This window comes from Theropithecus gelada, chromosome X (genome assembly GCF_003255815.1).
Source record: "Theropithecus gelada isolate Dixy chromosome X, Tgel_1.0, whole genome shotgun sequence".
Taxonomy (NCBI): domain Eukaryota; kingdom Metazoa; phylum Chordata; class Mammalia; order Primates; family Cercopithecidae; genus Theropithecus; species Theropithecus gelada.
The window spans coordinates 69,950,017-70,094,195 of record NC_037689.1 but is presented as its reverse complement, the minus strand read 5'-3'; the positions used below and the strand labels follow the sequence as shown (position 1 = coordinate 70,094,195).

General features: G+C 35.9%; 1 protein-coding gene across 1 annotated transcript; it reads right to left on the bottom strand.

The window, feature by feature from the left end:
• Nucleotides 1-45,423: 45,423 nt before the first annotated feature.
• On the bottom strand, nucleotides 45,424-137,054 carry RPS6KA6 (ribosomal protein S6 kinase A6). Its single transcript, XM_025372556.1, has 22 exons — nucleotides 136,711-137,054; nucleotides 136,256-136,351; nucleotides 135,657-135,768; nucleotides 134,953-135,062; nucleotides 112,898-112,957; nucleotides 104,957-105,073; nucleotides 97,330-97,411; nucleotides 96,267-96,347; nucleotides 94,732-94,811; nucleotides 84,232-84,338; nucleotides 83,907-83,944; nucleotides 67,929-68,071; nucleotides 65,391-65,461; nucleotides 65,065-65,153; nucleotides 63,909-63,967; nucleotides 55,290-55,392; nucleotides 54,573-54,703; nucleotides 54,029-54,151; nucleotides 53,453-53,542; nucleotides 52,168-52,326; nucleotides 49,702-49,863; nucleotides 45,424-45,504 (listed from the first exon to the last, which is right to left on the bottom strand). The coding sequence occupies exons 4-22, from the start codon at nucleotides 135,031-135,033 to the stop codon at nucleotides 45,424-45,426; spliced, it is 1,857 nt and encodes a 618-aa protein (XP_025228341.1). The 5' UTR covers nucleotides 135,034-135,062; nucleotides 135,657-135,768; nucleotides 136,256-136,351; nucleotides 136,711-137,054.
• Nucleotides 137,055-144,179: the final 7,125 nt, after the last annotated feature.

Below are 144,179 nucleotides of genomic sequence, written 5' to 3'. Positions count from 1 at the left end.
ATATAAATTTAAGAATCATTTTATAATTCTGAGAAAAATCACATGGTAGTTTGACAGGAATTACATTGAATTTGTAGAATACTTTGGGCAGTATGGATATATCAGTGATATTGATTCTTCCAGTCCATGAGCATTTGATGTTTTTTCATTTGTTTGTGCCATCTATTGTTTTAGACCATCCTTGCACTGCTATAAGGAAATACCTGAGACTGGGTAATTTATAAAGAGAAGAGGCTTAATGGGTGCATGGCTTCACAGGCTGTACAGGAAGCTTGGCTGGAGAGGCCTTAGGAGTCTTTCAATAATGGCAGAGGATGAAGGGAAAACAGGCATGCCTTACATGACCAGAACAGGGGGAAAATTGAGTGGGAAAGGTGCCACACTTTTTAAACAACCAGATCTCTTGAGGACTCACTCACTATCATGAGAGCAGCACTAAGGGGGAAATCCACTTCCATTATCCAATTACCTCCCACCAGGCCCTACCTCCAACATTGGAGATTGTAATTTGACATGAGATTTGTGTGGGGACACAGATACAAGCCATATCATTGTGTTCCTCTCCTCTCCTAAACCTCATGTCCTTCTTACATTGCAAAATAAAATCATCCCTTCTCAACAATCCCCCAAAGTCTTAACTCATTCCAATACTAACTCAAAAGTCCTCAGTCCAAAATCTCATCTGAGATAAGGCTAATCCCCTACATCTATGAACCTATAAAATCAAAAACAGTTTGTTACTCTCAAGATACAATGGGTGTATAGCCATTGTGTAAATACTACCATTCCAAAGGGGAAAAATGGCCAAAAGAAGGGTGCAACAAGCTCCATGCAAGTCTGAAAACCAGCAGTTCAGTTATTAAACCTCACAGCTCCAGAACAACTCCTTTGACTCCATGTCTGTCACCCAGAGCACACTGATGCAAGGAGTGGGCTCCCAAAGTCTTGGGTAGTTCTGCTCCTGTGACTTCATAAGGTTCAGCCCCCACAGCTGCTATCATGGGCAGGCATTTAGTGTCTATGGCTCCTCCAAGTGCAGAGTTCAAACTGCTGGTGTATTTACCATTCTGGGGTCTGGAGTATGGTGGCCCTCTTCTCATACCCTCATTAGGAAGTGCCTCAGTGGGGACTGTGTGGAGGCTTCAATACCACATTTTCCCTCTGCATTGCCATAGAGGAAGTTCTCCTTGAGGGCTCCACCCCTGCATCAGGCTTCTGCTTGGACATCCAGGCTTTTCCATACATCCTCTGAAATCTAGACAGAGGCTTCCAATCCTCAACTCTGGCACTCTGTGCACCTGCAGGCTTAACACTACATGGAAGCTGCCAAGGCTTATGACTTGCACCCTCCAAAGCAGTGGCTTGAGCTGTACTTGGCCCCTTTCAGCCATAGCTAGAGCTGAATTGCTTGGGATGTGGGTCCCAAGGCTGCACAGGGCAGTGGGGCCCTGGTCCCAGAACATGAAACCATACTGTTCTCCTAGGCCTCTGGGCCTGTGATGCAAGGGGCTCCCACCTTGGTCTCTGAAATGACTTCAAGGTCTTTTCTCCATTGTCTTGGCTATCATCTTTTGCCTTCCATTTAGTTACGCAAATTTCCACGGCCTGCTTGAATTCCTCCCTGAAAATGAGTTTTTCCTTCTACAACATGACTGGGCTGTAAAGTTTTCAAACTTTTGCACTGCACTTCCCTTTTAAATATAAGTTTTAGTTCTATGTCACTTATTTGTTCATGAATATGAGCATAGGTTGCTAAAAACAGGCAGGCCATATCTTGAGTGTTGCTGCTTAGAAATTTCTTCTGCCAGATGATCTCAATCATCACTCTCAACTTCAAATTTCCACAGATCCCTAGATCAGGGGCACAATGAAGCCAACTTATTTGCTAACCTACAACAAAAGTAGCCTTTTCTCCGGGTCCCAGTAAGTTCCTCTTTTCCATCTCAGACCTCATCAGTCTGGCCTTTACTGTCCATATCACTATCAGCATTTTGGTCATAACAAGTCTCTAGGAAGTTCCAAACTTTTCCTCATCATCCTGTCTTTTTCTGAGCCTTCCAAACTGTTCCAACCTCTGCTCATTACCCAGTTCCAAAGCTGCTTCCACATTTCCAGGTATCTTTACAGCAATGCCCCACTCCTGGTACCAATTTTCTGTATTAGTCTGTTCTTGCACTGCTATAAAGAAACACCTGAGACTGGGTAATTTATGAAGAAAAGAGGTTTAATTGGGTCACAGTTCCACAAGCAGTACAGGAAGCGTGGCTGGGGAGGATTCAGGAAACTTTCAATTATGACAGAAGGTGAAGGGAAAGCATGTCTTACATTGCTGTAGCAGGAGAAAAAGAGAGAACAGACAGGTGCCACACACTTTTTATACAACCAGATCTCATGAGCACTCGTTCAATATTATGAGAACCAATCACCTCCCACCAGGTCCTACCACCAACATTGGGGATTACAATTTGACATGAGATTTGGGTGGGGACACAGACCCAAACCATGCCATCTATGATTTCTTTTATCAGTATTTTGTAGTTATCCTTATAGACACCTTTTATATTTTTTGCTATATTCCTAGGTTTTGTTTTTTTTTTTTTTTTGGTAGCTATTACAAATGGGACTGAGTTCTTAATTTTGTTATTTGCTTGAATGTTATTGGTGTATAGAAATGCTACCAATTTTTGTACATTTATTTTGTATCCTGAGACTTTACTGAAGTTGCTAATCAAATCTCAGAGTCTTCTATAGGAGTCTTTATCGTTTTTGAAGAATACAATTATGTTTTCAGTGAGCAGAGATAATTTGACTTCTTCGATCTGAATGCCCTTTATTTCTTTCTCTTGCCTAATTGCTCTAGCTAGGACTTCTGGTACTATGTCGAATAGGAGAGCTGAAGGTAGGCATCTTTGTCTTGTTCTAGTTCTTAGAGGGAAAGATTTCACAGTTTCCCCAATCAGTATGATGCTAGCTTTCGTTTATCATATATGGCTTTTATTATTTTGAGGTATGTTCCTTTCATTCCTAGTTTGTGGAGGGTTTCATTCATGATGGGATGTTTGGCTTAATCAAATGTTTTTTTCTGCATCTATTGAGTTGATTATATGCTTTTTAAATTTAATTATATTTATGTGGTGAATCACATTTATTGGGTTGTGTATATTGAACCATTCTCCCATCCCTGAGATAAAACCCACTTGATCATATTGCATTATTTTAATGTGCTATTGAATTTGGTTTGCTAATATTTTGCATCTGTGTTTATCAGAGAGGTTGGCCTATAGTTTTCCTATTTTTCTTGTCCTGGCATGCCTTTGTTATACGGATGATGCCAATTTCATAGACTGAGTTTGAAAGCATTACCTCTTTCTTGGTTTGTTAGAACAGTTTCAGAATTGGTATCAGTTCTTCCTTGTACATTTGGTAGAAAGCAGCTGTCAATGTGTCTGGTCCTGGACATTTTTTTCTTGAGAGGATTTTTTTAAATTACTGATTCAATTTTACTACTCATTATTGATCTGTTCATTATTTATATTTCTGGTTCAATCTTGGGAGGTCGTATGCTTCCAGGAATCTATTCTTTCACTCTAGTTTTTCCAGTTTATGAATGTATAGTTTTTCATAGTAGCCTCTGATGATCTTTAGTATTTCTGTGTTGTCAGCTCTAATGTCACCTTATCATTTCTGATTCTGCTTATTTGAATCTTCTCTTTTTTAGGTAATCTAGCTAGCAGTCTATTTTTTAAAAATTTTTTTTCACAGAACCAACTTTTCATTTTATTGACCCTTTTTTTTGGTCTTAATTTCATTTAGTTCCACTCTAGTCTTTGTTTCTTGTTTTCTTCTGCTAGATGGGGTATAGTTTGTTCTTCTTTTTCTATTTTCTCGAGTTGCAACATTAGGTTGTTAATTTGAGTCATTTCTATCTTTTAAATGCATGCATTTATTGTTATATTCTTTCCTCTTAGCACTGCTTTGGTTGTATCCCAGAGGTTTTGGCATGTTGTATTCTTATTTTTATTCCTTTCTAAAAAAATTATATCTGCCTTAATTTTATTTTTGACTCAATGATTATTCATGAGAAGGCTGTTTAATTTTCATGTATTTGTGTATTTTTGAGAGTTCCTCTTGGAATTATAGTTATATCTATAAAATCTAGTTATATTCCATTATGGTCCAAGAGGATTCACAATATCATTTCAATTTTTAAAATAAAATTTATTGAGACACATTGTGGCTAGGCCCATATCTTCTAGAGTCCAATTAAAGTCTGGCATTTCTTTGTTGGTATTCTGCCTTAATCGTCTGTCTATTGCTGTCAGTGTGGTCAGTGCGGTTTGAAGTCTCCCACTATTTTTGTATTAATATCAATCTGTTTTCTGAGGTCTAGCAGAATTTTTTTTAATGAATCTGGGTGCTCTGGTTTTTTAGTAGCTTGCTATATAGTCTTGTTATATAAGAAGAATTGAATCAATCTCTTTACATAATGACCTGTGTCTTAGTTCATTTTACATTGCTGTAAAAGAATACCAGTGGTTGGAAATTTATAAAGGAGTATCCTGAATTTTTTATTGTTTTTTATTTAAGCTATCTATTTTGTTGAATAATTTTTTCCTTTATTTCTTGTATCCTTTTTTTGGATTTCCTTGCATTGGGCTTCACCTTTCTCTGGTCCCTCCCTTATTAGCTTAATAACTAACTTCCTGAATACTTTTTCAGGTGAGTCAGGGTTTTCTTCTTGGTTTGGATCCATTGTTGGTGAACTAGTGTGATTTTTGGTGAGTGTTGTTGAGCCTTGTTTTGTCATATTACCAGGGATGCTTTTCTGGTTCCTTCCCATTTGGGTAGGCTATGTCAAAAGGAAAGTCTAGGGCTGAAGGCTGCTGTTCAGGTTTTTTTTTTTTTTTTTTTTTTTTTTTTGGTCACACAGGGTGTTCCCTTGATGTAGTACTTGCCCCCTTCTCCTGTGGTTGTGGCTTTCTGTGAGCTGAACTGCAGTGATTGTTGTCTCTCTTCTGGATCTAGCCACCCAGTGAGTCTACCCAGCTCCTGGCTGGTGCTGGGGGTTTCTGCACAAAGTCCTGTGATGTGAACCATGTGTGGGTCTCTCAGTCACGGATACCAGTGCCTGTTCTGGTGGAGGTGGCAGAGGGTGCAATGGACTCCATGAGGGTTTTTAGCTTTGGTGGTTTGATGCTCTATTTTTGTGCTGGTTGACTTCCTGCCAGGAGGTGGCACTTTCCAGAAAGCATCAGCTGTAGTAGTGTGGAGAGGGACTGGCAGTGGGTGGGCCCTGAATATCCCAAGATTATATGTCCTTTGTCTTGCACTACCAGGGTGGGTAGGGAAGGACCATCAGGTGGTGGTGGGGCTATGTGTGTCTGAGCTCAGATTCTTTGGGCAGGTCTTGCTGCAGCTGCTTTTGGGGATGGGGTGAGATTCCCAGTCACTATAGTTGTATACCTTGGAAGATTATGGCTGCCTCTGCTGAGTCATGCAGGTTGTCAGGGAAGTGGGGAAAGCCAGCAGTCACAGGCCTCGCCCAGCTCCCACACAAACTGAAGGGCTGGTCTTACTAACACCATGTCACCCAAAACAGCCCTGAGTGTGTTTCCAGGCGGAAGGTGGGCTTGAAAACGCGCTGGAGGCTTTCTTTCCCCAGCTGTGAAGGAAAAGGACTTTAGTTCTTACCCAGCCGAATTCGCACCCTTTCCCAAGGTCTGGCCAGGAGGCTTCTCACCCCGCCCAAACTGTTACAAAGTTCAGCTAAGGAAGTCCTTCTCACTGGTGGGGTTTTACCGCCTGCTCCTCTGGCCTCCCTCCTGATGGATCCCTGTGGTGCCAGGCAGGAATGGGCTGCCTGGATTCAGTGAGCTCCCAGGGCCTCAGTGATGCCTCCTCCACCCCTGTATTTCGCTTGGCTGGGCTCTCTAACTTGACTTAGCTCCAGGTAATGTTGAGAACTTCTCCTCCAAACAGACCTTCAGCTTCTCTAGTGGGGGTGTATGTTTGCAAAACGGGGGTCTCCCATTCCCACTTCCACAGTTGGGGCACTCGCAGTATTTGAGATCTCTCCTGGGTTCTGCAGGAGCAATCTGCTGCCTTCAGAGGGTCTGTGGGTACTATCAGGATTACTGATTTGTTCTTGCAGTCGATCTGGAGCTAAAATTCACAGTGCAAGCCTTTGCAATGCTGCTGTATCTGGAGCTGCAATCTAGTCCTACCTCCTGTCTGCCATTATCTGCAGAAGCTCTAGGAATACATTTCAATGTGACATTTGGAGGGGACAAATATCCAATTGATAAAAACCATTTTTTTTTTAACTGTTGTTGATTTAAAGTCTGTTTTATCCAATATAAGCATAGCTACTTCTTCTTGCTTTTTGTTTCTATTTGTGTGGAATATGTTTTTGACCCTTTAAATTTGTGTCTGTAGTGTCTTTACCAGTTAACCAGTTTTTTTTTATAAGCAGGATATACTCTGATTCTGGTTTTTTTTTTTTGTTCATTTGTTTGTTTTAATCCATTTCATCAACCTATGTTTTTAAGTGGATCATTTAACCCACTTATGTTCAAAGTTAATATTGAAATGTGAGGTTTTGTTCCTGTCTTAATGTTAATTTTTACCTTCTTCCTTTGTAGTCTCAATTGTGTAATTGTTTTATAATATGTTAGTTTTAAACTTTTGTATGTTTTGATGATTGTGGGTAGTGACCTTTCACTACCATGTTTAGAAGTCCCTTGAGCATTTCTTGTAAGACTGGTCTAGTTGTAATGAACTCCTTTAGTGTTTGCTTAACTGGAAAAGGTTTTATTTCTCTTTTATTTATAAAGTTTAGTTTAGCTGAATACAATATTCTTGGCTGGAAGTTTTTCTTTTAGAATGCTGGAAATAGAAACCCAGTGTCTTCTGTTTCTCTTTTAGGTTTTTGCTGAGAAGTCCACTATCAGTCTGATAAGACTTCCTTCATTGGTGATAGACTACTTCTCTCTTGCTGCTTTTGGATTTTTTCCCCTTCACATTAATTTGGGGTATTATGAAGACAATATACCTTGATGAGGTTCTTCTTGCAATATATCTTCCAGGAGTTCAGATGTTCTGTGAGCTTCTTGCATCTGGAATTCTGAAACTCTAGCAAGACCAGGGAAATTTTCTTGAATTATTTCCTTAAATAGGTTTTTTATACTTTTTATTTTTTTCTTCCTCTAGAATACCTGTAAATCATACTTTGGATACTTTACATAATCCTCTATTTCACAAAGGCTTTGTTCATTTTTTAAAAATCGTTTCTCTTTATTTTTATCTGACTGGGTTAATTCAAAACACCTGTCTTCCAGCTCTGAAATTCCTTCATCTGTTTAGTCTAACATATTGTTAAAGCTTTAAAATGTGTTTTATAATTTCTTCAAAAATTTTTTATTTCTATAAAAATAATAATCCAATTGCCTATCTGTTTTGTCAGATAATCCAAATGCCTATCTGTTTTCATTTAAAAATATTTATGTCTTCTTTCATATTATGAATTGTTTTTCTGATTTATTTGTGTTGGTTTTTAACTTTCCCTTGGATCTCATTGAGTTTCCTTCCAATCGATATTTTGAATTCTTTATCTCTATTTTGGAATTCTCTTTTTGATTAGGTCTATTGCTAGAGAGGTGGTGATGCTTTGTGGGGATCATAACACTATGGTTTTTTCATACTGCCAGAGTTCTTACATTGGTTCCTTCTCACTGTAAAAACTGTCTCTTCTTATTTTTGAATTTACTTTCATTTGGATGGGACTATTTTTCCCTCAAATATGTGACTGTAATATTTTTTGTGTATGGTCATTTGGCTTCACTTCTATGTTGCTTTCAGGTGGCCAAGGCTCTGCATGAGTTCCTTCACTATAGATAGGTGTTGTCGAGTGGCTTTCTCAAACGCTTCTTGTACTAGTGATTTACTGGGCATATGAGCAGGCTCGCTGACTTCTGAAGTACCAGGATTGTGGAGGTCTCAGAAAGCTTATCTCTTTCCTCAGTACTGTGTGCTTGTGTTAGCAGGTTTTTTTTTTTTTTTTTTTTTTTGATTTTGTTTCCTTTATTGGCTTATTAGCTATAACTCTTGTTTGTGCTATTTTTTTTAATTTATTTATTATTATTATACTTTAAGTTGTAGGGTACATGTGCATAACGTGCAGGTTTGTTACATATGTATACTTGTGCCATGTTGGTCTGCTGCACCCATCAACTCGTCATTTGTATTGAGTTGTGCAGTTTAATTTGTAGGCCAGTAGGTGGCGTTTATGGCAAAAACCACCTGCAGCTGAAACAGATGGATATGTGTTTGATCTTTGTTTACTGGGAGGTGCCCTGTTGTTTCAGGTGATGGGTGCTGGGCGGGTCTGTGGAATGCTCAGGTGGCCTGAGTTCTTGTCCCCTCCCACCTCAGTGTGGGCTTGAGAGACAAAGATAGACAGAGCTGGACTACCATGCTTGCCCACAAATACCCCCAATGACAAGCAGCATAGGCACCAACTCTGATGGGGGTGGCAGTGGAAGTTCCTTTTGAAATGTACCAAGGTCTCCACACAGTGGGAGGGTGTGCACCAGCTTAACATCCAAGGGAAGCAGGGATAAGATCTGTTTTTCTATCCTACCTCTGTCCCAGGAATCATGACTCTTAATTCAGTTAGACACCATAGTCTATCTCCAGGCCACAATGCAGCTAGTAGTCACAGAAAATGATTGTATCACAGTTCTTCATGGAAATGGTTTCAGGGAGAATCCTCTTTCCTAAGCCTAATACAAATATCTTTGTGGGTCACCTTTTCTCCAGTGCAAGAACACTGCTGCTTTGTGTAGAGACAGAAAGAGGCTGTACCTTTTGGCACATGTGGGTTGGTGCCATATGTGATGGTGTTGGCTGTTTGGGTCAGTCTGACCTCAGATGTTTGGGGGAGTGATCAGGTACCAGTAGTGATAAAGTGTTCTAGGCAATCCCTCAATCTCCAGGCCCTTAGAGAGGCCCCCCAACAGTATGTNAAAAAAAAAAAAAAACCATTCACATGATATTATGAGACATACATCTAGAACAAAATGTCTTTTCCTAGGAAAATAATTGAATATATTAGATCTGTGCACTGATGAATCAATATTACTTGTATGTTTTTCATTTCAATAACTATGCATTTTACAAAAAATTGTTAAAACACTAATATTTAAAACCTTGGTTCAATGTATATGGATATAGGAATGGTTTCATGAACACTTATAAATTAAGAACAGCAATCTTTTGTTTCAATATGAAACTTGCATTTAGCCCAATCCTAATTCCAGCATCTCTCAAAAGCAAGGCGGGTACAATCAAGAAATTTTTCTTGTTTCATCTGAAAGGCAGTGGTAAAGTAAGCTAAGAAAAGCACATGGTTGTTAATATAAAAAAATCTATCTTTAAAAAATAAAGATATTTTAAGGAATTATTTAAGTATCATTAGCAAGTGGCACACAATGGGTTTATTACATATCTGATATTTTGAAGGCACATAAAAGTATGTTTGTTTTACCTTAACAACATGTGACACATCATTTCTCTTTGGCTGATCATTTGGCAACTGGTCTCTGTGAGTTATCCATGAGTGCTTTAATATTTGTTCAGTAGTATACCGCTGACGTGGGTCCATATGAAGCATATGGGAAAGCAAATCCTAAATTAAAATGTAAAAAAGCGTGTGTGTGTATATATATACACACACACATACATACATATAATTTTACATTTACTGAAAATGTGACAGCATCGATAGCCTTGCAATTTATTTATTTTACCTACATTTATGCAAAGTAAAATCTATACTCTACACAGTTAACTCTCAAGAGAATCTTGAGAGAGATTTTTCAATATATATTAAATCCCTATACAACATTTTTAAATCGGAAGATGCCAAATCTGTGGAATTAGATGTGTGATTAATGAGGGAGGAGGAAAACGTAAAATGGCAGAAGTTATCCTGGAATATGCTAAATGTTCAGCAGGAGACAGGAGCTACTGAACTTTGCTGTTAAGCTGGGCCCCAAGGTGTAAGGGTACGTGTACACAGATAAAACATAGAAGGGAGGGCCCCATGTAGTTAATCCATTCAATAAATGGTGGCTTACTATATAACATATTAAGAAAGCAAACCATAAATCCAATGTTAGCAACTGGCTTCTATCATAGCAGTGCTCAGAGCATTGTAAGTTTTTCATCAGAGTAAGTGTGAGTTTGCTTATGTTATCTCTGTTGTAACAAAAAAAGTTGTAAATTTAATACAACCACACAGGAAAAGTTTTCAGTATATTAAGAGATGTAATACTTTAAAATAAACTGTCTCTCCAAAGTGTCTTTTAGAGAAATGAGAAGTAAACTCCTTAAGAAGCATTTTCGGAGAATCTGGCAAGATGGCCAAATAACAGCTCTGGTCTGCAGCTCCCAGCGAGACTAACGCAGAAGGTGGGTGATTTTTCCATTTACAACTGAGGTACCCAGTTCATCTCACTGGGACTGGTTAGCCAGTGGGTCCAACCCACAGAGGGTGAGCAGAAGTAGGGTGGGAGCATTGCCCCACACGAGAAATGCAAGGAGCCAGGGGACCTCTCTCCCTTAGCCAAGCAAAGCCTTGAAGGACTGTGCTACCCAGCCCAGATACTACGCTTTTCCCACGGTTTTTGCAATCCACAAATCAGGAGATTTCCTGGTGTGCCTGCACCACCAGGGCCCTGGGTTTCAAGGACAATACGGGGCAACTGTTTGGGCAAACACTGAGCTAGCTGCATTTTTTTTTTTTTTCATACCCCAGTAGTGCCTGGAATCCCAGCGAGACAGAACCATTCACTCCTCTGGAAATGGGGCCGAAGCCAGGGAGCCAAGTGGTCTCGCTCAGTGGGTCCCACTCCCACGGAGCCCAGCAAGCTAAGAACCACTGGCTTGACATTCTTACTGCCAGCACAGCAGTCTGAAGTCAAACTGGGACAACTGAATTTGGTGGGGGGAGAGGTGTCCACCATTACTGAGGCTTGAGTAGGTGGTTTTCCCCTGACAATGCTAAGGGGGCCAGGAGGTTTGGACTGGGCAGAATTCACCACAGCGCAGCAAAGCGGCTGTGACCAGATTGCCTCTCTAAATTCCTCCTCTCTGGGCAGGGCATCTCTGAAAGGCAGCAGCCCCAGTCAGGGGCTTATAGATAAAAACCCCCTTTTCCCTGGGACAGAGCACCTGGGGGAAGGGGCAACTGTGGGCGCAGCTTCAGTAGACTTAAACTTTCCTGCCCCCCGGCTCTGAAGAGAGCAGCTGATTCTGACAAGGAGGATTCTCCCAGCATAGCGCTCTAGCTCTGCTAAGGGACAGACTGCCTCCTAAAGTAGGTCCCTGACCCCTGTGCCTCCTGACTGGGAGAGACCTCCCAACAGGGGATCAACAGACACATCATACAGGAGAGCACCAGCTGGCATCAGGCTGGTGCCACTCTGGGACGAAGCTTCCAGAGGAAGGAGTAGGAAGCAATCTTTGCTGTTCTGCAGCCTCCACTGGTGATACCCAGGTGAACAGGGGCTGGAGTGGACCTCCAGAAAGCTGCAGCAGACTTGCAGAAGAGGGGCCAGACTGTTAGAAGAAAAACTAACAAACAGAAAGCAACAACATCAACATCAACAAAAAGAACCCCCACACAAAAACTCCATTCAAAAGTCATTAGCCTCAAACATCAAAGACAGAAAAATCCACAAAAATGAGGAAAAACAAGCACAAAAACGCTGAAAATTCCAAAAAACAGAATTCCTATTTTCCTCCAAATGACCGCAACTCCTCTCCAGCAAGGGCATAAAACTGGACAGAGAATGATACTGATGAATTGACAGAAGTAGGCTTCAGAAGGTGGGTGGTAATAAAGTCCTCTGAGCTAAAGGAGCATGTTCTAACCCAATCCCAGGAAGGTAAGAAACTTGATAAAAGGTTACAGGAACTGCTAACTAGAATAATCAGTTTAGAGAGGAACATAAATGACCTGATGGAGCTGAAAAACAGCATGAGAACTTCGTGAAGCATTCACAAGTATGGATAGTTGAATGGATCTAGTTGAATCGATCAAGTGGAAGAAATGATATCAGAGATTGAAAATCAAATTAATGAAACAAAACGTGAAGATTAGAGAAAAAATAATTAAAAGGAACGAACAAAGCCTCCAACAAATATGAGACTATGTGAAAAGACCAAATCTACGATTGACTGATGTACCTGAAAGTAATGGTGGGGAGAATGGAACCAAGTTGGAAAACACAATTCAGGATATCATCAAGGAGAACTTCCCCAACCTAGCGAGACAGGCCAACATTCAAATTCAGGAAATACAGAGAACACCACTAAGATACTCCTTGAGAAGAGCAATCCCAGGACACATAATCATCAGCTACTCCAAGTTTGAAACAAAGGAAAAAATGTTAAGGGTAGCCCGAGAGAAAGGTCGGGTTAACCTACAAAGGGAAGCTCATCAGACTAACGGTAGATCTCTCTGCAGAAACCCTACAAGCCTGAAGACAGTGAGGGCCAATATTCAACATTCTTAAAGAAAAGAATTTTCAACCCAAAATTTCATATACAGTCAAACTAAGCTTCATAAGCAAAGGAGAAATAAAATCCTTTCCAGACAAGCAAATGCTATGAGATTTTGTCACCACCAGGTCTGCTTAAAAGAGTTCCTGAAGGAAGCATTAAATATGGAAAGGAAAAACTGGTACCAGCCACTGCAAAAACACACCAAAATATAAAGACCAATGACAATATGAGGAAACTGCAACAACTAATGTATAAAATAACCAGCTGGCATCATGATGACAGGATCAAATTCACACATAACAATATTAATCTTTAATGTAAATGGGCTAAATGCTTTCCATAAACAGAACCAATGACAAAAACCATGATTATCTCAATAGATGCAAAAAAGGCCTTCAATAAAATTCAACACCACTTCATGCTAAAAACTCTCAATAAACTAAGTATTGATGAAACATACCTAGAAATAGTAAGAGCTATTTATGACAAACGCATAGCCAATATCATATTGAATGGGAAAAAGCTGGAAGCATTCCCACTGAATACCGACACAAGACAAGGATGCCCTCTCTCACCATTCCTATTCAACATAGTATTGGAAGTTCTGGCCAGGGAAATCAGGCAAGAAAAAGAAATAAAGGTATTCAAATAGGAAGAGAGGAAGTCAAATTGTCTCTGTTCACAAATCACATAATTGTATATTTAGAAAACCCCATCGTCTCTGCCTAAAAACTCTTTAAGCTGATAAGCAACTTCAGCAAAGTCTCAGGATACAAAATCAATGTGCAAAACCCACAAACATTCCTGTACACCAATAATAGACAAGCAGAGAGCCAAATCGTAAGTAAACTCCCATTCACAATTGCTATAAAGTGAATAAAGGAATACAACTTACAAGGGATATGAAGAACCTCTTCAAGGAGAACCACAAACCACTGCTCAAAGAAATAAGAGAGGACACAAACAAATGGAAAAACATTCCATGTTCATGGATAGGAAGAATCAATATCGTGAAAATGGCCATAGTGCCCAAAGTAATTTACACATTCAATGCTATCCCCATCAAGCTACCACTGACTTTCTTTGCAGAATTAGAAAATACTAATTTAAGTTTCATATGGAACCAAAAAAGAGACCCTATAGCCAAAACAATCCTAAGCAAAAAGAATAAATCTGGAGGCATCAGGCTACCTGATTTCAAACTATACTACAAGGCTACAGTAACCAAAACAGCATGGTGCTGGTACCAAAACAGATATATAGACCAATGGAACAGAACAGAGACCTCAGAAATAACACCAAACATCTACAACCATTTGATTTTTGACAAACCTGACAAAAATAAGCAATGGGAAAAGGAGTCCCTATTTAACAAATGGTGCTGGGAAAACTGGCTAGCCATATTTAGAAAACAGAAATTGGACCCCTTCCTTATACCTTATATAAAAATTAACTCAAGATGGATTAAAGACTTAAATATAAAACCTAAAACCATAAAAGCCCTACAAGAAAACCTGGGTTATACCATTAAGGACATGGGCAAAGACTTTATGACTAAAACACCAAAAGTACTTGCAACAGAAGCCAAATTTGAAAAATGGGATGTAATTAAAGAGCTTTTGCACAGCAAAAGAAACTATCATTGGCATGAACAGGCAACCTACAGAAGGGGCTAAAATTTTTGCCATCTATCCATCTGACAAAGGTCTAATATCCATAATCTACAAGAAACTTAAACAAATTTAGAAGAAGAAAACCACCCCATCAAAAAGTGGGCAAAGGATATGAACAGACACTTCTCAAAAGAAGACATTTATGTGGCCAAAAACATATGAAAAAAAGCTTACCATCACTGGTCATTAGAGAAATGCAAATTGAAACCACAATGAGATACCATCTCATGCCAGTTAGAGTGGCAGTCATTAAAAAGTCAGGAAACAACAGATGCTGGCGTGGATGTGGAGAAACAGGAATGCTTTTACACTGTTGGTGGGAGTGTAAATTAGTTCAATCATTGTGGAAGACAGTGTGGCAATTCCTCAAGGATCTAGAACCAGAAATACCATTTGACCAAGCAATCCCATTACTGGGTATATACCCAAAGATTATAAATCATTCTTGTATAAAGACACATGCACATGTATGTTTATTGCAGCACTATTTACAATAGTACAAACTTGGAACCAACCCAAATGCCCATCAATGACAGACTGGATAAAGAATAGATGGCATATATACAACATGGAATATTATGCAGCCATCATGTCCTTTGCAGGCACATGGATGAAGATGGAAACCATCATTCTCAGCAAGCTAACGCAGGAACAGAAAACCAAACAGTGGGTATTCTCACTCATAAGTGGGAGTTGAACAATGAGAACATATGGACACGGGGAGGGGAACATCACAAACTGCGGCCTATCAGGGGTTAGAGGCAAGGGGAGGGAGACGGGTGGGGGAGAGCATTAGGACAAATACCTAATGCTTGCGGGGCTTAAAGCCTAGATGATGGGTTGCTAGGTGCAACAAACCACCATGGCACATGTATACCTACATAACAAATCTGCACATTCTGCACATGTATCCCAGAACTTAAAGTAAAATTAAAAAAAAAAAAAACTGTTCTAATATAGAAACAAAATCATCGTATGCAAATGTTTCATCAATCGCAGAAGCAGTGAAACTAAAGACTCTAAGTAGTACTATCAGATTCTGAAGAATAATGTAATTGGTTGAAACCATGTAAGGGACTAGGGCAACCAATCAAAAGCCATACTGGGGAAAAATGTGCAAAAATAAATGGACAATTAATACTAAAAAGAAGATAACCAAGATTTCAATGAAACAAACCTAAATGGTTGTTGGAAAAATGATAAAATTTCAATAGTCCGAGGATTTCTTCTTCTGGTCAAGATGAAATGCCAAGGACTGGATGTACCTATCTGCCCGAAACAACCAATTAAAAAAAGAACATAAAATATAGAATATGTCAATAGTTTTCAGGTTATCAGATGTTAGGTAATAAAAGAAAGTGATTCCTAATAGTGAGAAACAATCCGGTTAGCATTGTGATTGCTTCTGCTTACCAACCTGAGAGAGTTTTCTAGCTGCTGTGCAGGTAAGGGAAACTCAGGTGAAGCCTGGTTGGTTTGAGCTGAGGAGATAGAACTGAGACTCAGGGGAGACCAAGGCAGACATAGTTAGCAGGACAGGGTATGAAAGGGATGAGAGGAGCAGAGAGAGAGAATTACAAGGCTCTATAAAAGGTCTCACTAAAGTATCTAGCAGATTACTACTAATAAAGACATGTGAGGAAACAACCCAAGACCTTGGAAAGAACTATCTGAAAGGATTGGATGAAAATCAGGATTCACACAGGTGGGGTGTATTGCCTGTTTCCACTCGCCAAAATGGAAAACAGCATAATTCATGAAGTATATTACAGAGTATTTCGAAGCACTTTGCCTAAATAGTGAGTAGCCCTAAACACTAGTCTGGCCCTGGCTAAAAAAATTTAAAAGGAGGACTCAAAAGTATGAAACTGTTTCCAATAACTTAACTGCTGCCCAGAATAAAGTTCAAGCATACTCACAGGAAAATGAAGAGCAACCTAAACCAAAAATTAGAAGAAAATAAATAATAAACATCACAGAAGAAATAAACAAAATAGAGAAAAAAACAAATGATAAATGAAAAAGAGTTGGTTTTATGAAAAGATAAACACAATTGACCAACCTTTAATGGGACTAAGAAAAAAGAGAGATGATTGAAATAAATAAAATCCAATGGAAAAGAAGACATTACAATGATATCACAGAAATAGAATTATGAGACTATTACAAACAACTATATGCCAACAAATTGGAACACCTAGAAGAAATTGATACATTTCTGGATAAATAAAATCTATCAAAATCGAATCGATAAAATAGAAAATATGAACAGACCAATAACAAGTAGCAGGATTAAATCAGTTACAAAAAGTCTCCCATCAATGCAAATTTCGTTATCTGATGCCTTCACTGATGAATACTTAAGAACAAATACCAATCCTTTTCAAACGATTCTAAAGAATTAAAGAGGAGAGAATCCTTCCAAACTCATTGTATGAAGCCAGATTAACCCTACTGTTCTAACCAGACAGAAAGAACATAACAACAACAAAAACTATAGGCCGATAGCCTTTAAGAACATAGATGCAAAAATCCCCAACAAAATACCAGCAAACTGAGTTTAACAGCACATTAAAAACATCATTCAACATTATCACGAATAATTTATCTCAGGAATAAAAGGATGGCTCAACATATGCAAATGAATACACATAATACATCACATCAACAGAATCAAGGACAAACGCCATAGGATAAATTTAAAATGCAGAAAAAGCATTTGATAAAATTCAACATCCATTCATGATAAAAAAAAAAATTAAACAAATTAGGTGTAGAAGAAACATACCTCAACATAATAAAGGTCACATATGACAAACCCACAAGTAACATCATACTGAATTGGGGGAGGTTGAAAGCTTTTCCTGTATGATCTGGAATAAGACAAATGTGCCCACTTTTACCACTTTTATTCAGCATAGTACTGGAAGTCCTAGCCAGAATAATTGGGCAAAAGAAGTAAGGGGCATGCAAATTGGAAAGAAGGAAGTAATACTGTTACTGTTTACAGATGACATTATCTTATTTATAGAAAACCCTAAAGATGCGACCAAAAATTGTTAGAATAAACAAAGTGCAGTAAAGTTGCAGGATACAAAAGCAACATACATAAATCACTAGCATTTCTATATGACAATAGTGAACTGTCTGAAAAAGAAATCGAGAAAGCAATTCCATTTAGGAGCTGCAAAAAAATAAAGTAGACAGGAATAAATTTAACTAAGGATGTGAATGATCTCTACAATGAAAACTATAAAACACTGATGGAAGAAACAGAAGAAGATACAAATAAATGGAAAAATATTCCATTTTCATGGATAGCAATAATTAATATTGTTGATATATCTATACTACCCAAATCAATCTATAGATTCAGTGCAATCTCTATCAAGGTATCAATGGAATTCTTCACAGACACAGAAAACAATTACAAAATTCGTATGGAAGCACAAAAGACTCCAAATAGCCAAAGCCATTTTGAGCAAAAAGAACAAAGCCGGAGGCATAACACTAACTTCAAAGTATTCTATAAAGCTACAGTAACAAAAACAGGATGGTATTGGCATAAAAATAAACATATAGACCAATGGAACAGAACAAACAACACAGAAATGTATTGATGCTCTTACAACCAACTGATTTTCAATAAAGGCACCAGGAACACACAATGGGTAAAGGACAGTCTCTTCAACAGACAGTGCCAAGAAAACTGGACATCTATATGTGGAAGAATAAAACTAGACCACCATCTCTTACCATATATAAAAATCAACACAAAATGGATTGAACACTTAAATGTAAGACCTGAAACTATAAAACTACTAGAAGAAAACATGGGGGAAATGCTTTATGACATTGGTCTGGATAAGAATTTTTGGGTAAGAATTCAAAAATACAGGCAAGAAAAGCAAAAACAGACAAATGGGATTACCTCAAACGAAAAAGTTACTGCCCAACAAAGGAAATAATCAACAGAGGAAAGAAACAATCTATAGAATAGTAGAAAATATTTGCAAAGTATATATCTGAAAAGGGATTAATATCCAGAATATATGAAACATTCAAACAACTTAATAGCAAAAAAATACATAATTTGATTAAAAAATGGTCAAAAAATCTAAATAGACATTTTTCAAAAGAATAAATACAAATATCCAATAGGTATATGGAAAAATGCTCAATATCACTAATTATCACAGAAATACAAATCAAAACCATAATGGGATATTATCTCACCCCAATTAGAATGGCTAGTACAAAAATGACAAATGCTGCCATGGATGTGAAGAACTGGGAAATGTGCTATACTATTGGTGGGAACATAAACTAGTACAGCCACTATGGAAAACTGTATGGAGTTTCCTCAAAAAATTAAAAACAGTACTAACATATGATCCAGCAGTCCCACTACTGGCTGTTTACCCAAGCGAAATGAGAACAGTATATTGAAAAGATATCTGCACTCCTATATTTACTGCAGCACGATTCACAATAGACAAGATATAAAAGCAACCTATATGTTCACCAACAGATAGTGGATTATAAAATGTGGTACATACAAACAATGAAATACTATTGGCCAAAAGAAATGCTGTCATTTGTGGCACTATAGATAAACCTGGAAGACATTATGTTAAATAAAATAAGCCAGGTACAGAAATACAAATACCACATGATCCACTCATTTGTGGAATTTACAAAAGCTGATCTCATAGAGGTACAGAGTAGAACAGTGGTTACTAGGGATTGAGGAGGTTAGGGCTGAGGGAGGGATGGGGAGAGATTACTGAATGGGTACAAAATTACAGACAGGAGAAGTTCTGGTGTTCTATTGCAGAGTAGAGTAAATATAATTAACAATACTGTATTATATATTTCAAAACAGCTAAAAAAGAGGATTTTTGAATGTTCTCATCACAAAGAAATGCTAAATGTTTAAGGTGATGGATAAGTTAATTACCCTGATTTGATCATCATTTAATGTACACATGTATTGAAACATCACACTATACCTCATAAATATGTACAATTTTTATGTGTTAATTAAAAATAAATCTTAAGAAAAACACATTTGACATTAAGAAAATAGAGCTGGGCGTGGTGGCTCACGCCTGTAATCCCAGCACTTTGGGAGGCCGAGGCGGGCGGATCACAAGGTCAGGAGATCTAGACCACCCTGGCTAACATGGTGAAACCCTATCTCTACTAAAAACACAAAAAATTAGCCAGGCATGGTGGCAGGCGCCTGTAGTCCCAGCTACTCGGGAGGCTGAGGCAGGAGAATGGCGTGAACCGGGGAGGCAGAGCTTGCAGTGAGCCGAGATCCAGCCATTGCACTCCAGCCTGGGCGACAGAGCGAGACTTTGTCTCAAAAATAAAAAAAAATAAAAAATAAAATAAAGAAAGAAAATAGAATACTTATAGGAATATAAAAGTATCTAGCACCCACCAAGGTAAAATTCTCCACATTTGGTGTCTTCTCAAAAATTAGTGGGCAGGCAAAAAGCACAAAAATGAGGAGAAAGAAAACAATCAATCAAAACTGACCCAGAACTGACACAGATGCCAGAATTAGCAGACAAGGATATTCAATAGTTATTACAACTGTATTCCTGATGTTCAAAAATTAAGTAGAGATAGAGAAGATATATAAAAAAAAAAAAAAAAAGACTGAAAGCCGGGCATGGTTGCTCACGCCTGTAATCACAGCACTTTGGGAGGCCAAGGCTGGCAGATCATGAGGTCAGGAGTTCGAGACCAGCCTGGCCAACATGGTGAAACCCCATCTCTACTAAGTAAATATACACAAATTAGCTGGGCATGGTGGTACACCCCTGAATCCTAGCTGCTCAGGAAGTTGAGGCAGGAGAATTGCTTGAACCCGGGAGGTGGAGGCTGCAGTGAGCCAAGACTGTGCCACTGCACCCCAGTCTGGGAGACAGAGCAAGACTCCATCTCAAAAAAAAAAAAAAAAAAAAAAAAAGAGAGAGACTCAAACTTCTAGAGATAAAAACTAAAATGTGAGATAATAAATAATGAAACTAAATCAAATAGACACAACGGACACTTTCCAAAAAGAAACAAGAGTATAAAACAACAAAAGAGCTATTTGAGTGAGCTGTGAGACAACTTCACATGGTCTAATATATACATGCAGTTGAAGTCCCAGAAGAAAATTGGGAGCAGAAAAGAATATTTAAATAAATAATTGCCCCCAAATGTCCAAATTTGATGAAAACCATAAATTCACAGATACAATAAAGTCAATAAAATCCAAGTACAAGAAAAATCAAGAACACTACATCAAGGCACATCAAAACCAAATCACTCAAAACCCAAGACACACAGAAAACATTAAAAGTAGCTAGAGAAAAAAAGGACATGTTAGATGTGAAACAAAGATAAGGATAACAACAGATTTCCTGTCAGAAAAAAATAAATTTGAATGGGAAGACTATGGAGCAATATATTTAACATACTGAAAAAAAAGTAAACCAAGAATTTTATATTGTATGAACATATCTTTCAAAAATAATGGCAAATATTACAAGGTATAAAGAAGGTCATTTCATAACATAGATGGGATAAGTAATCAAGAGAAGAAAATTATAAACGTTTATTCATGTAAAAACAAAGCTTCAAAACACATGAAGCAAAAACCATTATAACTGCAAAGAGAAATACACAAATCCATAATGATAGCTGAAATGAGAAAGTAGACATCAGTATAGATTACAGTGGTTAACAGCAGATATTAACCAGTTAGTAAGAAAATATTATAAGAAAAACTTCATGCCAATGTGTTTGACAATGGACAAATCCTTTGAAATAAAAAAAATGCCAGTGTTCACTCAAGAAGAAACAACCTAAATAGCCTTATACGTTTTTAAGAAATTGAATTTAGAGTTAAATATTTCCAACAAAGAGAACTGTAGGTCCAGATGGCTTTACTGATTAATTCCAATAAACATTTAAAAATAAGAAATTCTAATTCTAAATAATTTTTTCAGAAATTTGAAGAGGAGGCAATGTTTCTCAACTCATTTAAGGCCAGTATTACACTGAAATCAAAATCAGACAAAGATACTTATAATAGTACATTCATATCCCTCATGAACACAGATGCAAAAATTGTCAAGAAAATTTTAGCAAATCAAATTTAGCTATATACAGTCTATTACAATCAAGTGGTACTCATCCTGGGAATAGAAGGTTGGCTTAGCATTTGAAAATAAAGGTAATTCAAATGTATATCAATGTAACAACAACAATATAGAAAATTATGTGATTATCACAGCAGACATAGGAAAAGCCTTTGACAAAATCCAACATTCATCTCCAATACAAATTTTCATCAAACCAGAAACAAAATGGAACTGCCTCTATGTAATTAGAAGCATCCATGGAAAACCTACAGCTAACATCATCCTTAATGGTGAAAAATAAATGCTTATACTCAAGATCAGGAACAAAACAAGAATATCCATTCCTTCCGCTTCTACAACACTATACTGGAAGTTCTAGTCATTGAAAATTAAGAAAAAAGACATCCATATTAGAAATCAAGCACTAAAACTTCCTTATGAAAATATTACCATCTATGTAGAAAAACTGATGAAATCTAGAAAAAAGCTACTAGAATTCATAAGTGAGTTTAGCAAGCTTATAACATATAAGATCAATATAATAAAAATAATATTTATGCATACTAGCAACAATAAATAGAAAATAAAATTTTAATGCCATTAATATGATTAAAAACAAAATATTTGGGGAAAATATATCATAAAAGATGTTTATAGCCGGGCGCAGTGGCGGGCGCCTGTAGTCCCAGCTACTCGGGAGGCTGAGGCAGGAGAATGGCGTGAACCCGGGAGGCGGAGCTTGCAGTGAGCTGAGATCCGGCCACTGCACTCCAGCCTGGGCGGCAGAGCGAGACTCCGTCTCAAAAAAAAAAAAAAAAAAAAAAAAAAAAAAAAAAAAAAAAAAAAAAGATGTTTAAGACCTGTATATTTAAACATATAAAACATTGTTGAGAGAAAGTAAAGACCTAATTGGAAAGAGATACTGTGTTTATAGATAAGAAATGTCAATGCTGTTAAAATGTCAATTCTTCCCAAATTGATCTATAGCTCCATCATCATCTCATTCAAAATACTAGAGGACTTTTTTTCTGATAGAAATTGAGAAGCTGATTATAAAATTCATATGGCAAAGGACCCCAAATAGCAAAACAACAACAAAAAAACCTCAAAAAACTCTGAATAAGAAAAAAGCTGAAACACTCATGGTACCTGATTTCAAAATTTAATTATAAAGCAACAGTAATTAAGATAGTATGGTAAAAGTGTAAAGATAGACAAGTAGATCAGTGAAACAGAATAAAAGTGTAGAAACAGAACCATGGATATTTGGACAACTGATATAAATACAAATGCAATTTGCTGAAGAAAGGATATTATTTTCAAAAAGTGGTACTGGAACAACTGCATATTCACATGTAAAAATGAACTTTGACCATATGTTGTACCATATACATATGTTAAATCAAAAAAGAACATTGACCTAAAGATAAAACCTAAAATGATACAACAAAAAGGAAACACAGGGGAAAATACACATGCTCTAATTTATTAAGGGGTTACGGCCTTGAAAAATACAGACTATTGATTGTTAATCCTCATAATCACATAGCTGACTGGGAGCTGTGGCTGGCTGCAACTACCTAGCATTGCCAAAGAGTATTTTTACTGCACATTGCTAGCCCAGGAAAAGATAACAATTCAAAGTCCAAAGTAAAGTTTCTATTGAATGCATATTGGTTTCACTCTATCATAAGTCAAAAAATCATCAAACGATCCTAAGTTGGGAAACCTCTGTATTTGAAATCTTTGGTAAAGCAAAAGTTTATTAGCTCTAATATCAAAAACATGATATACAAAAGAAAAAGAATAATCTCTATCACATTAGAAAGGACTGTTCTTTGAAAGACAAGAGAATTAAGAGACAATCCATAAAAAGAAAATAATTGCAAAGCATAGATCTGACAGAGAACTTGCATTTAAAATATTTTAGGAACACTCAAAAACCCAGTGAAAAAGAGAAAGGTAAAAGATAAATGGATGGCAGATAAACACATGAAAAATGCTGAACATCTAGGGAAATGAGAATTAAAACTACTTTCAAATAGTATTACACACCTTTCAAAATAGCTAATTTTTTTTAAAGGACCATATCCAGTGTTGCTGAAGATGTGGAAGACTAACATTTTCATATGCTAATAGTGAAAATGTAAAATAGTTCAGGTAATTTGTAAAACAATTGAGTGGTTTCTTAAAATGTTAAACACATGACTCAATCATTCTGCTCCTAGGTATTTATACAAAAAAAATAAAAAGATATACACACATAAAACCACTGGCACATATTCATAGCAGCTTTATTGGTAACAACACAAAACAAATGTCCATCAACAGGTGAATAGATGAACAATGATGTATCCATAAAAAGAAATACTATTCAGCAATAAAAAATAATTAACCGTTGCTGTACTTCAACATAGATAAATCTCAAAATAATTATCATATATAAAAGAGATCAAAAGACTGCAGACTTATGATTTAATTTATAAACATTTCAAAAAATATATAAACCTGTAGTGGCAGACAGCACAACTGTATGTGCCAGAGAATGAGGGGCGTGGAAGATTATAAATGGAAGATATAGGGCAGGAGGAAGGGAATTACAAAACAGCATGACGAAATGTTTATGGTAATAGATATGTTCATTATCTTGATTTTCATGGTGGTTTCATGGGTGTGTATATATGTCCTAACATTATATACTCTACATGCATTTCATTTGGTATCAATTCTACCCCACTATAGTTGCTTAAAAACAAAACAAAACAAAAAAACTCAACAGTCTAGCATATAAGAATAAGTTCTTGAGGGCTGGTAAGATGGCCGAATGGGAACAGCTCAAGTCTGCAGCTCCCAGCTAGATCAATACAAAAGGTAGGTGATTTCTGCATTTCCAACTGAGGTACCCATAGTTGATCTCATTGGGACTGATTAGACAGTGGGTGCAGCCCACAGAGGGCGAGCTGAAGCAGGATGGGGCATCACCTCACTCAAGAAGGGCAAGGGGTCAGGGAACTCCCTCCCCTATCCAAGGGAAGCCATGAGGGACTGAGCCAGGAGAAACGAAGCATTCCAGCCCAGATACTACCGTTTTCTCACCGTCTTTGCAACCTATAGACCAGGAGATTCCCTTGGGTGCCTAAACCACCAGGGCCCTATGTTTCAAGCATAAAACTGGGCAGTCGTTTTTTGGCAGACACTGAGCTAGTTGCAGTTTTTTTTTTTTTTTTCTTTTTCATACCTCAGTGGTGCCTGGAACGCCACCGATACAGAACTATTCACTCCTCCGGAAAGGGGGCTGAAGCCAGGGAGCCAAGTGGTCTAGCTCAGCAGATCCCAACCCCCACAGAACCCAGCAAGCTAAGATCCATTGGCTTGAAATTCTCTCTGTCAGCACAGCAGTCTGAAGTCAAACTGGGACACTTGGTGGGGGGAGGGGCATCCACCATTATTGAGGCTTGAGTAGGCAGTTTTCCCCTGACAGTGTAAACAAAGCCACCAGGAAGTTCAAACCGGGCAGAGCCCACTGCAGCTTGGCAAAGCAGCTGTAGCCAGACTGCCTCTCTAGATTCCTCCTCTCTAAGCAGAGCATCTCTGAAAGAAAGGCAGCAGCCCCAGTCAGGGGCTTATATATAAAACTCACATCTCCCTGGGACATAGCACCTAGGGGAAGGGGCAGCTGTGGGTGTAGCTTCAGCAGACTTAAACGTTCCTACCTGCCTGCTCCGAAGAGAGCAGTGGATCTCCTAGCACAGTGCTCGAGCTCTACTAAGGGACAGATTGCCTCCTCAAGTAGGTCCCTGGCCCCCATGCCTCCAGAGTGGGAGACACCTCTCAGCAGGGGTCGACAAACACCTCATACAAGAGAGCTCTGGCTGGCATTTGGCAAGTGCCCCTAACACCTCATACAGGAGAGCTCTGGCGTCTGGCAGATGCCCCTCTGGGAGGAAGCTTCCAGAGGAAGGAACAAGCAGCAATATTTGCTATTCTGCAGCCTCCACTGGTGATACCCAGGCAAACAAGGTATGGAGTGGACCTCCAGCAAACTCCAGCAGACCTGCAGCAGAGGGGCCTGACTGTCAGAAGGAAAACTAACAAACAGAAAGGAATAGCATCAACATCAACAAATAGGACGTCCAGACAAAAACCCCATCCAAAGGTCACCGACATCAAAGGTCAAAGGTAGATAAATCCATGAAGCTGAGGAAAAACCAGTGCAAAAAGGCTGAAAATTCCAAAAACCAGAATGCCTTTTCTCCTCCAAAAGATCACAACTACTCGCCAGCAGGGGAGTAAAACTGGATGGAGAATGAGCCTGACAAATAGACAGAAGTAGGCTTCAGGAGGTGGGTAATAACAAACTCCTCTGAGCTAAAGGATCATGTTCCAACCCAATGCAAGGAACCTAAGAACCTTGAAAAATGTTAGAGGAACTGCTAACTAGAATAACTAGTTTAGAGAAGAACATAAGTGACCTGAAGGAGCTGAAAAACACAGTGTGAGAACTTTGTGAAGCGTACACAAATATCAATAGCCGAATTGATCAAGTGGAAGAAAGGATATCAGAGATGGAAGATCAACTTAATGAAATGAAGTGTGAAGACAAGTTTGGAGAAAAAAGAATGAAAAGTAACCAACAAAGCCTCCAAGAAATATGGGACTATGTGAAAAGACCAAACCTACGTTTGATTGGTATACGTGAAAGAGATGAAGAGAATGGAACCAAGATGGAAAACACTCTTCAGGATATTATCCAGGAGAAATTCCCCAACCTAGCAAGAAAGACCAACACTCAAGTTCAGGAAATACAGAGAACACCAAAAAGATACTCCTTGAGAAGAGCAACCCCAAGACACATAATCGTCAGATTCACCAAGGTTGAAATGAAAGAAAAAATGTTAAGGGCAGCCACAGAGAAAGGTTGGGTTACCCAAAAAGGGAAGCACATCAGACTAACAGCAAATCTCTCTGCAGAAACCCTACAAGGCAGAAGAGAGTGGGGGCCAATATTCAACATTCTTAAAGGAAAGAATTTTCAACCTAGAATTTCATATTTAGCCAAACTAAGCTTCATAAGTGAAGGAGAAATAAAATTCTTTACAGATAAACAAATGCTGAGAGATTTTGTCACCACCAGGCCTGCCTTACAAGAGCTCCTGAAGTAAGCACTAAATATGGAAAGAAAAATCCAGTAACTGCCACTGCAAATACATACCAAATTGTGAAGACCACCAACACTATGAAGAAACTGCATGAACTAATGGGCAAAAGTACCAGCTAGAATCATAATGACAGGATCAAATTCACACATAACAATGGGAATGCTTCCACCTTTTGCCCATTCAGCATGATATTGGCTATGGGTTCGTCATAAACAGCTCTTGCTATTTTGAGATATGTTCCATCAATACCTAGTTTATTGAGAGTTTTTAGCATGAAGGGGTGTTGAATTTTGTTGAAGGTCTTTTCTGGATCTATTGAGATAATCATGTGTTTTTTGTCAGTGGTTCTGTTTATGTGATGGATCATGTTTATTGATTGGCATATGTTGAACCAACCTTACATCCCAGAGATGAAGCTGTCTTAATCGTGGTGGATAAGCTTTTTGATGTGCAGCTGGACTTGTTTTGCCAGTATTTATTAAGGATTTTTGCATCGATGTTCATCTGGGATGTGTTGTTACAAGAACTTACAAGCGATGCCCATTGGCTCTGTGTTCGTTGAGGGTTTGAGCATGAAGGGGTGTTGAATTTTCTCTGATGGTTTTTTGAAAAGATTAAGAAAATAGACTGCTAGCCACACTATTAAACAGGAAAAGAGAGAAGAATCAAATAGACACAATAAAAAATGATAAAGGGGATATAACCATTGATCTCACAGAAATACAAACTACCATCAGAGAATACTATAAACACCTCTACGCAAATAAACTAGAAAATCTAGAAGAAACAGAGAAATTCCTGGAAACATACACCCTCCCAAGACTAAACCATGAAGAAGTCGAATGCCTGAATACACCAACAACAAGTTGTAAAATTGAGGCAGTAATAGCCTACCAACCAAAAAAAGTCCAGGACAAGAAAAATTCACAGCCAAGTTCTACCAGAGACACAAAGAGGAGCTGCTGCCATTCCTTCTGAAACTGTTCCAAATCATAGAAAAAGAGGGACTCCTCCCTAACTCTTTTTATGAGGCCAGCATCATCCTGATAGCAAACCTGGCAGAGAAACAACATATCCATATCTACAAACATCTGATCTTTGACAATCCTGACAAAAACAAGCAATGAGGAAAGGATTCCCTATTTAATAAATGGTGTTAAAAAAGTTGGCTAGCCATATGCAGAAAACTGAAACTGGATCCTTTCATCACACCTTATACAAAAATTAACTCAAGATGGATTAAAGACTTAAACGTAAAACTGAAAACCATAAAAACGCTAGAAGAAAACCTAGGCAATATCATTCAGGACATAGGCATGGGCAAAAACTTCATGACAAAAACACGAAAAGCAATAGCAACCAAAGCCAAAATTGACGAATGGGATCTAATTAAACTAAAGAGCTTTTGCAGAGCAAAAGAAACTATCATCATAGTGAACAGGCAACCTATAGAATGGGGGAAAACGTTTGCAATCTATCCATCTGACAAAGGGCTAATATCCAGAATTTACAAGGAACTTAAACAAATTTAGAAGAAAAAACAACCCCATCAAAAAATGGGTGTAAGATATGAACAGACACTTCTCAAAAGAAGACATTTATGTGACCAACAAACATATGAAAGAAAGCTCATTATCACTGGTCATTAGAGAAATGCAAATCAAAACAACAATGACGTATCATCTAATGCCAGTTAGAATGCCAATCATTAAAATGTCAGGAAACAAAAGATGCTGGATAAGATGTGGTGAAAGAGGAACGTTTCTCTACACTGTTGGTGGGAGTGTAAATTAGTTCAACCACTGTGGAAGACAGTGTGGCAATTCCTCAAGGATCTAGAACCAGAAATACCATTTGACCTAGCAATCCCACTACTGGGTATATACTCAAGGGATTATAAATCATTCTGCTATAAAGACACATGCACATGTATGTTTATTGCAGCCTTATTCACAAGAGCAAAGACTTGGAACCAACCCAAATGCCCATCAATGATAGACTGGATAAAGAAAATGTGGCACATAAACACTATGGAATACTATGCAGCCATAAAAAAGAATGAGTTCATGGCTTTTGCAGGGACATGGATGAAGCTGGAAACCATCACTCCCCACAAACTAATACAGGAACAGAAATCCAAACACCACATGTTCTCACTCATAAGTATGAGAACACATAGACATAGGGAGGGAATCATCACTCACTGGGGCCGGCTGGGGGTGGGGGACTAGGGGAGGGATAGCATTAGGAGAAATACTTAATGTAGATGACGGGCTGATGGGTGCAGGAAACTACTATAACACGTGTATAACTATGAAACAAATCTGCATGTTCTGCACATGTATACCAGAACTTACAGTATAATAATAAAAAACGAATGAATTATAGGAGGTCCTCACCAAAAGGAAAAAAAAAAAAAAGAATAAGTGTAAGTTCCTACACTTCCACTCATCAAAAATATGTTTCAACATATATCACCTATACATACTAAAATTTAGTAAGGAAAAAAGTCGTACTCTGCTCATCATTAAACCTTATCTGACTTTTTCTATGTATTTGCCTGAGTATTCTGAGGGATTCTTGAAAAGTATAGTTAGTGATAGAAGTGAGATAATAAATAAGAGTTTTATGAGATGGGCCTCTTCAAATATTAAAATGTACTTCTATGTCTTAAATTTTACTCCTGGAGGTGTCTATTGGTAATGAGAATTTGAAAAAGTAACATTTGATTGTCTATCAGAGTGCTTTTATACATTTTTAACAGTATCACCTAACAGTTACTGAACACTTACTATGCATCACATATATAATCTATTTTTATACACATACACATTTATATACTACAGACAAGCTGTTTAATCTTTCTAACAACACTGAGGTAGGTAGTATACTATCTTCAGTTTACAGATGTGGAAACCGAGGTACAAAAGCTTAATCAACATTCCCAAGGTCACACAGCTTACATGGCTCATAAGTAACAGGGTCAGGCTATAAATCCAGGCAGTCCGACTCCTGAGTCATAATCTTAATTGGTAAACTATACCAGCTCTCATTCTTCCCCCATTAAACTCAAATATGATGCCTGAACTTTATATAATTATTACTTTCTTTTTAAAGTAACCACTATCACACAGACACAGCAAGTGCTCAATGTTTGTAGCATTAAGACAGCATTCTTGGAAAATATAAAAATCCCTGTTCCAGAAAAAAATCAATGATGATGAAGTATAAAATGTTAAATTTTATTATATATCCACCAAATGCACTTAAAATAAATTAGGTACAGTTAATGCTAGGATGGCCATAAAATTTGTCATTTAAATAGCGAAAGGCATAAACCAGGACTCTCCCAGGCAAACTGTGATACATGGTCATTTTTGTTAAAAAAAAAAAAAAGGGATATAATTACTCTTGGAGTAAAATTCAGCTAAGTTATATATGACTAAGTTACATTTACAGATGTTCTACAGGTACATTAACTTACAAGATGGTCAATTTAGACTGGTCAAAAAAGACTGACTTACAAAAGCAAAGTAGATTATCCTGATGTGTAGCTCAAAATGATAATGTAGTAAATGTCACCCTGTCATAAATATAAAACAAAATTTTATAATCACTGTTTCCTAAGATATTAACAGAATGCTGATTAGTTCAAAGATATTATTAAAGAATGTTGAACTCATCAAATGACTTCATAGCAAAAGTATCAATATTTTGTTACTTTCTTTAATGGAGGCTAAAGTAGTTTTAAGAGTACATAATATATTTCTTTTTAACCTCCCTCAATATTATATAACAAACTCTCCTTCACTGAATGAAAAGCAGAGGATGAATGACAAATGAAAGAGAAAGTGCCATTATCTGAGGTATTAAATAATACTCCCTAAATTTTCTTGGTAAATAAGAGAAAAATAAGCTCATCTATATTTTAAAAAAATTTGTCATTTTCATATGAATAACTTGTTTTTGAAGTAGATATGTTAGTGCTGGCCAGTTAAAAAAGAAATGTACTGAGCTATGACAAAAATAATCACTTATACATAATCAGACATTTAGTTAGATGACCTAATTGGAAGAAAACCATTATTACCCAAAATTACTAATTTAATCTAACTTGGACCTCAAATATTTTAAGTTGGTCCATTTCTTGACTTTATTTTTGTTCCATTGATTTCTTTCTTTTTCTTCAGATTTTAAGTTCTGGGGTACATGTGCACGATGTGCAGGTTTGTTACATAGGTAAATGGCTGCCATGGTGGTTTGCTGCACAGATTAACCCATTACTTAGGTATCAAGCCCAGCATGCATTAGCTATTTATCCTGAGGCTCTGCCTCCCCTGATCCCCATAACAGGCCCCAGTGTGTATTGTTCCCCGATATGTGTCCATGGGTTCTCATTGTTCAGCTCCCTGATAAGTGAGAATACTCAGTGTCTGGCTTTATGTTCCTGAGTTAGTTTGCCAAAAATAATGGCTTCCAGCTACATCCATGTCCCTGCAAAGAACATCCATTTATGGCTACAGAGTATTCCATGGTATATATGTACCACATTTTCTTTAACCAGTCTATCACTGATGGGCATGTGGGTTGATTCCATGATCTTGTTATCATAAATAGTGCTGCAGTGAACATATGCATGCATGTATCTTTATAAGAAAATTATTTATATTCTCTTGGGTATATACCCAGTAATAGATTGTTGGGTCAACTGGTATTTCTGGTTCTAGTTCATTGAGAAATCACCACACTGTCTTCCACAATGGTTGAACTAATTTACATTCCAACCAACAACGTAAAAGTGTTCCTATTTCTGCACAGCCTTGCCAGCATTTGGTGTTTCTTGACCTTTTAATAATTGCTATTCTAACTGCTGTGAAATGGTATCTCATTGTGGTTTTGATTTGCATTTCTCTAATGTTCAGTGATGTTGAGCTTTTTTACCTATATTTCTGGCTACATAAATACCTTCTTTTGAGAAGTGTCTGTTCTTGTCCTTTGCCCACTTTTGAATGTTTTCTTTTCTTGTAAATTTGTTTAAGTTGCTTGTAGATTGTAAATACTAGGCCTTTGTCAGATGGATAGATTGAAAAATTTTTCTCCCACTCTGTAGTCTCTCTGTTCACTCTGATGATAGTTTATTTTGTTGTGCAGAAGCTCTTTAGTTTAATTAGATCCCATTTGTCAATTGTTTGCTTTGTTGCAATTGCTTTTGTCATTTTTGTCATTGAAATATTTGCCTGTTTCTATGTCCTGAATGGTATTGCCTAGATTTTCTTCTAGGGTGTTTATAGTTTTGGGGTTAACATTCAAGTCTTTAATCCATCTAGAGTTAATTTTTGTATAAGGTGTAAGGAAGGGGTCCAGTTTCAATTTTCTGCATATGGCTAGCCAGTTCCCCCGCACTCTTTATTAAAGAAGGAATCGTTTCTCCATTGCTTGTTTTTGTCAGTTTTGTCAAAGATCAGATGGTTGTAGATGTGGTCTTATTTCTGAGTTCTCTATTCTGTTCCATTGGTCTACGCATCTGTTTTTGTACAAGTATCATGCTGTATTGGTTACCGGAGCCTTGTAGTATAGTTTGAAGTCAAGTAGTGTGATGCCTCCAGCTTTGTTCTTTTTGCTTAGGATTGTCTTAGATATTTGGGCTATTTTTTGGTTCCATATAAGTTTTAAAATGGTTTATTCTAATTCTGTGAAGAACATCAATGGCAGTTTAGTGGGAATACCCTTTAATCTATATATTGCTTTGGTCAGTATGGCCATTTTCTTGATTTTGATTCTTCCTAACAATGACCATGGAACGTTTTTCCACTCGTTTGTGTCCTAATTTCCATGAGTGGTTTGTACTTCTCCTTGAAGAGGTCCTTCACTTCCCTTGTTAGCTGTATTCCTAGATATTTTATTGCTTTTGTAGCAATTGTGAATGGCAGTTCATTCATGATTTGCCCCTCTGCTTGCCTCTTGTTGGGGTATAGAAATGCTAGCAATTTTTGCAGATTGATTTTGTATCCTGAGATTTGCTGAAGTTGCATCAGTTTAAGAAGCTTTTGGGCTGAGATGATGCGGTTTTCTAGATATAAGATCAAGTTATCTGCAAAGAAAGAAAATTTGACTTCTCTTTCTATTTGAATACCCTTTGTTTTGTTCTCTTGCCTGACTGCCCTGGCCAGAACTTCCAATTATATGCTGAATAGGAGTGGTGAGAGAGGGCATCTTTGTCTTGTGCCTGTTTTCAAGGGGAATTCTTCCAGCTTTTGCCCATTCAGTATGCTATTGGCTGTTGGTTTCTCATATTATTCTCTTAATATTTTGAGGCATGCTCCTTCAGTACCCAGTTTATTGAGCGTTTTTTTTTTTTTTAACATGAAGTGATGTTGAATTTTATCAAAGGCCTTTTCTGCATCTATTGAGATAATTGTGGTTTTGTCTTTAGTTCTGTTTATGTGATGAATCACAATTATTGATTTGCATATGTTGAACCAACCTTACATCTTACGGATGAAACCAACTAGATTGTGGTGGATAAGCTTTTTGATGTGCTGCTGAATTCAATCTGCCAGTTTTTACTGACAATTTTTGTGTTGATGTTCACCAGGGATACTGAACTGGAGTTATTTTTTGTTGTTATATCTCTGCCAGGTTTGGTATCAGGATGAATCTAGCCTCATAAAATGAGTTGGGGAGGAGTCTCTCCTGTTTGGTTTTTTGGAATAGTTTCAGAAGGAATGGTACCAGCTCCTCTTTGTACCTCTGGTAGAATTCAGCTGTGAATCCATCTGGTCCTGGGCTTTTCTTGGTTGGTAGGCTATTACTGCCTCAATTTCAGAACTCATTATTGGTCTATTCAGGGATTCAATTTCTTCCTGGTTGTCACAGGAGGGTGCATGTTCCAGGAATTTATCCATTTTTCTAGACATTCTAGTTTATGTGCATAGACGTGTTTATAGTATTCTCTGATGGTTGTTTTTATTTTTGTGGGATCACTGGTGATATCCCCCTTATCATTTCTGATTGTGTCTACTGTCTATTTGATTCTTCTCTCTTTTCTTCTGTCTAGCTAGTGGTCTATTTTATTAATTTTGTTTTTTTAAAAATCAGCCCCTGGTTTTGTTGACAAAAGGGTTTGTGTTTCTATATCCTTCAGTTCAGCTCTGATTTTGGTGATTTCCTGTATTCTCATAGCTTTGTGTGTCTTTGCCCTTGGTTCTCTAGTTCTTTCTGATGTGATGTTAGTTGTTAATCTGAGATCTCTCTAGCTTTTTGATGTGGACATTTAGTGCTATAAATTTCCCTCAACACAGTTTTAGCTGAGTCTCAGAGATTCTGGTACATTGTCTCTTTGTTCTCATTCGTTTCAAAGAACTTCTTGATTTCTGTCTTAATTTCATTATTTATCCAGGAGTCATGCAGGAATAGTTTGTTCCATTTCTGTGTAGTTATGTGGTTTTGAGTAAACATCTTAATCTTGAGCTCTAATTTGATTGTGTTGTAGTTAGAGGACTGTTATGATTTTAGTTTTTCTTTTTTTTTTTCTGCATTTGCTGAGGAATGTTTTACTTTCATTTGTGTGATCAATTTTAAAGGAAATGCCACCTGACAATAAGAAGAATGCATATTCTGTTGTTTTTTGGTGGAGAGTTCCAAAGATACCTATCAGGTTCTCTTGATATAGAGCTGAGTTCAAGTCCTGAAGGTTTTTGTTAATTGTCTATCTTGATAATCTGTATAATATTGTCACAGGAGTTCTAAAGTCACCCACTATTATTGTGTGGGAGTCTAAGTCTCTTCATAGGTCTCTAATAACTTGATGAATCTGGATGCTCCTGTATTGGGTGCATATATATTTAGGATAGTTAGCTCTCCTTGTTGACATGAACCCTTTAACATTACATAATGCCCTTCTTTGTCTTTTATCTTTGTTTTGTTAAAGTGTATTTTGTCAGAAACTAGGATTGCGACCCCTGCTTTTTTCTGTTTTCTATTTGCTTGGTAAATTTTCCTCCATCCTTTTATTTTGAGTCTATGTGTGTCTTTGCAGGTGAGATGCGTCTCTTAAAGACTGCATACCAATGGGTCTTGACTGTTTATCCAGCTTGGCATTTTGTGTCTTTTAATCGAGGAATTTAGCCTATTTACATTTAAGGTTAATATTGTTATGTGTGAATTTGATCTTGTCATTATGATGCTAGTTGTTTCTTTTGCATACTTGTTTATGTGGTTGTTTCATAGCGTAACTGGTCTGCGTAATTCAATGTGTTTTTATAGTGACTGGTACCAGTTTTTTCTTTTCATATTTAGTGCTTCCTTCAGGAGCTCTTGCAAGGCAGGCCTGGTGGTGACGAATTCCCTTACCATTTACTCATCTGAAAGAGACCTTATTTCTCCTTCGCTTGTGAAGTTTATTTTCCTCAGGTATGAAATTCTGGGTTGGAAATTCTTTTAAGAATGTTAAATATTGGCCCCCAAGCTCTTTTGGCTTGTAGGGTTTCCACAGAGAGATCAGCTGTTAGTCTGATGAGTTTCCTTTTGTAGGTGACCTGGCCTTTTCTCTCTGGTTACTCTTAATGTTTTTTCTTTCATTTTAACCTTGGAGAATCTGATGATTATGTGCCTTGCGGCTGATCTTCTGGTGGAGTATCTTACTGGGGTTCTCTGGATTTCCTGAATTTGAATGTTGGTCTTTCTTGCTAGGTTGGAGAAGTTCTCCTGGATAATATCCTGAAGTGTGTTTTCCAACTTGGTTCCAATCTCCCCATCTCCTTCTGGTACCCCAATTAGTTGGAGGCTTGGTCTTTTTACATAGTCCCATATTTCTCTGAAGTATTTTTCATTTGTTTTCATTCTTTTTTTCTCTATTTTTCTTTGCCTGTCTTATTTCAGAAAGATAGTCTTGAAGCTCTGAGTTTTCTTTCCTCTGCTTAATCTATTCTGCTATTGATACTTGTGATTGCATTGTGAAGTTCTTGTGTTTTTCAGCTCCATCAGGTCACTTATGCTCCTCTTTAAACTGGCTATTCTAGTTATCAGCTTCTGTTACCAGCTATTACGTTATCATGATTCATAGCTTCTTTGCATCGGGTTACAACATGCTCCTGTAGCTCAACAAGGCTTGTTATTACCCACCTTCTGAAGCCCACTTCTGTCAATTCAGCCATCTCAGTCATTTGAAGGGGAAGAGGTCCTCTGGCTTTTTGAGTTTTCAGCATTTTTGCCTTATTTCTCATCTTTGTGGGCTTATCTACCTTTCATCTTTGAGGTTGCTGACTTTCGAGTGAGGTTTTTGTGGTGTCTTTTTTTTTTTTTTTTTTGATGCTGTTGTTTTGTGTTGCTTTCTGTTTGTTGTTCTTTTAAAAGTCAAGCCACTTTTCCATAGAGCTGCTGCAGTTTGCTGGGGTACTGCTCCACACCCTAGCTTTCACTGATTTTCCCTTACCTGGAAATATCACTGGTGAAGGCTGTGAAATAGCAAAGATGACAATCTGCTCCTTACTCTGGGAGTTCTGTCCCATGGGGATACTGACCTGTTGCTGACCTGTATGCTCCTGTAGGTGTCTGGAGATCCCTGTTGGGAGGTCTCACTCAGTCAGGAGGGATGGGATCAGGATCCCACTTTAAGAAGCAGTCTGGATGCTTTTTGGTAGAGCAGGTGTGTTGCATCGGGGGAACCCTTCCTTGTCCTGACTGCTTGGCCTCCCCAGAGACAGCAGGCTGGAAAGACTGAGTCCAACGACCTGCAGAGATGTTGCCTACCCCTCCCCCTGGGGACTGATCTCAGGGAGAAATCAAGAGTTCTGTCCCAATAACCTTGGCTGGAGTGGCTGAAATTCCCATAGGGAAGCCCCACCCAGTGAAGAGGGATAGATAGGGGTCCCAGGTACAGAAGCAGTCTGGCTATGATCTGGCACAGCAGCTGTGCTGGGTTGTGGGGAACTCCTCCTCCTCTGGACTGCCTAGACTTCCCAAAGCAGGCAGGCTAGAATGGCTGTTGACTGAACTGCAGTAACTGGTGCCACCCCTCCCCCAAGGGGCTCCATCCTAGGGAAACATCAAATTTCTTCCTCTATAACCCTGGCTGGAAGTGCTGAAGTCCTCCAGGGAGGACCTGCCCAGTGAGGAGAGATGGATTGGGCTCCCACTCAAAGAAGCAGTGTGGCCACAATCTGTCACAGCTGCTGTGCTGCTTCATCAGGGACTCCTCCTCGTCTGGACTGCCTGGACTCCCTGGAGCTCGCAGGTTAGAATGACTGACCCAACCAAACCAGAGAGTTGGTAGCCACCCCTCCCCCCAGAACTTGGTCCACCTCAGGCCACTTCCAGCCTGTTGCTGCTGGTTGACTGGAATTCCAAGTCAGTGGGTCTTAACTTGTGAGGTGCCATGGAAGTGGGTCCCACAGAATGATGCTCCCTGGCTCCCTGGATTCAATTATCTTTCTAGGATGGAAGTATGGATGGGTCTTCTGCCTTGCTAGAATTCCAGGAGCCAGAGTATGCAAAACTCTTGGGTCTTGGGTCTCTGTGTGTGCCTGAGCAGCTGCCCCACTGAGACTCCTGAAAGCTCTATATATCGAACCAAAGGCCCTGGTGGCATAGGCTCATGAGGGGATCTACTGATCCATGGGTTGCCAAGATCCATGGGAGAAGCACGGTTCTCTAGGTGGGGTCACACAATTGCTCACCACTTGCCTTGGCTGGGGGTGGGGGTTCCTTTGTCTCCGTGCCACTCTGAGCGTGTGTCATCACCCCACCCTGCTATTCTTTGTCCTCCATGGGTCGAGTTGTCTGCCTAATCAGTCTCAATACAAGAAACTATATATTTCAGCTGAAGGTGCTGAATTTACACACCACGTTCATTCCTGTCCATGAAAGCTGTGGACTGCACCTACTTCTAGTTGGCCATCTTGGCCCCTCTCAATGTACTCAGGTTTCTTATTTTTAATGTTCATTTTAAGTGGATAAAAGCCAGCAAAACTCCAAATACTTTGAACACACATGAATATAGGAGCATAGCAATTTTCCTATTCTCACAGTATTCAAATTTAATTCCAAATTGAAGTTTGGAAAATACTGATTAATAATTAATCACTTCTATTTTCAATGTAATCATGTGTCTGAGGTAAAACTTCTTTATTATTCATACTGTAAGCATGTTTATTTGGTCAAATGTGTAACAATTCATATATCCTCAGTATAAATGAATAACTTCCATACATACTTAAGCAATGCCTGCTTTGATCATGAATAATAATAAATAATTATCTCTCAGAAAAAACAAGGGTAGATTTCTAATTATTGTATTTGCTAATGTACCTTCCTAGCTTGGTTTAGATAGTGTAGTCTTTCAAGAGTATGATTTGGCATGAGGCATTTGAAAACTATGGTACTACTATAAGTTCTAGATGAACTTCAATGTATTATTTTAACTGGAAAACTGCGCTGTAGTACAGATCATGTAAAGGATAATGTATTAGTCCATTCTCACACTGCTATGAAGACAGACCCAAAACTGGGAAATGTATAAAGAGGTTTAATTGACTCACAGTTTTGCATGGCTGGGATAGCCTCAGGAAACTTACAATCAGGGCAGAAGGAGAAGAACAAGCAAGGCCCCTTCTTCCCAAGGCATCAGGAAGGGGAATGAATGCAGGGGGAACTACCAAACACTTACAAAACTATCAGATCTCATGATAACTCATTCACTATCATGAGAACAACATGGGGGAAATTGCACCCATGATTCACTTACCTCCACCTGGTGTTTCCCTTGACACATGGGGATTATGGGGATTACAATTCAAGATGAGATTTTGAGTTTGGACACAGCCAAAATGTATCAGGTAATAAGGTTCTGTATACTTCATGTCCATTACTACAGAAACAAAGTGAGTCAACAATAATACCTTTCTTTCGAGCCTTCAATTGTTAAAGGGTTACAGACCTCTCATTCCTCCATTTAATCTGCATGAAAAAAGCTAACAAATCCTTTTTTCCTCTAGGAAGTTTTCCCTAATGTGAGTGGATTGAAAAGAGTACTAAACTAAAAATCAGTTCCAACTCTGCCACTCATTAATGTGTAAGTTAAATTCTATATGCCTTGGTTTATCTGCAAAATGATGAGGTGATGGACTATTTGCCTTCTAGCTCTATAAATCTATAACCTGTAAATACACGAAAAAAGCATCTTCTATTAAAAGCAACTTCAAGCCAAAATGAAAAATAAGTATTTATGTAAAACCTCACTGCTTACTGCAAATTATAGTCACTCATAATAGGATAACAGCTGTATAAAATGTATCAAAAACACTTGCTGTGTAAATTAACAATACAAGATATACCAGAAGAAATGATTAGCTTATGAAAGTGTATCCAATTGAGTACTCATTATGCTAGATGTGATAGAAAATGCAAAAATAAATATGTTATTTAAGGCTCCCTAAGTGTGAAGAACAAAAATGTACTCAAGTGAATATATGACCAGGCAGAATGTGGTAAGTGCTGTTATAAAGTACATACCAAATAGTAATGGGAAAACAGTAGAGGAAAAGTAGAAGAAACAACAGATGCTGGTGAGGCTGTGGAGAAACAGGAATGTTTTTACACTGTTGATGGGAACATAAATTAGTTCAACCATTGTGGAAGACAGTGTGGTGATTCCTAAAGGATCTAGAACCATAAATAGCATTTGATCCATCAATCCCATTACTGGGTATATACCCAAAGGAATACAAATTATTCTATTATAAAGATACATACACGTGTATGTTCACTGCAGCACTATTAATAGCAAAGACATGGAATCAACCCATATGCCCACCAATGGTAGACTAAAGAAAATGAGGTAAATATACACCATGGAATACTATGCAGCCATAAAAAAAAAAAAAAAAAAAAAAAAAAACTATCATGTCCATTGCAGGGACATGGATGGAGTTGGAAGCTATTATCCTCAGCAAACTAACGCAGGAACAGAAAACCAAATACTCCACGTTCTCACTCATAAGTGGGAGCTGAACAATGAGAACACATGGGCACAGGGAAGGCAACCACACACACCAGGACCTGGGACTGTTGGGGGAGGGGCGGGAGGAAAGACAGCATCAGGATAAATAGCTAATGCATGCAGGGCTTATTACCTAGGTGATGGGTTGACAGGTGCAGCAAACCACCACGGCACACGTTTACCTATGTAACAAATCTTCACATCCTGCACATGTATCCCAGAACTTAAAATTTATAAAAACATTATACTTTTCAAAAAAAAAATATTCAGGGAACCATGACCTCACCAAATAGACAAAATAAAGCATCAGGTGCTACATGAACAGGTGCTCAAAATCACTAATCATCTGGAAAATGGAAATCAAAACTGCAATGGGGGCTGGGCACGGTGACTCAAGCGTGTAATCCCAGCACTTTGGGAGGCTGAGGTGGGCGGATCACGAAGTCAGGAGATCGAGACCACCCTGGCCAACATGGTGAAAGCTCATCTCTACTAAATATACAAAAATTAGCTGGGTGTGGTGGCACCTGCCTGTAATGCCATCTACTTGGGAGCCTGAGGTGGGAGAATTGCTTGAACCTGGGAGGCAGAGGTTGTAGTGAGCCAAGATCGCGCCACTGCACTGCAGCCTGGAGAAAGAGTGAGACTCGGTCTCAAAAAAAAAAAAAAAAAAAAATGCAATGAGACATCACCTCACTCCAATCAGAGTGGTTACTATCAAAAAAATCAAACGATAAGTGTTGACAAAGATGTGGAGAAATGGGAACCCTTACACACTGCTGGTGAGAATGCAAATTAGTACAGTCATTATGGAAAACGGTAGAGCGGTTCCTCAAAAAATTCTACCATATTATCCAGTAATCCCACTGTTGGATATATATTCAAAGGAAATGGAATCGGTATGTAGAAGAGCTATCTGTATGCTCATGTTCACTGCAGCACTATTCACAATAGCCAAGATATGGAATCAACCTAAGTGTCTATCAACACATGGACTGATAAAGAAAATATGGTGTGTATATACACAATGAAATATCGTTCAGCCATAAAAAAGAATGAAATCCTGTCATTTGTGGCAACATGGATTAACCTGGAGGACACTGTGTTAAGTGAAATAGTCAGGCACAGAAAGACAAATACCACATGATGTCACTTATATGGAGAATCTAAAACATTGTTCTCATAGAAATAGAGAGTAGAATAGTGGTTACCAGAGGATGGGGAGTGGTGGGTGAGGAGATGGTGAGAGATTGTTCAATGGGTAGAAGTTAATCTTTTTAAAAGAGACAAACGAAGAGGCAATAAATAATTTATGTCTGATGGGCAGCAAATATCACAGTTCTCACAACTAAAGGGTACTAGTTTAAGAGGTTATGGGAAACTGAACAACAGTTTACTTTCATGGCTAGTTTAAAACAAAGGTAAGCAGTAGAACTGTTAAAATGTACATGAGATAGTTTCTTAAAAGGTCCTCATAGCTCCTAGAAAAGTTTCAAAGACAGAACTAAAGTCACCGGATCCATAAAAAGGGATTATCTAAGAGACCTTATGAGATATGTAAACAATATCCCTAATATCTTTTTCTATGAGAAGTTTTCCAGATTACCAGGCTAAAAGAGGACATAAGAATAAAACTAAGTTTTAATATGTATTATTACTTAAACACCAGACAGGCCTAAACTTAAAATTCATGGAACATAGAAAATTGAAAATTTGAGCACAATTGGCATTTAAGTCCCCATCTATTTCAGCAGATTGTTTTTGCATTTTTAAAATAGATCAGTTTTATTCTGCTAGTTCCATAAAAAACAATGTAAACACAAGCATTCTGTACATCTTGCTAGTGAATTCACATAACGCTTAGTTCCCTAATCCTTTGACCGGCTCAATTTCTCCAGTTATTTTCTTTTGGGACCACTGGCCACAGGAGTGGAGTGAGGTTGGGGCTTAGGAGAGAACAATGTGGCTTTTTGGTATGACTTGTTTTATTGCTTGCCCTTTCAGCACACTCCCATTACTCCTAACCCAAAGTTTGAGATTTAAGCCCTTAAACCTATAGGAATCACCATCAGCTTTTTCTTTTTCTGATTGTTTGTTTGTTTTGCATAGGCATAACTAGGTTAGTAATGGGAGACTGGTATAGAAAGTGGTGAGGAGCCGAGGCCAACAAATTGCTTTAAACACAAGATGAAAATGCTCTATTCTATCCAAACAAAGAATCACCTAATACTGGTGTGAGGCAGTCTCACCTAGCTGTGGAGAAGTCCTTGGAACTAGATCTCAGAAAGACATTTCCAGCTTTAAGTCAGTAAACCTTTTGGCAATGGGCTAACTCCCTTAAAGAAAAATAAAAAATAAAAAAAGAGTTCTACTTTAAAGACCTTGCAAGTGGAGACCGGACTCAGTGGTTCACGCCTGTAATCCTAGCACTTTGGAAGCCGAGGTGGGCAAATCACGAGGTCAGGAGATCGAGACCATCCTGGCAAACACAGTGAAATCACATCTCTACTAAAAAAAATACAAAAAATTATCCAGGCGTGGTGGTGGGTACCTGTAGTCCCAACTACTCGGGAGGCTGAGGCAGGAGAATGGCGTGAATCTGGGAGGCGGAGCTTGCAGTGAGCCAAGATCGCGCCACTGCACTCCAACCTGGGCGACAGAGTGAGACTCTGTCTCAAAAAAATAAATAAATAAATATATATATATATAAATATATGTAAATATATAATATATAGTAAATATATGTGTATATATAAAAATATATAATAAATAAATAAATAAATGGATAGATAGATAAATAAAAGACCTTGCAAGTGCAGAACTTGTCCGACAAAGATTCTTGGAAATGTTAACGGAGGGTAACTGACATGGGTAACTGTGGGCCAACCAGGAACTGTCAACAGCCTGATCTCAGCAGACGTTTTTAAAAGGAACACAGGAGAATCATATGCATGGCTTTAAACATTAAAATTGATCCTTGGTAAACTGTATTTTCTGAAGCATAAACTGGATGACTAGAAAATACATATTTAATGAATAATACTAATAGTTCTAATCACATTACATGGGGAAATTTTGCAAATTACAAATAAACCAAATTGCATAGAAATGAATTTTGGAGTTATAAGGAACCAAAGAAAGATTACCACTCAGTTTTCCTGGCTTCTATTCAAGTGTTCCTTCTACTATACCACACGGCATACTTGTACTAAGGTTAAGATCCAAACAGAATCCCTTGTTTGTTTTTCTAATGTTTACAATTTAGTGACAAATCCCCAGTTTATTTATCCTGACAATGATCAGGATGCTGGAGTTACTTTGCAATATATTCTACAAATTGGCTAGTGTTCTTGAGATAATTAGCACATATTAACTATAAGCAATTACTTTTGTCATAAAATGTGTTCTACTTCAAATTGTAGCTTAAAAGCTTCCGGGACCTGAAAGCCACATGGTGACAAGCGATGAGTTTTCATTTAAAACTTAAAATTTAAAAATTACAAATGTAAGAAATTAGTTTTCAAGCCTTGATTGACTATTTTTTCCCCAAAATAAATAAGGCCAGTTATGCTGAACCTTCACTAACATGACAGCCACTGGCCATATGTGGCTATTAAGTACTTAAAATGTGGGTAGTCCATATTCACACGGCTATAAGTATAAAATATATAGTACATTTTGAAGACTCAGTATGAATAAATATAGAATACCTAAATTTTTATATTGATTAGATGTTGAAGTAATAGTATTTTGGATATATTAAACAACATATATTATTAAATTTAATTTCACTTAAAAAAATTTTAATGTGGCTACTAGAAATTTTTAAAGTATGTATTTGACCTGCATTATATTTCTATTGGACCACTCTAAGCCATCAGGAATGAATATCCAGATGCTACAGATACACAGTCCATTCATTCTCTAAGAAGTTGTTAGCATTATAAAAATTGTCTACATAAGTCAATTTCTGAGTGAAAAGAAAATGATATGGAAATACATGGTAAATCTAGAAATAAATTTTAGTTGGCTTTAAATATATCCTGTTTCCAAAATTTATATTTTTGGTTTTGGTTAATACAGGAACTAGTTAATATTCCCTGCACATATGTAAACTGATCAGAAAGGAAGGTGGCCCAGAAACATGGTAAAACCAAAAGTTATCCTTTGTACATTGTTCAATTCACTTATAGATGTGTTAATTAAAAACACATATGATACCATTAGATACTCTGCAAACACACACAAGCTGTAACTTAGGGATTTTAGCAATTTAACATGAGTGCAACAAAACAAAACGTTATAATTTATACCTTTGCTCCACCTGAAATATTGTCCCAGTTTCCACCACTCAAAGAGAACTTTCCATTGCCTATACGCAGCAGTATCTCTTCAGGAGTATCATTGGGGCCATTAGCAAATGGAGTGTAGCTATTAATAAAACAGATTTTAATAGACACTAGAGGGTAACATACCCAAAAAATGAAAGAGATACAAATATTTACTACATGCAAATATTTACTTCAGCGAGTAAGAATATCATCTCACATTTTCTTTCACTGTTAAGGTCAAATTTTATATTTCAAACCATAAATTTAACCTTAATAAAATTTTTAATAAAATGGAGAATATTGCTTACATCAATTCTTTCTTTTGTCATTGATCAGCTAATCAATGTAAAATAAAATAAAGGTGGCTTTTCATGTAAAGCTTCAGTCTTAAAACTAGACAATACTAAAACACACATATTCCAGCATAGGTTAGCAAACAAATATACCTAGTACAAAGAAAATATTAATTTCACATATTCATAATGTATTTATTGTTTTGTTTCAATGTAGTCATTAACATTTCATCATTATCATCAGTGGAAATGGTTATCATTACTTTTCATTAATATCTATGAAAACTTGGTTGAGTAAATATTTATATCGACACAAAACTCCATAGCCATTACATTTATTATGTAGATGAATCATGTAGATTAATTGTATTTGATATGCAAACTTTAGCTACCCTTAAATTTACTGTGGTCTAAAACTAAATATTCTGCATAAATTTGTAATACCTAAAAGTATATTAAATGTACTGAGATGTGTAATTATCACCAAGCCATTAAACAATTTAGAGTCACCATTTTTATAACATATTCATAGAGTTCTTGGTATGTCAAGCATATTTAAACTACACTAAATGCACTCTTTAAAATATTATGTCTAAGTACATTATAATTACTTGCTAAACTTGGCCATTTTTTCTATCACAACCCTCACAGAATAATTTCTACAGTCATAAGTTTTCACTTCTAAATAAAAGTGCTGCTCATTATTGAGAGTAAAATAGTACTCGTATTATTTGTAAAGTATCAACATTAACATAGTCCAATTGTTATTACATTTGTTGTGAGCTTTTCTTTATGATTTCAAGGGAAGGTAGTTGTGTGTGTTTCTGCAGTTTAGTATTGTTACTATATAGATTTGCACAATCTTACTAAACCTGTAGTGCCAGAATAGTTAGAATTCAAGTGCTTAGAAAAAAATCAACACAGTATCAACAAGTTCAGGGGGCAAGTTGTTGGTGAAACATGAAATTATTTTATGATTAAGTAAATATTTTCAAGATCAAAATAGAAATGCACTTTATTTTTAAAAGTTTTAGTTCCAGGTGACAATTGCCTTTTAAAATTATTATGTCATAAATTAGTAGTGCCTCATTCTACACCTTGCTTTATGTTTTTTTAATTTTATAAGTAACAATCAATATAGATATTTTGAAATGTAAATGGCATTTTCCTTAAAGTTATTTTAATCTATTCTCTTTCTAGATGAAGATATACAGATGAATTTCAAATAACAACGTTAATGCTTTTGAATATATGTTTCTTACCCAGCCAACATTGTGTAAAAAAGGACTCCTAAACTCCAGATATCACAAGCAGCATCATATCCCTGTTGCATAAGAACCTAAGAAAGAAATACTCATTATATGGTGTTAGTATAAACTCAATTTTCTCCTAAAGAAGTTGTTTTACTTCTAATAATCTCACAAAAGTTCATTATATAAAAACTTCAACCATTTTATGCACTTGTAGTAAAGACATAATCCCTGACACCTCAATGAGTTTTCTCTCCTCCTCTTAGGAAAGCAGATATAGAGAAATCTAAACTTAAGATTAATATGTACAGTGATTTTAATGTATACTATATACAGTACTGAGGCTTTTAATTCTGTCACTGATTCTGTGAGGTAGATAATATTCCAGTTTTGAAGATGAGGAAACTGAAGTGAATGTTAGGTAACTTACCCAACATTACAAAACTAGTAAGTAGCAGAACACGAAGTCTTACTTAAGCCTGTGTTTTTAACATCTATAACTGCCTCTTTACTACACAAGATATGGCAAGATAATATATGATCTCACAAAAGCAGAATGAATTTATATTTTACCATACAAGGCCAATGTCTTGAAAAGAGCAGTATATTTCTGGACCACAAGTACACATTCGATAAATACTGAATGGCTTCATTAATTTTTCATACAACAATTTAGGAAGCTGTTTTTGGGTGCCAGTGTTAATAAAAATCAAACAATATGTTTGTTATGTATTCATGTGAGATTTAGCTACAAAATTATTGAGTTCATTAGAAAAATAAAGAGATGAAATAAGGCCATTTTCTTTTCATTTAGAAAAACAAGCCCACTGCTACAGCCTCTAGGCATAGGAACAAAATAGAAACATTATTAATGCATTAACACTGGGGATTATATAACCACCAGCACGAATTTCTCATCTATAAAAGGCTAAAAATGTTAGTGTTTGGCTTTGACAACTGCCAAACATGAATAAAGAGTATGTAACAAACTTAAAATTTGAAATACGCTTTTTTTTAGTCTTAGTGTATTTATAAAAACACACATATGTGCAAAATTAAGAGGGTAAAGAGGATATAAAAATATAATTGGCTTATATAAATAATACAAGTAGGGAACTATGAAGTACTTAACAAATAAGGTATAGCTAAACCACTCACATCATGGTAAATATTAAGTTGGCATACTCTAGTAAAACACAGACTTCTACTGATTTTATTCCCTTATCTGTTTATTTTTCTCACCACATCTTACAGTTCCAGACATCACCATGTTTTCCCTGATTCCCTTAGGAAGCTTTTTAAAGTTTCCCAAGTGATCCAATGCATAGCTAAGGTTGAGGGTCACTGCGTAGAAAGCACGTGGACAGGTGAGAGTTAATCAATTCGGCTGTAGGTACCATATACTCCTATAACCTTCCTAGTTATGAGGACAGTCTTGCGCAGGAGGTGTCATATTGCTTAATTAGGGCCAAACACGAAAAACTTGTTTTAGGTAAAGAAGAAATGGTCCACTTTTTTTCTAGCGCTAGTTTCAATGCCCTTATAAAAGTGAGCATATAATCATAAAAGAAACAAGGCAGAGTGGTAGGATGAATGAAAGAGTACAGAGAGTATGTTTCACACCTTTTTACTTGTATCAAGTTAAATACAAAGATAGAAGTCACAATTAAAGTAGTCAGTGGCATAAGTCTCTCTCTCACTTGGCTTCCCAAGTCAGCAGAAAGTAACATACACAGAGCTCCTCATTCCTGCTGCTCAAATCAATTAACGTTTGGGGCAAACTATTTGACAGCCCAGAGAAAAGAGCAAAGGAGAGTTAACTTCAAAATTAGTTTATAAAAAGCTGCACACACAGTATCCCTCAACTTTTTTGTAAGCCCCATTAATTCAGGAGCATTCTTTAACCTCAGTAGGCTTATAATATCAGTTGAGTAATATAACATAGTGGATTTGCCTTTATCAAAGAATAAAATATTTTAGAGATATATTCACTTTTGGCAACACAGGTATAGTAGAAAAGCACATCTACCTAATAAACCCTAAGATGTTGATCAAACTGATGCATAATCTAAAAACTAAAAGAATATTCTCTCCTTATTAAGCTAAAATTGCAATAATCAGTGTACCTCTTAGCAAACAAAAACTGTTTATGCATTGTGAAATAATGAATGTATACCCCCATAAATGCCATTTTTTATTGAAATGTCTGTACTAACACTTGAATCTTTCTGATTCTAGTTTAAAAAAGAATGCATTTTTATATTTTACCTTTTGAAAGCATCTGAAATTTTAGAAACAAACTGCACTAAAAGTACTCTCTGTGGTTCATTAATAACAATGTACAAATATATTATTGATTCCTAGCATGGGCTTCATCACTCAAAAATAAAACTTTCAAAGTATTTTGAAAATACAAATACTAGTCAAAGGCAGTTCAAGCACTAGAGAGAAGTGGTCTCCAGATGCCCACCTGAAAACCCTCACTACTACAATGGTAATAGTGTCTTACTACAGTGTACGTCTGTTGGGAAAAAAAAAAAACATCAATGAGCTGCATTCTACTCTCTGGATTTGCTTACCTAACCATTAATCTATAACTGTTTACCTAACCATTAATCTAAACATGGACATATTATATATTTTTCATTTTAATGTCCATTTTTGATATTTTCATATGGTACATATTCATCTCTAACCTTTTTCCAGTGAGAAGTTGCCATAATACTAAGTAGTTTAGGTCCACAAGATTAAGTCAATATTAAATATTTGGCTATTAAAATGGTTATTCTATACTCTGCTCTTATGTCTATTGTATAAATCTGTTACAATATTTATGATGACCTTTATGATGACCATATATGCTATACATAACAGAAGAGCACTATCTCAAATATTCTGTCCTCCTATCCTGTAAAACCACTGAAATGTCCTAAAAAGGCTAATATTTTGTATGTTCAGGCTATTATCTCATACACCTTAGGGCAGTACAATATCTTGTAAGAGATAAAAACTTGTATATTATTTTATGAATTTTATTAAAATATAGATTAAATCACATTCTCTGGATATATACATAATTTCTTATTAGTCAAATCTCTTATCATAAAAAGCTTATAAAACAGATGTTCTGCCTGTTCTTCAATATCAGTACAGTATTTTCTATATTTCTACTTTCATTATGAAAGTTATTTTTATAGTAGCTACTTTAAAATAGACTGATTTACATTAAAATACAAATAGCTTATTGCTAATATATCTGATGTGCAATATTTCCCTGAAAAAGCTAGCATTTGATATAAAAGTAGAATTATAAAATATATAGAAGAGAGGAATTCTTCTCAAATTATTTTACTCTGCTTCTCCTTTGATTAGACACATTTTATTTTTTCAAACCTAAAGAGTTTTAGGTATTTTGATTTTTGTTGAATATGTAATTACATGTCAGTTGGTATTATCCATAACATATAAGAACAGCTATTGACTTAACAAAGAAAGCTTATCTAGAACTTATATGGCCAATGCCATCTATTGATTCATTTTTCCCCAACTTTACTTTCACTGCTATGGAAATTGCTACTGTCAAAACTCCCATCCCCAGGGTTAGAATGAATGTTACAGTTTCCCAAATGTGAAATCTGTACCAGAGCCTCCCCTTTCCTTACTCTTCTCCCTAAGAGCATCACCTTTCCTGACTCTTCACCCTAAGATTTAGATACAAATATTATTTTCTGAGAAAAATCCACACGGCTTACAAAAACCCCTGTGTGGCTATTTTCTCCGGGAGTTAGAAGATCCTAAAGACAATCGAGGATGGCACTGCCCTTATATGTTATTTATAATGCTAATCGATAAATTACCTAATGTTCAGTACAATTTAACATACCTGATGAATCTATCCTAGTTTTGTTATTAAGTGAATGCTGGGTCTTGAATAAGTCATTGAAGTACCTCGAGCCACAGTTTCCTCATTTAGAATACATAATACCTTGAAGCTGTGGCTATCTTTACCCTACCACCCAACTCTAAAATGGTATGATTCTGAAATTAGTATATAACCCAAGAGAACAGAATAGCCTGATTATTACATTCTGGTTGATTTTAGATGCTAGTTACCAGTGTAAATATTTATATTAGGGGCTATGAGAATTCATGGATTTAAAGAACTTTAAAACTGAAAAGGGCAAGATAATAGCTTTTATCTGCCTACCATAACATACACATGGCATCATATAGATTCAACTAAAGGAAAAGAATGAAAGGCAAATGGTGAAGTTTTTAAGGAATACCTCAGGTGCAACAAAGTTTGCAGTGTAGCATGGAGTTAAGAGAAGTCCATTTTCTCCTCGAAGTTGTTTTGCAAACCCAAAATCACATATCCTGATTGAATCTGCACTGGCTGATTCATCCATGTATAAAATATTACTAGGTTTAAGATCACGATGAACAACCTTGAATATAAAGGAAAAAAGCATTATATCTATATAATTAACTAAATATCTGAGAAATAAAACATTATATCTACATAATTAACTAAATATCTGATAAAAAGAAACTTTCCGAATTACAAAATTTTGAAAATGACATTTTGCTCAAGCTTAAGAGCCTAAAATATACACAGGAAATTATCTCTGTCAGATAGATGTTCCAGTTTCTATTCAAGCCACTAGTTTTGTTAACCATTTCTAATCTCAATATATCTAAGCTCAATTCTCAGATCCACTTTTGAACATGCCATAATTTATATCACTTAGCATTATGCTTAACATATAAGAACAGTTCCTGACTTACAAACTAAACTAAGTTTGGACTTAGTCCATAATGGACTAAGACCCTACTCAACACCCTCCTCCTTGTAGCAAACAACCATAAAACCTGGATATAATACAAAAATCAACTATCTGGAGGCACTGGATAATGAACAGAAGCAGATATACTCTGATGAGGAGTACGCACTTTGTTGAAGGAGGGAACACAGGAACCTATACAAGGACGTTTCCATATCTGTGGCTTTTAGCCTGGGTTTAATTGCAATCCCTATGGTACACAGTGGTGGTAAAGACATGTGGAAAAACCCACAGTCCTTCTGGTTTAGAGGACCAGAAAGAAGATGCTGGAAAACTCTGAATGCTGAGTGGAGAAACATTATAAAGGAAAGAGCCAGAACTGATCCTTGAATCAAAAATGTATGGAACAGGATCAAAATAGTTTGTATAAAGACAAATAATATGAACAAAAACCAGAGCTGCTGGCCCCAAAACTAGTTTTCAGTTCAAGCTCAGCCAAGAAAATTACTCACTTAAACAAATGAAACAATAATAACTATTGGAGAAAAATAACAAAATATGAAAATCTCTATAACTGATTATCATAATGCTTAGGATACAATCCCAAATTATGTAATATACAAAGAACCAAGAAAATGGAACACAGTCTTAAGAAAATCAATGAATTCTGATTCCAAGATGAATCATGCTAAAATAGATAAGGATTTTAAAGTGACTATTATAATGATCTTCAACAAAGAAAACAAAACATACTTTCAATGCATTAAACTCTCAGCAAAAAAAGGGAAGTCTCAGCAGAAAAATAGAAACAATAAAGAAGAAACAAATAAAATGTAGGACTGGTAAAAAAAAAAAAAAATGCTGAAATTCCCCCATGTGATAAGTTTCCTACTAGTACTATCTACTTCATGTAAGTTACCCTTACCTTTAATCAGAGTTTACTATGCTAAAGTTCTTTAAGGGCAAGGACCAAGTCTCACTCATGTTTGAGTCCACAACACTTTTTACAATGCCTGGCATGTAGAAATGCTTGATATGTGTCTTATTAATTTAGTTAATTGATGTAAGAACCGGAAGGTTCATACAATAATAAAGAAGAGATGCCTATGATTCTCTTCTCAAAAATTCTCTTCATGCTTTACTTTAGAGAGTGCTGGTAAAGACAATCAAATAATTAAATTATCAAAAAGCTACTGCTTTAGCATCATATATTTCAAAATACTGAAAATATACTTTATTAAACCACACACAAAATGGAGTACTAGTTTATTTTTATTAATTATAAGGGCCTCATGCAGAGTTTTCATTACGTCAATTCTCAATTGCCATTTTTAATTTATTAAGTTGGTACATATCTACTATCACAATTGATTCAAACTTAAATTTTTAAATTACTTCCTGCTTTGTTTTTTTATACAGTTATATATATTAAAAGTTGCCTTTTTTGGTAACTCTGTTCATTTGCTTTCTTTATCAAAGGACAGGAAGCAAAATAACAAGCCTGCCCCTTCACCACAAAATTTAATATAGTAATACTTCAAATGTTTAGAATACACATTTCTTACTGTAGTTAGGGGAGGAGCTGGCAAGGTTCAAGATACATGTTAGGTAACCTGAACTCTCTATGTTAGGTAACTTGAATATTAGTCACTGTATGTCTTTGGTTAATTCTTTTATGTTTGACTTTTAAGTCTAATTAAGTTTCATAATTTCCAGGTCAAAGTTAGGTACCTTTATGTAATTCAAACCACTTTTTAAATGAATATGCTATTAAATCAGGGCCAATTGGCAGAGAGAAAATAATTATTTCCTAAATCCATAAACTTCACTACATTGTGAGTTCTATTAGGATATTCTCTATAGACATATATGTGAATAAAAGCAGTTTATTTTAGGGGGCATCATCTCCTATATTTTTATGAAGATATAGGTCCCAGAATAGAAAGAAAAAAGTTAACTACAACTTACTCCTTGACAATGAAGATAGTCAACTGTCTTACTTATTACATATAGTATATCACTAGCCTCCCGTTCCGAGAAACATTTTTGTTTGAGAATACGGTCAAGTAACTCTCCTCCTTTCATTAAATCCGTAACAAGGTAAACATATCTACCATCATCAAAGACCTACGAAAGAACGCAGTTTTAAAATGTTATTATTTATAATTACAATTCTATAATTCTTAAATTATATTTTAGTTATATTTACCTTTCTACTAAACCTGCCTCTAGTATTAAAAACAAAAAAGACATTATTCCTTTACTGTTAATGCAGTACAGGCTGTACTAAAGGTTGAATTGGCTAAACAATCACCTACACAGTCCCATGAAACCATGTTAAACATATAATTGTATTACCTTTTGAAGTTACAGGTTGCAGTTCATCAAAGAATATAAATTTAAAAAATAGAACTCTGTGCCTCTCAAATGACCTCTATCTCATTTTTTTACTGTATTATAGCTACTTCTCTTCCCCAAACGTAAGCTTCTTTCTGAAAGTAAATGTATTATTTAATTTTATATCCTTCCCTCAGGCCATTATCTGATGTGGTATCTTAAATATTGGTTGAATTCCAATAGTATACCAAAGAAAACAAATAACAAAAGTATTTATACACTTTTCACTCAGGGCATGTATGATACACACACACACACACACACACCACACGGTAGTTTAAAGATTACAAATCAAAGTGCATATCATTTTCTGACACAAAGTGATCAAGGTGATAGTTTTTTCTGTCTTGTATAAAGAGAAAAGAACATTATCTCCTTATGTGAAAAGTGAGCATTCGGTAACATATTAATGAGTTATATATTCATTTTACAAAACTGTAGACTAACATTATTTCACTCCAGAAACAATCCATAACGCTATAGCCAATTACCATACAATAAAGAAAGTAAAATATTCAAGAATTTGGCAGATCCCCAATGTCCTGTATCTTCTATATTGATAGCACTACAGAATAATAAATGGTGTTAGTTACAATGTTAGTTAACCAGCCAGAATATATTCAAGTAATCCAGAAATTCTCATTTACCAATCATCACAGTTATTTTTGATATTCTATAAGACCAGGAGTATAGAATCATGGGGAAAAAAAAAATTAAAGTGGCAATTTAAGAGTCTTGAGATTTTTGAGGCATGAAATTAAATATGCTAAAGACATTAAAAGTTTCAATAAGAAAAATAAAGTTCCAATTCATAACTTCATTAGCTTAGCTGATACCTAGATTTAGAAATACCTACATCCTTCAAAGTAATAATGTTGGGATGTTGTCCATAGCGCATCAGTATTTCAATCTCTTCTGAAGGGTCTCGCTTACTTTTGTCAATGATCTAAGAAATAAGAATAAAAAATATCTGAGGCAAACAAATTATTTTGTCTAAAAATGAATATTTTCAATTTGGTTATATTTTTGAAGAAATGCTTAAAACCTCAAGAACAATGCTTACCTCATATTATTTTAACATTTAAAAACATCTTATAAGTTAAAAACTTAACAAAAGAACATTTTAACATTATATCCTATTTCACTGAAACTGTACCAATGATGACGTAATTGTAATTGTCACAATTGCTCAATCTTAACATAATACATGTATAACAAAATTTTTCAAATGCAAAAATTCATGAAATATACTGTTCCTACATAATAAAGGCTTGAAAAGAAATTCAAAAATGAAAATATTAAGTCTCAGAGTTCTTTCTCATCATCTTATATTTCCTATCTTCATTTACTCAACTGAAAATGTTTGTCAGTTGACTCATAATTTAAATTACATGCATAAAACAAACAAGAAAGCTAGGCTCAGAGACAATACCTTCACTGCAAATTCCATGTTGGTAGTTGCATGTACGCATCGCTTGCAAACAGAATAGGAGCCAACACCAATATCCTCTTTCAATTCATATACTTCACCAAATTGTGCAGCATTTCCATTTATCTGTTTATTTTTAAAAAGTAAAATACTAAGGAGAATGAAATATTTTCACATTTTCTGTCTTTTGTCCTAAATATACATTCATCTTAAATCTTTAACTAGAATAATTCATTCTACAAAAGTTTTATCAACATTTATAAATGGCGTGAACCAATCCTTTCTTGATACCCACAGGCAATATAATAAATCAGCAAGCTTATACATCACCTTTCTATTTTATTCAAAAGAGGCCACATAAATATAATTTAAAAGTTACCACTGTCTGCTCTTTTCCAAAACATACAGGGACATATTTAATTCATGATTTATACCAAGAGATAAACAAAGTAGTTAAAAATCACTGAAAAAAACTATTAAAAATACATCAGCAATAACAGAGAAATAATTATCCCAAAACTGAATAATGTGATTAAGTGGAATTTACCTGAACAATTGGTAATACATTTGCACTTGTGATAGGAGTGATTTTATATTCTTCTGCAATAGAAGTTGCAACAAAGCTGAATCCTTTGAAGAGCTGATGAGCGTTTGCACTGGCTGGCAAACCAGGAGAATCTAATGTCCAAATAATTACATTTAATTATAACTACACGCAGAATTCTATGATATAAAGTGTCAGAATTTCTTTAACTATAAAGGAAACCATTCAATGCTGCTATCTAACATATTACATATTTGATTTATTATATATTATCTGTCTCCTCCCATCTGTATACATGCTCCATTTTACTCAGTAATTTTTGTCTGTTCTTTTCATTGCTGCATACTCATTGCTTAGTACATGGTAGGTATTCAATATTTCTTGAATGTATATATGAAACTGTGAAAGACCGAGTAAAATATCTGATGTCTTACCTCCTACCCCATCCTGTAAATCATTAGTATACCAAAGGACTTATAATGCAAAGAAAGAAAGAAACTTGCCACCCTTTGACCAAGTTCCTGCCTTCCTAATAAATATTTCCCATTTAAAACATCTACTTGACAGCTGCCCAAACAATGTTTTGTATAGGATCCATATTTCCCATGGACAAACCAACTCTCTGCAAATTTACCATTCTTTTAGTTTTTACTTCAGAAGACAGTTTATTTTTAAACTATCTACTTAAAATCTCTGATTTTACAGATAAACATGCATTACCTTTAGGTGTTTTTGCAGTAAATTCAGGATCAAAACAAAAAGTATCATCTGGTTTTCCAGAAGCAGGTTTGAAAGGAGGTTGAACTTCTCTTTTATATAACTTCTAGAAGGGGCACCCAGATAACACAAAACATATTAAGACTTTAAAAATTATTATACTTTGTAAAAGAAAGCAGAACATAATATTCACAGTACATAATAGAAGACTAACCATTTCATAAAATAAATTTCAACAGGTTTCAGATACCTGTTAACCAAATTCTAAAATTTTGAGAGCTAATGTTCAAAATGTAATGAGGCCAAGAAACATAGCAATGATGCCACAAGCTGAATTCACAAGGAAAGGTCAATTTTGGATATCAGAAGTTTTTGAATGCTCATTGATAATATAGCCATGCAAATACAGCACAATAACAACTAAAATGCTCAAGGCTTTCAAAATCAATAGATTATTTTTAAGAAGTACATATTTCATCTAAAATATTGTTTTCACATAAAAACACACATTAAATGTACTGTTTAGGCTTGTATCAGATAATTGAAAAGTTTAGTCTTGTTTAACAATCTACCTTGCTAAAACCTACGCTTTTGAAAGGCATAGAAAGTTTCTAATAATACATAAAAAGCCACTTTTTTTGAAATCTATTTTTTAAAAAGCTTACAGTCCCACAGTGGGGAAAAATAAATAGGGAATTACTTTTGAGTAATTTTCATTTATTTAAATATGTAAACACGACTTCTGGTTCAATATGGCTTACTAGAAACAGCTAGTGGGTGCCTCTCTCATGATGAGTAATCAAAATAGCAAGTAAATATTGACACTTCAAGTATATTTTCTAAGAGGCCACACTGGAATTCATCAGAGAAGCGATGGAATTGGGAATCACAAAAAGAAGAGAACAAAGCCACGCCATCAGGTGAACTGAGACTGGTGTGGAGCCAGGAGATCTTTGATGCAGGGAAGGGAAGATTGAGTGAGAGACCTCCAGGATTCCACAATTCACGATTCTGTCACAGACTTTCAATGCTAACTATAGGTAAGCCCCTTGAATCCCCTAGGCCTCCAGTTTAATACATGGAGCCGCCTGGAATCTGTGCAAAGGTACTGCTCAAGCCCATGTGGAATCCCATGAACTTTTGATCCCTGAGCAGCTTGGCACCGTCTGCTGCCACCCCACTAGGCAGGGAGCAGGTAGGTTGGCACTTGTGCACACCTCAAAGACAGATACTGCAGCTGCAGTACAGAAGACTGAGCAGAATGCACGCTGCAAAGACTGCTGACCTCAGCTGTTCCCTTCTAAATGAGGCCTCCCTTCTTCAGTGTTGGGTCTACAGCACAGCTGCCCTGCCCCTACGTGTATATACTGGCCACAGCCTGGCGTTCTTCTTACAGCTCAGCTCCCAGAGGCTGGTGACCCACTCTTAAGCTCCCTCAATAGTTGTGCCCGACAGCACCATCACACTTGTCACTCCTGGGCCAAGGAGACAGTGGGGAAACTGGGCACCTCTGTGTGCCCCCCAAAGTGAAATCCACTGCCGCTCCATCAGGAGGGAAGTGCAGGTGGGCCAAGCACCCCATAGCTGCCAACCTTCATTGCTTCAGCTGAAGGAGTCTGCCTTCCCCAGTGAAAGGCCAGCAGCCCTGCTCCCAACTGACTATTTCACTTGTTACCTGGAGGCCTTCTGAGAGCCTAGCCCCCATAGGCCTCTGACGGGCCTTGGGACTTCGACCACATAAGCATTCTACAGGCTGTTCTGAGAGCCCAGACCCCAAAGCATGTGATCAGCCATGGGAATCCCACCACCAGAGCATTCTGCCATAATCTGAGAATCCCGTGGGCCCTTTTAAGAGACCAGCTCCCACAGGCCTGTGATCAGCCATAGGGACCCAATCACCTGAGTGTTTTGCTATATTCTGAGCATTCTGTGGGCGCTTCTGAGAGCCCAGTCACCACAGGTCTGCAATATGCATTGATGCGCCAACTGCCTGAGCATTCTGCAACTGCCTAAGCGTTTTGTAGGCCCTTCTGAGATCCCAGCCCCCACAGGCACATGATGTACTCTAGGACTCCCACTTCCAGAGTACTTTCCCTGCCTCTGCTTGAGAGTTCTGCCTGTGACTCCGAGAACCAGCCTATCACTCCCTATCATAGCCAGCAGTAGGATTCCAGAGACTTAACAAGTCCACTGTCCTGGTCCTGGTCCACTTCTTACAGGACTCATACATGCTGTCCTTTGGGCAATCCGGGGGATAAGGAATTGGAAGTTTGCCTAGTCCTATCCACCACTGCTAGTACATGACCATGCCCCAACCTGGGGTCTGAGCTCAGATGGACCCAACCAGACGATACTCCCACAGCTAATACCCAACTGTGTGTGCTAGAAAGTGGAGACCCTCTGTGGTATCTACAGAAAGCAGCAGCATTACCCACTGGCAAACAGGTGAGTCACAAAGCTGTGTGTATTGGACTGATTCAAGAGGTTCCACCCAGAAACCACTCCCATAGACAACTGCAAGACAAGTGTCTTCTGTGGCTATCAGCTATACTGTGGTCTAGAGATACACGGCAGTTGTGCATCTGAACTGAGAGCCATGAACTCTGAGTTAGGGGTGTGACAGGTAAATAGAACATATTGCTACCCGTCTAGGATGTGAAGCTAGTCCCCCTACTCTCTGCTGAGACCTTGGCACTGTTTACCAGGTACTCTTCCAACCATGCCTGTCAGGGCTGGTTCCCCAGTTCATCATTGGTGGGTATTTGTGTGCAAGCCAGGCAGTCAAGCTCTGCCTAGCTCTCTTTCCCCTCACCCCTCATGGGACAAGAAGGTCAAGGAACCTGGCATTCCACTGTCCAGCCCATCATCTGAAACAACAGAGATCACCACACAATAAACAAATATCAACTGCATACTGATCTGCTTTTGCCACAGCTGGCTTCTACTGGTAAATGCCACCTACTGCCCTATAGATTGAACTGTAAAACCCAACGTAAAAACCTGATAAGAAGTGCACGGGCCTACAGAAACAAAGCCAAGAGACTTTTGGCTACTTCCCAACCTACTCTACAGTCACATCCCCCAAGAGGGATGGCAGCAGGGGGTGAACCACATCTAAATGAAACAAATTCAAAAGCAATATGTGACAGCTTATTGGAACTAACATAAGAACTTCAGGACTATGAAGAAAAAGAATGTAATGACATCCCCAAAGGGTCATAGTAGCTACCTACCAATGAATCTTAATCAAATGAAAACTCTGAAATGGCAGATAAAACATTCAAAATATGGATTGTAAGGAAGCTCAATGAAATCCAAAAGAAAGTCAAAAACATACAAACAAACAAAAAAATCAGAAAACAATTCAGGAGATAAAAGATAAATATATATATATTTTAAAATTCTGGAAGTGAAAAAAAAGATGAAAGGAATTTCAAAACAGAGTTGAAAACTTTAATAACATGCTAGACCACGCATAAGAAATAATTTTGAGCATGAGGGCTGGTCTTTTGAATTAAATCAGATAAAATTAAATAACAAATAATTTTTTAAAAAATGAACAAAGTCTTTGAGAAATATGGGATAATGTAAAGTGACCAAACTTACAACTTATAGACAGAAAGAAAAAAAGAAAAGAAGTTTGGAAAGCATAATTGAGGAACTAATTCAGGAAAATATCCCCAATCTTGTTAGAGATGCAGATATCTAGATATAAGCAATTCAGAGAACAACTAGGAGACACTATAGAATACAAACGTGACCTAGGGATATAGTCGCCAGACTATCCAAGTTCAATGTGAAAGAATAAATCATAAAAGAAGCTAGAGAAAAGCATCAAATCACGAATAAAGGAAACCTCATCAGACTGACAGTGAACCTCTCAGCAGAAATTTTAACAAGCCAGAAGAGAATGGGGACCTAATTTTAGCTTCCTCTAAAAAATGGCATCCAAGAATTTTATATCCAGCCAAAATCAGCTTCATAAAATGAAGACATAAAGTCATGAACAGAAAACACTAGAGGAACTTATCATCATTAAATAGACCCCATAAGAAATGCTCAAAGAAGTTCTAAAAATGAAAACAAAAGTATGTCACTCACCATCATAAAGGCACACATAAGTAGAAAGCTCAAAGATCCTATAAAACAATCATACAATTGAGAATCCAAGGCAACTAGCTAGCAACATTATGACAGGATTAAAACCTCATATATCAATATAACCTTCAACATAAATGGCATAAATGTCCCATCCATAATATGTAGACCAGCAAGTTGGGTAACAGACAAAAACCAACCATTTGCTGCCAAAAAGAGACCCATAGAATAGTAAGCACATCTACAGACTTAAAGTAAATGGGAGGAAAAACATATAGCATGCAAATAAATAACACAGCAGAGCTGAAGTAGCCATTCTCATATCAGATAAAACAGACTTTAAACCAGCAACAGTAACAAAAGGCAAAGAAGGGCATTATATAATGAAATGATAAGGGCTCAATTAAACCAAAAGATTTAATTATCCTAAATATATATGCATCCAACACCAGAGTGCTCAGATTCAAAAACAAATACTACTAGACCTAAGAAAAGAGATTGATGGCAATACAATAATAGTGTGGGACTTCAATACCAAATGACAATACTAGACAGGTCATCAAGGCAAATGTCAACAAAGAAACTCTGGACTTAAACTGGACACTAGACCAAATGGACTTTTACAGAATATTCTAATCAACAACTACAGCACATACATTTTTCTCATCTGCACATGTAACACTCTCCAAAATTGAACATATGCTTAACCATAAAGCAAATTTCAATAAATTCAAGAAAATCAAAATCACATCAAGTATCCCATTGGACCACAGTAGAATAAAATTAGAAATGAATACCAAGGGGAACTCTCAAAGCTACACAAGTACAAGGAAATGAAACAAGTTGCTCATGAATGACTTTTGGGTGAACAACAAAATCAAGGCAGGAATAAAAAAAACTGCAATGAATGAAAATAGAGACACAACATAGCGAAACGTCGGAGATACAGCCAATGCAGTGCCAAAAGGAAAGTTTTTAGTGTTAAATGCCTAAATCAAAAACACAGAAAGATCTCAAATCAATGACCTATTGTTACACTACATGAAACTAGAATAACAAGAAAAACCAGACCCAAAGCTAGCAGAAAACAAAAAATAACTAAGTCTCATTTAGCTGAACTAAATGAGATTGCGATCAAAAAAAGACACAAAGGATCAACAAAATGAGAAGCTGGTTCTTTGAAATAATAAAGTTGATAGATCACTAGATGGCTTAACTAAGAAGAAAAAACAGAAGACTGTAACAAGTACAATCAGAAACTGAAAAGGGCACACATTGCAATGGATACCACAGAAATATATATAAGATGATCAGTGATAACTATGAACATGTATATACATACAAACTAGAAAAGCTAGATGTTGGATAAATTCCTGGAAACATACAGTCTCCCAAGACTGAACCAGGATGAAACAGAAAATACAAACAGACCAAAGGAATAGTGAAACTGAGCCAGCAATAAAAAATGTTCCATCAAAAAAAGCCAGGATCACATAAGTCTACAAACAAGTTTTTCCAGACATGCAAAGAAGAGCTGGTGCCAATCTTACTAAAACTGTTCCCAAAAATTGAGGAGTTGGGAATCCTCCTAATTAATTATACAAAACCAGTATCATCCTGAAAGCAAAATCAAGTAAGGACACAACCAAAAAAGAAAACTGCCAGCCAATATTCCAGATGAACATAGATGCAAAAATCCTCAACGAAATACTAGCAAACCAAATCCAACAGCACGTGCAAAAAAATAGTTAATCATGATCAAGTGGATTTTATTCTAGGGATGAAAAGATGGATCGACATTTATTAATCAATAAATGCAAATCACCACATAAAATTATAAACATAAATCATGTGATCATCTCAATAGATGCAGAAAAAGCATTAGAGACAATTCAACATCACTTGATGATAAAAACCCTCCATATAATAGGCATAGAAAGAACATACTCCAACATCATACCAAATATGGGAAAGTTGAAAGCATTCCCTTCAGGAACTGAAACAGGTCAAGGATGTCCACTTTTACCACTCCTAGTCAACATAGTACTGGAAAGTCCTAGCCAGAGCAATCAAGCAAGAGAAAGAAACGAAAGACATCCAAATTGGAAAAGAGGAAGTCAAAGTACCTCTGTTCATTGATGATATAAGATACTGAGAAAAACCAAGACTCCTCCAACAGACTCCTAGACTTGATAAACAAATTCAGTAATGTTTCAAAAAATAAAATCAACATACAAAAATCAGTAGCTTTTCTATATAACAATGATGTTCTAACTGAAAACCAAATGAAGTTTCTCATTAACGATCTCATTAACAACAGCCGCAAAAAGTAAAATACCTACAAATACATTTAACCAAGAATGTGAAAGAGTTCTACAAGGAGAACTATAAAACACAGATGAAAGAAACTAGATCAAATGGACGAATGGAGAAATATCTCATGCTCATGAATTGGAAGAATCAATATCATTAAAATGACCATACCAGTCCGGGCACAGTGGTTCACGCCTATAATCCCAGTACTTTGGGAGGCTGAGGCAAGAGACTCACTTGAACCCAGAAATTCCAGACCATCCTAGTTAACATAGCGAGACCTCATCTTTACCAAAAAAATTTACATTAGCCAGGCATGGTGGCATACACCTGTATCCCCAGCTACTCAGGAGGCTGAAGTGGGAGGATTGCTTAAGCCTAGGAGGTCAAAGCTGCAGTGAGCAGTGATTGTGCCACTGCATTCCAGCCTGGGCAATAGAGAGAGATGCTGTCAAAAAAAAAAAAACAAAAACAAAAACAAAGAAAACAAAAACAAACAAACAAAAAAACATACTGACCAAAGCAATATCCACATTCAGTACAATTCCTATCAAACTATGAACATCAGTCATCCTTCAGAGAATTAGAAATAACAATCCTAATGTTTACACGGAATCAAAAAAACAGCCTGAATAGCCAAAGCAACCTTAAGTAAAATTAACAAATCCAGAGGCATCACATTTCCTAATTTCAAATTATACTACAAGGCCATAGTAACTTAAACAGCACAGTACTTGTACAAAAATAGACATATAGATCAATGGAACAAAACAGAGATCCCAGCAATAGAGCTGCATACCTATAGCCATCTGATTTTCTACAAAATCAACAACAATAAACAATGAGGAGAGAACACTCTATTCAATAAATGGTGTTGGGAAAATTGCCTAGCCACATGAAGAAGAATAAAACTGGACCCCTATCTCTCACTATTCACAATAATTAACTCAAGATGGTTTGAAGACTTAAACATAAGACGTGAAACTACAAAGGTACTAGAAGAAAACCTAGGCAAAACTCTTCTGGACATTGATCTATACAAAGAATTTATGACTAAGATCCCAAAAGCAAATGCAACAAAAACAAAAGTAGACAAATTGGACTTAATTAATTTCCTGCACAGCCAAAGAAATAATCAGTAGAGTAAAAAGATGACCTACAGAATGGGATAAAATATTTGCAAACTATGTCTCTGACAAAAGACTAATATCCAGAATCTACAAGGAACTCAAACAACTCTACAGGTAAACAAACAAACAGACCTATTAAAAGGTGGGCAAAGGATATGAACACACATTTTACAAAAGAAGACATAAAGCAGCCAACAAACATGGAAAAATGTTCAATATTACTAATCATCAGAAAAATGCAAATTAAAACCACAATGAAATATGATTTTATATCAGTCAGGAGGGCTATTATTAAAAAGTTAGAAAATAATAGATGTTGGCATGGATGTGGGAAAAAAATGGGTACACTTATACGCTGTTGATGGGAATGTAAATTAGTACAACCTCTATGAAAAACCATATGAAAATTTCTCAAAGGTATAATAATCAAAAAAATTTGACCCAGCAATCCCACTAACAGGAATGTACCCAAAGAAAAATCAATCATTATATAAAAAGGACACCTGCACTTGTATGTCTATCACAGCACTGTTCACAATAGCAAAGTCATGGAATCAACCTAAGTGTCCATCAATGGTTAATTCGATAAAGAGAATATGGTATATAGACACCATGGAATACTACACATCTGTAAGAAAGAACAAAATCATTATCTTTGCAGCAACATGGATGGAGGTGGAGATCATTATCCTATGTGCAATAACTCAGAAAATCAAATATCCCATGTTCTCACTTATAAGTGGGAGCTACACAATGGAAACACATGGACATACAGATGGAAATAACAGACACCAAGGACTCCAAAAGGGAGAAGTTAAAAGGGGGTTGAGGGTTGAAAAATTACCTAATGGTCACTGTTTTGTTGATGGATACATTAGAAATCCAAACCTACCGTTATGCAATATCCATGTAAAAAACCCACAAGTGCACCCCCAGATCTAAATTTTTTTTAAGAAAAAGAAAAATAAATACATATGTAAACATTCCACTGATTTGTTATTTAAATTAAAAGCAATAAACCTTTACTCTCCTGTATTGGTCATATGAAGTTATTCAATAACAAGCTTTCTACTTAACTTACATCCCAGTCAATATTTGCAAAAAACAGATGTCTTTTGATTTCTTCAACTCCTTCTGATCCTATAAAAAAAAGAAATGGTATTTTAATTTTATGATTTTTTTTAAATCTTGCTCACTGGCTTCCAGACTGCTATCTGTAAACAGGAACACACATATTTCATACATTCCTTGAAAAGAAAATTATTTGATTTCTTATCTGGCATTTTATTAGCTGGTCCTTTCATTTTATTGTGATAAAAAACAACTAATGTTCATACTGAACTACAAAGAGTATCATGAAATATTAAACTGTCTCTCAAATCAAAATAGTATTAAACATAATACTTAAACTTAAATACATATTTTTTCACTCCCAATTTATCTTATGACCTTATGTTTATATGCCAAATTAAAAGGTACAAAGGAGGTCGGGCGCGGTGGCTCAAGCCTGTAATCCCAGCACTTTGGGAGGCCGAGATAGGTGGATCACGAGGTCAGGAGATCGAGACCATCCTGGCTAACACGGTGAAACCCCGTCTCTACTAAAAAATACAAAAAATTAGCCGGGCGAGGTGGCGGGTGCCTGTAGGCCCAGCTACTCGGGAGGCTGAGGCAGGAGAATGGCGTGAACCCAGGAGGCGGAGCTTGCAGTGAGCTGAGATCTGGCCACTGCACTTCAGCCTGGGCGACAGAGCAAGACTCCGTCTCAAAAAAAAAAAAAAAAAAGGTACAAAGGAATAAACGGACACTGAAATTTTCACACGAGGGCATAAATAATAGGATCGCATCTGGATACAGGGAAAGGCTACCAGAAAGGGGTCAAAAAAAGTAGTTACAGAAACATAATGTTTACTTCGAAGAATATTGGGAGGGGCAAAATATCTATCTTCAAATATATAAAAGACTACCTGTATAAGGGAGAATCTGTGTATTATTTCAAAAGAAGTAACCCATAATATATACCTAATAATAGGTTGAACAGAAGCTTTCATTAACTAGACTACTTCAGTTTTAAATCATGGACATAACAGAGTTTACTTCATCTGAAATGCATACACAAAATGAAGAATTCTATGTATAGAACTAATGTGCTCAAATCAAACAAGAAAACATAAAGATTTAATTATCCTCCCAAAACATGCAGTTACTTCTATAAAAGCTAAGAAAATAAGCAATACCCAATCTATTTGCTGGATTCCTTTTGAATAACATCCTTAGAAGACTTTGTGCTTCAGCACTAAGAAATTGAGGCATTCCAAGTTTTGCTCTGAAACAGAGGATTTTAGAAAGTTTCACTTCAATTTAGCCACACATTTGATTTGAAAAATCTCAAAAAGAATTTTTAAAAGTGCTTTTACAAGGGTAAATAAAGTCCTGTATATGGTAGAAGGGAAAAAGACAGTGAGAAAAATGTTCTCGTGTTATTTTAAAACCGCAATAATTTTCTCAAAACTGAAAGCAAGAGATTTTTTTCCCAAAAGAAAAACATACTGTTTACACTTACTTTAATATCATATTCATGGTCTCATTTCTGTCTTTACCTTGAAATGGCAGAGTACCAGTAAGCATTTCAAACTAAAACAAACAAACAAAACATCACCACACAATTAGAACACCTTAGAATATATAGTAAGATTCTTTAGAAAAAAATTGAGACTTCTACTATATAATCATCAAACTGTAAGATCTACATGATAGTAGATCAAAATGGGACCAGAAAATTCGGTTACTTAAAGAAATATACTTCTGGTATCCCACTCTCTCTCTCTCTATATATATAGCTCAACTGATGGTGACCTGTAGCAGATGAAACCAACCAATTCTTCCTCAGTTCTAATTTGGCTATGTTCTCAAAGCCAAAGCAATCTGAAAATACACACAATGCATTTTCTGTTAAAACAAAGATATTCTTTTGAAGCAAATGTTTAATAATAAAGGAAAAGGAAAAATAAGCAGAAAAGCATTTCAAATTCATACATGCCCAACAAAGATTTAACCATTCTCATTCCCTCCACGGCCCCCAAAACAGGACCCAAAAAAGAGGTAGAAGCAGCAGAACACACCAGCACCACTACCCCACCCCCCGACACGCATGCCAATAGCTTTAAAAAAGAAACATACACCTCAGTTGTACACAGAAGAAGGAAAACATTTTCTCATAGAGAACTGACTGCAATGTGACTAACTAGAACATTAAATAATGGTATAAACAGACTACCTCTAAAAATCATTATAGTACATTAAAGAGAAGTTTTTGTATCTCCAGTATTTAAATCTCAAACTTAGATCCAATAATAGATTTGTCCTTTAGTCTTCTACTCATTTATCTGAACTCACAATCTAAGTGAGCTTATACGTTCAAGTCTTCCCTGTATCTTAATGTCTCCCAAAATCTGCTGTTCAAGCCTTAATCTTTTCAAACTCCAGCTTTCCTTCCCAAATCTTAAGTAATGGTAGACCACCAAAGACTGGAGGAGTAGAGGTGACAACTTCAGGGAGAGAATGAAGGATCATATACAGGACTCACATCTTCCCTCAAAGAAACTATAGGTTGGGTAGTTAATATATACATATTAAGGTCTCCAAATGATTCTGATTCTCTCTCCACTACCCCTTCTAGTTTATCACCACCCAGTGGTGAGTCATTAACTGACAGTAACCTATGCTACATGTTAGAAATTATTTTTTCCCACTTCCAAAATCAGCTGTCCTCCTCAGCTATCTCTTCTATTAACTTACCATTCTTTCATCCCCCTAAAACTCACAAATTTTATAGGCATTTTTATCTTTGACAATTCATCTCTTTTTCACCTGTGTCATCTAATTTGCTACCAAGGTTAGTAACAGATTACTTTGAAATCTCTATAATCTTACAATTGTCTTTTAAGATCTCTTTTGTCTTCCTATTTCTAGTTTCTTCCAATACAATCCACTTACATAATGCTGTCAAGGCTAATCTTCCTAAAATACAATCTTCTCTAATTTCCATCCTGTTTAAGAATCTAAAAGTTTCCTCCTACCCAAAGAATCATGTGTAAATGCTTATAGGTTTATAGCTTCACTTCCTCCACCTTTGCCCTCTTTCTCCACTTCTCTAGTCAAACTGGTTCTCCAAGTCTTTGCTAATATGATCACAATACTCTCCTTCTTGACACACAACTATTTAAATTTTATCCATCCTTCAGGGCTTAATTTAAGTTCCAACTCTTCCAGTTTGCCTACATCAGCTTACATTAAATCTTCCCTGAACTCCTAAGGTACTTCTTGAGAGTTTATTTAGCTACTCCAATTGAAAAAGACCAAATATTGTACTTAGAATCAGTCCTTACCCCACAGGCCTCCATATGTCAGGCTTATAATAGGCACTTAACATGCTGATGTGTCATTTGGTATGCTACTCAGTGATAAATGGACAAAATGGATCAGCCCTCAAAAGCAAATTATATCTAATTCAACAGCTATTTATCTATCATCCTACTGACTACTGCAAATTCTATGCTTAATCTCATACCAATGGTCATTAAGCATCTACTGTATTAAGCATCTACTGAAATGCTCACTATGCTTGGTACTATGGGAGATGAAAAGTAGTATAAGACATGATTCCTCTGTTCAACAGGTTTATAACCTTTCCAGGGAATGCACGGAACAATCTGACAATAGGACACTATGTGGTAAGGTGCTAAGTTCTGTAACATTCAATTAAAATACCATGTAACTGATAAACTCATCATTCTGAAATATAGAATCTGACAGACCTTTTCATAAGTATCAAATATGAATAGTTTATAATAACAATGCTGCCATTTACCTTTTTACTAGCAACTTTAAAATAAATCAGAACACCAAAACCTTAATTTTTATTGTATAACAGCTAGCCAATCACAAGGTTTTTGGTGTTAATTATAAATTATCAGAACTCCTTTCTGACCTGCTAAGTCCCAAAATTTGAAATAAAATTATTTTTGTATTTTGAAATAAAATAAAATAATTTATATATCAATCACAGGTTGGTATAATTAAAACAAATACTGCTACTTACCATAAGAACACCATATGACCACCAATCAGCACTCTGGGAATGGCCTCTCCTATTTACTACTTCAGGAGCCATATACTCTACTGTACCACAAAATGAGTAAGCCTTCTTTTCTTGATCTACTGACTCCTTGCTGAGTCCAAAATCTATAATAACAGTATTACCAAAAAATGTGTCTGAAAAACTTCAGAAAACAGAAAACATCAAAAGAAACAAAATAATGTATTAAACATTACAATTATTTATGGATGGCCTACAATTATTCTTAAGAAAGTTCCTGTGAGATCAATAAGAGAAAGTAGCTTGTATTTCATAACAATACTCTTTAAGGTCATTTAAAGATCCCTCCATTAAATCTCATCCTCAAAATACATGCTTTCAGGTCTGCACTAGAATACAATGCAAAAAATGTGAGGGAACAACAATTAAATCAAAGCTGCCATATTGATCTAAGTTTTAAAATAGACTAAGACAAAACAGAAATAGTAACTTATACTTTTTAAAATACTAAAAAAACAAATTTTGCTTTGGCTTTGGTGAGCTTCCATTTTTGTTCAAAGCCTTCAAAGAGCTAAAGATATCAATATATAAAAATCAATCTTATTTCCTGGTATTACTAATGAACAACTGGAAGACGAAATTTAAAAAATACCATTTATAATACCACCAAAAATATCAAACATGAAATCTACAGGTTTAAATATACAACTACAGCTATAAAATATATATGCAAGAATTATATGCTGAAAACTGGAAACACTGATGAAACAAATCAAAGTAGACCTAAATAAATGGGAAGATATACCATGTTCATGAATTGGAAGATTTAATGTTGTTAAGGTATGAATTCTCCCCAAACTGATATACCAATTCAATGAAACTTTAATAAAATCCCAGCAAAATTTCTTTTGTAGAAATCAATAAGCTGATTCTACAAGTTGTATAAAAAAGTCAAGAAAATAAAATAGTCCAAACAATTTTGAAAAGTTAGAAGAAAGTTAAAAGACTTCTACTACACCTGACTTCAACACTTACTATAAAGCTACAGTAATCAAGACAGTGGGGTACCAGAAAAAGGTTGGACATATATATCAACGGAACAGACGAGTGTACAATAATAGACTAACATATACAGTTAATTTTGCTATAATGCTTCTTTTGAAAATGCAAATTTGTTCTAATGCAACTGATATCTTAGCAAACAATCTAAGTATAACATGAATTTCACACTGGCTTATGGGTGATTTTGTCTGCAGGAAACATCATATGAGCACAGAAAACTGAACCAGCTGAGCTTAGGAAAGTAGAAATACATAAAATACACATATGCACACACCTCAAACATCTACCAGCTACTTCACTGTATTTGTTATGAGCCACTCCTGTCCACCTCTAGTGTTAAAATTTTCCTTCCAGTTCCAGATAATCTAACTTCCACTACATCATTATAATTTACAAACTGTAACTTTTCTGACACCCACTTCCACAAGCAAACTTCATGTTTTTTTCAAGGTAAGGAACTGTATTTATTGCAGTCTTTATGTATTTCTTAATCATTTAGAACATATAAAACAATGCTACCCTTTTTACTTTCTTCTCTTTTGAGTATCACTGATTAAATATTTTAAAGTTATGCCCCTTGCCCCATTTTCCCCATAAGTTCTGTGGTTTATATACTATGGATTTATGCATACTGCAGTGATTTAGATCACATACATCACATTATAACTGGCTCTACAACGTCACTTAATTTATCACAAAGGTGCAAAAACAATTCTATGGAGAAAAAGCAGTCTTTTCAACAAATGGTACCAGAACAAGTAGGATAGAGATATAGAAAAGTTCATCCTCATACCATAAATAATTAACTCAAAATGGATCGTAAACCATGTAAAACCTAATATAAAATTTACAAAAAGAATAGAAAATCTTTGTGATCTTGGGTTATACATGAAAAGTATAATCCATAAAATAAAAATAATGATAAACTAGATATCATCGAAATAAACAAAACTGTTCTTCAGAAAATGGTATTAAGAAAATGAAAAAGAAGCTACAAGAGGAGAGGATGGAGCAAGATGGCGAAATAGAAGCCTATACCATTTGTAGCTTCTGCAGGAACACCAAAGTTCAACAACTCTCTGCACACAGAAAAGCACCATCACAAGAAACAAAAATCAGGTGAGTGATCACAGTACTTAGTTTTAACTTCATATTGCTGAAAGAGGCATTGGAGAGGGTAGAAGAGACAGTCATGAATCACTGATGACACCCCCTCCCCATGCCCCAGCAGCAGTCATGCAATGAGGAGAGTCTTTGCAGATAGGGGAGGGAAAACTCGGCAACTGGGGGGCTTTACATTGAATTCAGTGCTGCCCTGTTACAGCAGAGAGCAAAGTCATGCTCGCCTCAGCCAGCACCCACATATGGAGGAAGGTTTTGTTATTTTTTATTTTTTAAGTTTTTTTGTTTGTTTGTTTGTTTGTTTGTTTGTTTTTTTAGACAAAGTCTTGCTCACTGCAACCTCTGCCTCTCGGGTTCAAGTGATTCTCCTGCCTCAGCCTCCTGAGTAGCTAGGATTACAGGCATCTGCCACCATGGGTGGCTAATTTATTTCGTGCTTTTAGTAGAGGCAGGGTTTCGCCACGTTGGTCAGGCTGGTCTCGAACTCCTGACCTCAGATGATCCATTCACCTCAGCCTCCCAAAGTGCTGGGTTTATAGGCATGAGCCACTGCACCCGGCCGGAGGAAGTTTTTGGACAAGAACTAGACAGAAGGGAATTGCCCATCCCAGTGGTCTAAATTTGAACTCCTCAGCAAGCCTCACCATCTTGGGTCAAAGTGCTCTGGGGTCCTAGGTAAACTTAAAAGGCAGTCTAAGATGTAAACTCTGCAATTCCTAGGCAACTACTAGTGTTGAACTGGAATTAGAGCCAGTGGACTAGGGTGGCATGTGACCTAGGTAAATACCAGTCAGGGTGGCTAAGGGAGTACTTGTGCCACCATTCCCCCAAACCCAGACAGCACAGCAACAAGTGACTCCTTCCTTCCGCTTAAGGAGGAAGGAGCAAACAGTAAAGAGGACTTTGTCTTGCATCTTGGATATCAGCTCAGCCATAGTAGGACAGGACACTGTGTAGAGTTGTCAGGTTCCCATTCCAGGCCCTAGCTCATGGATGATATTTCTAGACACACCTTGGGCCAAAAGGAAACCCACTGTCTTGAAAAGAAGAACCCAGTCCTGGCAGGATTAATTGCCTGCTGATTAAAGAGCTCTTGCACCACAAACAACCACCAGCAGCAATATACCCAGGTAGTACACCATGGACCTTGGGCTCTGAGACATGCTGGATTCAGGTGTGACCCAAAAATTGAGAGCTGTGGTAGCTACAGAAAAAAAAAAAATCCTTCTGTTTGAGAAAAGCAGACAGAAAGGTAATGCACCTTAGGCACCAGCTTGGCCACAGTGGGGTAGGCCAATAAGCAGGCTCTTGAGATCTCTGAGTCTAAGCCTAGGCTCTTGAATATCATTTCTAGATCTGCCCTGGGGCATACGGGAGCCCAGTGCTCTGAAGAGTGAATTCCCAGCCTGGCAGCATTCACCAGTTGTTGACTGAAGAACCACTGGGCTTTAAGTGAACGTTGCCAGTGGCCTGGGAGAACCCCTGCTATGGGCTGCTGGTGCTGATGGCTACAGGGAGAGGTTCCTCTGCCTGTGGAAAGGGGAGGGAAGTGCAACAAAGATTCTGGGTTATGGTCTGAGTGCCACCTTAGTTGCAGTAGAATAGAACTTCAGGTAAATTTCTAAGGTATGTGACTCTAATCCTTGGCTCCCAGACAGCATGTCTGGTCCTACCTGGGGCCAGGGGGAACTCACTGCCCTGAAAAGAAAGACACAAACCTGTTTGGCCTTAACATCTGCTGATTGTAGAGCACTATGGTCTTGAGTGAAAATAGGTTTTACCCAGGTAATAGTTATAGTGAGCCAAGGGCAAGACTCAGTGTTGTGCTGGCTTGCAGTTTGATTTAATACAGTCTGAGTGGTGGCAGCCATAGAAATGATTGCATAACCACATCCCCATTCCAGGTGGCTCAGCACAGAGATAGACTCCATTTGTTTGGGAGAAAATAAGGGAAAAGAATGAGGTTCTCCAACTGGTAATACAGAGAATTCTTCCAGAATTTATCCAAGGCCACCAATGGGTTACCTCTAGGAGCCTATAAAACTGTAGCATTATTGGGCTTGGGGTTCAACTCCCAGCGAATACCTGTAAAGTCTTCCCAAGAAGGACAGGTACAAATAAGCCTGGAGTGCGAAGACCAAATTAAAAATCTAACTCATCAATGCTCATACACTCCCAAGCATCTACAAGCAGCAAGACCATCCAGAAAAACATGACCTCACCAAATGAACTAAATAAGGAACCAGGAATCAATTCTGGAGAAACAGAGATAGATATGCAGGCTTTCAGACAGATAATTCAAAATAGCTCTGTTGAGGAAACTCAACGAAACTAAAGATAACAAAGAGAAGGAATTTACAATTCTATCAGATAACTATAATAAAGAGATTAAAATAATTAAAAAGAATCAAGTGGAAATTCTAGAGCTGAAAAATGCAACTTGACATACTGAAGAATGCATGACAGTCTCTTAATAGAAGAACTGATCAAGAAGTGAAAATAATTTGTGAGCTTCAAGACAGGCTATTTGAAAATACACAGAGGAGACAAAATTTAAAAAAAAGGAAAAGAATAAAGCATGCCTACAAGATCTAGAAAATAGCCTAAGAGGGGCAAGTCTAAGAGCTACTGGACTTGAATAGAAAGTAGAGAGAGAAAGAGGGGTAAGAAGTGTATTCAAAGGGATACTATCAGATAACTCCCGAAACCTAGAGAAAGAAATAAACATACAAGTACAAGAAAGTTATACAACATCCAACAGATTTAAACTAAAGAAGACCACCTCAAGGCATTTAATAATCAAACTCCAAAAGTTCAATGATAAAGTATCCTAAAAACAGCAAGAGAAAATAAACAAATCACATAATGGAGCCCCAATACACCTGGCAGCATACTTTTCAGTGAAAACATTATAGGTTAGGATAGAGGGGCATAACATATTTAAAGCACTGAAAAAAAATTAGTCTACACTATTATAACTGGCAAAAAGTATTCTTCATGCATGATGGAGAAATAAAGACTTTCCCAGAAAAACAAAAACAGAGATTTCATCAACACCAGACCTGTCTTATAAGAAATGCTAAAGGGAGTTCTTCAATCTGAAAGAAAAGTATGTAATGAGCAAGAAGAAATCATCTGAAGGTACAAAACTCTCTATAATAGTAAGCACAAAGAAAAATGCAGGGAATATTATTTCATTGTCATTGTGGGGTGTAAATTCCTCTTAAGTAGAAAGACTAAATGACGAACCAATCAAACAATAACTACAAAAACTTTTCAAAACATAGTACAATAAGACATAAAGAGAAGCAATAAAAATTTGAAAAGTGGGGAGACGAAGTCAAAGTGTAGTGTTTTTCAGCAGGTTTTTTTTGCATGTTTGTTTAGACAATCAGTGTTAAGTTTCCATCAGTTTAAAATAAGGGGTATTAGATCATATTGGCAAGCCTCATGGTAATCTCAAACCGAAAAACATACAATATGCAAAAAATAAAGAGAAAGAGGCCAGGTGCAGTGGCTCATGCCTGTAATCCCAGCACTTTGGGAGGTCGAGGCAGGCGGATCACAAGGTCAAGAGATCGAGACCATCCTGCCTAACACGGTGAAGCCCCATCTCTACTAAAAATACCAAAAAATTAGCCGGGTGTGGTGACAGGCACCTGGAGTCCCAGCTACTTGGGAGGCTGAGGCAGGAGAATGCCATGAACCTGGGAAGTGGAGCTTGCAGTGAGCCGAGATCGTGCCACTGCACTCCAGCTTGGGCGACAGAGTGAGACTCCATCTCTAAATAAATAAATAAATAAATAAATAAATAAATAAATAAATAGAAACTAAATCATAGCACCACAGAAAATCACCTTCAGTAAAAGGAGGGCAGGGATGAAGAAAACAAGGAAGAGCGGACCAGAAAGCAACTAAAAAAATGGCAGGAGTAAGTCCCTATTCATTAATAACAACACTGAATATAAATGGACTAAACAATAAAAATACATAGACTGGATGAACCCATGAAAAAACAAGAAACAATGATCTGTTGCCTACAAGAAACACGCTTCACGCATAAAGACACATACAGACTGAAAATAAAGGAATGGGAAAAGATATTCCATGCCAATGGAAACCACAAAGGAGCAGGAGCAGTCATATCATACAAAATAGATTTGAAGGCAAAAATTGCAAGAAGGGAAATGGAGGTCATTATATAATGAATGATAAAGGGGTCAATCTTGCAAGAAGACAGAAAAATTATAAATATCTATGTACCCCAAACTGGAGCATCCATATATAGAGAGCAAATAATATTATAGATAAAGAGGGATATAGAACTCAATACAGTAACAGCCAGTGACTTCAACACCCCACTTTCAGCAGTGGACAGACCTCCCAGACAGAAAACTCAACAATGAAACATCGGACTTAATCTGCACCATAGAAGAAGTGGACCTAATAGATACTTACAGAACATTTCATCCAAAGGCTGCAGAATACACACTCTTCTCCTCAGCACATGGATCATTCTCAAGAATAGACCATATGTTACATCACAAAACAAGTCTTAATATATTCAAAAATCTGAAATAATATCAAGCATCTTCTGTGACCACATTGAATACAACTAGACATCAACAACGAGGAATTTTGGAAACTATATAAATACATAGAAATAAAACAATATGTTCCTGAATGACCAGAGAGTCAATAAAAAAATTAAAAAAGAAATTTTAAAAATTCTTGAAACAAATGATAATAGAAATACAACATAAAAAATCCTATGGAATACAGTGAAAGCAGTACTAAGATGGAAATTTATAGCTGAAAGTGCTTATATCAAAAAAAAAAAAACTTCAAATAGCCTTATGATGTATTTTGAAGAACTAGAGAAGCAAGCAAATTGAACCCAAAATTAATAGGAGAAAATAAGTAATAAATATCAGGGCAGAAATAAATGAATTTGAAATGAGGAAAATAATATAAAACATCAATGAAATAAAAACTTGCTTTTTGAAAAAATAAACAAAATTGACAAACCATTAGCCAGACTATCAAAGAAAAACAGGGAGAAGACCCCAATAATTAAAATTAGAGATGAAAAAGGAAGCATTATGACTGATACCACAAAAATTCAAAGGGTCATTAGTGGCTACTATGAGCAACTACATGCCAATAAATGGGAAAATCTAGAGAAAATGGACAAATTCCTTGTCACATAAAACCTACCAAGAAATCCAAAACCTGAAGAGGTCAATAACAAGTAGTAAGATCAACACAATAATAAAAAGTCTCTCAGTAATGAACAGCCCAGGGCCTGATGGCTTCAGTGCTACATCCCTCCAAACATTTAAAGAAGAATTAATACCAATCCTGCTCATAATATTACAAAAAATAGAGCAGGAGGGAATACTCCCAAAGTCATTCTATGAGGCAAGTATTACCCTGATACCCAAACCAGACAAAGATACAACAACAACAAAAAACTACAGGCCAATATCTCTGATGAATAATAATGCAAAAATCCTCAACAAGATACTAGCAAATTGAATTCAATAATACATCAAAAAGACTGTTCATCAAGACCAAGTGGGATTTGTCCCAGGTATGCAAGGATGGTTCACCATATGCAAATCACATAATATGATACATCATACCAACAAAATGAAGGACAAAAACCACATGATGATTTCAACTGATGCTGAAAAAGCACCTGATGAAATTCAACATCTCTTCATGATTAAAAAAAAAAAAAAAAAAAAAAACCCTCAAAAACCTGGGTATAGAAGGAACATGCATCAACATAATCAAAGCCATATATGACAAACCCACTGTTAGTACCATAACGAATTGGGAAAAACTGACATCCTTTCCTCTGAGACCCGGAACACAACAAGGATGCCTGCTTTCACTACTGTTAATCAACATAGTACTGCAAGTCCTAACCAGAGCAATCAGACAAGAGAAAGAAATAAAGGGTATCCAAGTGAGAAAGGAAGAAGTCAAATTATCCTTTTTTACAGATGGTATTATCTTACATTTGGAAAAACCAAAAGACTCCTCCAAGAAACTATTAGAACTGACAAACTCAACAAAGTTGCAGGATACAAAATGAACATACAAAAATCAGTAGCATTTCTACAGGCCGACAGAGAACAATCTGAAAATGAAATCCAGAAAGTGATCCCACTTATAATAGCTAAAAAGAAAATCAAATACCTAGTAATTAAACAAGAAGTAAAGTATCTCTACAATGAAACTACAAAACATTGATAAAAAGAAATTAAAGAAGACATGTAAAAAGGAACATACTAAAATGATGCAAGAAATTGAGAAAGACACACAAAAAATGGAAAGGTATTCCAAGTTCATGAATTGAAAGAATCAGTATTGTTAAAATTGTCCATACTACCCAAAGCAATCTACAGATTAAACACAATACCTTTCAAAATAGAATACCTTTCAAAATAGAATGAGATTCTACACAAAAATAGAAAAAAAAAGTCCTAAAATTTATATGGATCCACAAAATACCCAGTATAGATAAAGCTACCTATGAGAAAAGAACAAAACTGGAGGAATCACATTATTGACTTCAAATTATACTACAAAGCTATAGTAACATGGTACTGTCATGAAAACAGAAACATAGGACAGGGGAATGGAATTGAGAACCCAGAGATAAATCCATGTATCTATAGTAAACTCCTTTTTGACAAGGTGCCAAGAACATACAATGGGTAAAGGACGGCGTGTTCAATAAATGGTGCTAGGAAAACTGGATATGCATCTACAGATGAATGAAACTATATCGCTAGCTCTTGCTATATACAAAAATAAAAACAAAATGGATTAAAAATTTACATCTAAGACCTTGAACAATATAACTACTACAAGAAAACATTGGATAAACTTGCCAGGACATTGGACTGGGCAAAGATTTCTTAAGTAATAGCCCACAAGCACAGGTGATCAAAGCAAATATGTACAAACTGGATCACATCAAGTTAAAAAGCTTCTGCATGGCAAAGGAAACAATCAATAACATGAGGAGACAATTCACGGAATAAGGGAAAATATTTGCAAACTGCCCATCTGACAAGGGATTAATAACAGGAATATATAAGGAGCTCAAACAACTCTACAGGAAAAAGTCTAATAATCCAATTAAAAAATGAGCACAAGATCTGAATAGACATTTCTCAAAAGAAAGCATACAAATGGCAAACAGGCATATGAAAAGGTGCTCAACATCACTGATCACCAGAGAAAAGCAAATCAAAACTACAGTAAGATATAATTTCTCCCTAAAATGAGGCCTCTATTCAAAAGTCAGGCAATAAAAAAATGCTGATGAGGATGCGGAGAAAAAGGAAATCTCATACGCTGTTGGTGGGAATGTAAATTTGCACAACCACTATGGAGAACAGTTTAGAGGTTCCTCAAAAAAACTAAAAATAGAGCTACCATACGATCCATTAATCCCACTGCTGGGTACATATGTAAAAGAAAGGAAATCAGTACAATGAAGAGATATCTGTACTCCCATGTTTGCTGCAGCACTGTTTTTAATAACCATGATAAGAAAGCAATCTAAATGCCCACTGACAGACAAATGGATAAAGAAAATGAGGCACTTAAACACAACAGAGTACTATTCATCCATAAAAAAGAGTAAGAACCTTTCATCTGCATTGTGGGTGGAACTGGAGATCATTGTGTTAACTGAAATAAGCCAGGCACAGAAAAATAAACTTATGTTCTCACTTATTTATGAAAGATGAAAATTAAAATAATTGAACTCATGGAAATAGAGAGTAGAAGGATGGTTACCAGTGGCTAGGAAGGGTACAAGGGGAAGGGACTTAGAGGATGGGGGATGGATAATGGGTGTGAAAAACAGTTGGAGAGAATAAATAAGACTTAATATTAGCTAGCACAACAGGGTGAGTATAGTCCAAAATAATATAATTATACATTTTAAAATAACTAAATGCATATGACTGGATTGCTTGTAACACAAAGGATAAATGCTTGAAATGATGTATATACCCCATTTACCCTGATGTGATTATTAGGCACTGCATGCCTGTATCAAAATATCTCATACAACACATAAATATATACAAGTATGTACCCACAAAATTAAAATTTAAATTTAAAAAAATATAAAAAATTATAGGTTGAAAATCAAACAATCCATTTTTTAATGGGCAAAAGATCTGAATAGACACTTCTTCAAAGAAATAAATACATGAAAATGTGCTTAGTGTCATTAGTTTTAGAAAAATACAAAATAAAACCATGATAATTCTACCTAATGCCTATTTGAATAGATAAAATAAAAAATACTAACAATACAAAATGCTAGTGAGGATACAGATCCACTAGACATTGCGGGTGGGTATACGAAATATTACAACCACTTTGGGAATCAGTTTGAAGTTTTCTCACTTAGTTAAATACACTCAACATATGATCAACTAATCTCACTCCTTATGTATTTACTTAAAGGAAATAAAAATTTATGGTCAAAAAACCTATACATGAAGGTTTACAGTGGCTTTATTCATCATTGCCCAAAAGAGGAAACAACTCAAATGCCTCCTCATTGAGGAATGGATAAACAAATTATGGTACCACCATAAAATGAAACACTACTTAGCAATTTAAAAAAATATTCATTGATACAGCCAACAATATGGATGAATCTCAAATGCCCTATGCTAATTAAATGAAGCCAGTCTCAAAAGGCTGTATACTGTATGCCTCTGTTCATAATTACATTATGGGAAAAGCATATATACGGGAACAGAAAGTAGACTGGTAGTTGGCTTGGGGTCAAGGGAGGATTGACTTATAAGGGGAGAATTTGGAGGAGGAGGGTTATGGAACTGTTCCATATTTTTATTTTGGTGATAGTTACAAGGCTGTACGCATTTGTCAAAACTTGCAGAACTATACACAAAAAAGTGATTTTTAAAAATTAAACTTTATATTTTGAGATGATTGCAGATTCGTATGCTGTTACATGAAAAACTACAGGGATTCTGTTTATCCAGTTTCCCCCATGCTAAAATCTTGCAAAACTATAGTACTATAACTACAGCCAGGACACTGACATTGATGCAGTCAAGACACAGGATAGTTCCATCACCAAAAGACATCAGAAGGATGAGTTTTAACATATGTAAAGTATACTTTCATTTTAAAAATTAAAAATCTATAAGCCCTATATTGCTCATTTACAACAAAACATCAACATTAACTCTTAATTTTAGGTCCCCTCAAAACTGATTTTCTAACTCTGCTCAATATTTTCATTTAAAAAAATCACTTATCCTGAGATAATAGCTTAATGTATTTTAACTTTCAGTATAATCTTTAAAAATATTTTCACTGTGCTACTATGTTCTTTCTCTGTATATTGAAACTTGTAAACTGTGCACATTCCATTTACAAAAGTAAATATAATTAACATCTAGTCTTCCAGGTCAGTTCAGCTGAATATAACATAGCTTGTGGAGAAGAACACTGGTTTCTTTGGCCATTCCAGAGAGAAGTGGGGAGAGAAGAATTTTCTTATTCACCTGTTAACCTTTCAGAGATTTATGCCAATCCACAGAGTTCCTTTGCCATACTATTTCTGACTAAACTGTTATTTAACAAGTATAATTTGTTCAGCAATCAACTAACAAAAATTGTACAACTATAAAACTAGCTACAAGATTAGATAAGCCATATGTTATACAGTGGTTTTTCCAAATCACTAATTTGAAAATAAAAGAAAATGTACAATTCAACTATATAATGGAAGGGTTATTTTGGGGGGTAGGTTTGAGTGTCAGTGTTTCACATCTTTGTAATCTAAAAGACTCTTTTATAAGACTTTAAACTTTAAAAGCACACTCAGAATATAATAATTTGATGAATATTTACTATAAATAAAAGCAATCTGTTGGCCGGGCGCGGTGGCTCAAGCCTGTAATCCCAGCACTTTGGGAGGCCGAGACGGGCGGATCACGAGGTCGGGAGATTGAGACCATCCTGGCTAACCCGGTGAAACCCCGTCTCTACTAAAAAAATACAAAAAACTAGCCGGGCGAGGTGGCGGGCGCCTGTAGTCCCAGCTACTCGGGAGGCTGAGGCAGGAGAATGGCCTGAACCCAGGAGGCGGAGCTTGCAGTGAGCTGAGATCCGGCCACTGCACTCCAGCCTGGGAGACAGAGCGAGACTCCGTCTCAAAAAAAAAAAAAAAAAAAAAGCAATCTCAGTGATTAGTTTGCAAGTAACTATAAAAACTACATAGAATTATTTTCTCAAGTATACATTCTTCTCTTAAATACTCAGCTCAAGTACTGTGTGATTTACATCTCTGACCACTATATATTTTTCTTCCCTCTCTTTGTAGAAGTTGCTTCTGAATTACGTCTCTCAGAAAACACATTATAGGCTGGGCACAGTGGCTCACAACTGTTACCCCAACACTTTGGGGAGCCGTAGCAGGAGGATTGCTTGAGGCCCGGAGTTCAAGACCAGCCTGGGCAATATAGCAAGACTCTGTCTCTACAAAAAAAAAAAAAAAAAGCTGGATGTGGTGGCACGTTCCTGAAGTCCCAGCTACTCAGAAGGTTGGGGTGGGAGGATGGCTTGAGCCCAGGAGTTAAATAAAGGCTGTGATAAGATGTGATCATGCCACAGCCCTCCAGCCTGGGTGACAGAGTAAGACTCTGTCTCTTAAAAAAAAAAAAAAATTAAAAAGTGCAACAGATTAATCACAGTTCAAATAGATTCTGTATTCAAGCTATACTTTTTTTTTAAAATGTATTTATTATTATTATACTTTAAGTTGTAGGGTACATGTGCATAACGTGCAGGTTTGTTACGTATGTATACTTGTGCCATGTTGGTGTGCTGCACCCATCAACTCGTCATTTACGTCAGGTATAACTCCCAATGCAATCCCTCCCCCCTCCCCCCTCCCCATGAAAGGCCCCGGTGTATGATGTTCCCCTTCCTGAGTCCAAGTGATCTCATTGTTCAGTTCCCACCTATGAGTGAGAACATGCAGTGTTTGGTTTTCTGTTCTTGTGATAGTTTGCTAAGAATGATGGTTTCCAGCTGCATCCATGTCCCTACAAAGGACACAAACTCATCCTTTTTTATGGCTGCATAGTATTCCATGGTGTATATGTGCCACATTTTCTTAATCCAATCTGTCACTGATGGACATTTGGGTTGATTCCAAGTCTTTGCTATTGTGAATAGTGCTGCAATAAACATACGTGTGCATGTGTCTTTATAGCAGCATGATTTATAATCCTTTGGGTATATACCCAGTAATGGGATGGCTGGGTCATATGGTACATCTAGTTCTAGATCCTTGAGGAATCTTTTTAATGGGATATTATGATTAAATAATTTTTCTAAAGAGGCAAGTCATATTATAAAGTTATTTTTATATAAACTATGGGAGGGATTTTGTACAGAGTATGAAAAGGATGCAGGATTTCAGGAAAAAAAAAACTTAAATCTTATAATAATATATAATATAAATAATATATTAGCAAGGATGTAGATATTTGGGGATATCCACTCTCATCCACTCTCATTCTACTGATCCGCTATAAAAATCATAAACTCAGAATGAGGCCAATCAGACTCAAAGCACAGTTATAACAGGAAACTTTCTATAGTCCATTGTAATTTCACAGTAGCCTTTCATTTCAGATATTAGGTCCATTCCTTATGTCTGGAGAATTTTTAAAGTGGACTGGTGGAAAAAAAAAAAAAAAAAGTATTGTCATTCTCCTGCAATTATTCTTGGAAAACAGAATGCTAGCAAAGACCCTCCCTAGGTGAGACATTGTTAAATCATAACAACATGCACACAGCTCCCTGGTGTCAACAGCAAATAGCAATCAATCTGGTATTTTTTACTGTACTATTCAATATGGAAGGAAAGAAGGAGATAGGAAGAGACGTATAGCAGGGAGGAAAGATACACAGGAGGTTAAGAAAGAAAGAAAGCAAACAAGAAAAATTAAACAGAAAGAGAGATAAAGAACATAAAATAAATTAAAAGAAACATTATAAAAGAATTCTTAAACCTATTTATGCCTAGTGTTCCATTATTGGAACGCTAAGCATGTGGGAGTTATTTATATCCTACTGCTCAAGGTCATCATCAAAGTCTGACTGCAAAAATTCTAAAAATTGCAGCCTCAGGCATAAATGGGTTAAAATACTTGCTGTGAGTGGTCATACTTTAGCCAACCTCATTGGAATGCTGTCGGGGTAAATCCATAAATGTAGTCATTATAAAACCTTGACCTAGGTTATAATCACAAAACTGTAAATTATCTAATATTTATTATTGTACACAGTCTTTAACAGAAATGTTTGTGCCATTGCAAGGAAAATAAATTGAGTTGTCAAAAAAATTATGAATCACATTTCTTCCTGTTACATGCTTTGTGTCCCTTGCTTATAAATTAATATTGATTCTATCTATTCTTCCCTCCTCAGACAGTTTAAGTCTCTAAAATCTATCAAAAGCAGAATTAAAATGAGAATACTAAATACAAATCAACTTGGCATCATTATTTACGTAACTAACCTTAACGCAGAGAGAGAAAAATAGGGGTTTTTTCTACTCTTTCCCACCTCTCTTTCTCACCTCTGACAAAACAGGTATACTTTATTAAGCAAAAATGAAAAGAGGAATTAATTTTTAATTATCTTTTTAATTGCTGTAAAATACAAATTTATGTATTATATAAAAATCTCGAAACTCTACTGTTCCCGATTGTTATTTTCCTTTCCTTTTTCTCTTTAAATATCTTCGAACCCACATCATTTCTTTTGTACATGAAAAAGATAATCAGGCTGTGAATCAGTAAGAGTTACTAAACTTTATTTGAACTTTTTCATATTTATGTCCGCTTTTGAGGTAACTGATATTTTATTTTTGCACTGATGCAGTATACACAGGAATTTAAAGCAACTTACCTTTAAACTGTACCTATTTAAAATTATCTGTAAAGACCACATCTTCATTTTACCTCTGTTCTAACATTCAAATAATAAAATACAGAATTTACTATCTATTGAAAACACACGTAACCTTTTGAGACTGGCTCACTCAGCACAATGCCCTTGAGATCCATCCAAGTTGCTGGATGTCTCAACAGGTCTTTCCTTTTTACTGCTGAGTAGCATGCCATCACACGGACGTATGACAATTTATATTTATCCATTCCCCTTTTGAAGAACATTTAGGTAACTTCCAGTCGGGCTATTACAAGTAGGGTTGTTATGAACATTCATATATAGGCTTTTATGTGAACATAGGTTTTTATTTTTCTAGGATAAATGCTCAGTAGTGTGACAACTGTATGATTCTATTTCTATATCATTCTCAAAATAACAAAATTATAGACATGTAGAACATATAAGTGGTTGCCAGGAGTCAGGGAAGGCAGAGGGAAGGTTGTCACTATATTTCAAATGTGATGACTACTTGTGATACATCATTCTGTCTAGACTGAAACTCAGATGATGTATTGTTACCTAAAAAACTATCATTAATTATTTACAATAAGTGTATCTAATGTACAATTTTTTAATATTACAATTAGAACATATTGAGAGCAGTCTAACCATCAAATAACATTTAATTCACTAAAGAGATGAATAAATTGCAAATCAAATTCAGAAAGAGAAAAAAACAGGCTTAGACAAATTTATATTAAAATAATAAAAAATATGAATCAAGCAGCTAAGGGTATAATAAGAAAATCTGCATACCTGTTAATTTGATATGTCCTATTTCATCAAGCAAAATGCTGTAAATCAAAATTCACATTCAACAAGATGGAATAAAATATTTTACATAAAACATTTACATAAAAATCATAAAACTAAGATAAGTCAGTATCTATTTAACATATTTAAAAAATTTAAATGATTAACTTAAAGTCAATGTATGTCTTACAAAGATTACTTTTTACAAATAAGTTTCATGTAATTCATATAGAATTCCCTATAATATTTAAAAGACCTAATAGAGTTTGACAAAAAGTACTTCCAGAAACACAGACAACATGAATACAAAAGAAGAATACAACTTTACTTTTCTGGCTTCAGGTCTCTATAAACAATTCCTAATTGGTGCAGATGATCCAAAGCAAGGGCCAGTTCTGCGAGGTAGAATTTCACATCTTCCTCTGTAAACAGAACCTAGAACAAAATAATGAATTATCATTTGATCTTTCTTTCGGTATTCAGTATATTTAAAAATACTTCTTTCAAAATGAGTAGACAGACAAATCTAGGAAAATAATAAGATAATAAGCATAGTCAATTCTTATTTGACTGGCATAATTATTGGCAATACCAGAGAAATAAGATTTCTATATAAATGAAACGAAACTCTTTAAGAATGCATCTCTTCAATATTAACCATTTTAATGTAAATCTTTCCAAAACATTATGTTGTTTGTATATCTTCTCACACTAAATGCACAGCACAAGATTCACCTTTTTGAAAGTGACTTAGTCCCATAATACCAATATTAATTTTAGTACTCTGCCATAATACAGTTACCCTTAGGGTATTTGAAATATAGAAGGTACTTTGTTTTAGCTCTGGGAATTCCACTATTTCTACCATTCTCTCTTTTACTGTCTACTATCATTTCTCAGAAATTTCACTTTTAGGGGCTCTACAAACCCAAAGCTTTTACTACACTACCACAAGTTGTTAATTTAGTAACTCTTATCTTACACACAATTGTGAACTCATCTCTGACCTAAGGGGTGGATCCAAGCCTCTTCTGTTAGTAATGTATATGAGTGTAATGGCACTGTATTACTCAACCATTTTGTGCCTGGAAATACGGCTGCTATGATGAAGTGAAGAGTAATGAACTTGAATCAGAATTGGCAGTGTAATATCAGACATGTCACTTAGCCCTTTGGGCCTCAGTTTCTAAATCTGTAAAACAGAACAATAATATCTGCTGTATATACCTAACAAGGTTGTTGTAAGAATCAAATCAGTTTATGTGGAAAAAAAGCTTTGTAAACTTTAAAAAACTTTAATATAACCATATTAAACTTAAAACCATATTAAACATAAAAAACTTTAAATAACCATAAGGTATTATTATTATTATAGATTTATATCTAAATCCATTCACTAGTGAGTATTCATTTACACATAGAATTGGACACTAATCAGCCATGAGATGTAATTTTTAAGGTTTAGCAAGAACTCCAGATTGGTGAAATCAAATATTTTTCTCAAAATGGGTTATTTTCATAAAGAAACCTCTGGATTATTAAGAAGGCTCAAAACTGCATAAAGTACATGTCATAATAGCTTACAACCTGCTTGCCCATTTAGGGCCCCTGCATTTCACAATGCAGATCCAGGTTACTAGTAAAATTGCAGAGAATGAGCAGTTAATAACTTCTGATATGCTAACTACTTTTTAAAATGATCAACAGAAAAACAAAGATTGTTTATTATCTAAGTTTTGGGAGCATTAATTTGAATATTATAATGGTAAAAGTATAAAAACATCACTTTCACTTGACTTTTTATTAAGAATAAAAATAACTGTTGCCTATTCAACTTCTAACCAAGGATAATAAGAAAGTTCTCTGAAAGCTAATACATAAGAACAGGCTAAATAAAACTATTTAGAACTAAATTAGAAAAAACTTTGCCTAGTTATAGTTATGCAAGCCTATCACCTTGTCATGAAGTTGTCTTGGTGGAAAGCCTCATGATAGATGCAAATAAAACATTACTAAGTAGAAATTATGTGCCAGGCACTGTACAGTCATTATGTTATTATAGCTTCCAAACTCTATGAGGTAGGTATTAGGAACATCTTGCAAATGGAGAAAGAAACTCAGAGTGATTAAGTAGCTTGTCCAAAATAACACAGCTAGTAAGAAGGAGGCCCAAGATGTGAACTCAGGGATACTTGTCCATAAGAATGAACTCTTCCCTAGAAGCCACTTCTGCCACATGCTATGCTGCAATGTTTGCTTTTCTAAAAACAAATTTTAGGTTCACTGCCAATAATGCTTTCCAAACCACTAATCGTCCTACTCATAAATCGCCCTCCCCCCCAACAAAATGAAAATCATCCTAAACTCCAGTACTCTTGAGCTAAGCACTTTTAATATTTTGTCATCTGCTTTTCAATTTTTTGTGCATATCTGTGTTTGAATGTGTCTATGAATGTGTGTTTTAATAGAGTTGAAATCAGACTACCGTATAAGTACTATTTAGTGGCCTCCTTTATCCCCAGTTGATATTATATCATAAGCATTCTATGTCTTTAAAATTTATTTATAAATAGTTTCCAATAGCTGTACAATATAACCATACCAATTTACTGTAAGTTACCTAAACATTCCCCTTCTTGACATTTAGGTTATTTCCAGTTTTTCACTATTTGAAATAACTCTGCAATATGCATATGTACATATTACTGATATTTATGATTATTTTCTCAAAATGAATTAAGAATTTTTTTAAAAAAATGAAATGCTGGGTCAAGGAGCATAAATAGTCAAAGATTCCTGACATACACAACAAAATTATTTTCCAAAAAGGTTATAGTAATTTCCACTCCCATCAGCAGTTTATGAAAGCATTTGTCTTACCACATCCTTGATAGCATGGAATATACCCTGTAAAAAGCCTTTTCAAATTTGGTGTGCGAAAATGGCATTATTTTTTAAATTTAAGTTTTGATTTTTAGGCTGCACACTGTTTTTCATGTTTAGTAGTCTTTCTACTTTTTTTGTGAATTATCAGTAATGTTTGTGCTTATTTTCTATTACTGACTTACTGTTTTGTCAATTGGCACAAGTCACTTAAATATTAAAAATGTCAGTTTTCTATCATATTAGCTGCAAATACTTATCCAATTTTGTGCTAGTTTTTTATGCTCAGTAATCCTTAATTTTTGCTAGTCAAATATATAGATGATTTAAGGAGACATTCACCATCCAATGATCAACAAAATATTTAGCTGGGTTTTCAAGATTTAGCTCTTTTATGTAAGTTTTATTTTTGTATATGGTAGAGACGGCATTTTAAAACGATTTTTTGAAATATTTAAGCGATTTCTCAAATACTATTTATTGAAAAATCTCTTTGCCGCAATTTGTGATTCTTCCTTTATCATAATGATATATGGTAAGTAATCTATAACAGGATATTTTGGGGATATACAGTATGTTTCTAATCTCGTGTTGATACTATAATGTTTTGCTTATGCACACTTTATAAAGTTTTAAACAAGAGAATTTGGGGAGGCCAATGCATGAGGATCACTGGAGCCCAGGAGTTTGAGACCAGCCTGGGCAACAAAGCAAGATCTCATCTCTACTGAAAAAAAAAGTAGCCGGGTATAGTGGCGCATGCTTCTGTAGTCCAAGCTACTCGGGAGGCTGAGGCATGAGGATTGCCTGAGCCTGGGAGGTTGAGGTTGCAATGAGCCAGGATAGTGCCACTGCACTCCAGCCTGGTGATAGAGCAAGACCCTATCTCAAAAAACAAATAAACAAACAAAAAATGTTATTTCTTTGCATTTGTTTATTTTTCCAAGGAAACTATAAAATAATTCTGTCAACATCAAACAAAAATCCCTATTGTGGCTTTATTTGGAATTTTGTTAAGCCAATAAATTAACATTAGAAGAACTGACAGCGTTACAATAATCAGCCATTCATTCTACTACATTTTCTTGATATAAGCAAAATAAAGCACAGCTTAAGAGTTCTCTTTGTTTACCTGTGTATTTGTGTGCGTGTGTGTGTGTGTGTGTGTGTGTGTGTACATTTTGAGGAAGGGAAATCTGGATAGGTATCTTTCCCTTTAAAATACAAATGACATACATTATAAAATTCTTTAAAACATACAAAAATATACTTAAAAAGTCTTTTTCTAAGGTATAAAAACATGTCCTCATTTTGGATTATTTAACAATTTTTTGTACACACAAGTGAAGTATAACCAACAAACATCTGATTATTAATAAGCTGTCTACAGAAGTAACCATTGAATCATTTTTTAAAAGGCTGCTCAATCAATGTACTAATTTATTATCTTTTGGGTAATGCATTTAAAATGCTTGCTCTTACCTAATATTCCAGACTTAGGAATCAAAACTTACTGACTGCATCTCTGTGCTAGTATGGGTTTAGATAGTCCCACATCGAGAATGGAGGTCTGAAGAGTTTAAAAGAAAATTAGAAATGACTACAAGAATTTCTCAAACATATTTGTGACACTTCTAAAATCTAACGCAAGAAATCATGAATAATGGAGCCTTATTACACTGTTGTCCTTCTATGCCTTGGTACCAGTTTTTAACAAGGTCCTTTAAAGACCCTCCTTAGAAGGGGGTCCTAGACAATCCCTTTCACATATTGATTTATGTTCTATAGTTAATAATACACCAATAACACACCCTATGCTCACGCATGGCACATTCTACACTGGAGGTAGACACATATAAGCCAGAGACCTTAGCCACTTAAGCACTGGCTAGCATACCAGAAACACACTGTTCCTTTATCACAGCAAGTTCCAGAGCTCTGGGAATCAACAGTAGCTCTCCCACATTCTACACTGTAAATTCTGGAAGTAAGACATTGAACTACTATCACCCAATTAAAATGCTACTCCCAGACTACTACTTAAAGAAAAAATGAAGCAGACAAAGACAGGATTTAATCTCATGCCTGAAAAATCTAAAACACAGAACAAAACATATGAAATGATACTTTTCAGGACACTGGACATCAGGCAACAAAGGACACTGAATACTGAGAGACAGGGAACAAATGAAGTATGCCCCACAACTGCCTTAGCTTACTACCTGGAAAGAGTTTCCAAGTGGTAGTACAGGGAGGGCTAAGCCAGGTGGAGCCTGAAAGACTTCCTGAGTAGATAAGCCAGAACAGAGAGTCTTGGAGAAGGAGGACAAAATTCACAGGATCGAGTATTAGAGAAGAGTAAACTGCACAAAGAGAACTCTGTAGATATGCAGACAGTCTCCTTCAAGCATTCAGCAGAGAAATACTCAGCACATGTGAGTGAGGACATTACCCTAAACCAGGAAAGGAATGAAAGGTTAGAGGAACCAATCGATGAACTCACCATGGCCAGGAATAGTTCCTGTTGCCTTCGGCCAGAGCAGAAAATCTCATAATTCATAGGACATCAGACAAAGTAATCAGAAGGATTTTGCTTCAGTAGTGGAGCAAAATTAACCCGACTGAAAGCTGTGTTGGTCCAATCTAACAAACTTTAAAAGTAAGACCTATAGGGATCAAACTAGTTTTATGTCTCAGAACAGAGAACAATAATAGTTACAGAAATACAAAAATGTTCATCACCTTAACAAGCTAAATGTCACAATGCCTGCTATCCAATAAAAAAAATTGTCAATCATGGGCCAGGTACTGGGGCTCATGCCTGTAATCCCAGCATTTTCGGAGGCAAAGGCAGGCAGATCACTTGAGGTCAGGAGTTTGAGACCAGCCTGGCCAACATGGTGAAACCCCATCTCTACTAAAAATACAAGAATTAGCCAGGCTAATTGTGCACCTGTAGTCCCAACTATGCAGGAGGCTGAGGCAGGAGAATCACCTGAAGCCGGGAGGCAGACGTTGCAGTGAGCTGAGACCACGCCACTGCACTCCAGCCGAGGCAACAGACTGAGACTCCATCTCAAAACACACACACACACACACATATATATACATATACATAGTCAAACATGGATCCGAGGAAACTACCCAAGCCCAAGTCCAGGAAGAGAAAACCCTTAAAAGATTAAAAGAAAGAGCCCACTCAGCTCACAAACGACTGAGATAGCTCCTCTTCCCAAAAGAGAGTGAAAAGCCTCATAATTCAAAGAGTGTTTGTTAGAGTATAAGAAAGGACATGCTTCAATACTGAGGAAAAATTAATCTTAAACAAAATACTTCCCTAGTCCGACATGACTAAAGCTTAAACACAAGGCCCAAAATGATCAAAGTGTTTACAAGACAATGAACTGCATCCTAGAAAAAAGCTAAATGCTACTTATATGAAAATAAAGGTATCCAGTATGTAAGAAAATTAAATCCACCATGCCTGCTATCCAGTAAAAATGACTATGCAAGTATGATTCCATTGAAGTACAACATAAGGAACAGACAATACTTAAACAAATGAGTATGGTTATGTTCCAATGAAACATTATTTACAAAGAAAAGTGGCCAAATTTAGCCTGAAGACCATATTTTCCTGACCTCTGAGTTAAAACTTATACTACAAATCCTAAGGCAACTATTAAATTACACAATAAAGTGATATGGATAATATTTATAAATCAACAGCAGAGATAATAATGAAATTGTAAAAAAAAAAAAAAAAAAAGTAATTAAAAAGAAGCCAGGAGAAGAGGGAAAAAAGAACAAAGAACAAATGGGACAAAAATAATCCCGAATAGCAAGATGGTAGATTTAAATACAACTGCAAAAATAATCGTAAAATGTAACAGGTCTAATATCCCAATTAGAAGACACATTCTCAGACTGGATTAAAAAACAAGGAAATTATGCTTCCTTAAGTACCACACATTAAATATAAAGACACAAATAGGCTAAAGTTAAAATATGAAAAAAGATATACCAAACTAACAATACTTTTTTAGAAAACAGTTGGAGTGACCATATAAGTATCAAATTAGATTTTGAAGAAAAGAACATTACCAGGGACAAAGTCAGTCATGTCATCTCATGATGATGAAGGGGTCAATTCATCAAGAGGGAATAATAACCCTAAAGGCTTATGTACCTAATAACAGAACTTTGAAACACATGAAACAAAAACTGACAGAAATTCAAGAAGATATATACAAATTCATAATTAAAGTAAAAGGTGTCAATCCTTGTCTCAAAAATTTGTAGAATAGGCATAAAATTAGAAAGAATATAGGCAATTTAATATCACTATCAAACAACTTGAAACAACTAAAAATCCACATTTACAGAACCTTCCACCACCCAAAAATAGCAGAATACACATTCTTCTCAAGTGGACATGCAACATTTACCAAGATACATGATATTCTGAAGCATAAAGCAAATAAAAGTAAGTTTAAGAGAATTAAAGTCATACAATGTATGTCTTATGACCACAACAACATTACGGTAGAAATCAACAATAGAAAGATATGTGGAAGAATGCCCAAATACTTGTAAATTAAGTGGACTTCTAAATATCCAATGGGTCAAAGAAATAGAAAGGAAATCATAAAGTACATTGAACTGAGAGAAAATAAAAGTGACACATATCAAAACTTGTGGGATGACCCTAAGGCAGTACTCAGAGGGGAATTTATAACACAAAACATCTATGTTATTAGAAAAGAAGAAAGGCCTCAAATTAATAACTTCAGCTCCCATCTTAAAAACCAGAAAAAGAAAAGCTAATGAAACACAAAATAAGCAGAAAAAAAGATTAAAGCAGAAAACAATGTAATAGAAAACAGAAATAGAATACAGAAAAATTAATGAAACCAAAAGCTGTTCCTTTGAGAGTAATAAAATTGATAAAATCTCTAGTGAGGCTAAGCAGAACAAAAACAGAGTAAACATGAATTACCAACATCAAAAGTGAGAGCAGTGACATCACTAACAATTCCACAATTACAAAAAGGACAATAAGGGAATATTATGAACATTTTTATGCCAATAAATTTAGTAATTTTGATGAAATAGACAAATTCCTTAAAAGACATAAGTTATCAAAGCTCACTCCAAAAGAAATAACGCAAGTCTATTACATAAATTGATTTTGTAGTTAAATACTTTCCTGTAAGAAAAACTTCAGGTTCAGATGCCTTCACTGGTGAATTCTATCAATCATTTAAGGGCAATTTATCATTGAATCTACACAAACTTTCCTAGAAAGTTAAAGAGGCAAAAACTATACCCAACTCATTCTATGGAGTCAGAATTACTCTAACACCAAAAATAGACAAAATAATACAAGGAAATCACAAATATCCCTCATAAAAATAGATGCAAAACTTCTTAACAAATTTTCAGCAAATACCATCCAACTTTATAAAAAGGTTAATACATCAAGATGAAGTGGGGTTCATCCATAAATGCAAGGTTGGTTCAACATCTATCAATCAATGTAATTCATCACAGTAAGACTAAAAAAATTATAATCTCAATAAATGAAGAAAAAGCATTTGAATAAATCTAAAATTGATTTCTGATTTTTTATAAAACTCTCAAAAAACAGTTACAGAAATCTTTCTCAACCTTTGAAATCTATTTCTAAAAGCTGCTAGAAGTATTAAGTTTGGCTAGACTGTGGGAAACAAGCTCAATACACAAAAAATTGACTGTGTTTCCACCCAATTTAAAACTGATATTAGGAAGTCAACTCTATTTACAGTAACATTAAAAACAGGATTTACTTAGAGGTAAATCTGACAAAAGAAGTGCAAGAATTACACTGAAAACAATACTGCGAGAAATTAAAGATGACCTAAATAAACTGAGAAAGATATCATGTTCATGAATTAAAAGACTCAATATTACTAAAATGTAACTTATCTGCAAATTGACCTATACGTTCAATAAAATCCCAACCAATACCCCAGCAGGGCATTTTTGTAGAAAGTGAAAAGCTGATTTTAAAATTGATATGGAAATGCAAAGGACCTAGAAGAGCTAAACTTTCAAAAAGAAAAGCAAAGCTCAAGGATTTGCACTACCTCACTTCAAGACATATTATAAAGATACAGTAATTCAGTGTATAATTGTAATAAAGATAGACAAATGGACCAATGAACAGAATAGAGTATCCAGAAATAGGCCTTCGTATATATGATCAATTGGTTTTCAAGAAAAATGTAAGGTGATTCAGGGAAGAAAAGACAGACTTCTCCAACAATGATGCTAGAACAACTGGATATCTATGTGAACAAAAGAAAAGGACTTCTGCACATACCTATAACCATATACTAAAATGAACTCAAAACGGATCCTAAATCTAGATGTAAAATTCAAACTACAAAACCTCTAGAAAACATAACAGAAAATCTTTACCTGTAATTAGGCAGATATTCCTTATATAGAACACTAAAAACACAATTAATAAAAGGAAAAAAATCCTATAAATCAGACTTCATCAAAATTAAGAACTTCTGCTTTTCAATACAGTGTTAAGAGAATGAAAAGACATACTATAGACCAGAAGAAAATATTTCCAAATAACATATATGATCAAGGACTTACATCCAAAATATATGAAGAACTCTCAAAACTCAATAAGAAAACAAACATTCCAACTAAAAAACAGGCTAAAAATTTAAACAGACATTTTACCAAGAGGATAGATGGCAAATGAGCTCATGAAAAGATGCTCAATATCATTAGTCATTAGTGTGACGTAATTCAAAACCACAATGGGATACCACTAAAAACTAATCTAATGTTCAAAAATTTTAAAAGACTGACCATACCAAATGTTGGCAAGGATGTGGAGCAACTGAAACTCTCTTACGCTGCTGGTGGGAATGTAAAATTTATATAATCACTTTGGAAAACAGTTTGGCAGTGTCTTTAAAAGCTAAATATCAGTGAATCTACATGGGAGTATATTGGTTCATAAAGATTTCCCTTAAAATGTCAAAGTTTGATTCTTAAAATAAACATCCTTGTGTGAAAAAAAAAAAAAAAAAAAAGTTAAACATACACCTAGCACATGACCCAGTCATTATACTCTTAGGTATTTACCCATGAGAAATGAAAACATATGATACAATCACTTGTACATGAATGTTTACAGCAGTTTTATTAGTAATATCAAAAACTGCAATGGCCCAAAAATCCATCAACAGGTGAATGATAAACAAATCATGACGTATCCATACAATCAGTAATACCACCCATCAATAAAAATGAATACTTAGTACATACAACATAGATGAATCTCAAAATAATTATGTTAAGCCAGACAAAAAAAATGAATATACTATATGATTCCATTTATATAAACTCCTAGAAAATACAAACCAAATAGTGACAGAAAGCAGATTCAGCAGGGTTAGGGCAGGAAGACGGTATCACAAAGGGACACAAGAAAACTTTAAGGAATGACAGATATGCTAATTATTCTTATGGTAATGATGGTTTCACAGTTATATACAAATGTAAAAACTTATAAAATTGTATACTTTAGTATGTACAGTTTATTGTATGTCAATTATACCTCCATAAAGCTATTTTAAAATGAATAAACACTACTCCCAGAGGTGTTTAGGTAGCTTGAGTAGCCAAAGTCCTAGGCTTGCCCGTATCTACTTTATCCAGTTATTCATATTGCTCTTCTGCCTAAGAAAACGAGTAGCACATTGAGATGATAGAAAATGCCATTATCAGGCACATTACCAAATACTATGCAATGAAACAAACAGAGTAGTTACCATTTAAAATTTCAATAGGAAAAATGTAATTAGTGGAAGAACAAAAGTGATATTTTTCTTAGTTTTGTTTCAAGAAAATACAGTAAAAATGTACAGCTACTTACCTCTTTGGATAATCTTGTGAAAACATCTCCTCCCCTGAGAAAATCCAGTATTAAGTACAGTTTCCCTTCAGTCTGAAAGGCTAATTAAAAATTAGAATGTAGTAACAGGATAATCTCAAAGGCTTAAAAAGCTTAGTATGTTTTTAAATTAATATATGTTTAGAATTTCACAGTATTTACTCACATGGTCCATTAATGGATAACATCTCAAAATTAAACCCAGTGTTTAATCCAGTGCTGAAATAGCTATAAACCCCTTCCCAGAACATAATCACCCCGAATGTGGCTTTACACAGAACTTCTACCACCAAAAATTTCCTAATTTATGAAGCATGTTCTACTGCAATTGCCTAAACTTAGCCTATCAAACCTACTGAAAATTTATGAATTCTATAAAGCTGAAGAAAAATGCCACTTCCTCTATTAAACTTTCCAGGATGTCTCCCTTTTCACATTTTTCCACAGCTTCCTTAACCTCTTCTTCATTGAAATTACTTGCTGCTATTTTTGAAATCTTATTATATTTATACCTCTTTAATAGTACTTATTCAATTTTGATTTGTACAATTAATTTCTTTACATCTCTGTGCTCTCTATAGGTTATAAATTTCTTGAGGTCAAAGTGTGTCCACTGAATTTAATACACTATTTTTGCACACAATAAGCGTTTACTGATTGACCTACTACAGATTCGGGAAGGTCTTTAGACATTACTTTTTTAATTCTGTTAGTATAACAAGGAGTAAAAGAATAATGGGTGGAAATTTCTTATCGGTTTTTAATAGTGATAATTGGGTATATATTTTAATGCATCATTTGTCGAAATTACACTAAGAATAAAATCAACGACTGCTACTTTTTTTAAATATAGAAAAATGGAAGTGACAAAGTACACTATATCTGAGATAGATAGATAGATAGATAGATAGATAGATAGATAGATAGATAGATAGACAGACAGACAGATAGATAGATAAAGTTGATCTCATCCATATGTTAAATTAGCAATGGAGCCATGATTCAAATTGAGAAATGTCTAACTCCAAAGCTCATGTTCTTTCCATTACATCTACTGCTTCTTACTAGTAGTTCTTTTCCATTAAGTATAAAAAATAACTCAAGCAGACTAACATAACTACACGGTCCTCTAGAATATAACCAGGAAATAGATAAGTGTGGTCATTATGAACAAGCAACTGAATGTTTTACGTAAATTATCACAATACTTTATAGTCTAAGACTATGAAGTTACAGCCTAGTAGAGTACATAAATACTACCAGACAAGTAAGTGGAAAACACTATCTTGTTACTTTAAACAAGTTAACCAACTTGGAAAAATGAAGGACATACAACAAATAACTAAATACTGGTATTTATTTCAGAAAAATACATTTTACATAGTTGAATATACTAAATAAGTCTAAAGTACTTATTTCCTGTTATAGAATTGTGTGAAAGGAAATCATAATTCTCTAATTCCATATTAATAAATAAGGACTAAAATACATAAAAGAATAAAAGAAAGATTACATACCATAGTGCAATTTGACAATAAATGGATGATTTACTTCCACCAGTATATCCCTCTCCATCTTTGTCCGAACTCTGTCTCGAACTAAAAATTACATAAAGGTACAATTTTTACTCTCATATCATTTCAATTAAGAGTCCATCAATAATTTAGCAAACAACAAATATAAATATATAAAATGTAACTTCATAAATGCCTAAATTTGCAGTTTTCATATTCCTAGATAATAATGACCATATTCCCAGAAAGCAAAAATATTCATTACATCTAGAGACAGGTTAAAGTGGCATAAATAGGTATGTAGCGAATATGCATTTATTATGTGTTCATCTTTTTTGGTTGTTGTTGGTGGTGAGACAGGGTATTGCTCTCTTGCCCAGGCTGGACTGCAGTGGCAAAATCTCAGCTCACTGCAACCTCCACCTCCCAAGCTCAAGCAATCCTCCCATCTCAGCTTCCCAAGCAGCTGGAACTACAGGTGCGTGCCACTACACCTGGCCCATTTTTGTATTTTTTGTAGAGACAGGGTTTCACCAGGTTACTCAGGCTGGTCTTGAACTCCTGGGCTGGGCTCACGGGTTCAGCCCGCCTCAGCCTCTCAAAGTGTTAGGATTATAGGTGTGAGCCACCATGCCTGGACTATTGATCTCTTTAATTGTTCAAATGAGTTCACTGATTAAAAGTGATCATAAGCAGTATTTTTATCAGACCCTAAAAGATAGTGCGTGCAAATGGTTGTGCTTTCTCAAAATACTGACACAGACAGAAAAGCAAAAGTCAAGAATCTTGAAAGAAAAGAGTATAGCCCAATTAAGTTAATAAGCTTAAATTAAATGAAATATGTCACTTTTTCTAGCATCAAATTTTTACTAGGGTGCACTCTCACTAAGTTAAGGCATATGCCAATATCAATATCTAGTAATATTACCTACTGGCTAGAAAAACTGTCACAAATACCAATGTTAAAAAATAGCTACATCTATTCACCTTATGCAAGTAATACACAGCATATTTCTTAAAATACGCTTTGCCAAATTCTATTTTAATAAACTTTCTAATTTTCTACCTTTTAAAGAGGCTTTTTTTAACACCTTCATTGCATAGAGTTGCCCAGCATCAGGACCGGTCTTCTTTCTAACAAGAAAAACCTAATAGAAAATTGAACAAAAAAAAAAAAAAAAAAAAAAGGAAAATTCACATTTCTAGTCATTCTTGCTCTATACAAACACACCAGCATACACTTGTATCCTTGCATTTTCTCTAATTTTATAAACATATGCCTTCCCATAGAGGGAAAGGAGAGATAGTGAGAGATTTGTTGAAGGATGCAAAATTACCCTGATCTGATCACCATACATTATATGTATCGAAACTTCACTACGTACCCCATGAATATGTACAACTATTTGTCAATTAAAAAAAAAAAATGAAAAAAGTTATACTTTCTCCTGTAAATTATGCTGTAATTTACATTATTAATATTTTCTAGCTTTCCTTAGATTTAATAAATCATAATGTATATAAGTACTACTATACAAAGGAAAATTTTTAAAATAGATGACCTGGTCCTGAACTCGGAGAATTTAATGATGTAAGAGATAAATAACACAATGAAAGACAAACTTGAGCTATATACCTCCTTTTAAGACCCAGGCCCACTTTTTGTTACCTTAATAAAGAGCAAACAAATCTTATGACCCTATATACCTTAATTAAATATGCTTTATTGCTAAAAAATGCTAACGATCATCTGAGTCTTCAGTGAGCTATAATCTTATTGCTGGTGGAGGGTCTTGCCTCAATGTTGATGGCAGCTGAGTGATCAGGGTGGTGGATGCTGAAGGTTAGGGTGGCTGTGGCAATTTCCTAAAATAAGACAATGATGAAGTTTGTTCATCATTTGCAATCCTTCCCCCCTCCCCCCTCCCCATGATAGGCCCCGGTGTATGATGTTCCCCTTCCCGAGTCCAAGTGATCTCATTGTTCAGTTCCCATCTATAAGTGAGAACATGCGGTGTTTGGTTTTCTGTTCTTGCGATAGTTTGCTGAGAATGATGGTTTCCAGCTGCATCCATGTCCCTACAAAGGATACAAACTCATCCTTTTTTATGGCTGCATAGTATTCCATGGTGTATATCACTTCTAATTTTAGTTGTCTTGCTATTATTTCTACCACATCTGCAGTGATTTCCTCCAATGATGTCTTGAACCCCTCCAAGTCATCCATGAGGGTTGGAATCAACTTCTTCCAAACTCCTGTTAATGTTGATATTTTGACTTCCTCCCATGAACCACAAATGTTCTTAATGACATCTAGAATAGCAAGTCCCATCCAGAGGTTTTCAATTTGCTTTGCCCAGACTCATCAGAGCAATCACCATCTACAGCAACTATAGCCTTACAAAATGTATTTCTTAAACAATAGGACTTGAAAGTCAAAATTATTCTTTGTTCCATGAGCTGCAGAATGGATATTGTAATAGCAAGCATGAAAACAACATTAATCTCCTTGTACATCTCTATCAGGGCTCTTGGGTAACTAGGAGCATTGCCAATGAGCAGTAATATACTGAAAAATGTCTTTTTTTTTTTTTTTCCTGAACAGTAGGTCTCAACAGTGGGTTTAAAATGCTCAGCACACCATGCTATAAACAGATGTGCTGTCATTCAGGCTTTGTTGTTCTATTTATAGACAAAAGGCATAGTAGATTTAACATAATTTTTAAGGGCCCTAGAATTTTTGGAATGGCAAATGAGCACTGGCTTCAACTTAAAGGTTCCAGGATCACTAGCCTCTATCAAGAGAGGCAGCCTGTCCTTCGAAGCTATGAAGCTGGGCACTGACTTCGCTCTAGCTATGAAAGACTAGATGGCATCTTCTTCCAATAGAAGGCTGCTGCTTCTACAATTAAAACCTGTTGTTTAGTGTAACCACCTTTATCAATTATCTTAGCTAGATCTTCTGGCTAACCTGCTATAGCTTTTATATCAGCATCTGTAGCATTACCCTGAACTTTTATGTTACAAAAATGGCTTCTTTCCTTATCATGAGCCAACCCCTGCTAGCTTCAAACTTTTCTTGTGTAGCTTCTTCACCTCTCTCAGCCTTCACAGAATTGAAGAGAGCTAGGGAATTGCTCTAGACTAGGCTTTGGCTTGAGGGAGTGTTGTGGCTGGTTTGATCTTCTATTTAGACCACTAAAATTTTCTCCATATCAGTAATAAAGCTGTTTCATTTTCTTATTATTCATATGTTCGCTGGAGTAGCAATTTTAATTTCTTTCAAGAACATTCCCTTGCATTCACAACTTGGCTATCTGTTTGGCACAAGAACCTTAGCTTTTAGCCTATCTCAGATTTTGACATGCCTTCCTCACCAAGCTTAATAATTTGTAGCTGTTGATTTAAAGTAAGAAATGCAGAACACTTCCCTTCCCTTGAACACTTCAAGGCCACTGTAGAGTTACTATTTAGATCAATTTCAATATTCTTGTAGGTCAAGGAATAGAGGGGCCCAAGGAGACAGAGAGATGGGGAAACAGCTGGTAAGTAAAGCAGCCAGAACACACACACCGGTTATCAATGAAGCTCACCGTCTTATGTGTGTGTGGTTCACGGCACCCTGAAACAATGATAACACTAACATCAAAGATCACAGATCACAAAGAACCATAACAGATGTAACAGTAAGGAAAACATTTAAAACACTGCAAGAATTACCAAAATATGAGACAGAGACAGAAAGTTAGCATATGCTGGAGGAAAAATGGCACCCAAAGTCTTACTCAACACAGGGTTACCACAAACCTTCTATACACACACACACACATATATATACACACACACACACACATACACACACACATATATATATTCACACACATACATAATATCTGTGAAGCACAATGAAGTGAAGGATATCTGTGAAGTGCAATGAAGTGAAGCATAATAAAAAGAAGTATAGCTGCATTAAGAAGATAACAACGTCAATGTGGCAAATAAACATCTGCCTAAATTCAATTATTTGCTGGAAAGCTCAGTTTCTACCATTGACAAAAAGAGTATCAGTTGTTTTTCTATGAACAGGCTCACTCCATTCATTTTTGAGAAAACACCTACCAAATAAGCATATTTAGGTAACCATAGTTTATTGTCCTTTCAAGGAAAAGTGGTGATCCATGAAAACAATGGTTGGTTCAGCTCACAACTCAAAAAGTTTGCACAAGTCCTCTGCCTTGAGACAATCATTCTATTTTGTTATGTGGCTAAAGGGCTTAACATGTACTTCCTATTTCATCACAGATTATTCAAAAAAAGGGTATTCAAGGATTGAGATTTAATAAATGTAATAACTGTTAATGTCTCATCAAGGACATTCTTAAACTGTATATGTAAGAAAATGAAGAATACAATGACTACTGGTACCATTTGAAGTCACTGCCTTGATTGGCCAACATGCCAGCAGTTGTACAAATAGTATCTTAGGATGATTGTGAAGTAGCTTTGACTTGAGGACTCCCTGAAAAGGTCCTGGGATTGTGCAGGGGTATGTAGACTAAAATTTCAGAACCACTCTTACAAAACATAGCCCTCAGTGGGATTGTAAAGAATGGAGTATGAAGAGTGAGAAGAGGCAAGCAAGGAAGAAAGAAAGAGATAGTCTAGTTTTTCTGAAGACATTGCTGCATAAAGGAGCCACTTTTTCCCCCTACTTCTTCTAACATTCACTAGTATCCCAATATGGCATTTAACAGGATGCATCATTCACAGTCTAGAGAAGTAACCTGTTTATCATCTGATCTGTTTTTTTTTTTTTTTCAGGTCTTATGAGTGACTTTCCTAGCGTGAGAAAATATCATATCTCACAGCCCCCTTCCCAAAATCAACTACAAAAGTAGTTCTTTTTCCACCCCATTCTTATCTATTGCCTAACATTTCTCAACCTTCCCAAGGCTATGTTTATTGATCTTTACTATTATAATGTCTTTTTTGTCATCTGAAATTCTCCCTCCTCCTTCCACCTCACTTTCTCCAGGTTCTGCACCATTCCAAAAGCTTAACAGTAGTAACAATCTAATTTGAAATAAGGTGATATTATACTTATCAGTGATCTATTTCTTTTTTCCTAAGAATAAATCATCCTTGAAAAATTTCCTTAACCTGGTATAATAAAGTTGTGCTATATCACCTTATCTTCCCATATATGTACTCATTAGTTATTCAATCAACAAATTAACACTCATTAAGCACATATTCTGTATCAGACACTGTGCTGCACACTGGGGGATACAGAAATAAACTGTGAACTTGAGGACAGAGAAATTTGTCAGAAACATCATGTCCTTTAAAGAAACAAATACAAGTATGCTACAGGCTAAATTACGTCCCCTCAAAGTTGATATGTTAAAGTCCTAACTCCCAGTACCTCAGAACATGACTGTATTTGGGGATACGGTGCTTAAAGAAATAATTAAAGTAAAAAAGTTGTTGCATGGCTTCAAACTACTGTACCTAAAACCGTATCTATATTGATAAAAGAGGCTTCTTTTCAGTCACCCTAATCCAATCATGGGATATTGTCCAGAAGAATGGGTGAGTTACTCCAATGTACTTTTCTCTTAATCACACGGATGTTTATATTTTCCTATAAGAATATTCAGTAATTGTAGTGAACTAGAAGATCACACATATTTAAATGCTGATTGAAGAGAAAGAACCAACTTCAGGAAATTTTAAGATGTAAGCAAATGTTTTTAAAAACTATCACTTGAGAGTCGATCACTTATTTAAGAGTACAAGTATTCAATATTTTCAAAAATTCATTTTTAAGTGTAGTTAAAGTCTTTACTATCACAAAAGCAAATTTTTTTAATAATCCACAAATGTTAAAATGTATGTTTTGTATAAATATTATTTGGCACATGATAGATAACGATGACTAATCAGACAATTTCAAAGGTATTTTCATGTGTTTGTGTTTTAAAATAATTAATGTAAGTTGTTTAGTATACCTTTCAACCCATACATTAATGATCATTAATAGCATTATACTTGGTGTGCTTAGGACAGAATATTACATGCACCTTTCATGATAATAATACATGCTTCCTTAAACTACAATTTTAAGTTGACTTTAGCAGGGTTCCCCCACTGTTAAATAGACAATAAAAACATTTAATGTTTTAAGGCTTTATATGGGCTAAAATCCCATTTACTGCATTTTAACAACAGAACTTTTGAAGAAAAACTTAAGACTCTGCAGCTCAGAGTCTCTTGGAATTGCTCCTACACTTATCTGATTCACAGTCTTGGCCAAATTCCTGAATAGGTTCAGCATATAACAAGTCACACCTACACAATGCCTACGCAAATGATGTAACACTGACAAGCAAGTATGTTCACATCCTAGGGAGAAAAAAAGCCACCTCCTTAATATTTCTTTGGTTGATTAACTACATAAAGATCACTATTTTGTATTTTAATATTAGGAATTAAAAGGTTTCAATGATACTCTTCTTAAAACTAAATCCCAGCACAGACACAGCTGAGATTTCCCTGAATTTAAGGACTACATTGACAACTTTTCAGCATGTTGCTATATTTAACATGAAGATGTTACTGAATATATTTCATTATGTTATACAGTATTTTCTTTACAAAAACCCATGAGAGAAATTTCTCTGGTCTGTTTAATCTGTTTCCACCTTTAAAATACTGTCAATTATAATACACTCAAATATATTAGCTTCTTTATAATGGCTGCTGGAAAACTTAAGTCTTAATTTTTGACCTACTAGAAAAAGACTTACAGACCCTTATGTCATGCTTTTGTGAACAGAGTGTACTCCTGGCTTCATCTAATCTTTCCTGCTCTGCGTTTTCTGTTTCCATCATCTTCACTACTTATTTTTAATTTTATTTAGTATTCATCTATGAAAGCCTTAAATCCTTTCTGGAACAAAGCTGGAGATAAACAAAAGCATGTATGAGTAAATACATACACCAAAAGACAAAGTAGGTAATTTTAATAGCTTGAAATGTTTGCCTGGTGATATTTTATTTAAGTGAAATATTTAAGCATTTATACATCTGGAATATAAAACAACTTCGTCTCTGTTCTTCTAAAATTAACACCATAAAAATAGCTATAAAGTGCAAAATAGTTAAAAGAATATTGCACTTTTAGAAACTCTAAAATAAAATTGTATATAATATACATGCCTACTCTAGAGATCAGTTCTACAAACACTCCCCACCGACATCATGATCACCACCACCACCACCACCACCAATCTATTAACAGTTCCTTCTAGTTTTTCTCTCCTCAGAACACTGTTCAAGTCCCATCTCCTTGTCTTATATATCTCCTGTACCAATTCACTGCCAAGCCATAATTCATCTCAGTTTGTCCTTTTTGTGCCCTAAAAATGTTTCTTTATATTTCACTTTATATTCTATAATGCATAAATATTAGGTTTCTTTAAGATGACATCTATTTTATAGTCACTAATACTGCTTATACAACTGTTGGTGAACACACCGAGCATTCAGTAAATGTCTTTCCTTGGGAGGCTAAAGTGGCAAGATCACTTAAGGCTAGGAGTTCAAGACCAGCCTGAGCAACACAGCAAAACCTTGTGTCCAGATTTTTTTTTTAATTAGCTGGGTGTGGTGGTGCATGCCTGTAGGAACAGCTCCTTGGGAAGCTGGGGATGGAGGATCACTTGAGCCCAGGACTTCAAGGCTACCGTGAACTACAATCATGCCACTGCACTACAGCCTAGCTGACAGAGCAAGACCCCATCTCTAAAACCCAATAAAATAATAAAATAAAAATGTATTTATTTTAAAATGTTCCAGAGCACTATAAATAATCTATGTTCAACTGCCTTATTTTCCCCCTTTAAAACTAAATCTCAGCCACTTGAAATTAGTAGTTTCTCTTCATCTTTCTCCCCTTAAATTGTGGTTGGTGCTGTTTTTCTCAAGGCTGTTACTATGTGTATGTAATATTTTTCATGTATTAGATGTTAGGTATATAAAGGTTAGGAACCAGACCTATACACTTCTTTTCTAAAACCATGTTATTAAGTGATTAATAAACAACTTTAGTAATGACTATAATAGTTAATCTTACCCAATTTTGCTTTCTGCCTTGAAATGTAAGCTCTCTGAAGACTTAAATTTGACACAAACCACATATCATCCAGTAACTACCCTCGTTCTACTTTACACACCCTTGTTCTACTTTATTTTAACAGATGATAGACGAATTCATACATGAATTAAGATATAAATTCTGATTTCTGTGACACAGCTAGGAAATGTAGATTAAATTACCAGGAGAGAACAAGCTGTATTCATGCCAGCATGTGAGCAAGGAGACAGGAATACCATTTTTTACAAAAATCAAGCTACTTTGATTTAGGCAGCTAATAGAGTATGCTGTATTTTTCCCTAGAAAAATCAGTAAGCCTAGGGAATTGGAAAACCTTGATTGTTATAGAGAAGTACAAAGAAATGGTAATAAAAGTACAACAGAAATGAAAGGAATAAAATTAAAGAATTACCTTTGTGTGCATCCTTTCAGAAGTTTAGAAACAAATCATTAATCAGATTTCTACGTGTGTGTTCACTTTTTTTTCGCTAAATGTTTAGAAGAGAAACAAATAGGGAAAAAAAGTATTCATTACCTTTCCAAATGACCCCTGACCAAGAACCTTGAGCAACTCAAACTGTGCAGGATCTGCTTTCTCATAGCCTTCTTTAACATGATGAGTAATAGGGATTTCTTTAACAACTCCTTCATCCTGTAAAAAGAAATCCAAACAATATTTGAATCCATTTTCAACATCTTCTGATTAGTTCCATTTAAAATCAGAAGTCATAATAGGAATAATATACCCAACTTCCTCAATGTAGCAGAGAGTTTTATGGGCTACCAGTATCCTTATTTCCTTGTTTTCTAACACATACAGCACATACAGATGCACTACCACCACCTTCCCTACTACATAATTTCATGTAAATAAAATGTAAAAAGAAATCTATGCTTCAGCTTTCCCTTCCAGCTTGGAAGCAATATAATAAAATTATTAACAACAGTCTCAAGACCCTTCACTGGACTGTGACTAATGAGGTAGAGGCAGGAAAAGTCAAGAAAAAACCTTGTAAATTGTGGGGCATGACCAAAAAACGTGACCTCAAGAGCTCTTTTAAATAGTATTTCACTATACTATTTTAAATGTTTAAATGGTCAACTAACCACATCAATGACAAAGAACCTGGCATAGACCAACAAAATCTGCACAGCCCAAACAAATGTTTCCAGGCTATGTCCCATTTACTGAAATTTTATATATAAATTATATGCCAGATTTCGTACCACCTGGGTGAAGCAGAAAGGATGCCACCCAGTGAGTGGTTCTTCCCCTTGATGCAGGACTCCACTCAGCTGTGATGACTACATTCAAGTGAGCTGTAATTAATTCCAGTCCCTAGAGAAGCACAATAGCTAAGATGACAGATGTATATCACAAAATAACAGAGTTGGAAGGGATATCTTATCCAACTCTCTGACTGTATAAAGAAGAAAACTAAGACTCACAGAATTTAAGTTTACATGACTACTTAATCACAATGTCTATAAATCTTGGTAGCATTCCATTAGAGCATACTAATTTTAGCCTGGATGCCAACAATGTTCTCAATCTATTCACTCTTCAATTAACTGATTAGTCAATGGTGATTGTAGCCAAAGTGAACAAGAGCATGGTCCCAAATGAGCGAGACTTCATGGCAGCTAAAATAAGGTCCATGGAATATAGGTAGTCAGACATTCACTATCTCAAGAGGGGCACCTAGGCAAAGAAATTTTAATTGTAGGTGTCAGGAACCACTAGCAAATCAACAAGAAATGACGAATAACTGATTCTGAGAGTTTATCATGTGTTTCTTACACATCAAAATAGTATTCCACCAGACCCTTTTAAATAGTGATGGCAATTTATAAATGTTTTCTGAAAACAAAAATTAAATTAAAATCAATCTGCTATGGAAGTGAATTTCCCTGTTTGAAAGGGTCCCTGTTTTAAAAAGTCAACAACTTTTTTTAATGCAAATATGTATGCTTTGTAGCTGACATCTGCGGACTATATTAAAGTATAATATACCTGTATGTGCCTATAAGCTAAGAAACCTTAGCTAAATCACAAACCACTCTCTCCTTCAGTTTTCTCACATGACAAAGGGGTTTTGTTACATGGGTCTCTAAGGTCCCCTCAGTGTCTGTGACTCTATATTGAACACAATATAATATTTTTTATGTTCAAGAAGGTACTTCAGGTCCCTGCTTATGTTTAGATTATCACTATAAGCATGGATCATAATGGCATCAGTTTTTTTATAAGTGTTCAGAGTTAGGAAACGAATTGTACTCTAGTTAGTTTCACCAAACCTAAGCAGGTTTTCCAAATGAAAATGTTTGTCCAATGCCCTTTTACCTTTTATTAATAATCCACACATGCCAATTCTCTAAAATGCAACGTCTTTCAATTTTCATCAGCAGTACCCTAAAAAGTTCCCAATATGAAAATGCAACTAGATGAGAAAAATCACTTTTCCCAGGAGACAGCCAACATAAAATGTTACACTGTATTCTAACAACTAATTACTGTGTCTTTCTTTCCCACTGGACTGTGGGCTTCTTAAATTCAGGTATTATACCACATTGATCTCTTTATTCCTAATGCTTAGCACAATACTTTTTTGATCTCATGAGAGCAGAGAAAGACAAAGAAATCTGCTCAATGTTATAAAAGAAACAGGAAAAAATACATACTTTTTAAAAGGAAGATAGTGTTTACCACCAACAAATAGGGCAACTGTGAGATGATGGATGTTAATTTGCTTAACAATAATAATAATTTTACAATGTATGTGAAAACACCCCATTGTACACCTTAAATATATACAATAGAAAAGAAAGATTTTAAAGGTAAAATTAATAAGAAATCTCAAAATTATTCTTAAATACAGTCTACAAAACAAAATATATATATACCCACAATTTCTTTTTTTAAATATATAAAGGAAACAAGGAAACAGGAGATTCTGGCTAATGAAATTGTGTCAGCTTTGAATATAACTAACTTTGTGATAACGATATTTCTAAATAAAACAAGCAAATCTTCCCATACACTGTGAAGAATATAAACTTTTTCCATATTATCCACTGTCAGTATTTTTATTACACTGTGCTGAGTATGTGTTGTACTCAACACAAATAAAGGATACAATAACCCCTGAATATTAACTTAATGCTTGGCCATTTGCCTTTTTAAATAAAGACATATGTTCCTAGGACAACAACTACTACATATTATATCCCTGAATTATGACTACTGTGCCTTCACACAGACAATTTGTAATGCCCTGGTTGCCCATAAGAATCACCTGTAGCAGAAATATTTATTTACTACACTTGTTTGGGTCCCACCCTCAGAGATTGTGGTTCAGTAGAACTATAGGAGGACGTAAGCATGTGTATTTTTTAAGCCTCCCAAGTTGATTCAGACACATGGCCAGGATTGAAAAACAATATTTGGGTGCTTCTAAGATTCATAGTTATATAGATACATAATAGATATACACACAAATAAATACACATATGTGCATACATGTGTGCACATACACATATACACATATGTGTATGTGTTTATATATAGTGACTTATTACTTTTATCATTTCTATGCCAATAGCTCTTTTTTACTCTCAAAGTATGTGATACCCTCCTGTGTCACCATTTCCAATACTTATTCTGTCTTACTCCATCTGCTCCCTGCCCCATTCTTGTCTATTGCCTAAAATTTCTCAGCCATCCTGAGGCTATGTTTATTGATTTTTTACTATTATAATGTCCTTTTTTGTCAACTGAAACTCTCTTTCTTCCCTCCACCTCCCTTTCTTCAGGTTCTGCACCATTCCAAAAGCTTGACAGTAACAACAATCTAGCCTGAAATAGGTGGTAATGTACTTACAAGTGATTTATTTCTTTTTTCCTAAGAATAAATCATCCTTGAAAAATCTCCCTATCCTGATATGATAAAGTTGTGCTATATCACCTTATCTTCCCATATATACACTCTTATTATTCACCCAGCAAATCAACATTCGTTAAGCACATACCCTATTATCAGACACTGTGCTGCACACTGGGGATACAGAAATAAACTGTGAATTTGAGGATAGAGAACTTTGTCAGAAACATCACATCCATCAAAGAAACAAAAAGCTACAAGTATGCTATGGGCTAAATTATGTCCCCTAAAAGTTAATATATTAAAGTCCTAACTCCCAATACCTCAGAACATGACTGTATTTAGGGATAGGACCCTTAAGGAAGTAATTAAGGTAAAATGAGGCCATATGGGTGGGTTCTAATCCAATATGACTGACATCCTTATAAGAGGAGGAAATCAGAATACCCACACCCACAGAGGAATGACCACGTAAAGGCACAGGGAGAAGACTCATCTATAAGCTAAGGAGAGACGATTCAGAAAAACCAACCCCGCCAACACCTTGATCTCAATCTTACAGAATGCAGCATCTTGGGAAAATAAATTTCTGCTGTTAAAGCCACCCATCTGTGGTTATTTGGTTAGGGTAGCCCTAGCAAACCTACACACGGTACATAATCTTAGTTGATCTTTGAAAACAATGTTGCTACTGTGAAATGAAGATTTAATAATCTCCAAATAAGGACCCCTAGTCTTTCTATATCAAATAACAAATCTGAATCTGAGGCCAGGAAGACTATGAATTAGGTTTTATTATTTTTTCGCAACCATAAAGTAATCAGTGATATATAGAAGAAGTATGAAGGCTCAACCACAACCAAAATAGTATGCTCTGACCTCTATAATCTGTGATCATCTTTTTAATCCAGAGGGCCAACAGTGCTGTAACACTGGGAAAACACACTGTTAAAGTACAAAATGAACTGTCAAATCTACTATTGCTCCATTCATTTGATAACTGATTTGTTTAGGAAGATGAAATCACCTGTTAATTGAAAAGAGAAAAAGCTGATGACAACCTAATAGCAATACACTATAGCTCAATTACAACAGTTTTCATATGACTGTGGAACTAACCTCCAGAAAACAAATCAAAAGAAGTATTTTTAAAGCCTGAACTTGTTCATTTTTATTTAATAATAAAACATTCATCTATTCAAACATCTGCTTTATTTGTAGGTACACAGGCCAGTTTGCTGAAAAGATCACCCTAAAAATCCAAGAATCATTTAGTTGTGGATTTGTTGAAACATATATGCAAAGACCCAGAAGAGCAGCTTGATATACCCTTCTCATTCACTGAATAATATCGGGTCACTGAAAACCATGTCAAATATTAGCAAACTTTGAAAGAAAGCTAAGGGTAATATCAATATAAATGCCAAAATGCCACGAGGATGAACTAAGCACATCAAAATTATGTACACAATGGAAGGTATCTGCAGAAGACTTAGGTTTGTAAAAGTTTGCATTGATGACTGAAAACCAAAGAATGCTGGCAAACTAGTTCCCACTTGGTTTGGTTTATTCTACTTACGAGGGTCAGCTCCTTAGTTCCCTCATCTACAAATTGGCAATAATACCTACTCTACTTCAGATCTCAGTGATACGGATCAACTGAGAACTCTGAAACCCACAAAACATCCATAAAAATTGAAGTTACTGAACTTATTTGTACAGATTTTCCTGGACTTATGACAGTGTTGTCCCAATAAACCTATTGTAAGTTGAAAATGCACTTTCAACTTACAGTGAGTTTATCCAAACATAATCCTATTTTAAGTTGAGGAACACAATGAATATCACTTTTGCATCACTATAAAGTTGAAACTCATAAGTTGAACCATCCTGAGTCAGAGACCCTCTGTACCACTTATCTTTGCATACCTGATGGTGCAGCATAACTCCACTTTATAGTGGCTAACCAACATTTTTTAGTTGAACAATAATTATTCATCTGAGAGTTTTGCATATCTATAGGACAAGGGTTCCACTTTTTTAAGTAACTGAATAGAAATTAGAAGTAAACACCAGCATTGCAAGAGAAAAAATACTGAAGCATAGTAAGGCTAAATGTGCATCAGAATAGAAAGACAAATAGAGGAAAAAAATATACACCATACAGGAAGCAGGCATTCTCAGCTTGAAATAGTTCCTACCCGTGGTTCCACTGAGTCTAAGTAAAACACACTTGTAAAAAAGTATTTTTGAAATAATTCTTAAGAGATATATGCCAAGAATAGTTTTTAAAATAAGAAATTCACGGCTTAAAACTATCAGGATATCAGATTTGTTTTTCAAAATATACATTTTCAGATAACTATGACACTTATATCTATGCATAATAAAAATATAAATCACTTTAGAGACTAAACATGTTGCTGACCTTGCACTAATGTAATCAACAAAGAATCTAATTGCTAACTGAATCTTCTTTGAAATTTTAAAGATATTGATAGCATTAAAAATATGTATTTTATTTCAGGAAAAACAGATACTGGGTAGAGTTTAAAAAAAAAATACAAATGGATCATAAACTACCAAATATAAGACAGCTATGCTTATTTTGACAACAAATAAAAAATTAACTCATGTCAGCCAACTACTAAAGGACACAAATCATAACATACTTTTTCTAACCTTGACATTGAAAGAAGCAGGAGACTAGGTGGTGAAATGTGATATTAGATATAGTTTACCAGCGGCCTGTTACCAAATACTTACCATCACAGAGCAGTCTCTACAATCCTACACTATTTTAAAATGGTTTTTAAAAAAAAAAAAAAAAAAAAAAAAAAAGGCCAAACCAAAAAAAAAAAAAAAAAAACACGGCAATCACAAAGAAAAAAAAAATCCTAGCTATATATTTAAAAATTTTAAGGGATAAATATATATGGTGTTTTTAATCACTCATATAGTTTTATCAACACAAATTGAGTACTTTAACCATCACACACCCAAAGTACATGGTTTCAAGTCCAGATAACTCAGGCCACAAACTAAATCAAATCCTTGGAAGTGATTCTAGGTCCTTTACTCTCCAAAATTTCACACTCTACCTTTTAGCCACTGAAGTTGATTGCATAAGGTAGATCATATAAGTAACTAGCACTGTATACTTTTACTGCCTTTCCACTGAAAACTGAATTTCCTGACTTATCTTCTGTTAAAATTATAAAGGTAAATATTTGCCAATCATCCTGTGTATGTGTCCTTGAGTTTATGCACCACACACACTGTTCCCCTGTGGTGTGAGACATGATGTCCTTGTGAATTTACTAATGCTAAAATATAATAAGCAGCCTTCTCCACTGTCTTTAATAGTTCCTTATACTCCTTTATCTTTTATAAACTGGCAACATTAATATTACTATGCCTATTAGTCCATATGATCTGTAGACAAATCTCTAGATAATGGTTTTGATAGTTTACATTTAATTATACACAAAATTACAATATATTATTAATATTAAGTAAAATGCAAAAGCTACAAAGACAACATTGCATCTCTCATCTTGTCAATCAAAATTAAAAGTGTTGTTACATGGTTACTATCTGCAGAAATAGTTACATAGAACATTTCAAAGGATAGTTTTAGACAAACCCAATTTAAATCCTTCTGCTGGTTTCTACTGAGCTAATTCCAATTATGAACAAGTTTTGGTGGAGGGGTCATCAAAGTTGATTTCATCCACAACCAAACAAAAAAAGGATAATGTTCTCCTTATCTTCTACTTCTTCGGGTCTACACAACATATCTGACCGAAAAGGAAGCACACTGCCCTAAGTCTTGATTCCGCTACTAGCTAGTTTTATCACCTAGTATAAATCACAGACTCTCCAGGTTTCATACAATGAAGTATTACATAATATCTCTGAGGTTCTTCCCAGCTTAAAAAATCTGTAACTCTATGAAACTATCTATAGAAATAACAACCATGAAATAACAACACAAATGGAGATGCTGATTTAGTCAGACTCTCCCTAAAAGTCTTAAGAATACTCTCTGTAAAACTAGATCTTGTAAAATAAGACTCTAGTATATAGGCATTACATAGAATGGTCCAATGGCTAAGCAGTCTTTAAAACTAGTTAGAAACTTCTGAAATAATTTACATGTAATCCTTTCTAAAAGCCAGGAAATGGATTTTAAATGATTTCAAGTTATGCTTATATAGTTCAGTATTTCCAAGTCAGATATCCTTTCTACCCTGAGGTTGAAGATAATCTTCTCAAAGGATTCTATATTTAAGTATAATAATTCAGTTACTCATACACTGGCAAGTGAAAATTTTATCCATTACACTTAAAAATTCAATAGCATGTAAATTATGTCTCAATAAAGCTGTTTATTTTAAAAAATGCATGCATAAGTATTTCTGTCAGGAAAACCTGTCCTATATTTTAAACTGCAGTTGAGTTATTAATAATTCCATTTGCCTATTACCAACTTACCTGAATATGTTTGTTTGATAGGAGCTTTTCTCCTTTCCCTTTATTCTTTTTCCTTATATGCTAAAAATGAGGCTTAATAAATTAACATAAATACTTACATGACAAGAATCTGCTTCTCCCTCTTCCATTGGCTCATCAACCATTTTAAGACCATTTACCTGAAAAACATTGTTCAAAAATTGAGGTTCAAGAGTATTAAAACAAGAGTGATAACTAAGAAAAATATAACCCTAGGCATTTCCTTCCACAATCTAACAAGATCCACACTTACTGAAAAACAAAAGGACAAAGGACACATAGAAGTACTTAGAAAAGGAACACTATTAACATGGTTCCCAGATTCTCCTTGAGAAACTTTGATTTTCAGAGCTTTATGCTTAATTTCATATTGTTTACAGATCTGCAATAACAGATAACTATACACTAAGTATATAACCTATGTACTTTCATTAAATTGTCCCCAACCAAGTATTTATGAAAGGAAAAAAAAAGCCACAGAAATCTACCTACCATGGGGGTATATTCAAAGCAAATTATAATAAGAAGAGTTATATATAATTGCACTGTTGTGAATTCCTCTTTCATTCAGTTAATTAAACATCATGAGATACTATAAAGAAGAAAGAATAAACTATAGGAGAAAGATATAAGTAATCATGGAAACAAAATAATTCAACATGCAGAGCTCAGTAGGTAATACTACTCACTTTTTAACCACTAATTCAAGAAACAGTAAAGTAGAGGACTTAGATCAAGGTTCTACAAACTATAACCCATGAGCTAAATCTGACCTCCTGTCCGTTTCTGTAAAACTTTTACTAGAACACAGCCAGATCCATTTTTTTCCATCTTATCTATGGCTGCTTTTGCACTACAACAGCAGAGTTGACAAGTTGTGACAGAGACCCTATGCCTGCAAAGCTTAAAATATTTCCTATCTGCACCCTTACAATCTGCCAAACACTGACCTGAGATGTTTGAAAATTAGGTAACAGGAAGACGACCTAGATAAAAAGGATTTTTACCACTGCCTATTTGTAAGTCAACAGAAAAAAAAATTAAAAAGTAAATTAGAGTATCTTGTGACAGTCAAAATGAAATAAGCTCATAAGCCTATCTCTCCCCTGATTATAAACTAAAATCCTTATATAGAATACAAAAAGAAACTACCTAAGAATTCCTAAAATGAAACAATAACAAATTAATTAGGGAAAATCAAAATTTGAAAACTAACTCTGATGAATTCCCTAGGTTTATTTTCCACCTTTATCTCCCGAATTTGACCCGAGGAGAGAATAAGTCACAAGATTATACAGTAGACATCAACAAAAATTCCAAGGAAAATCCCATTTTCTATACAAAGGACCAGGAAAAGACGTACTTTTGAGCCTGTAAACATAAGGAGAATCCAGGATTCTCCATGTACACACTTTTTCTTTTTTGAGGCTGAGCCCAACTCCAAGGCAAGCCCTGATCAACAGAAAATCCATCTTTTTGGCCAGAGGAAGCAGGAAAAGAGGTCCCTATTATAAGAAAAATGTGAGGGTAATCCCTGTTAATTTTTTTTTTTCACTCTCTTCTTTACTTCATCCAAAAGGCAGCTCCAATAGTGTAAAGTTATATTACAGCATAAAAGGCTAAGACTCTGAGAGAAACTCATATTTCTGGCCAGCAGAACAGAATAAAGGGCCCATGGGAATTGAAGAATCTGAAAGAAATCAGAGACGACAGAATGAAGACAGCAGATCCCTAACTCTGTGTATGAACCAACACAAGTCCTGGTCACAACAACAAACTGTATGTGTGCAGAAAAGCCTAAAGAAACATAACAAAGTCTTTGAGTACTGAACTACAATACCGATAATTGCTCGTCTCAGACTAACCACTGAATTAGCACATCCAATGAGTGGCACATGCAGAGTGCTGACCCAAACTCTCCGAAAACTGAATTAACATTGGAACCATTATCCAGAGAGGACAAGACATAACTTTGGAGTCAACCTAACTAGGTAGACTGCCTGCTGAAACAAACAAACAAATCATCAACAAGTATCAACTCCAAGATGGCTCCAAAGTTGAACTATCTGACAAGAATCTTAAAGCAGCTATTATAACTATGCTTTTCTGGATAAAAATAAACACACCTGAATGAAATGATAAAAGGTTCTCAGCAGAGAAATAAAAACTATAAAAAAAAAGTAATTCTAGAACTAAAAATCATAATATATGAAAAATTTTAAAAATAATGGATAGGCTCAATAAAAGAATGGAGGTGGCTGAGGAAATAAAGTTTAAGACAGATTAACAGATGTCATCCAATATGAAGACAGTGAAAATGATGAAAAATAAACAGAGCCTCAGAGACATATGAAACACTATCAGACATTCTAAAATCCATGTCATTAACATCCCATAAAATAACAGAGTAATACTGAAAAACTCACTTAACAAAATAAAGCCAATCCCATTCATATGAAATAATGAAAACAGGGAAATGTATAGAGACAGAAAGCAGACTAATGTTTGGTTAGGGGTGAGGTATGTGGAGACACAGGTCATAGCTAAAGGGTACAATGTTCCTTTTTGATGTGATGAACTTTTAAAATTCACTGTTGTGATAGTTGTATATATTTGTGAATATAATAAAAAGTATTGGACTGTATATTTTAAATGAGTGAATTATATGCTATGTGAATTTTATCTCACTAAAGCTGTATTTTCAAGATAAATAATGGCTGAACATTTTCCAAATTTGGAAAAAAAAATACAGTTTCAAGAAGGTCAGTAAACCCCAAATAGAATAAAATTAAAGAAATCCACCCCAAGACACGTCTTAAGTAAACTACTTTAAACCAAAGGAAAAATTGGTAAAAAATATTGAAAGGAGTGAGAGAAAAACCACACATTACACAAAGGGGAACACCAAACTGAAAGACTGCAGATTTCTCATAAGAAATCATGGAGACCAGAAAACAGAGAACATTAACCTGAAATCATTGGAAACATATTAAGACACAAATCTGTACATACATTTTTACAGCAGCTTTATCATTGTCATAAATCAGAAACAATCAAGATGGTCTTCAACTGATGAGTGGATAAATAGAATACTACTTTTTACTCATCAATAAAAAGAAGAGAACTGTTGATACTTGTAACAACATCGATGAATCTTAAAAGCATTTCTGCTAACTGAAAGAAGACAAATCCAAAAGGCTAAATATTATATAACTTCATGTATAAGATACTTTGAATAAAGCAAAACTGTAGGGAAAGAATTAAGATAATTGGTTCAACTGGTTGGGGGTAAAGGAAGATATCACTCAGCAATTAAAAAGAATAATATATTGATACATTCAACAACATGGATGAATCCCAAACACATTGTAAAGAAAAGGAGCAAGATTCAAAAGGCTACATTCCGTAGGATTCCATTTATATCTTATTCTGGAAAAGGTAAAACTAAAAGGAAAGGAGAAGAAATTAGTGGGTGCAAGGAGTTAGGGATAGGGGAGAGGCTGACTACAAAGAGGCATCACATGGGAAGAGTGTGTGTATGTGTGTGTGTGTGCTGGGGAGGGTGGGTTATCGAACTACTCTTTATCTGGATTGTGGTGATGGTTACACAACTCTATACATTTTTTAATCTCAGAACTCTACATGAAAAAGAGCGAATTTTACTATATGAAAAATTAGAAACCAATTTATTAAAAAGTAAATTAGCATTATTTACTCAACTAGCATCTTTATTCTAAAAAAAATCCCATTGAAAACCAGCAATGGTCAATAAAGTCAGTAATGGTGTCTACTTTGCTAACAGATCCATCAGTCATTATCTTATTTGATCTCTCTGCAGCATGTCACAGGTGACCACTCTCCTATTTGAGTCTTTAGCTTCTGTAACACCATACACTCATTTTATTTTACTCCAATTTCCTTTGCTGCTTTTTTTCAATACCCTGGAAACACTGTAATTCCTCAGGAAATGGACTAGGATCACCTTCGCATCCCACTCCACATTCTTTGCCCAGGCAGCTAATTTACTAACATGATTCACGTTTACTCAGTGACTAACTCTCAGTTCCTGATCCATATATCCAACTGCATATTTGACATTTCCACATGTTCATCTCAGATGTCTCTCAAAAATAACCAATACAAAAAGGAATTCTTGACCCCTGCTTCATATCTGCTCTTTCTTCAGGGTTTCCCATTTCATTAAATGATAACACCATCTACCACCTTAGTTCAACAAAACAGATTATGTGAGATTAAAAAAAAAAAAAAAAAAAAAAAAACAAAAAACTGTGACAGATTCATCATAAGCATATAGAAAGAAGAGCATTCAGAAAAACAGTGCAGAAATCAATATTAAGACAGAATTGTCATAATTAAATTTTTGCCATAAAATGACTTTCAGAATTATCCATAGAAAAAAGGATTATGCATAGAAAGAGGATTATCCATAAAAAAAGAAAAATATTGCTTTCCTCTGTTACCTTAGTTACTGGTTACTTCCTATTCATACCATCTTATGACTAATTTATCATGAAGCTGTGGGTCTGAAGGAACTAGAAATAAAATGAATGTGAATGAGTCAAGAAGATCACTCTATCCTGGAAATTATTTCAGTCAGAAATGGCCTTTAGAAACAGAACACTCCATTACTCCCATCTCATCTACCCTCAAGGTACCAGGTTTTCAGTATAAGAACATTCATCCTACGGAGAACCACACTGGATATTCATTGATATTTACTAAAATTTAAATCATTTTCATCCACATAAAAACAAAAATAATTTCTGAATTCTCTGGGACAATAAATCTTTATTTCAAAAATAAAATTTGTAATTTAAAAAGATAAGCAGACATGCTGCTTTCCCCTTTAGTGCCAAATGGTAAGAAAAAAAATCTACATATGATTCTGGAATGTTTACCAGCAATAATAAAGGTAGTAATAGTTTACTCACATATTTCAAAATCCGAGTGAACAGACTCTCATACCAGGGCTTAGAGAATAATACTTTAAATATTATTTTCACATTTTATCAGAAAAGACTTAAATCACTTCCAAGTATGCTGGACAAACAGAAATACTAAACTGAGTTGCTGTACTCATCTGATCTCAGAAAATCACATAGCAGTTCGAATCTATTGCTTTCTTACTACTATTGATCAAAGCAACTCATCAAGGAAAACTGAACTGAGAAATTAAAAAAAAAAAAATCCCTTTCAGATCCTTGGAATTGGAGGTGGTATGGGATAGTGAACATATGAATACATATAGTTTAGTAAAAGAGTTTACTGTTATCTATGATACATAAACCTGTTCCTTAGTGTTACACAAAAGGAGGAATTTAACAGAGCTAATAGCTTGGTGCTGGAAGATATATTGAAACTTAGAAGTAGGTCCACATCTAACTAGACTCGGGAAGGGGAACATCACACACCGGGGCCTATCATGGGGAGGGGGGCGGGGGGAGGGATTGCATTGGGAGTTATACCTGATGTAAATGACGAGTTGATGGGTGCAGCACACCAACAAGGCACAAGTATACATATGTAACAAACCTGCACGTTATGCACATGTACCCTACAACTTACAGTATAATAATAATAAATAAATTTAAAAAAAAAAAAAAAAAAAAAAAGAAGTAGGTCCACATCTAACTAGAATAAAATCTACTTTTTCCTTATTTGTGTGCACCTCTGAAGAATAAAGTAGAGAGGTACACCTTTCTGAAGAAGATAGTAGAGAGATACACAAATAAGAACTAGACAGAAAGCGAGAATAAATATAGGTGATGTAAATGATTAACAAAACATACACAGGACAGCAGTTTCCACAATACATTTAACCGGATTATATATTTTCAGGTATTCTCCAGGATCTCCAAAATCAACCTATTAAAAAAAAATATTGGCCAGGCACAGTGGCTCATGCCTGTAATCCCAGCACTTTGGGAGACTAAAGCAGGTGGATCACCTGAGATGAGGAGTTCGAGATCAGTCCAGCCAACATGGTGAAACCCATCTCTACTAAAAATATAAAAATTTAGCTGTACGCAGTGGCACACGCCTGTAATCCCAGCTACATGGGAGACTGAGGCACAACTGCTTGAACCCAGGAGGTGGAGGTTTCAGTGAGCCGAGATCGTGCCACAACACTCCAGCTTGGATGGCACAGTGAGAATCCTTCTAAAAGAAAAAACAAAAACAACAGCAACAAAAAAAACACCACTATAGTTATTTAGTACCTAATGTTAAAAATATACTTAAGAAGGTGACATTCTAAAGAAAATGTATCTCTCAAATAAGCTTTACATTTTACATATTAGTCACTGATAGCTTTTGTAAAGAAGAGTTCTTCTATTCAATTTTTTCACTTTATTTAAATAACATAAGTAAATTAGAGCTAAACATAAAGATGGGTCCATATCTACCTAAAATAAAGATCTGGCTGGGCATAGTGGCTCACGTCTGTAATCCCAACACTTTGGGGGGCCGAGGCAGGTGGATCACCTGAGGTCAGGAGTTCGAGACCAACCTGGCCAACATAGTGAAACCCCATCTCTACTAAAAATGCAAAAATTAGCCAGGTGTGGCAGTGTGCACTTGTAATCCCAGCTACTGGGGAGGCTAAGGCAGGAGAATAGGAGAATTGCTTGAACCCGGGAGGTGGAGGTTGCAGTGAGCCAAGATCACACCACTGCATTCCAACCTGGGCAACAGAGTGAGACTCCAGCTCAAAGGCTAAAAAAAAAAAAAAAAAACAAAACTATGCCTGTATATTAAGCCCAGGACAAAATAAAACAGAGAAAGAAACCTACCAATTGAGCAATGTGCTGGACACTCTAAGATGGGTCCCCATGATCCTCACCTCTTGCTGTTTACGCCCTTCTATAATCCCCATCCCCTTGAATGTGAACATGGCCTATCACTGAATTCCAACCAATAGAATATGGCAAAGGCGATGAGATTTTACATATATGGTTACACTATGTCATATAAGACTCTAGAGGCTCTCCTTGCTGGCTTGATTGAAGTAATTAAGTGACCATGTTGAGACAGTCCACATAACAAGGGACTGTGGCCATCCTCTAGGAACTACAGGCAGCCTCTAGGAGTTGAAAGCAGCCTCCACTCAACACTCAGCAGGAAGCCAGGGACTTCAGTCCTGCAACCACAAGGAAAGGAACTCTACCAAGAATCTGAGGGAGTGTAAAAGTAGATTCTTCCCCCAGTCAAGCCTCTATATAACAATGCAGAACAGCTCAAACCTTGATTACATTTTTGTGGGAATCTAAGCAGAGGACCAAGCTGACCCATGTGTTGATCACAGCTTTGTGAGGCCCTAAGCAGAGGATCTAGTTGAGCCATGCCCAGATTCCTGATCCATAGAAACTGTGAGATAATAAATGTGTCTTGGTAAAGCTGCTAAATTTATGGTAATTTTTTGCAGCACTAGCTAATACAATCAAAAGTGTCAATGACAGAAAATTCTCCCCTGAAACAGACTTTCTAGAGACATATTTTACAGTTTAATTGTTTTAAAACAGATCTTTTCTTATTAAACTCACATATTTGTTCTCATCTGGTAGAAATAAAACTATAAACTATACACCAGTAAGTGACCTAGGACAAATGTTTAAGTGGGGCCAAATTTTTAATTTTAGTTTTAATAAACTTAAAATTGAACAGTTCTATTTTTGTCCTTTAATCCTGCTTTCTGAAAAAATCAATCACTAACTTAAGTACAGTATAGAGAACATAATTTCTTTTTTTTTTTTTTTTAAGTTCTGGGATACATGTGATGAACGTGCAGGTTTGTTACACAAGTATACATGTGCCATGGTAGTTTGCTCCACCTATCAACTCACCATCTAGGTTTTAAGCCCCACATGCATTAGGTATTTGTACTAATGTTCTCCCCGCCCTTTTCCCGCCAACCCCTGACACACCCCAGTGCGTGATGTTCCCCTCCCTGTGTCCACGTGTTCTCATTGTTCAACTCCCACTTATGAGTGAGAACATGCGGTGTTTGGTTTTCTGTCCCTGTGTTAGTTTGCTAAGGATGATGGTTTCCACCTTCATCCATGTCCCTGCAAAGGACATTAACTCATTCTTTTTATGTCTGCATAGTATTTCATGGCGTGTATGTGCCATATTTTCTTTATCCAGTCTATCATTGATGGGCATTTAGGTTAGTTCCAAGTGTTTGCTGCAATAAATAGTGCTGCAACAAACGTGTATTTATATATAGTGTTTACATATAGTGCTGCAATAAATAGTGCTGCAATAAACATTCATGTGCATGTGTCTTTATAGAATGATTTATAATCCTTTGGGTATATACCCAGTAATGGGATTGCTAGGTCAAATGCTATTTCTGGTCCTAGATCCTTGAGGAATCACCACAAGAACATAACTTCATATTCCTTTAACAATCAGGGATATCTTAATATCTTAAGAACTAACCCTCTCAACATGAATTATCAACAGCATGGCTTTGTTGCCATGAAAGATGAAATGCAATCTAAATGCAGAATATATCTTGGAATTTACTTTTTCAAAACAATTCCACCATACATAAGGAGGTGGAGAAATTGGAACTTCTGTGCACTGTTGGTGACAACGTAAAATGGTATAGCTGCTATGAAAACCAGTATAGCAATTCCTTAAAAATTTAAAATAGAATTACCATATGACCTAGCAATCCCACTTCTGGGTATAGAATCAAAACATCAAAAGCAGGGTCTCAAAAAGATATTTGTACACCTATGTTCATAGCAGCATTATTTACAAATAGCCAAAAGGTAAAAGCAACCCAAGTATTTATCGACAGATGATAAGTTAAACAAAATGTGATATATACATACAATGGAATATCATTCGACCTTAAAAAGAAAGGAAATTCTGACGCACGCTGCAACATGAACCATGATGATATTATATGAATTGAAATAATCCAGTCATAAAATGACAAATACTATATGATTCCATTTATATAAGGTATCTAGAATAGTCAAATTCATAGAGATGGAAAGTAGAAAGGTGGTTGCTAGGGCTGGCAGAAAGGGGAGAATGGAAAGCTTTTGTGTAACGTGTAAAGAGTTCCAGTTTTGCAAGATAAAAAGAGTACTGTAGATTGGCTGCACAATAATGTGAATGTATTCAACACTTTTGAACTGTATTCTTTAAAATGGTTAAGATGGTAAATTTTATGTTTCATATATATATATTTACATATATGACAATTTAAAATTGTAATGCTAAAAATAAGATTAGTAATATACCGTATCAGGTAAATTTCTTGTCATGTGCATCTAGACTTAAGGCTTCTTGAGGAATGATGCTGTGTTTCATTCATTAGGCAGGCATAGTATGTCATGAAAACAACAATTCTTCAGTGTCAAGCAGACCAAGATTCAAACTCTAAAGCTCTACTTTTACTGCCTTTGAAAAGTTTATTAAGCTTTCTTAGTTGCGATTTCTTCATCTGTGAAATAAGCAACCTAGGATTGTCAGGATTCATACAATGTTCCTAAAGCAGCTGGCACAGTGTCTGACATGTGCTCAATAAATGCCTGATGGGGGAATATTTTTCTGACAAAAACAGAACACAGAAAAAAACATATAAAAACATTTTAGCTAATAAGTCATCAGAGGTGAATAATGATCCCTGTATAGAGAATAATAAATCTGTGAATCAAAACTTACTGCCATATCATTATCATAATAGTATTGACTCAATAGTTTTAGTTTAGTTTTTTATTTCATTTATTTATTTTTTGAGATAGGATGTCGCTCTGTCGCCCTAGGCTGCAGTGCAGTGGCAGTGCGATCACAGTTCATTGTAACCTTGAACTCCTAGGCTCAAATAATCCTCCTGCCCCAGCTTCCCAAAGCATAGGGATTACAGTCATGAGCCACAGTGCCCAGCCCTAGTTTAGTTTTGATATGTCATACCGTTGTGGAAAGATCACTTTTAAAATTATGATAGAATCACTTTTGGTCAATGTGAAATGAATCTACCAAACCAACCCATAAAGGTACATACATATTCATGAACATAATCCTTGCTTTAAGAAATACAAATTGGAGAGAAATAAAAAAGTATCTTTGTATATTTTTACTATAACACACTTTATCAATTTATCTAACACTCTTTCAAGCAAGACATTTCCAAAAATAAGATTTAGTTGGTTTGTTTTTTTGGATTCACCAGGCGAATTTTAATTTGTACTCTGTCTTTTATACTACCAAATATTTTCAAAGGTTTATTAATATCTATGGTCATTTCCCCAAAACACTTTAATCTTTTTGAACTTTTAAATTATATTATCAACATACTGCTTATGAGAAATCCGATGACAACTACAATAATCATTTTAAATTATCTACTTTGATCCTTTCTGGCTTTCTAATTATACAATATTCCTGTAGTTTGTACCTCAAAAGGTTTGAAATATACCCACCTAATTATTGTCACTGCTTCAGGGAGGACTTAAGGAAGGGCAATTCTGTTTCAAATCAATTTAAAAGAGATGTCTTTTTTTTAAAGAGTCTCAGAATGGGACAAGAGTATAGAGCCTCCGAGCGATTACTTTAGTCAGGTATTTAAATGCAATCATGAGGCTCTGTTGTAAAAGTATTAGCTGATAAAACATATCCATGTTCAAATTAAGGCATAAAACCAAGTCCAAAGTTAAATATGAATGATGTTTGGAGTATTTGCCATTTTGAATTACCTGTCCTTTTGAATGTCAACTCATCTTTATCAAGACTCACGTTACACTTTCCCTTTTTCCTTCCACCTTACCCTACGCAGACTTCTATCAATAAACACTGCGTTACTTGTTAAGTATCTGTTCCATCTCTCTATCAGACTGTAAACTCCTGGAGGAAAGGGATCACATCATATTACTCTTGGTTACCCCAGTACCTAGCATAATATCTGGAACATAATAGACACTGGAAAAATATTTACAAAATGGAATGACTAAAATCTGGGATCTAAATGAATAAAATTTATAAAATAACTTCAATAATAAGTAAAGGCCATTATTTTTCCTTAGATTTTTATTAGTTTTCTTACTAAAAATGTTTAAAACCAACTTTAAAACATAATTTCATGAAGAAGTTACAGTAAGTCATTTTACTTCTCATTTCTGACTCTTAAAAGCTAACAGCAAAGAGGAATTCAGCTTTTTCAAAATCACATTAAAAGATATTGTTTGGGTTAGTCATAAAATTGTTTTCAAGAAAAAAATCTTAGAAATTCTTTGTATTTCATATCTTGCATGGCAATCACATTATGAACCTCAGTATCCATGGGACATTGGTTCCACGACCTCTCGTGGATGCCAAAATCCACAGATGCTCAAGTTTTGTATATAAAATGATGTAGTATTTGCATATAACTATGCACATCCTCCTCTACACTTTAAATTCTATTATTTATCTGTTACATCTCTTCCTCTGTATTTTAAATTATCTCGACTAACAGTTATTTAAATGGCATTTATATTGCTAGATATTACATAGCAATAATATTATCTCTATTAACAGCTATTTACATAGCATTTATATGCTAGCTATTACATAGCCAAGAGTAAGGGGAGCTATGCAAAGCAAGAATATGGCACAAACTGAACTGCCATACATATCGAGGCTCTACTTTCTTGACAGCTTATTTGAGTAGGAGGAAATCAGGTATTATATTTTAGAAAAGCAAAAGAATGGGAAAGATCTATTAGTGAATCTGTGAATAATGCCACAGGAGTATGGAATTAAAACATTAACAACCAAAATATTTCTTAAAATCTTTCTATAAGGCTAAATTTGTTGGTATTTGTGACATAAAATATTGTCCTTCAGTTCAGACATTTCTTTGTGCATTATGGAAAAATGGGTAGATACACAGTTAGTTTTCAGTTATGAAGACAGAAATTGAGAGTAATAACCAAATGAACCCTATCTAGTAACACAACACTTTATACATATTTAATCATAATTTGGTGAGTGCATGCAAAATAATATTTAGAACCAATTAAAACAAATCCAATTATCATCATGGTTTTAAAAAGGACTATTTTTTAAAAATAGTAGTTGTACTACTACTATTACTACTGAGTTACTACTGAGTTACTACTGAGTCACTGAGTAACTACTGTTACTACTGAGTTAAACTAAGTACATCAATATTACATAAACAGTAGAAGGTATTTCCAGAACATTTGAGTTTTTACAACCTTGTTTCAATGACAGAAAAGCAGCTCCCTAGTTTCTATTCAGGCAGGAATTTGTTTACTCTGCTTAGTTGAAATCAGAGCTAATGACTTTATTGGCTTTGAATAGCTCTAAAGTGTTCCCAATGCAAAGGCACTGGCTGTCTGGCCAGTCTCATATGGGCTACAACACATGAATTTGGGAAGTTTACTTTCCAAAAATATAAGTATTCATGTGGTATAAATGAAGTCCCATATATATACAACCTACATACACACATGACATTCTGAGGTAGTAATTCTCACTGTTGTAACCTCTTCAAGATATGAAGTCTATATAATCACATTAAAATACTGCCTTTGGAGTATGAATTAAGTTTAAATTGTCTACTGAGTTATATATCAGGGTTAAAGAAGTACTTTGTCTAGAAAACCTAAATCTTTAGTTATTTTTTGAAAGGAAAAATAACTTTATTATTCTTGACAAACATTATATATAAAGTACAATTGTGTTACTTCTCAAAACAATCATAAACATGTTAATTCACATTTTATATGTGAAGAAACTGATTAACATTTACCTTAAAACATACAGCAAGCTAGTGACAAGATAAAGCAATTCGTTTGTCCCAGTGAGTCACAGTTCCTAAACATCCTACACCATATTACTCTATTCTTTCATCACTTCATAAACAATGGAGAATAAAGGAAAAAATTTAAAATCTAAAATGGGTTTCTATGTGGAAGAAGGTAAAAAATAGACAGCTATTACACAACCTTAGCTTGAGGTCAAATTCTACCTGATATGTGTGGGGGTTTTTCCATTAATAAATTTTTGCTCTCAAAAAACTGCTCAGAGAAAATCACAAGTCAATAGACTATAGAAAACAGAAGCTCAGTGAATACAGAAAATATAGGCTCAGTAAAAGCAGTACCATCCTCCTGAGAAGTGAATACAAAAAAGAAAAAGCAGCCTTACTACAGCTAATCAAGGAAGAATAAAATGTTTCAAAACTCAAGCCACATGTAGAAGCAGATGGTCAAAAAGGAGAAATGTGTATTTGTATATAAATACCTTTAAATAAGATGAAATTCTAATAACTGCATAATTAGATATACTTAAATATCATTATACAATAGTTGATTTTTTTAACTTCCAAGCCTGTTAATCTTCAATAACTCAGGTTGCAGACGTGATATATTTAAAAATAATATTTACTGAGTACTTACAATGGAAAAGACACTCTTCTAAGTGCTTTACATATATTATATGCTACTGTTATCCCCATTTTACAGATAGAGCGACCAAGTAAAGTACAGAGAAGTAACTTGTCCAAGGTCACACAGTAAATAAATAAAGAGCCAGAATTTAAACTCCAGGCATTCTAGCTCTAGGGAACCAGCCCTTATCCTCTATGCTATTCCGAATTTCTAAAGAATCTGAGATGGCTAACCAACTGTTTATATTTCCTTAAGTTTAACAATCAACTTAATTAGCACAATATTCTCAATACAAACCCAACCTACGTTATTCTCATATTTCCTCTTTCACGTAGGAAGGCATGAGGCACTTAGTATCATTAACCAAGGTTAAAGAAAGTAGTTTAAAAATGTTTCTCAAAGAACGAATGTCATTCTCGTCTTAAAACCAAAAGGAATATGCAACTACTATTTGTCAAATTTAAAAACTAAAATAAGTTGTTTTTGAGACAAGGTCTCGCTCTGTAACCCAGGCTGGAGTGCAGTGGCCTAGTCATGGCTCACAGCAGCCTTGACTTCCCAGGCTCAAGTGATCCTCCCACCTCAGCTCCACAAGTAGCTGGGACCACAGGCATGCGCTACCACACTCAGCTAATTTTTTATTCTTTTCAGAGACAGGGTCTCACTATGTTGCCCAGGCTGGTCTCAAACTCCTGGGCTCAAGTATTCCTCTCATGCTGCCTCCCAAACTGCTGGAATTACAGGCATGAGCCACCATGCCAAGCCAAAATAATTTGATTTAAAAAGAGCAAAATTAAATCTATGTTAACGATGGTTAACAAAGCTCCAACAATCCAGGCTCCCATTTTCTTGGCAAATAGATAGTTTCTAGAATATGAACTGAAGCTTATTCAGTCTTGTAGTTTTCATGTCTAGTACTAAGCAACTAACAGGTCACAAACTGCTACATAAAAAATGTTAGGGGTAATGTACAGATATGGGGGAGGAGATAAACAGAGAAGTATCACTGTAGAATGAGAAAGTTCACATAAAACTTCTAGCACTATTAGGTTTGCTCATCTATAAAAGGGTCTAAGAACAGTCACTTAATGTTTTGAAAATTAATGACTGCAAAGAAAATATACCACAGAAATTATTTTGTTTTTTAATAAAGAATATTTCACTAAACCCGATACAGAAACAACCTCAAGAATTTATTAACTAATTTTGTTAATTAATTTTATTAACACCATATATCTATGCTCAGTAAGTGCAATTCTGAAGTTCCACAGGACTAATTCATTAAAATTGTTATGAAAACTATACATATGTGACAAAATGAGTTTTGATATCGTACAAAGGCAATTCAATGGAGAACAGGTAGTCTTTTCAACAAATGGTGGCAGAGCAACTGGACATACCTGTGGGAAAAAGTAGACTTCTACCACACTACCCACCATATTCAAAAATTAACTAGAAATGGATCAAAGACCTAAATTAAGACATACAACTAAAAAACTTCTAGAAGAAAACTTAAGGGAAAATTTCTGTAACTTTGGATTAGGCTAGGATTTCTTAGATACAACACCAAAAACACAATTCATAAAAGAAAAAAAAAACTGATAAACTGGACTTTGCTAAGATGAAAAACGTCGACTCTTTGTTAAGAGAATGAAAAGACAGACCACAGAATGGGAAAAATATTTGGAAATAGATATCTAATAAAGGACTTGCATTTGGAATATAAAGAATTCTCAAAATTCAATAATAAGAAAACAACCCAATTTGAACAATTTCAAAAATTTTGAAAAGACAACCCATCAGAGAATATATACGGATGGCAAATAAGCATATGAAAATATGCTTAGCAACATGTGTCATTAGGGAAATGCAAGTTAAAATCACAATTAGATACCCCTACACTCCAATTAGAATAGCCAATTTTTTTCACTTAATCTGACAACACTAAGTGCTAACAAGTATTCAGAGCAGCTGGAATTCTCATACACCAACCTCACTCCTAAGTGTTTACCCAATATAAGTGAAAAGTTATGTCCAAACCGAAATTTTCACACAAATGTGTATAATGGCTTTATTCATAATCACCAAACACTGGTAACAACCCAAATCCAAATGTCCTTCAACTTATTAATGAACAAATCAACTGTGGTACATTCACATAACAGAATAGTGCACAGCAATAAAAAAGAAAGAACTAATGATATATACAATATCATGAATAAAGATCAAATAAAATCAAATTAATATTGTTTATAGATGTGAAGTTGCTGAATGACCATGTCTTTTTTGAAAATCCATATTGACTGACCTCCCTTAAGAGATTCTATAAGTATTCACTTATTCCAACATAATTGCTCTACACATGATAAACACAATAAATGTTTTATGATTGTGCCAGGTCTAGAGTTACTCTTCTCCATCTGTAAAATAAAGTACAAAATCATATACAAATTATTTTACATATGTTCTGTCATTCTTGTATATGTCTCTATAATCAACATATAGTTTTCTGTATATGCCCATGTAAGTTTGAAATGGAATTGTTTCCAACAGCATTCATTTATCACAGCATCTACTCCAGGTGAACAATCAGGAATGCAAAATATTTTTTATCAAATCAGACCTAATGGTTTATCTATTTCCCTTAATTTTTAATTTTGACTATTCTCAATTAGTACAATTTCTTTAACACATACACCAAACCCCTCTCACGATGCTGTATTTAAGAAAAACCAAAAGTCATTTGAAACCTAACATTCAGTCCACATTTCCCCTCATATGACATTTTTCTCCTTTGTTTTCTGAAGTTTTGTCCACTCTGATCCTTTGAGTAATAAATCCCTATACCTCAACTCTCATCAAGCTTATGATTTTTAGGATAATTCATGTTCCATTTTCACTTATGCCTTAATGACTAATTTCAACTGTAGTAATTGAAAATAGTAAAAATGTTTTATGTAATAATTTCCCCAGAATCTTCAGAAAGTGTAAATTTTAAGTTCTGCTTTTTTGAAAACGGTAGCAAATTTCCCCCTAAAATTTCCTTAGATTTTAGAAACTGATCTTCATCTTTATTTTTTTAGTTTTTGCATTTTTTCTCAAAATTCAGTTGAGTGTATTTGTGTGGCTCTATTTCTGTGTACTCTATTCTGGTCTACTGATCTATGCATCTATTCTTCCATTGATATCACATTGTCTTTATTATAGTTACATAGTAAAACTTAATATCCAATAGAGTAATTCCTTATTTTATTCTTCTTTTTCAAAACTGTTCCAGAGTTTCTAGATCTTGTACTTTTACATACACATTTTAGAATATGCTTGTCTGTTTACAAAACAAAACAAAAAAACAGATTTGCTGGGATTTTGTTGACATTTATTTAACTTAAATAGACAGGCATGGCTATTGAATCAGCACATCTGACTGCTGATCTAATATGGTTGCTAACAACTTATCTATATTCTCTCCTTATTTTCAATATTGTCCTTAGTGGGGAGATAGCAATGTATAGAGGAAAAAGCATGAATTTAAAATAATCTAGTTTCAAATTCCAGACATACTTCCCACTAACTTGCATGTATCTTTCTATTCTGTTAAAAAGACACAACTGTTTTACCAAGATGTTTTGAAGAGTGAATAAAACTGAGATAATCTATGATGCATCTAGTACTAGCTGGTACACAGTTCATGCTCAATAAATGCTATATCTCTTTCTCCCTTAAGATTCGATACTTTTAAATGGAATGGATTCCAACATTTTTTCAGGTTAAAAAAATTTGTATTGGGTGTTTAAATTGCTATATTTCCTCTTAAAGTTTGTCTTTAATCACTTTACAGGAGAGGCAGAGGGATCCATAGTAATAATTACCCATGGGTTTTGAAATTTTTTGTTAGAGATGTAATGGGATATTTGTCATTCAAAACAGTCACTATCTCCTTACTTAGCTATTAAAATGGGTGAACAAGTAATTTAACCTCTTAGTTTTATGGCCAAACTATATGAAAATTAGCTACGGTGCTAAAATTTTGTTTTTAATGCTACTGGAAAAGCAAATTCCTCAAAACTAAACAGCAAGAACATACACGACAGTTCAAACAACCCCATTTGGCTCCAGTCATATCTTAAAACAACAACAAAATAAAACACACAGAAAAATATCACAATTCACAGATAATTTACTGTAGAGCTAATTGCTAGCTTAAAAATTAATATTCTTTGTTTTCCTATTGAATAGTGACAACTATGTGACTATTTCTCTTTTTACTTTGGCCTAGAGCTGTGGTTTTTAACCCTGGCTGTGCATCATAAGCAACTGGGGAATCTAGATTAGTTAAATGTGAATCTCTGAGTGGAACACTGGCATGGATAATTTTTTTAAACCCCCAGGTAAACACATAATACACAGTCAGAGTTGAGAAAAACCAGCTAAGGAAACTCAAGGTCAAATTTATAATTCAACTATATTTTAAACATGTCGTAGACCCTTACAGCCTGCTTATTTGTGTTCTATTTTATTCTTCACTCCCTACCCTCCAGCCTTTTCATATATCTCCTACTTTGTTTTCCCTTATCCTCTATATCAAAATAGTTATCAGATTATATTTCCCATATACTATCTCAAATACTTGGTGAAATGAAGCAAATGACAAGTAACACACATGCACTCTACTCCACCCTCCCTCTTTTCTCTGTCTCTTCTCTTCCCCACTCTCTGTCTCTCTCTCTCTCTCTCTCTCTCTCACACACACACACACACACACACACACACACACGTGCACACAAAATTACAGCAGGACATGTTTCTAAAGTAGAGATACAGATTAAAATCTAGCAGTGAAATCAGTTACAGAATGTCTCCCAGGGCAATTTAGAAAACATCTCTTATCTGCAAAAGCCAGATTCAGCTCAGCTCTCTAAATCTCTCTCCCATTCAACTCCTTTCCCACCTAAAAACAAACAAGAATAAAGAAAATACACACACACAAAAAAAAATTATCGGCAGGAACAGTAAATAATCCTTGGAAATAACATAAATGAATAAACATTACATAGCAAAATCTGACAAAGTACTGAAAGGCTTATACCTCAAGATTCCCAGTGCTTACCAAATCTTAAGAAGTGTTGCTACATACAATGGTGGCACCAAGAAAGAAATTACAGGAAGGGAAAAAAATCTTGCATTTCCTCATCAAAATTCTAGACGAGAGAGTAGGTACTAAAACAATATGGCCCAGAAAAGCAACTACACTATCAGTAGGTCTTATTATGGAACACAGAGGTAATGATTAGCTCTCTTGATGAACTAATCAAGGTAGGGAAATACAGAGGCCCTGCCCCGAGGAACTGACCTGAATATTTCCAGATCAGACTGGTTTAAAGAAAGATTGATTTGGAGGAACTGAGAAGGCACCTGTGGCAGGGAGGGGCCACTGTCCTCTGACTCCTCCCTGCTTGTCTATTCCAAATAAACCTGGTGAAAGCATACAAAAAATACAGATGTCCCTGCTCTCTTTCTACATTCCAGAAATAAGTAATGGTCACTATTTTCAGAATAGGACTCTGTACTCACGGCCGCTGACTATTTAAGATGAACATTGGTGAAACAAGAATTACAGGCCTAAGGCCCATTTAAAAAGAATAAAAAAATGTTTTAGCTAGTAATAAGCGTATTCACCTTCGGTAGTAAAGAATTTAAGCATTCTAAGCACGATCAGAAATCTTCAGAGTGGAGTGCTATTATTCAATACAATATTAGAAAGGGGAGAGTTCATTTTAGCTTTCTATCTCCCTATACTACAAAGATCTATTGATTTTTGTATTAGTCTAGTGGCTAATATAGAGACTTATATTGGCAGGCATGCATTAAATACCTGTTACATTGAATTAATTCCTACCAGGACGCTTCTAATCTCAGTTGTTTGTTATTTCTTCTTACTCTCCAACATCCAATCATTTACCAAATTGTAACTATTCTACCTCTGCCAGGTCTCTCCCATCAGTCATCTCTTTTCTACCCTTTCTGTATTAGTTCAAAAATCTCACTACTACTTCTACTAACACAATAGCCTCCTAGCTGGAATTCCCCACCTTCCATATCTCCCCCATTCTTCACTACCATCAATTATTTTTCAAAGCACAAATCTAATGTCACTCATATTCTCAAAAACCTTCAGTGACTCCTATTTATGAGATAAAATTGAACCCTTAAACTTGCTTAAAAAGTCCCATTCAACCTGGGCCTAACCTACCTTCAATACATTCCTTATCTTATTTCTCACTATATCCCCTCTCCCATATCACAGACTTGTAACAGTATCAGACTCTTCCTTCTTTCAGAACGTTTCCATGCCTTTTCTTATATTGTCCCCATCCACGTGAAATATGCTCCTTTCATCTGTCTGTGAAAATATTACCACTTTCTAATGCCCTGCTCAAATTCCACCTCCTTCACAAAGGTTTACCAGATCCATTCCTAAACCACCACCACCACATCACCACCACCACCACCCCATTGTTGATAATCTTGTGCCTTCTACAATAACAATTTCCATACATGCCTGTCTAACTACCTGAATGTAAACCTGTGGGGGTAGGGTAAGCATTTCACATTACAGCACTATGTACAGCACTGCCTTGTACTCAATAAATGCTTCATGAATTGAACCAATTCCTACCATTACAAGAGTTCAGAATTTTTAAAAATATTAAAATTTTCAATGAAACACCTCATCAGCCAGATACAATAAATGAAATTATCTGTCTCTTCTTATCCTTCCAGTGTTTCTAAATATAACTTTGTATTTAATCCCTGGATCACCCTATCTGTGATTACAAACATTCACAGTGAGAACACCACTATACTTAGATGAAATGATCAAATTTAGGAAGGGTTCTTAAGAAAAACTGCTTAAGAAACGGAAAGTCATGGCCATGGTTATCTGAATCCCAGGATTTTAACATAGATAACAACAGTTCAGAGTTTAGGGGCATGGAAAGAGGCATGATGGCTGTGGGAAAAGAGGAGGAACTATTGTGTACTAGAGACTATGTGCAAAACATCTTGCTAAGTTTATTAAACCCAGCACTGAATTTTGTTTACAAAACAACTCTTGAAGATGTTTTTTTCTCCAACTTATAGATAAAAAAAGTGAGGTTCAGAAAGGTTAGGTAACGTGGATTGTGTCACACCATGAGTATGGCATGGAGCTCAGACAAGAACTCAGATTTACCTGCCTTCAAAGCTGTTCTTTCCTCTATCACTATAGGGTCTCATGAGAATTAATTAAAACTAGAAGTTTTTCCCAAATTGGTTTTATCAGTAAACTACATACTCTCAAAACTAATTTGCTTAGACAGGCATGGTTCTGAGCACCTGTAGTCCCAGCTACTCGAGAACCTGAGGCATGAGGATTGTTTGAGTCCAGGAGTTCGAGGCCAGCCTGGACAATGGGCAATGACATAGAAAGACCCTGACTCGAAAAATAAATAAATAAATAAAAACTAACTTGCTTAAACAAAAACAGCATTGCTAAAGAAATAATATAAAAGTACTAGATGTTTACTATGATATGAAATGTGAAAATTCTATAATCAACTCGATAAGGAAGCACTTAGTTCCTCACCAAAAAACAACTAAGCGAACAAACTGTAACATGCATGGCATTAAATCATGAAAAGTTCACATTAGTCAAATAGGTTGTTCTTTATGATCCTTGCCCAGGAATGACCCATCCCATCTCAAGTAAAATCTCTTTCTTGATCCTGACAGAATCCAGTCAAAAGCTAAAATTGTGACTGCATGAGGGGTGATGCCCTTTGAAGTTCCTATTCCCAGTAGACCTGATTGAGACAGTCCCTGCAAGAGCTCTCACAACCAGTTTCTTGTACCCTATTTCCCCTCTTCTAAGAACTCTCTTCCCAGAAACCAAAAGATCCCAGGTTTCCCCTTCTCAGGCCCATTCTCCTCCTCTCACTGGGATCAAGCTAATTATTGGTTGAAACCTGACACATTTCACCATAGAACAATTTTACAAACAGTGGTTAGGCTCGGCATCATTATACCTCGCTATTGTGTACTGATCTAAAAATGTAAGTACCCTTGATAAGTTTTTCCTGTGGGAAAACATGTTAAGAGTCTCAAACAACCAATTTACACACTTCTGAATGGTAATTCAAAGGTTAACAACTGTCCATGCAAGCAAGACAGGTAAAAGATACAAAAAGACTCCAAAATATATGGTATTGTCTATAATCTTTAATCTTACCAGATTCAACACACACAGAAATGGACGGAAATTATTTCTTTTGACATTAAAGTTAACAGATTCTTACCTACATTTTCTTTAAGGATTCTAACACATTTTAAAAATATATATTCTACAACAAAAACACTCTTAGTCCTAAAAATTATCACGATTGAGGGTTGTAGACCTTGTACTCAAAATTAGCATTTCTAAAGCCAACATCAACAAATTTGTAATTAAAATAAATATAAATTATCAAAAGTAAACTTGTTTACTTCTTATCAAAAGAATATAATTAAAAACAAACAAACTCTTCTAAGTACTAAGTGGGTCTGTTCAAATGTAGCATTTAGTTTTCACCTAGAATATTTTTTATTAAGTAACTTGCAGGGTTAAATCTAACCAATCAAAACTGTTTTAGAGAAAGAAGGCAGAAATACTATCTTCACCACATTACCTTCACCTTTCGTTTTACTTCATAGGGATTAACAATTTCCACTCGAGTATTTTTCCAAATTGCTGAGGTAGAGAGACCCATTGTTAAATCTCTACAATACCTAAAACATACTGCAAACAATAAAAAAACCATATGTGGTAATTACAATTTAAAACATACTACATTCAAAGTTAACAGAAATAATAAAATAGTAGGCATGCAAAAGGCTTCCCACCTCCCATCCCAACCTTATAGGGCAAAGCATTTAACTGTTTTTATAAACTAAATGCCTATGACTCTAAGTTCTGTAAGTTACATACATGAATAAAACAAAGTTCCTCTCCCCTTCAATAGACTTGCTAGACAATTGTGCAGTTAGCATTCCCACATTTCAACAAGAAAGGAACACCTATTCATTTATCTTGTTCTTACGAGATGTAAAATATTAAAATGTATATTGGAATTGCTTGGTTTACTAGTAAAATATTTCCTATAAGTATAGAGGGTTCAGATTTAGGGTATTTCTGAATTTATTTCCACTACATTCCTTACCACATGCTATTCTAGCATGTAATCTTTACCCCAGTTTAGTTGATAAACAACAAAAAAATTTAAAGAAAAAAAAAGGTAATCATACAACAGCCAAATGTGTTTTTTTTTTTTTAATGGACCAAGTACTTGAAGAAAAGTTGCACCCTTTAGATGTCGAGGATTGAGAGTCTTACCTCAAAATATCCTACTGTGAATCAATTTCACCAACTATTTTTAGGAGGTGTATGGTGGCCTCTACTGGAGTAGTACGCAGTCGATTAAGTTATCAGAAAAGGATCCAACTTTCTATCACAAAAGACACGTTTTTGTGTTTAAATGCTGCCCGCTTTTATAACAATTAAAACAAAGCACCTGTGTACATCTAAGTTCTCACTGCACAGCTGACCAAAGCCCAACCAGAACAGTTTCAGAGGTAAGAAGAGTGGGAAGAGAGGTGCACCAAAGTATTTTGGTTGAACCTCGCTAAGTCTTACCAAAGATTCGACTTATTTATGAGGGCTGGGGTTTACTTTGCGTCTTCTTTTACAGACCAACGGGGCGGGGACAGGGGTTGTGGAAAGGAGAAGGGGCGGAGCAAGAGTGCAGTAGAATCAAGGGGACCTGAGAGGAAGCAGTAGAACATCACCTGAAACCTGGCGACTGGAGATAGGTCGCCAGTGTATCTCGACATGGGTCATTACAAGGAACCATAACAAGCCACAGAGAAACGAGAAAGCTGTTACCAGGGAACACTCGTGCCTATGTGCAAATGTCCCCAGAGTTACTTAGTCACCTTGGTGTGTTTGTTGCACTGGGTTCGTAAAGCGCCCGGGGTTCAACAGCGAGCTGGAGTCCGCAGCTGTCCCCCAAAATGTTCCCAGCCAGCAAACTAGGCGCGGCGGAGAAAAAGGGACGCGCGGAGTCAGGCACAGCACCCCGCCAGTCCCCCAGTTCCCCTTCGGGTCGGAAAGTGAAGAAACTTAGTCACAACAACTCTGGCGTGGCCCGCCAGGCAGGCGCTCCGCCCAAGGCCGAGCCCGGGCCCAGGCTGCACTCACTCCGCATGCCCGAGCCCGCCGTCTCATCCCCGCCCGCTCCCCAGCGAAAGGGCAGTGGAGGCAGCATCTAGGGGGCTTGCCCGGGAGCCCGCTTCCCGGCCCCACGCCTCTCCTCTCTCGGTCCCCAGCCAAGGTCTTGAGGGGAAGGAGGTGGGGGTTGGCTCCAGCCCGTCTCGGCCACCACACTAACCTCGCCGCTGCTCGCGCCGCCGCCGCTGAACACTTCCATTTCTCGGTCCCAGGGCTCGTCCTGAGGAGCGAATGGTAGCATCTCCCCTTCAGGAGCACTCGAACAGGAGCTGCCGCCTACCGCTGGCGCAGCCGCGCATCCTGTCTATTGAACTGGCCCGCCGCCGCCGCAGCGACCCCCAGCCCCGCCTTCAGCGACCGCTGCCCTCGCCGCCGGGTCTCTCAGAGGCTGGGAGCAGGGGGTCGCCGCCGCCGCCGCCCGGTGATTCCCATAGAGAAGACAACTCTGTGCTGCCTCTCCGAGAGCTGCCGCTCGGCTCGCGCTCACCACTGCCACCACCACGACGGCCGCTCGGTGGTGACTCCCCCCAACACCCCGCTTCCTCGGGTCCCCTCCCCGCTCCCTGCTCTGTCAATATGGCGGCAGCGGCGGCGTTACCTGTGCGGCGCCTGGACCCCCCCACGGCGGCGGCAAAGCGGCGTCACCCAAACGTCAATGGAGATTCCCCAGCCTGGGGTGAAGGGGGCGGGATAGAGGGGCGGGGTGGATGCGGAGGACCGCGTGGTGGGTGGTGGGATAGAGGGGAGGGGGGGGGTGCTGGGCTGGGGAGACTGCTGAAGAGTAGTAAAAGCCCCTGCTAGCGCCTCGGTAAACCGGCCCGCTCCACGGAGCATGCGCAGCACTCTTCACACATGCTCAGCAGGCCCTCTCAAGTCCACGGAGCAGCACTGCTGGCGGGCGGTAGGATTCTCAAAAAGGATGCTGGAACTGGAGGACCCTCCCGAGCACTTGAGGAGTCAGAGGCAGGGTAGGACTCCAAGAGTATCTCTTTGCAGGGCTTACGAAAAGCAGGTGTCTTATATGCCAAACCACGCCCATTTCAATACTTAGTGACAAATACTAGGGCGGGGATTTTAGTACATCATACATTATCCTCCTAGGAGGTAAAGGCAGGATAACCCCCGTTTAAAAAAGAATAAATATGCCTGTCCTCCCTATCCCCCACCTCACTTGTCCCTCTCAGGATGCTCCCGCTGGTTACCCTCACACTATTGATGACACACAATGCTACTCTTCTTCACACATGCACACACACAGGCAAACATATGCCACTTAATGGACTCCACTTGTGGCAACAAAGGCATGATTCCGAAGCTTGCCCATCCTCCAGTCCCCTCTGAGAATATTGCGTCTGTAGTGACAATAATCATAATTTTTACTACTTTCTTCAAAGCGAGCTTTACTACTTGGCTACTCTAAGCCACACACTGTATTGGGAGCTGGCGATATAACAGAGATAAAGTATAATATTACACGGGGGATGATCAAGATGCCTCTCATCAAAACACTTCAGAGCTGAAAGTTTAAAAGTTATTCCGCATTTGACACTTCAAAGACTTAAAAGAGCAACTGTAACAGCGGCTAAACCAACTCAGGACCTTGGAGAGGTTTTTAACGTTCTTCGTAAAAGGCACACCACCCCCTTTCCCCTTCTACACCTAGGGCTATTGAACTATGCCCTCCGTTTGTTTTATCATCTGGTCTCAAGAGCTAATGAAACAAAGCTGGCCACAGAGATTGCACTGAATTACAAACAAGGATAACTGATAGTGTCCTCCCACTTACTCTGCTGAAAATCTCAAGGGGAAAGTGAGCTTAACGAACAGGGTTCTCTAAAAGTCAAAGCTTTGAAAGTAGTGGGTGCACGGGGCTATAAATCGTGAAAACGTGTGAGAGTGTGTGTGTGCACGCACACACGCATAAACTCATATTTGGCTGAACTGACAGTATTAACTAGGTCCAACCAATGTTGTTTTTTTTTTTTTTTTTTTAAATGGAGTCTCTCTCTGTTGCCCAGGCTGGAGTGCAGTGACGCGATCTTGGCTCACTACAACCTCCACCTCCCGGGTTCAAGCGATTCTTCTGACTCAGCCTCCCGAGTAGCTGGGATTACAAGCGTGTGCCACCATGCCTGGCTAATTTTTGTATTTTTAGTAGAGAGGGGCTTTCACCATGTTGGTCAGACTGGTATCGAACTCCTGACCTTGTGATCCACCCACCTCAGCCTCTCAAAGTGCTGGGATTACAGGCGTGAGCCGCTGCGCCCGGCAGGGCCAACCTTTTGAGCGCTGGGTCTCCTCCAGCTCCTCTTGCCTACTCAAAGGCTTTGTTCTGCAACCCGTGCCCCCCACTAACATCATGTATTTTTTTTTTCTCTCTACTGAATCTCTCCCATCAGCAAAAACATGTTATTGACAGCTTGCTTCAACAGTTGCTGGTATTTGATGGAAGTTCATGACTTACTCTTTCTTTAAACATTTTCTTTACTTGGCCTCTGGAACAAAATAATATTTGTTTTTCTCCTACATCATTGTTTCTCTTATACATCTTTCTGTCTCCTTTACTGGATCATCCCTCTTCTTCCCAATCGCTACCTGTTGGAACTTCAAGGTTCAGTCCCACCCTCTTTCTTTTTCAGCATTCTAGGTATTCCCGTATCCCATCCAGACCTGATATGGTTAGGTTTCGTGTCCCCACCCAAATCTCATTATGAATTGTAATCCCCATAATCCCCATAATCCCCATTTGTCAAGGGACGGACCAAGTGGAGGTAAGTGAATCATGGGGATGGTTTCCACCATGCTGTTCTTGTGATAGTGTGTGAGTTCTAACAAGATCTGACAGTTTTATAAGGCGCTCTTCCATTGTTGGGCACTTCTCCTTCCTGATGCCAGGTGAAGAAGGTACCTTGCTTCTCCTTTGCCTTAATTGTAAGTTTCCTGGGGCTCCCCAGCCATGATGAACTGTGAGTCAATTAAACCTCTATTTTTTAAATAAATTACCCAGTCTTGAGCAGTTCTTTGTAGCAGTATGAAAACAGACTAATACAATAAATTGGTACCAAGGTAGTGGGGTGCTGCTATAAACATACTTGAAAATGTGGAAGCGACTTTGAAACTGTGTAACAGGCAGAGGTTGGAACAGCTTGGAGGGCTCAGAAGAAGACAGGAAGACGTAGGAATGTTTGAAACTTTCTAGAGACTTGTTAGATGGCTTTGACCAAAATGCTGATAGTGATACAACGAAGTCCAGGCTGAGGTGGTCTCAGATGGAGATGAGTAATTGTTGGGAACTGGAATAAAGGTAACTCTTGCTATGCTTTAACAAAGAGACTGGTGGCATTTTGCCACTGCCCTAGAGATCTGTGGAACTTTGAACTTGAGAGAGATATGTTAGGGTACCTGGTGGAAAAAATTTCTAAAAAACAAAGAATTCAAGAGGTGACTTGGGTGCCCTTGGAAACATTTAATTTTATGCATTCACAAAGAGACGATTTGGATTTGGAACTTATGTTTAAAAGGGAAGCAGAGCATGAAAGTTTGGAAATTTTGCAACCTGACGATGTGATAGAATAGAAAAACTAATTTTCTAAGAAGAAATTCAAGCTGGCTGCAAAAATTTGCATAATTAACAAGAAGCCAAATGTTAATCGCCAAGATAGTGGGGAAAATGTCCCTAGGGCATGTCACTTTAAGACCTCATTATATACAAAGAAAAGTTGGCATGCCAATAACAAATTACTAGTCTATATAGTTGAACATAATTAAAATGCCTTTTATTCTGATGCCCTGTTAAGGAATCAGACTATGAAAATGGGTAAATTTGGAGGTGTCGATAAGAGATTATATATATATATATCTCTCTCACACGTACCATAGAGAGAAAGAGAGACAGAGAAAGGGAAACAGAGAGGCAGAGTATTCGTTTAGACCGAGAACACAAGCGGCAGGTGATAGACTTCTAGGTTACGTGTGGTCAATAAGTCAGATATAAGCAGGTTGAAATTAGGAAAATAGATAGACATTGAAATAGGCAGAGTTTTTGCCCAGGGTGTCATGACACCTTTGGTACACATGGTCTAGTACCCTGGATAGCTCCCTGGAAGATAAGATGATTTGAGTCTAAGCCTGGTTTCAAAAAGAGAGCCTTATTTGGACTTAGAGTCCCACCCCTTGCTAGGGTTCTGAATATTAAGGGAGCCCACATATTTATGTAAATTTGAGTCTCTGAAAAATAGAAAGTGGAGGGTTATTTCAATATCCCAAGTAACATTTGGACCTCCATTACATAAAAGGGGCACATATTTTGGCCTAGTTTGGAGCAATGTGGGAGTATACATATTCTCCAAGTAGGCCTACGATAGAGTCCTTATACAAAACGAGATGTTTAAAACCAAGTGTTGGTTTTCCATACTAAAACTCAGAATTACTTTCATTATTTTCATTCTGCATTTAGTAATTCAAAGTTCATTTGGATACTAAATTGTTTTGTGAGTCAACCTACTAGGTTTGAAAGGTTTTAAAAGTAAATGTTATATAAAAAGTTTCAAAAGTAAATGTTGTTCAAAATAATCTTATAATCTCTTGACATTTTCAAAAACCTTGATCTTATATAACCATAAAAATTATCCAAAGGCAACACAGCTTCTACCTAACTTGCCTGCTATTTACATCTTTGAGTATGATCTAGTATACTCGAATGGAAATTTAATTAAAACAAAATTAAAACCTACCCTTATTTGAAGGTCCAACAAAGACATTACTTATCTTAAAAATGTTTTCTTGCTTTTATTGATACGTAACAATTGTACATATTTATGCAGTACATACAATATTTTGATACATGCATAAAGTGTTTAATTATCAAATCAGCATATTTAGGATATCCATCACCTCAAAGACTCATCATTTCTCTGCACTGGGAACATTTCAAATCTTCTAGCTACTTTGAAGTATACAACAAATTACTAACTATAGTCACACCATTGTGCTATTGAACACTAGAACTTATACCCTTTATCTATCTGCATATTTGTACCCATTAACCAACACCCCTTCACACCACCACCCCTCCTAGCTTCTGAAAACCATCACTGGACTCTCTACCCCCAAGAAATAAAAATTTTAGCTCCCATATATGAATGAGAATGTGCACTATTTGTCTTTCTGTCCTTTGCTTATTTCACTTAACATAATGGCTTCCAATTCCATCATGTTGCTGCAAATCACAGGATTTTGTCTTTTTATGGCTTAATAGTAGTACTCCTTTGTATATATGCACCGTATTTTCTTTATCTGTTAATCCATCGATGGACACTTTTGTTGGTTCTGTATTTTGGCTATTGTGAATAGCGCTACAATAAGAAATACAATAGGGGTGCATGTATCCCTTTGATACACTAATTTCCTTTCAATTGGTAAGTACCCAGCAGTAAGATTGCTGGATCATAAGGTAGTTCTATTTTTATTTTTTGAGAAACCTCCATACTGTTTTCCATGACTGCACTAATTTATATTTCCACTAACAGTGAATAAGAGTTCCCTCTTCTCTCCATCCTCACCAGCATCTGTTAATTTTTATATTTTTGTAATAGCCATTCTAACTGGGGTAAGATGACATCTCATTATGGTTTTCATTTACATTTCCCTGATGATTAGTGACGTTGAGCATTTTTTTTTCATATACCAGTTGGCCATTTGCATGTCTTCTCTTGCAAAATGTCCATTCAGATGCTTTGCCCATTTTTAAGTGGGACTGTTTGTCGGTTTGCGCTTGAGTTCCTTATACATTGCAAATATTCATTCCTTGTTGGATAAGTACCTTGAAAATGTTTTCTCTCATTCTAAAGCTTGTTTCTTCACTCTGTTAATTGTTTCCTTTGCTTTGCAGAGGCTTTATAGTCCTGTTTTTTATTTTTGTTTTTGTTGTCTGTGTTATTGAAGTCTTTGCCATAAAAACCTTTGCCTTGACCAAGGTCATGAAGTGTTTCCTCTATATTTTTTTCTAGTAGCTGTATAGTTTTGGGTCTTATTTTTAAGTCTCTAACACATTTTGAGTTGAATTTTGTATGTGGTGAAATATAAGGATCTAGTTTCACTCTTCTGTATATGGATTATGGATATACAGTATTTCCAGCACCCTCTTTTGAAGAGAGTGTCCTTTTTTAAATGAATGGTCTTGGCACCTTTGTCAAAAATCAGTTGATTTTTAAAACATGAATTTATTTATCCTCTTGCTGATCTATTCCATTGGTCTACTGTTTGTTTTTATACCAATAACATGCTGTTTGGGTTACTATAGCTTTGCAGCATACTTTGAAGTCAGGTTTTGTGATGTCTTCAGCTTTGTTCTTGTTGAGTATTGCTTTGGCCATTTGGGGTCTTTAGTGGTTCCATATAAATTTTAGAATTGTTTTTATTTTCTATGTCTGTGAATAATATCATTGGTATTTCGATAAGGATTACATTCAATCCGTAGCTTGCTTTGAATAGTATGGTCATTTTAATAATATTAATTCTTGCAATTTGTAAACATGAGATGTATTTTCATTTGTTTGTGTCCTCTTCTGTTTACTTTATCAGTGTTTTCTAGCTTTTGTTGTAGAGCTCCTTCTCCTCCTTGTTAAATTTATTGCTAGGTACTTTATTTTTTTGTAGATATTATAAATGGAATTGCTTTCTTGATTTCTTTTTCAGATAGTTCACAATTGGTGCATAGAAATGCTACTGATTTCTTAATATTGATTTTGTATTCTGCAACTTTACTGAAATTTTAATTATTTCTAAGACATTATTGATGAAGCCTTTAGACTTCCCCCCTTCCCAATTGAGATAGAGTCTCACTGTGTCCCCCAAGCTGGAGTCCAGTGGCATGATCTTGCCTCACTGCAACCTCTGCCTCACAAGTTCACGCAATTCTCCTGCCTCAGCCTCCCGAGTAGCTGGGATTACAGGCATGCACCACCATGCCTGGCTAATTTTTGTATTTTTAGTAGAGACGGGGTTTCGCCATGTTGGCCAGGCTGGTCTCAAACCCCCGACCTCAGGTGATCCGCCGCCTTGGCCTCCCAAAGTGCTAGGATTACAGGCAGGAGCCACTGCTCCCAGCCAGCCTTTAGGCTTTTCTATATATATGATCATATCAACTACAAATAGAGACAATTCGACTTCCTCATTTCCAATTTGGATGCCCCTTCTTTCTTTCTCTTGCCAGAATGCTCCGTCTAGGACTTATAATATTCTGTTAAATATAAGACTGGTAAAAGTGGGCATCCTCGTTTTGTTACATTTCTTGGAGAAAAGGCTTTCATCTCGGGCCGGGCGCGGTGGCTCAAGCCTGTAATCCCAGCACTTTGGGAGGATGAGACGGGCGGATCACGAGGTCAGGAGATCGAGACCATCCTGGCTGACATGGTGAAACCCCGTCTCTACTAAAAATACAAAAAACTAGCCAGGCGTGGTGGCGGCGCCTGTAGTCCCAGCTACTCGGGAGGCTGAGGCAGGAGAATGGCGGGAACCCGGGAGGCGGAGCTTGCAGTGAGCCGAGATCGCGCCACTGCACTCCAGCCTGGGCGACAGAGCGAGACTCCGCCTCAAAAAAAAAAAAAGAAAAGGCTTTCATCTCTTCCA

Excerpts from the sequence above, each read along its gene's own strand:
- RPS6KA6 (XM_025372556.1), bottom strand. The coding sequence starts at position 135,033 with ATGGGTCTCTCTACCTCAGCAATTTGGAAAAATACTCGAGTGGAAATT. Across the intron at positions 105,074-112,897 it reads GAGAAGCAGATTCTTGTCAT|GATGAAGGAGTTGTTAAAGA; the intron begins GTAAGTATTTAT and ends TTCTTTTTACAG. Across the intron at positions 49,864-52,167 it reads ACTATCTTCATTGTCAAGGA|GTTGTTCATCGTGATCTTAA; the intron begins GTAAGTTGTAGT and ends TTTATATTCAAG.